At 42.7% G+C, this 144,179-nt stretch overlaps 3 protein-coding genes across 4 annotated transcripts in view; 1 reads left to right on the top strand and 2 right to left on the bottom strand.

Annotated features, from left to right (window-relative positions):
* Positions 1–11,757, bottom strand: part of NAB1 (NGFI-A binding protein 1) — a 20,775-nt gene extending 9,018 nt beyond the window's left edge. The window contains exons 1-3 of one of the 2 annotated variants that reach the window (XM_065413710.1): positions 10,924–11,757; positions 4,695–4,828; positions 3,241–3,292 (exon numbers count right to left, since the gene is read on the bottom strand). In XM_065413710.1, coding sequence (XP_065269782.1) covers positions 3,241–3,292; positions 4,695–4,828; positions 10,924–11,742 — 1,005 coding nt within the window. In that variant the 5' untranslated portion in view covers positions 11,743–11,757. The remainder of the gene's footprint in view (positions 1–3,240; positions 3,293–4,694; positions 4,829–10,923) is intronic. The other variant, XM_065413711.1, reaches the window with a different exon arrangement.
* A 62,091-nt stretch (positions 11,758–73,848) lies between these two features.
* Positions 73,849–99,992, top strand: NEMP2 (nuclear envelope integral membrane protein 2). Its single transcript, XM_065412983.1, has 9 exons — positions 73,849–73,927; positions 86,032–86,147; positions 87,552–87,780; positions 87,969–88,041; positions 89,505–89,598; positions 90,325–90,439; positions 92,188–92,413; positions 94,855–95,031; positions 99,192–99,992. The coding sequence occupies exons 1-9, from the start codon at positions 73,849–73,851 to the stop codon at positions 99,424–99,426; spliced, it is 1,344 nt and encodes a 447-aa protein (XP_065269055.1). The 3' UTR covers positions 99,427–99,992.
* A 6,424-nt stretch (positions 99,993–106,416) lies between these two features.
* On the bottom strand, positions 106,417–135,457 carry MFSD6 (major facilitator superfamily domain containing 6). The gene is made up of 6 exons (XM_065413726.1): positions 133,938–135,457; positions 124,730–124,827; positions 113,265–113,426; positions 112,503–112,601; positions 109,946–110,232; positions 106,417–106,581 (listed from the first exon to the last, which is right to left on the bottom strand). Exons 1-6 carry the CDS (start codon positions 135,455–135,457, stop codon positions 106,417–106,419), a joined length of 2,331 nt encoding a protein of 776 aa, XP_065269798.1.
* Between the last annotated feature and the right edge of the window lie 8,722 nt (positions 135,458–144,179).

The raw sequence follows: 144,179 nt of genomic DNA, 5'->3' as shown, positions 1-144,179 counted from the left end.
AGAGGTATGACTACCTAATTGGCAAGGCAATGGCAAATCATGCTCCAATGTTCCAATCCTGCCTCACGCAATAAGTGAAATTACCTTTTAAAAAGAAAAGCCAAGATCAGGCCTGATGTCTCCACAAGTGAAAAGCCAGAATACTAACCCACCGTACTTCCTCACTCTCTGTATTCAGAGATAGAAGATGCAGCAGTACAACTTTCAAAAGCACGGATGGACACTATTTCCATCCAGTATGGAGAGAGAATTCTGCAATATTTGCTACCATGTTTCGTCATACTTCCACCTTTTGTTAGAAAAATACTGCTAACAAAAAATAAAAGGTCAATAGAGAGAGATATGTTTCCCCAATAAAATAACCCTGCAAAGGAAATGTGTAGTGAAACAATCTAACTATATATTTTTGAAAAATTAATATAACCTGGAATGTAAATTAGAGCCACAACTCATTAACACAAGTGAAATAACTGTCCTGCCACATAAATGCTATCTACAATAATACAGAACTCCCAAACATACAGAAAAACGTGGGGTAAAATTGGGCCTCACCACTTTGTCAGTCATTCTGTATTAGTCGGGACTATGTCCTCTTTAATGAAACAATGTTTTGCAGCGCACAGCAGTAACAGGAAAATTCAGAAAAATATCATTTTGTAGACTGAGGACATTCAGTTCTTCAAGGGGGAAAAAAAAAAAATCACGATTGAACTATTAGCCTTTTAAAATAAGTAGAAAGAGAGTGAACATATTTCTTCTGAACTATTGCAATGAAACAGTGAACAAAAAGCCTGAAGGTTCACTACTCTGTAAATACGAGAATACTTTCTCCTAGTGGTATGTAAAAGTCTCCTCTCCCAAACAACAGCCTTCCAAAGAACAGCCTAAAGTTTCAGCTTAAATCTACTATGTTTTTCCATGTTTCCATTTTTCCCCATAAAAAAAAAAAATCCCCCCCCCCGCTCCTTCCAAAAAATCACTCTCTCATGGCTTGTCATTTCAGTTGCTTAACCATTGTTAACTGCTACTGAGCAAAGGAAAAAAATTCCTAATGGTGAGATCTCAGACTGTGGAATAGTCTAGCAAGAGAAGCAGTGGAAGCACCACTGCTTGAGTAATTTAAAACTAGATTGGGCAAAAAACATTGGAGAATATACTATAGGGAACCACAGTACTGTATATTGGCCATGGATAGTGATGGTGTAGATGACTCAATAGGGCTTTTCCTAGCTCTAAATTCTGGGTTTAGAATACTAAAAAGCCAAGACAGGTCAAAGTGAATCCCAACACAAACACAGAATTACTGGCATGGGAGCTGTGAGTAAACCTTCAGAGCACACATTTACACAATTCAAATTACTGTATATATTTTAAGTGCTGTCCAGGGCTGTAATCCATGTGTTGCACAACAAAATGACCAGGGTGCAATATGACTAAATTTTAAAAATGCTTTTATTTATATCTGGCTTTCAAACTAACTTCTCATTTTCAAGGAGAAAAAATGCACTTGTTTGAGTATTTGCCACATGAGACTGGCCGTTGCTTAGCTAACAAATGTAAATCCTTGCACTACTTTGAAATAGTAGATTTTACATATGACATATCATTCCTCAATGAAGGAATTAAATATGAAAAAAGTGCTATTTCAGTGTATTGCAAACCCTTACATTACAATTACATGAAGAAGAACATACCACATACCTCCATGTTACATGCTATTATAATGCAGACCCATACTTAGCACATCGTAATGTACTATACCATTTATTTTAGTAGATGATATAAGGAGAATTGTAGCTGCATCAGATGATATCCAAGCAGCAGTGAAAAGGCTAATCAGTTAAAAAAAAATATCATAAAAGAAGATGAGCCAGTCATATTGGATACTTATCCATATCTATGTAATGAGCTATTTAAAATGGACTTAATTTACTTTCCAGCAGCAGAAACTTAAGATACTTAAGACTTTAAGTAATCCTTAAGGTACTGCATATGCTGTCAGTCTGACCTTGAGAATATTTCCTCTTAACAAAGAATTTCCAATAGAACTTATGTTTAATTAAAGTTGTGTGTAGATGTGAATTTATATATGTGTGTGTGTGTGTGTGTGTGTGTGTGTGAGAGAGATGCATGCAGACAGATATAAGTACACACACGATCTGTGCGTGTATGTGCTGATAGATACATTTTCATTTGCAATTGATTTCTCACTTATTGACAGTTTTGGTGATTTAGTTATAGGCACATATGGCCCATATCCTGCCATCAATTCCTATGCAAAACTCTCAATGAAATCAATAGAGAGTTCTGCATTTTGGATTTGATCCAAAGCCCACTGAAGTCAATGGAAAGACTCCCACTGACTTCAGTGCAATTGGGCCCTACAAGAAAAAAACTGATGGGAGGATATTGCCTAGAGCTTGCAGTACATTTTCCAATGGGAAGAGTCCCACTCACACATGGAAAGCAGAATACTTGGACTAGATGTTCCATGGGGATCACAGGGCAGAATTCTGGCCTATGTTTTTATAATCTAAAGAAAACCAGTCCAATGCACTTTCTATATATTTAACTTTTTTAAAAATTAAAAATAGGATACAAACAACAAGTATCTGAGTAATCTATTTGGTATTTATTTTTCCTAAATTAATATTAATACTATGACAGAGGTGCCTAATTAAAAGTAAAAATTATTTTCTCTAAGTTTACAGAACTATGTCAGAGCCTTATAAGAATTTCCCTGAGCCACAGAAAAACAAAATAAAAACACACAAGACAATTGAGTTCAATGGAAGGAAATCTCCATGAGGAACCTCTGATAGCTTCCCCCACATTGGTCTCTCAGGGGTGGGCAGGATTTGTCTCCCAATCTCATGGCCCAAATCACAGAGACTGCAGAAAAAGCCTGAATATCCCTTGGGATCTGCAGCAAGCCCTCTGCACAGCGGTGGCCATACATCTATGTCAGCTCTGCCCCAACAGTGCAATTCTCCGGTCCCTCTTCCCCTACTCCACCTAGTATTTTCCCCCTCTCCACACACAGATCCCTGGACCAAAAAGGAAGAATGTTATCACAAACAAAATGGATACCGCTATACAAAATTGTAAGCCATCAACAAATCGTAAGCCATCAGCATATCAAGTGCTCTCTAAACTATTTCTTTTAACAGGTTCTCTAACTTCAGGGCAAATCAATTTTTTGAATGTAAAACTTGGCATGTAGGAGTCACAATATCATACCTCTAGCTTAATTCTCTTCGGTGACAGTTCATCTCTATCTCCACATTTAGATCTAGAAGAAAAAAAACACACACAGTATTGATAAACAATATAAATATCCTGTCTTTACATATAAAAAGAGAGCCAAATTTATCTCTGCTATAACTCACTAGATTTAACACCATTAAAATCAAGGGTGAATATGACCCAATGAGTGGGGGAAAACATTAATTTAGGGCCCCATCCTGCAACTCTTAACCACCCAACTGATACAGTGGAAGTCATTGGGAGTACTCGGCAAGCAAGGATTTGCAGGATTGGGCACTCAGACAGGAAAGCAGTTGAAACTCAACTAAGGGCAAGAAAGTCTGGTCAACACGATGAGGTGACAGAGCTGAAAGGTCTACTGTTTGTGCTGATCAGCTGTTAGGTAGAAAGGGCATTATTGGAGGAAAACAAGGGGAATGGAATTGAGGCAAAACCAGAAAAGATCATGCAGTGGGACAAAAAAAAGGCCCCCCAATAAATTAGCCCAAATTAGGGTGAAATTCAGCCCTGTGCAGAGGAGTAGCACAAGGTGCATGCATCACTTAAGTCCTCAATAAAGCAGTACGTAGGCCTATGTGCTGGTGTTTTGAACAGAGATGAATTTCACCTTAAAGCAGAAAGTTCCAGCATGATCTTTATGACAAAGTGCCCTTTGGCGTCTGTTACCCAGGATGGGAGAAGACGCTAGCACAGTCGGGCATGTGTATTAAACAATATTCTTAAAAAATTCCTGAAAACATATGAAAAATATATTTTCAACACTGTGTGTAATATCCGAGAGATATCAACTTTTGATAGTAATATATAGAATATACTGAAAAATATTAGTCATATCTATGGACATGTTTTGTAAAATGCAATTATTCTGTAATACACAGATAATAACCTGATATAAACACATATCCTGTTTTCCGCTGCTTGATTTGATAACTATTTTAAAAAGGGACATTGTCCATTTAAATTTGGTCCCAAATTATTAATTTTTAAAACAAGTGTTTATAAACTACCCTCAACTACCTTTGTCTTTCATACATGCTCTGGGTAGGCTGTTTAAGCCCTGACGATTTATATTAACCTTGAAATAACAAATGACTCAAAATTTAAAATGCTTGCTTCTTAGAGATGGTATATTGAAGGGTACTGTATATACGGTTACTGAATCTGGAGAACCAAAAGGTTGGTGAAAGGATTAAAATAGCTCCATGCCAATAAAAGTGATTGTAACAATATGAAAGGTTCCATGGTTTACACGGTATTACTGATGATTTCTATTTTCCATATGTATGTGTTCTCTCCCGCCTAATGTAAACATTTTGCTAGCTGCAGAGGAGGAAGAATGAAAAGAGATTTCTAATGCTTCACAAGAAATTCTATTAAACGGATTACTTCATAGAAAATAAAGTTCTCCTGAGTTTATTAAAGCTTACTTGGTGGTCCTGTAAGTGTACTTGTATGTAACTTCTCGAGAGATCTGCCGAGCCAGCGCAAAGAGTTCATCTCTCCTGGTTAACAATGCATTATCTTTTACACACAGCTGAGCGGCTGCTTCGTTAACTGTTAGCTGGAAGTTAAACACACAAAAATATTCTTGACTTCCTCAAAACATCACCTATTGACCCTTGTAAAAGTATCCAATTGTGTGACATGATGACAGATTTCAACACTGAGTCACATTACTTATAATTTTATAATGAATCTGGAGGATTTCCTCAAATTGTGAATACTCATCCTTTCCCAGATACTTGCCTCAGTTATAAAGAGACATAAATATGGTAGATACATTTAGTGTTCTTTAAAGTGTTTATTATAACTCTCTCTGATGTAAGCTACCTTTTCCTCACTCCAATGTTAACTAAACCCCAGTATGAAACAGCACCGCCTAATGTTCAAAGATTTGGCTCCCAAAGATTATTTTTTATAAATGCCAGTGCAGAAGAACATGCACAAGGCTTGAAAAATCCACTTGACAGTGGTGCGTAGGAAGATTTCCCTGATGAATGACGTGTAAGCCATCAGTTTCTGCAGAATGTAAACGGTCTTATAAAAAAGTATGTTTCTCACCCTTATGCTTGTGAAAATTATATCTGAACGCAAATCAAATCTAAACCAATGCAGTGATGTCTTCCTGAGCCTGCTGGGACACCATCCCAGTGTCTCTGAGGCTGCCCATAGCTTTACAAAGCAGCAAAACAAAATTAACAAGGCTCAAGTCAGTTTCACTACTGCTATGAAATCATGTAGGGCAGTGGTTCTCAACCTATTTACCATTTTGGGCCACATATGAGGCCCACAATGTGTTATGTGGGCTGCATCCAATACTACCTGTATGACCCTGGGAGCAGGACAGTAGGCTTGCAATTACACTGAAGCATTGGCAAAAACTATGAACAACTTGTCACCCGCTCCTCCCCACTGGTGCTTTATACCTTGGTATCTAGGAAGCCATCCCCACATCTCTCATGAAGACCCCTTCGTAAGCAGACCTTTTAAAAAAAAGGTTGCTTTAAAGGATGAAACTGGTCACACAAACTTTTTATTCATCAGACAAGTTTATTGGCTTCAGTTGGAAGTTCTTTGGAAATATATCTTAAAAATTATCTTCAATTCAATTAGAGTCTGTGACGTGGCCTGTTTTGTGGATTTAAAGAATATTAAGAAGCGGACCAGTCCCCAACTAAATCATTCCAGCCAGGGCTTTGTCAAGCCTGACCTTAAAAACCTCTAAGGAAGGAGATTCCACCACCTCCCTAGGTAACCCATTGGCCTGCTAAACCCAGGGTTGTGAGTTCAATCCTTGAGGGGGCCATTTAGGGATCTGGGGCAAAAATCTGTCTGGGGATTGGTCCTGCTTTGAGCAGGGGGTTGGACTAGATGACCTCCTGAGGTCCCTTCCAACCCTGATATTCTATGATTCTATGACCTCAGAAGTAACTACTGTTCATAATTATATTTCTTAAGCATATTTCATGTACTCAGTGTGAATTTACACTAAACTACACTATTTACAATATAGACCTGAAGACCCAGGAGAGGCATTCTGGCCTAGCAGCTACTGCACTACATATACTTAATAGATAAACTACATGTATTGTTTGATCCTACAGTCACTGAAAGACCAAACCGCTTACTGAAGTCAGATGCACTAGAGTGACAGGATCAGACCCATTTTATCATGCAGTTACTATATATTGTTAACACAGCAGACTGTATTAAAATCATGAGTAAGACAGTTGCCTAGCAGACCAGAAAACTCAAGGGGTGATTTTAAAAAATAAAATAAAAAAGAAACCCACCCTATATATTCTTTTACAGAAAGATTACTGCAAAACAAATAAATGGAAAGGGAAGAGATTTATGAATACAACACACATATAAAATAACTGATATTCAAGTGTTAATCTCTGTATATTGCTTTTCATTTACTATGCTTTAGATATCCTTTGAGGATCATTCTTCACACACAATGCTTACTACTTCAGCATCAATATGTTATTCATACTGTACACTTGCATAACAATTCACATTACTTCATAACTGGATATAGTCTTAGAAGGTTGCAATAATAAAAAAGATTACGAACACTTTTGTTTACTCCTGGCAAGTGCTTTATCATAATACTGAAGGATAGCCAACTATTTGGTGGGTTTTTTTGGGGGGAAGGGGGGGGGAGGTTTGTTTTTCTTTCTTCTCTTAGTCAGTTTCTCCATGATCACTGCAAACCCAGCCTTATTGAGCCAGAAGTACATGTCATGGCTTCCTCCCTTTTCAATAGGCAGCAGACTGCAGCTAGCAGGTAGAAAAAATCAGTGCTGTGTGCCACAAAATGAGAATCCCTTCCTGGGAATTCTAATTGTAAAAAGCAGGGATTTCTAGCAACCATTCCAATTAAGTATACATTTCCATCAACAAAGTTAGAAGATTCCCCTGCCACACAGACATAGAGAAAATTAAATATAAAGTCTCTCCCCCAGCTCCTTTAAGTCAAAAAAAGTAAATAACCTAAGTGAAGTCAGACAACATATATTACTCATTTTTGCTATTCCTGTGTTTTCTTCACCCCATGATTTTCTTGTGTTTTACACAGTCATACAAACACCAAATTATTAAATACACAAAGTTACATTTGTAAAACGGAGCTGAATCAAACACCTAAGAGTCACCAAATTCAAGGGTATGGCCAAAACAAGCTTCCTTTAATCCAATCCATTGTGCCTCAGTCTCATAGCCCCATATTTGGAAACCTGTGCAATACTGAGACAATGGGATAGGTTAAAGACAGTGTTTTAATATTAACTCAGAACTTCCTTGTTCTGAGGGTTTTATGTCAGACCTTAACATTAAGTCAATGTTGGTTTTAGTTTTTTTCTTTTTTCCTTTGTAGATAGTCATGATTAAAAAAAACCCCAAAAGCCTACTTTTTGGAGAATGCCTAGCACCCACACCTCTCTCTGGCTTCTACTGACTGCTCAGCACTTTTGAAAGTGCACCTGACATGGTAAAGAATGAGAGGTCTGAAGAGGAGCCCTGTGTAAGCTTCTCTCTCTAACCAACAGACGTTGGTCCAATAAAAGATATCACCTCACCCACCTGGTCTCCCTATTATTACATATTAACAGAAAGGAGTGAATCCTGCCTCTCTGCAATTCCTCACCATTCTGTTTAGCTTGTAGTGTCAACATACAACCACATCATTCGTTGTAGCAGCTCCTTCAGAGCCATGCTCACAAGACAACTTAATGTTCAGTATGGGAAAAATCCTCTCCTCAACATTCAACCCAAGAAACTCAGCTGGATGATGGGGAATTCTCCACAGGAAGAATCCCCTTCCCAGGCTTCAACGCCTCTCTGCAGCTGCTACTCCAGACAGAAGGCTAGAATAGAGACTGCAAGCCTTGTGTGCCTCTATTCTATGAGACGGAAGAGAATGAAGGATCACTGAGGATCCACCCAGCCCCAAATCCTGACTGTGCAGCAATGTACACAGATCTCCCAGAGCCTGCAGGGATTGCACATGCCTGGCAGGGACTCTTCAAATTCTGTCTCCAACGTCGGTGCACTGAGACTGCACTTGGCCTGCAGTCATAGAGTAACAGGACAGGATTTGCATCTGTATGTTGGATGACCTCATAACACTGAGCTACGCATTTTCAATGTAGTGCACAAGTAGGAATTGCACTGCTAAATGGGCATGTTAGACACATAGCCAAATCGCCACAAGTTCCATCAAAATGTATCACCAATATGTAGTAAAAATCCCTATGAGAAGTTATTACTGGTGTGACGTTGCAGTCTATATGGTTTTATAAAAATATGGTAATGAGTGAATATAATGTAACTGGAATATGCTTCATGCAAAAGGTCTCTTGTAAGGTATCATTACAAAGCTTATAATCTGCTGAGTGTGATCATCTTATTTGTATAAATGTACCACTCTTGTATCTGAAACTAGAAATATGAAATACAACTCTGAGGGCCTATTGTAATTATGCGAAGTGTGAGCCATTAATGGTGGTTTGGAATCTTGATGACTCCCATTAACCAGGACCATTGTCTGCAGATGGGTGTGTTTTACCTATAAGTCTTCCTGTATACGTGTGTGCTGGCAAGTGGGCAATGAAGTTTTGCAGTGACATGTGATCATGTCACCTGAACTGGAATCCATCTTTAACCTGGTGTCTTTCTATTGAGAAAGAGGGGATGGGAACCCAGAGAGGGACAAAGGATTCCCGCCTTATGCAAAAGATATATAAAGGGGTGGAACAGAATAAAGGGGGAAGAGGAGCCATCATGAAGAATCCCCTAGCTACCACCTGAGTTGGAACAAGAGCTGTATCAGGGGAAAGAATTGTGCCCAGGCCTGGAAGGTATCTAGTCTGAGGAAAAAACTTACTGAAGCATCTCTGAGGGTGAGATTATCTGTATTCAGTTTGATTAGACATAGATTTGCGCATTTTATTTTGTTCTGTCTGTTACTACTTGGAACCACTTAAATCCTACTTTCTGTATTTAATAAAATCACTTTTTACTTATTAATTAACTCAGAGTATGTATTAATACCTGGGGGAGCAAACAACTGTGCATCTCTCTCGATCAGTGTTATAGAGGGCGAACAATTTATGAGTTTACCCTGCATAAGCTTTATACAGGGTAAAACGGATTTGGGTTTAGACCCCATTGTGAGTTGGGCATCTGAGTGTTAAAGACAGGAACACTTCTGTTAACTGCTTTCAGGTAAACCTGCAGCTTTTGGGCAAGTAATTCAGACCCTGGGTCTGTGTTGTTGCAGACGGGAGTGTCTGGCTCAGCAAAACAGGGTGCTGGGGTCCCGAGCTGGCAGGGAAGGCACGGGTAGAAGTAGTCTTGGCACATTAGGTGGCAGCTCCCAAGGGGGGGTTCTGTGATCCAACCCGTCACAACTGGGTATGTGCAATTGCTTCTTAAAAGTAAATATTAATTTTAACTGAGCGTGGTGTTTTTTCAAAAACACCAAGAGGGTCTAGTTTACATTATGGATGACACACCTACAAAAACTTCTTTTTAAATTGTCATTTTAAGTTACAGAAATGAAAACAAGTGTAAAACCAGTAAGCTTCTTTGGCACGCCTGTAATGTGAACATAGCCCTTCCTTTTGGGAAGTACACCTCATGACAAATCTCAAATCAGACTGAAATGTTGCAATCACTTAACTGTCAAGTGGTGATGCAGCATTCATTATATCAACACTTATCTGGCACTGCTTTAGTTTATGTTTATTCTTCTGTAGTACCCTACTTGAGCACTAAAACACCAATTCCCAATAGAGACAACCCTACTGCATTACAACATATACAGTTACTAGCTTCCAGAAAGAAGGCTAGAATGAAAAAGGAGTACATGTGTGTGTATGTTTAAAGCAAGGTATGTAAGCAACTCTGCTATTCTTCAGGCATCCAAGGACAAACCCTCAGGTCAGAGCCTACTCTTCACTGGGGCTATCCTCCACCCCTGCAGATGACATCAGCACATACTTTTTACAGCCTAGGCAATCACCCCAGATTACCTGTACTGTGCCCAAGGAAATGCAAAGGTTTTACAACTAATCTCAAACCCAATCCAGAGAATAACTAGGTCTTGTGGGCCCTTGTCTGCAGAATTCCCTCTGCCTCACACCAGCTATACAGTGAGGCCTAGAGCAGAGGGAAGGCAGTGGAGCTGTATTAATCAAGCCAGGTAACAAGGTCACCTGAAACAAGCAGTTTCAAATATATACAGAGGAGACTTTACTCACTCTCTAAAAGTGGAAAGAGGTACAGAAAGGCAAGACTGGTCTGGAGAGAGGCCCAGCCTTTAGAAGCCTTTGTATAACAATGATTTGCTGTTTAAAAGGTTGATCTGTTCATTTCTATTTGTTCATGTCTTCTAAGTCTCTCTGAAATAGATCTCGGAAGATGTGCATTTTAAATCACTAGTGCAAACACATACAAACACAGGAAAGGTTTCCTATTTCATCCCATAACTCAGTGGCAGTGCTGACTTGCACAGACACACACACACACACACACTCTTCTCATTATATAATAGGAAGTGAAACAAGTGTCCATAGGAAAACATCATCCTACCATCTAAAAAGGGGGATGGTAACGGGGAAAGCTCATTCCAGACTGAGTTATTTTTACCTCGTGGAGCGTGAGATGTTTGCCATCCTTTCTTTTTGAGTCAAATCTGCCATATATTGCACTGTATTTCCTAATCTCCTCCTCTTTGCGAGGGTCCTCGTCATTCATCTCAAAAATGTGACCAATCATCTTTGCCAGCTTCTTGTTTGTTTTCAGTAACTCCTTTACCTCATTCAAGTCACTTTTGGGCAGGGAGGGAACCATACGTTCCACGCATTCGGCAACTGACAGAGCAGCCGCAGCATCTAGAGTCTCAGTGTTGTCCTTTGGTGAAGCTGGAGAGCCAAGGTCAGCAGGGGAAAGGCTGTGTTCGCTCTCTGTAGTGTGGTGACCTTGCCAGAGTCTTGGTTCATTGCCACTCTGCAGCGGTAAGTTTCCTACCACATCAGATTTGCCCGCACCCACACTTTGCACGCATGTGGTGGCAACACATTTTGGAATCTTCAAGTGAGGCTCCCTGGTATTACTATTCCTTTCGTAACTAGGGCAGGATATTCCCAGCCAAGCAGGGGACCCTTCTGGTAATTTATAGATTGGAATGCTACTGACTGGTAAGGAAGTGAGAGGCTGATTAAAAAGACCAGGGTTTGTGACCCAGTCCCTCAAAGCCTTTTGCAGTCTTCGGACATGAAGAGGCTTGCTAGCCATGCCGACAAGAGCCATTATCTCCAAGAACTCCTCTTCGCCTGCTTCACATAGCTGCTGCACATCATCACCTCCCTGCTGAATGAAGGCATCGAAGTAGAATAAGAGATTTGCTTTTTGTAATATTCGATAGAGTTGCAACTCCCCAAGGGTTCTGGGTAAAGCTGACGCCATCACAGATGATAGAACCTGCAAAGAGTAAGAACGTTAATTACAAAATAGTCTTTAAACTACAAAATCTTACTCATATTCCTAAACCTAAGGATGTTAGAGAGACAAGATAGGTGAGGTAATATCTTTTATTGGACCAACTTCTGTTGGTGAGAGAGAAGCTTTCAAGCTTACACAGAGCTCTTCTCCTGGTCTGGGCAAAGAAGAGCTCTGTGTAAGCTCGAAAGCTTGCCTCTCTCACCAACAGAAGTTGGTCCAATAAGATAATATCTCACCCATGGCTACAACACTGCAAAGACTTCAGGTTATTAACTCAGAGGGGAGGATATTCTTTCTCGTTATAAGATCTTTAACAGTACAAAGAAAGGTGTTGCATTTTTCCCTTTGACCAACAGGCATGCTATTGGATAAGGCACTTTCATTTTTAGGGATGAAAATCCATGGCTGAAACATTTCTGAATAAAGCTCAATGGACCCCCATGCTGTAAAGACCTCCCATTTTCAAACAGAGGGGGACCTAGTGCCTGCCTCTGCTCATTTCAATTTTGGCAATATCACCCAAAGGGACAGAGAGAGGGACTGACTGATTCTCTCTCTCGGTTAGCGAAGTACTGAAGAATTCAGGGCTGTTCAAGATGTGGATTTAAGCTGTAACTCTGCCTGGTAACTAATAGGCAGCCCATACATATTATACTGATGTTCATGCCCTTGACATGAAGCCCCAATCAGTAAAAGGGCTGCTGCATTCTGAATAGTCCCAACATGCAGCCCCACCTCCACGCTCCATGGAAGAAGTGATCTACTTTCATATCTGCAGACAGAGTATTTGTATTTGTTTCAGTATAGGGAAAGGGGCATCCAAGTCCCTTGTTACCCATAAATCCTGTGAATGTTACTGCTGATAACCAGCAAAGCCCTGGGGAATTTCAATTTTTTTAAAATTATAAATATCAAATCAAACGTTAGTTTTACAGATTCAGTGGGGTAGTTTCCAGTATTATTGTTTTAAGCTAAATCATTGGTCATGAAAGGCTGGATTGCATAATTTATAGTCTGCTATGGAAGTACTGGGACTACAATGTGAAACAGGACAGCTAATATTCTTCCTGATCTCCTCTCACTCAGCACTTTAAAATGGACAGATTAGAAGCCTACAGGGAAAATTTTACAAAATGTGATGAATTCTACAAATTACTGGTCAGTACAATAGCTTTCAAAAACACTTAAATACCAGAATGAATAACTGTGTGTGTGCAGGGACGTTGCTAGGAAAAAATTAAGAAGAAATTATTTTTACATTTTTATGACCTTTTGCTATCAACAACAGCCCTTAAGCATCCCAAGAAAATTGCAGGAACCAATAATGTTAGAGCTGAACTTTGGTAACAAAGATTTAGTTTTTAGATGCCTATTAAAAAAAGCTTTGATTTAATACTACCAATGAAACTGAAAATTAAGAGAGCTATGTAAACTTCTCAAGCCAGATATGGGAGTGACAGGATGTGTGTGAACATTCAGGTAAGAAAAGGACTTGCACAAGTTTTATTAAATTTTGTCCACTGGTGTGTCTGAATCACAATTGAGAGCATTAACTGTTTTGAGCAGCCACCTTAAGTGTCACAACTGTTTAGACCAGAACCTAACGAGTTATAACCTATGAAAGGTAATATGAAATTGTATAGATTTATAAACATTAAATATTGCTGCAAAATAGTTTAACTTACTGCAGATACCAATACAGATCCTCATCATCCTCACATGAAAAGTTATGCATTTGACATATTTCATTAAAAGCTACATAACTCAACAATTTATGAACTTTCATTAACAGAATGCCAATATACTAAACGGACTTTGTTCAAATTGTGGGAAAAAGCAGCAGTGGAATTACATCCAGCCCACAAGCCCTAGGCGAGGCATGGAGCTGCCTTTCCGGTCTATAGGCTGGAAGGGTGGCCACAGCCCAGCAGCCCTTACCCAGAGGTTCTAACCAACAAATCTGCTCATGACAGATAAAACTGGATTCATATATACTATAGAGAAATCGGTAATGAGTCCACAGTACTGGCTGTGCTGGATTCGCATTTAAAGCAAGAGTAAAATCCCTCTGTCTTGCATTTTAGAAACTGAATTTAGTCTTCAAATTTAGCATTACAACTCTTCAGAGGAGGAGTAAATTTTCTACATAATTTTTTAAATAAGATAATTACTAACGTTTGCAGAGGAGATATTTACAAATGGTCCTTTTTGAGATATTGCCCTCTTTTCCCCTGTCACATTTATCTGGGTTCTTCTAGCTCAATTTCACACACACTAATAACATCTCAGATACGGGCCACCTCTGGATTTTTAAAATTAAACTGAAACTGTCATTCCCCTTGCTGAAGTATAACCTTACACGGTCAGATACTGCCGTTTTCTGATGCTGCCAGCCTGCCTCCCTGACTCACTAGCTCCATTCAGCCCACAGACCCTAAAGCCAGGGGGTAGGCAGGATGGTCAAGAGCATGGGGGAAAGAGATGGTGCTTGAGCAGGAAGGAAGACTACAGGAAGGAGGACTGTGAGGAATGCTGTGCAGGGAACTGGAGTCTCTGTGGGAGCCCATATTAGATCTAAGCTCATAGACTGGACTCCCAGATGCATTGTTGCCTGGACTGCTGAGGGAGTCAGGCATCACTGCCAAGGTGTCAGCGCATCCATCCAGGGCTCCTCATGGCATTGTTGCTTGCCATGCCAGGGAACATGAGGCAGCATATCAAGACAAGACATGCATCATCAGTACTTCAGCGTTGCTGCCACAGCTTCCTAGTACAGCAAGCAGCAGTGCTGAGGAGACCATGAGAAGCAACTATATAAAAAAAGGCAACAGTGAGACCTCTATGCACACCCATCCAAGACCCTCATTTATGTCCCCCACCAAAGGGAAAGAGTCGGCGATTTTACCAAAGGAGGCATGGGGGCCATATATGTGCCCTCCTTCACACCCTTCTTGGGAGATCTCAGCCTCCCAATCTCTAGTCCCAGTGCTATGATCGGCTTGGGTCCGGTAGATTCATACTCTCCTCTGGCAACACACAGGAACGTGCCCAGAAAAAGCTGACACTGCAGGAGGCAGCCAATAGCTCCGTCTGTCAGACACTTCCAACTGCAAGTCTCTGCCCTCTGTTATGATGTGAGAAGGAGACTTGAACTACCAGCACACTGGCATTACAGCTGGGGGACATGAAAACCTCTCCACAGAGTCTGTGGGGAGCATGGTTTCCTCCTCCCCCCATCCTCTATCCCTGCTAACGTTTTCGTGACAGCTTCAAGCCTCATTCTTCCTGTCAACTCACTGTGGGGGAAGAGGCCGGGAAGAGCATAAGGGGAGAGCAGGTGTGTGTGTATAATTAAAGAGCAATCCAGACTGGGCATGGAGGACCATGGGATTCTACAGAGGGCATATGGGAAAGAAACGTGTAGAAAGCCAGAACAGAGAACAGGGTTGGGACACAATGAGGAGAATCCAGATTAACATTCATGTGAATAGGTACAAATAACACTAATGCAGACTTTTTTAAACATACAAAACACCCAACCTAGGGAATTCCCCTAAACAAGAACACTTTAAAATACATTTAAGGTTACATATATCAACAATACAGCCACTAGTTAAATCGTTACCCATCCTTTGCAACCCACAGCCATGCATTCTTCTTCTGACATCTCCTCACTCCCATTCCCCACCCACCGTGTGTGTTCTCCCTCTGAACACCACGTCATCCGAACTCTGACCACAAATATTAAATACTGAAAAAACAAAATACAGCGTTATTACAGACTTTCAACAATAACTTCCCAGAATGCTAAAGCTTTATTACAAGCAATTCCCTCCATTAACACACAAACGTAAACAATCAGAAGTCTACACCACACAATCATTTACTTCAACGCCACACCAACATCCTGAACAATCAGAAAGCAACCATTTCTAGCCATTCCAGCTGGTAGGAGCAGAGGATGCACATTTTGCGTGGATGTAGAGGGAGGAGGCATACTAGCTGTACACGGTGGATGTGGGGAGGTAATGCAGAGAAGAACTCAGGGTTGTGGGCTTCAAGTGATTTCCCAGCTTTTTTATGGTTGTGTTTTTGCAGTTGAGCAATTTTAACAGTGTTTTTAGTAGAAGTTTTTGTTTAGGAGGGATAGTATTATAATTAAGCCATCACTAATTTAAATAGGAGTTGGCATAAGAAAAAAAAAAAGAAACGTCTTGCTTTTTCTTTTTTTTAAACCTTTAAGGTTAAATTTGTTACAGCCAAAGCATGTTAGTACTACAGTACTTCTGCATCATTACAACCTGAGGCAAGCAGTTTTGTTTTTGTTACCAGCTTGTATTTTTGAGGAATTTTGAACTGTGACATCAAGTTCATTCTGCCCTGAAATGGAACAAAAGGCCTAAACCTAAGATTGTGTTTAGAAGGAAACTGGTGAGGTTAGCGGGTCCAAATTTGGAAAATCTTTTAAAGTGTTTGAGCAGACTGTGCTAATTTACTGATTTCCCCACCACGGCTATGCCACATTCGCCTGTTCCCCGGCCAGATTCTCAGCTCACACGCATTGAAAATTAGGTGCTACGAGTTGGATGTCAGTGCCATCTTCAATGAACCAGTGTGTGCACATGTTGGGAGGTTCAATAAGAGTTACTGAATCTTCACTGCATCTTTTAGATTTCAAATATAATCTAAACTGCTTTAGTCTCTCTAAAGGGAGACAAAAATAGGGTACAAGTGCTCTGATCCCGCAAGCTGCTCTGCACAGGTGGACACCTGATCCTACATGGAGCTCCACTGACATCAAGAGAGCTTCACGCGGGAATAGGGGTCTGCTGTGCAGAGCATGTTACAGGATCTATTCTAGTCAGGGTCCTACATCACCATCCTTACTGTTGTAGCTTTGCCTCCAGGCTTGGGTTATTACAACAGTACCCATAAGTAAGTCCTGCATATAAAAAAGGTGATTATTCCATAATATATTCTGATCACTCTTGGTGTTTTGAAAAGTCTCCAAAGACAAACTACATTCAGATTTGAGAGTTAGCTGCTATGCATATTCGTTATATTTTTGTAGCAAGTCTTTCTAAAAGACTTTTAACTATGGAAACAAGTTGCAGTAGCCAGACCTAAAAAGTGATAAGAGGTAGACAAGATTATTGTACCAAAATAAAAAAAAATTCTAAGGTGATTCTCTAGTCTATTAAATATAAATTTCATAGTCAAATACAGCAAGATGTGTATCTACATGATAAATATTTTGAAACTGTAAGACAACCGGGTACTGGAAAAAATTACACCACTGAACCTAAACATTTATTTACCAACTACGAAATATTCACTACAGATGCTCCATTTTTAGTTAACCTTGCTATGCCAAGGTAATCCATCAAGTTTTGTTTATGGCTGCAAACATATTAGTTACAACCAAATTCATAGATCAGATGTCCACTCTTTCACACAACTAAGGTGCAACTTGGATCATAACAGAATTGGCCTGAAAGGAAAAACAAACAAACCAGATACCAGAAAAATATTTTTCAATTTTATATTTAAATTTGTATTAAAAAAAATCTCTTTACAATCCCTGAATTTGGGAGAAACAAGACACCTAGAATCAGTAACCCAACACTTTCACCTAGGTTTTGGAGATCCCTATAAAGACACATGACTTTTGTAGGTCCGTTTATTAAGGTGGTTTTGATTTTCTATTAATGATGTGCGTACACAAGCATGCACAGCATATTACTGCACATGTGGGTGTATGTACTGGATATGAAGTAAAACAGACACCCAAGCACAAAAGAATTGCACTTATTTTTACCTAATCTGTGTTTCTACAGATCAGATGAAGTTATTTTTGAAGACACAATGCCAAGAGAGATTTTTAGTGTTTCTTTTAGCAATGAGATACAACAAACCCAATCGAGACAAAACAACTAACGAAGCAGTAAATTAACCTTTACAATACTTTTTATGAAGTAAAATCATTAACAATTTGTGCAATTGCAAAATCCTTCTATTACCCAGAGCTCTGGGACACAGAACCCACAACCTCACACCCAATGCCCTAACTGGTACAGTTGGGATTGCACCCCCTCCCCCAACTCTGAAGGAAGAGACAATGCAAGGATGTTTCTGTACTTTCCGCCTACTCCCTCATCCCTTTTGCACTGGATTTCTCTGGGAATCACCCACACACACACACATGAATCCGCCCTCTCCTTCCGGCAATCTGCAGCAGCAGCAGCAGGAATAAACTCCTCAGCAGCAGCAACGAAAACACCCCACAGGGCAGAGAAGCAGCATTTTTTTTTTCTTTTTACAGTCCATTTTATCCTTCTCTCTCCCTTCCCACGCCCATCCTTCTCGTCCTTAATGTATCTACAACTATAGTACACAGCCCCTCATCATCATAGTATCCGAACACCTAAGCAAGGCTGAACAATAACTTTTCACTTCCCTTGTAATAGCTTTCACAGACCCTTTGCTGTAAAATATATAAACACATACACGCAAACATATATATTCACACACTTTCCAAAAGATAAAGCACACTTTGCAAGAGGAGCCACACTCCTGCGCTGCACGCTACATACACTTTACAAAAATACAGGTACATATCTAGACGGCACATGATTTGCAACAGGGGAATGCAGTGGGTTAACACACACTCTGCAACAGGCTGTCTGCACGCGCACCCCCGGCCAGACTTTGCAGCGGATCCCAAGTTTTGCAGCAGGCAGCGCACACGCTCGCGGGGCACTCGCTATCTCCATGCACACTCGCCGCGCAGGAGGGAACATACATACTTCGTAGGAGGATGCTGCCGCTGCTGCCGCCGCCGGCCGCCTGGGGGTTTCCTCCGTCCTGCCCCGCCGCTGCAGACTCAGCCCCGAAGTTACTGCCAAGGACCCCCCCTGCCTGCGCGCTGCCAGCCCAGACTCCTCCTCTCCCATGGACGGGGCGGGTGGGCGAGCCGGGCCCCTCCACCTCTTCCCTGGCCGGGGCTCGGCGGGCGCGCACGCAAGGAGGGCGGGTCGGAGGGAGCCGCCTCCCGCCCCCGCCGCCCCCTCCCGCGCGGTCACATGGGGAGATTCCGCTCTTGCTTCATGCGCCGCGCTCCGGCGCCCTCCCACGCGCGGCCGCGTGACGCAGGTCCTGGCGTGGGCCGCGGAGGGGTGGGGGCGGCTGCGGGCCCGGCTGTCGCGGCCTGGGAGGGAGCAGCGGGGCGCGGCGGGCCCGGCCCGGGGTGGGGGAAGCGGAGCTGCTTTAGGCGGGGAGTTCCGTCCTCCGCTGCTGCCCCGACCCCCGCAGGGGTTGCCGGGGAGAGCCTCGCTGAGCCGGGTCCGGGCGCTGACGGTCCCGTCGGCAAAGCTCTCGTTGTTCCCCTCAGCGCCGCTCCGCCGACCCGCGGGCGGTCCGGCCTGTGGCCGTTGAGGGAGGTAACCGGCTTTTCCCGGGAGGTTTGCTGGGAGCCTCTTCAAAGCCGCCCCTGCTCACCCACCGGCTTGTGAAGAATCGTCTTTAGTCCCTGCCCTCCTGTTGGCGGCCACAGTTTTCTCATTTAGCTCAGCCAGAAACTTTCACATCACCAAGAGCTGCTGCAGTAGCTAAGAATCCAGGGGGTTCTGTCCTAGAGACAGCAGATGGTTAGCGTCAGATTCTTCTGCCTCTTTCACCTTTGTTTTCTTGGTGAATTCTTCTAACCAAAGGACAAGGCAGGCAGCTGAAAACAGACGTTATTCTGGGCGCTTCTTAAAATTCCCTCTGAGGCAGGTTGGGCATCCATGATAGATCTTCCTCGCCCAAGTTAACAGGGGAAGGTGAAAGAGTTCTGCCACTGGTGTCTCTGAACTGGGCTGTTGTAAATTCTGCCAGTGTGAAAGTGGCAGAGATGGAAGATGCAGAGGTGGAATTGATAATACCCCAGTTGAAAAACAGTCTATACAGGTGCATGATTGAAAATCAGAAGTGAAGTGCAAATGCTGCTCTTCTAAGTGAAAATAGTGCTGACGACAAGTGCCAATGTGATAGTCTTTGGGAATGAAATTCTGTATCCAAAGCATAGTTAAAGGCTTTCCTACATCAATCCTCAACACTGACTCAGAAGAACCACATCTAGGGATGAAAAAGCAATTAATTTGACTTGGCCATCCAGTTCCTGCCCTCTTATCTGAGACTGCCAACAAAGATGCAGATTATTATAATTCTATTATCATTGATGATTGACAGTTGTGATGATGGCTTACTAAGAACCAGACCACTTATACATAGGCCTTCAAATGCGAACAACTTTCAGTCACTTACCAACATGAGCTGCATTCAAACTGGGGACCTAGAAGGGAAAAACTCCGCCTTTTGAGCCAACTGACACCCAGTATATTTTCAGATTTAGCCATTATTCCTTTGTCTAGATCTGAAAGCAAGTAAACGACTGTCCTCTCTTTCTCCTCTCCCATGTCAATGACTGTAAATATAAAAACATTTATTCTAAACTAGTAATCAGTCAAACCAGTAATAAAAAGTGAAACTTTTATAAAAGTAAAGGAAGTATTTGTAGATGTAATTCAATAATATGTTAATAATCTTAAAATTATTGTACTGATAATAGTGAAATTATGCTTTATATGAAATTGTTCTTTCCATTTGTTATTAGACAGCTCTTTAATGGGAATGCAGTCTGTTATTTACAGAGACTTTTACTGGTTAGGGTCAAGAATCAAACTGGTAAAGTTTCCTTGAAGTACTGATAAACGTAGTAATGACACAAACCATGAATTAATGTAGACTATTAATTTGTTGCCTATATTAACTGTGCAATGAATCAAAATACTATTCCCAATGGAACCAGCAAAAAATAGTGAGGTGTATACAGAATAAAACAAACTCTCCCTTTTTTGTGTACCGAAATCTTCCAGCAAGGCTATTTCTTACTGTCTTCTTGATTTTAATAATGCCATCTAATGATGACAGCTGCAATGCTATTTCAGGGAATAGTTTCTAGTCTCTTTGTGTACCAGTTTGATTAGAATATGGTGAATTGATTCCCTTTTTTGTAGATTTTTCTTTTCTGTGAAAACTTGACAAAAAAACCCAAAACAAAAAGAAAGGATTTATTTTTGTTCAATATCAAGATGAGGCATTGTATCCTGGCTCACCAATTATGTGATTCTAGGCTGGACTGAATTACAATTCTAATCTAGTTCTCCTCCATTATTGCTTTATTAGAAGTTCATTTTAATTTTATGGATTTTTAAAACATACAAAATATCCTCAGACCAAGTAAACTGAGGGAAAGCTATATAGTATACAATATTTAGCCAATATTCAAAAAGCAAGGCCAAGCAATTGATTAAAGGATAATTTGAGAATGTGAAACAATTTAAATCCTGCTTAGTGTGTAAGAGGGGAAAAAGGACAAAGTGTAAAGAATGAGAACTCAAAACAGGGAAAATCTAGAAACGTAATAAAACAGGTTTAATTAGTGTTAGGTGCTCACCTCAAATACAGATTCCTTTCTTGCAAATTTTAGACTACATATGATTTTTTTAAATAGGAGAAACTTAGCTCTTTTCTTTTTAGAGAACATTTTTCCATTGCCTTAAAATTACTACATTGGTTATCAGTATGCTACTAAAATTCATACTTGTTCGTTTGCATATGTACTTGCCTGCTAGGAGGCTGAGTCATGTGCTAACCCTTTGATAACCACATTCAAACAAAACTGAGTTTGTTTTTCAATTTTTTAACTATCATGTCAGACAGCTTTTAAAAGGATTTATTCAGGAAATCTATGGTAGATCATCCACCATATCAACTACATACTTAAGGGCATCTGAAAACCAAAATGTGATCTAAACAAGTTTGTAGAAAGTAAAACATACATTTTAAATGGATATAGGGCTGAATTCTGCCCTCAGTGACACTCACGCAACCTCCGTGAAGTCACAGTGAATTTGCACTGATATAACAAGGCAGAAGTTGGCCTGCTGCCTTTTTTATGTTTTCTTACAGGAAACCTGCTTTTTGTCCATGCTAGTTGCCCATTTCAGAAATCTTAGCAAAATAACAAATACTGTCATAATGGAGTTGGGTGAAACCTTGTTAAAGCTGGTGAACAAAACACCCTTCATACAGGATAAAGCAGTTAGGCTCCTTTTTGGAGTACGATAGCTGAAACATTATAAGCCACTGATCAAAATGGAAGGCCACATGCAATGCTAGTCAGAAGCTGAGCTACGTGGGTAGAGGAGTTTTGCTGCGGACTGAATGCAAATAGGGAGCTGGGAAGAGGTTGTTTGGTTAAGGTGTATGTGTCTGTAAGTCAAAGCACCCAGAAGCAACTAGAGAAAGAGGCAAAGAGAAGTAGAAAGCCAGCAAACAGCAAAAGAAGCACTTATAGCGTGATTCTGAGGGAAAAAAACACTAGAGAGCTTTTTGGGCAGAGATTTGGAACTGTGAGCAAAGAAACTGCCTCCTGTTTCATTCCTACTGTGTTCAGAAAAACAGAACTTTGTGTACTTTCTTTTTATAATTCTTTGTAAATAAACAGGATTGCATCAAAAATACCTGAATCTGCCATCAATTTCTCCTCTTAACAGAAACAACCCACGACCTCCGAATGTTGGCTATCCATCCAGATCAAAAGGGGTAACAATAACCATTGCCCTGACAAAGGGTGAAAGGCTGGTTTTCATGGTGAGCCTCCTTGTATCTAAGTGGTAGTGCTTCCTCACTCAAAGGCTGCTCTAAAAGTGTTTCCATCCCTTTTTTCTGAAGGTAACTTTTCCCTCTTCAACTGGATTGGAGATTGAAGTATCCTAAGCCTCCTAAATAATTTTCAGAAAAAGCAAGACTAATTAACTGCCTCATTTTTATTTTGTGATACAGTCACAAAGCCCTGTGTTTGTCTGTCTTTTTTCATTATAACTCTTTGGAACTAATTGTGTTAACCATATATATATTGGCTTGTGTAAAGCCTGTTTACTTTGCTATAAAGGTTTCTATGGCAAATTCTGCCTGAATGTTTATGATCCAGATCCTTTGAGTGCCAGAAATGCTACACAAGGCCCCTCTGTTTTTCTCATTGTCTCTCCCTCCACCCACACACACATAATATGGATGGGTAGGAGTTTAGAAGGCGTGCAAGCTCCACTTGCTTTGTGTACTGAGATCAAGAAATAGGCAGGTTACTGTAGAGGTTGCTGTTTTCAGTCTAACAAACTGGTGCCACAAATCAGCAGTTGTTCAATCCTGAACTCATTCCTCAGGCAAAACTGCCACTGACTTCAAAGGCAGTTTTGCCTGAGGAAGAACATCAAGCTTAGGCTCTAGGTGCATGTACAGAAATGGAATAGTCACTGTATTTAGGACCGCTGCAGGGGATGGAAGTAGAGATAGACGAACTCTTACTTAACACAGAGATGGCTGTTGTAATATCCTTTACCTTTGGGTCTGGGCCATGAGTCTACCAATGGACTAGACACAGAGGTGCATGCAGCTTTTCTCTCTGGCATACTGCATGGTTCCCATGAGAAAACGCGATTGTGCATTGCCCTGCAAAACCACAAAAATGTTCACAGTGCTACCTTCTCTCCTCCCACTCAAAATGGTTTTGCATACGCCTTTAGGCACTACAATAATGTTAATTAGGGATGTAAAATATTATCATCACACTTTGGTAGCACTTTCATCCCAAATGCTTTAAACACTGTACATACAGCACAACAGAAATGCAGCCACCTCTGGGAGCAAGGGGCAGCGACATTGCACAACAGTGTGGGGAGTGAAATTTTGATCAAAGACATTGCAATAAACCTTTACTCTTACAAAGAGTTCCAAGAGCTCTTTATGGTGCAGACATACAAGGGATTCATGCAAAACATTATCCACACATCAAATTGTATGGAACTCAATTTATCTACTCTGTAAGGAAGAAGGGCTAAGTTAATTCCTCTAGAGCACTTGAACCCAGGGATCACAATGTTTTATTTTTTCAGTCTGGTGCTTAGAACACTTAGCCTCACCTCCGGCTTCTGATGTGTGCCACTGAAGCCGGGGTAAAATCACAGCCTTCTCCTGGGTTGCCCTAGATAACAAGTTTGGGAGGGAAGGATGAGGTACACTTGTCTTACATGCCTTCCAACATGATTAGATTGTGGGTGGAAGGGAGAAAGCCTGGAGCAGGTGATGTGACAGCCATAGCGCTCCCCAACAGAAAGCAGGGTAGAAGTGCCTTTTGCAATGCTTTAAGGGAGAAGCTCATATTGTGCCCTGGTCATATCTCATGCAATGACACAGCATGGAAACTGGTGCAAAACCTGGCCCTACCAAAGGATTTTCTGATCTCAGGGGCTTAAGTGCCCTGGATCTGTTTACAGTCCCCCTGACCTTTGGAAACCTGTTCTCCAAGGCTTTTCCTGGGGCCAAGGCAGGGTGGTGGGATTGGCTGGCAGGGGTTGAGGAATAATGGAAGGAATCTGATTTAGGATTGGGATTTGGGGACTCTTCCTTAGGAGACTGGGGCTGGGATTTTGGGACTCTTTATCAGGAGATCTGTTCTTTTTTGGTTGATTATCTATGTTTTACATTTTGTATTTTAACTGGTTGTAATATGCCTAAGGCATTGGATAGGTGCAACAGGGAAAATGTCAAAAGAAAGAAACAAAATCAGTGGGATCCAGTGTCCTGTATACTACAAACTCAGCACGAAGAATACCACACCTTCATAAGAGCACCTCACATCTATTTCAGACCTTCCTTCCTGAAGTGTTTACAAGCTGTGGGCTAATTTTCATAGATTTTAAGGCCAGAAGGGACCATTATGATCATCTAGTCCAGCGGTGGGCAAACTACGGCCCGAGGGCCGCATCCGGCCCTCGAGCTCCTGCCGGGGAGCAGGGTCGGGGGCTTGCCCCACTCCGCGTGGCTCCTGGAAGCAGCAGCAGGTCCCCCCTCTGGCTCCAATGCGTAGGGGCAGCCAGGGGGCTCTGCACGCTGCCCCTGCCCCAAGTGTGGCCCCCGCAGCTTCCATTGGCCAGGAACCGGAGCCAATGGGAGCTGCTAGGGCAGTGCCTGTGGACAGGGCAGTGCGCAGAGCTGCCTGGCCACGTCTCCGTGTAGGAGCCAGAGGGGGGGAGATGCCGCTGCTTCTGGGAGCTGCTTGAGGTAAGCACCGCCCAGAGCCTGCACCCCTGACCCCCTCCCCCAGCCCTGATCCCCCTCTCGCCCTCTGAATCCCTTGGTCCAAGCCCAGAGCACCCTCCTACACCCCCAACCCCTCATCCCGAGCCTCACCCCAGATCCCATACCCCCAGCCAGAAGCCTCACCCCCTCCTGCACCCCAACCCCCATTTTCATGAGCATTCATAGACCACCATACAAGTTCCATACCCAGATCTGGCCCTCGGGCCAAAAAGTTTGCCTACCCCTGAACTAGTCTGCCCTCCTGTGTAACCCAGACCATAGAATTTTACCCAGTAATTCATGCATTCAGCCCAACAGTTTGTGGTTGAAATTCAGAAACGATGCATAAAAGTGTGTAAGTTAGAGTCACTTATATGCAAAAGACCTACTTGAACCTACTTACACCTGTTCTACTGATGCATAAGGGTGTCTGAGTGGGTGTAATTTACATGCTGAAGAGCTGGAAGAAGGTGTAAGTTATTCCATTAGGTAGCTGGGTTCCTCGCATCCCTCAAAGACTGAAACATAGATTCACTTCCAAAACCCACAGAAACCCTTGGATTGTTGCAAAGGTTTAGTGCCACTCTGCAACCAAGAACCCTCAATCCCCAGCCATAGTTGGTCCAGGGATCCCAGCCATGAAGGGGCCAGGAAAGGGAATATAGCCCAAATGTGAGCTCTGCATGGCTGCAGGGTGCGTATGTGGGTGTGTGGAATGGGAGATCTGTGCCCCCCTAATTATATCCCCAACCTACACAGACCCTCCTATCTGCCCAGCCAGCCCAGTTCCTCCCTCTTCCCCTTGCATGGATCCCAACCCTACTGAGTGCTCTCTTGGGACACCTAAGAAGATAACAGGTAATATTTCTGCAGAGGTGGCTGCCCTTTCCTTCCCAATTTACTGCACAGATCTAGAGAGCATAATCTGTGTTTTTCATTTTATTTCCGATTTCTTAAAATGGATTAAATACACACAGGGTATGGAGATAGCATATAATATACACAAGAATATGTATGGGATTGATTCCTTTTATTCTAACCCCTTCCCTCCCAAATCTTAGAGTTTATCATGGGTCTGTATAAGATCTGAGTCTCAGATTGATAACCATATACATTCCATAGAATCGAAGAAAAATCAACAGCAAGCAATTATATTCAGGAAGACAAGACAGCAAAACTGCAAGGCTGCCAACACAGCAGCTGGTATAGCTCCCTTAAGAGCTTCAAGCAGAATGTCTCCCACGGTTTGGTTCCCAGCTTCCCTGACTGCCACCAGAAGAGATGAAGTGGGGAGGAGGAGGAGGAAGAGCACAATGTGAGGGCGTATGTGGCACTTCACCTCCTCATTACAGTCTGTTTAATTCTGCTAGGTCACAACTACTAGTGGTCATAACACATTTATTATTTCAAATGTATGTTTTAAACATATTTCTTGGGGAGGCTATTAATGTGTGTGAAGAAAACACTCAAACTGTTTGCTTTTAATTATGAAGACCGAAAATTAATTGCATATGCATTTATGTTTTTATTATCTATCATTTAAATAGCACCAAGTGTCCATAACACTGTGCAATGAGTGGGATGTGCCGAACAGATGACAGTGCCTGTTGAAAGTCAATGCCCCAGAGATTTTACGTCTAAAGGCACACATAGGTATAAGCTAGTGTAACATACTGCAGAGCAAACAAACACAGAACAGGGTGTAGTTTTGATAGCTGGAACTCCTCCTTGTACAGGGGAGTAACAAAAAAGTTTATGAAGGAGGGTGCATAATGAATATTAAGCAACTGGCAGTTCCAATCAGAAGGGGCAAGATGAAAGTGCAAAGTATAAGGAGTGGGTGAAGTAGACAAAAGGAGCAATCATGAGAGAAGCTTGGGTGGAGACTAGGGAATGGAGTGGTGTGTAGGAGTTGATGAGGGCAGAGATGTAGACAGGGCAGAGCTGTGCAGAAAGTTAAAATGAAGAGAAGTTTTAACCTGATGGGAGGGTGGAAGCCAGGGAGATATGGTCAGAATGGCAGAAGAGGAAGCAGTTTCAGTAGCAGTGTAGTGTGAAGCTTCCTACTGATTCTCAAGATATAGATTGATAGAGTATAAGGCCAGAAGAGATGGTTACAATCATCGAATGTGACCTCTTGTATAAACACAGGCCAAAGAATTTCACCCAATAATCTAGTTACTTAGGCCCTTGTCAATGAAATGGCATAATAAAATAATTAATAATAATAACTATTATTATTATTACTCCAAAGTTTGGATTAATCCCTTAAAGGAATTCTCAATCTTTGTCAGACTTTAGACATTTGAGTCATTTCAGTCCTTCTAGGGAAACAAACTGAGAACTCTGCAAGCACACGATTAATAATAATAAAAAAAAAAAAATACTTTTCCCTTGTATGGCACTGTTCACCTGAGGATCTGACAGGACTTCACTAACATTAGTTATGTAATGATCTTCAACACCATTCCATTTGCAAAGCTCTGCATGTGTGTTATTTAGCAATACCTATTTAAATCAATAGAAACTGTTCAGCAAAAACTTTACATATCACTTTGGAAATGGAGGTCTTTATGGTCTTCTCCCATGGGGCATGGCAGGAAGTCAAAGCAACTTAGTTTGTACTAATGGGGTCAGAAGGCAATTCATGAAGAGGAAAGGCAGCTAACACCATATTGCTGATGGTGGCATCTGCTTTGTGCAAGTTAAGCATCAGAGTCATTCTGAATTGTGCAGAAAGGGCCTAGCAGAAGTAGGAAGGAGTAAGGAATAGCGGCTCTCTATGACAGGTTCCCTTCCTTAAACTGCATAGGCTCTAGAAATAGAACCCAAATGTCAGTGGCGCTATGAGCAACTTCCACATGTTCTGTGAACTCCAGTGGCCACAGTCACATGACCTCCTCCACCACTGAGAGACTAACAGCAACATTGCACAGGGGCCAGCGGTGTTTTCACCGCTGAGAGTATGGGAGGTATATGGAGGTAGGAAGGACTCATATGAACAGGCCTAGATCCATAAGGTTTCCACTGCCATCAGCTGTGAATCACAGACATAAATGTGAATGCTTAGCCAGAATTCCTGCCCAGTCCACACCCCTGCCTGCCACATCATAGCAACAGGAGGATGCACCAGTGCTGATCTCCCAGCTGTCACTCAGGAAGTACTCCAGGTGTGTTCTCCTGAGCTGGGTAATTTAATGCAGTCTCATTAAGAGAAAAGAATTTTCACATCTGCTAGGTAAAATATACCCTAATGAATTACAAAAAGGTGAGTGAGTTTAATATGCATGGACTGAGGGACAAATAGGACTAGTTAGAACTACACAAAATGCAGTAAAGGACTGTGAAAACTTCCCCCATTCAACTCTACCAATTTGGATCAATCTGGAATTACAACCACCTTGCAATAACTATCCTGAGCCTCTCCTTAAAAGAAATAGATGGTAGTTCAATGGGTTTAGGATACTGACAAATGAAGATCAGAATGGGACCACCAAAAAATTCACTCCTTAAACAAAGCCAATAGGTGAACTCCTGTTTCCAGAGGTGCAAGGCAAGTGCATTGCACTAACAACACCAACTAAAACCCCATGCATGTTGCTCCACACCTTTTTTCAGTGTTAAGAATATTTTTATTTAATTCTTTGGTCTGTAAAAATAGTGGAGGTGGTGGTGGGGGGAGAGAAAACCTGGTTTGAGTGACAGCGAGTGTGGCTTTGCACCCCAGGAGTGGGTGTTTGGCTTAGCATCCAGTCACTTAGATCTCATCAGTACCCTGAGGTAGTTTTTAGTTTGTAACTTTAATCTTTCTCTCTCCCTGTGTGTGGGAGAGCAGCTCTTTGGTGGGTAAATTCTATAGCCTTTCTCTCTCTCTCTCTCTCTCTCTCTCTCTCTTTGCTTCGTGCATGTATGTAGTGTGTGTTCTGTATGCCTTACCTAATTTCGACACCATGAATAAAAACTGAGACCACAAGCAAACAATGAGTGGTGTGATCATTCCCAGTGCAAGAGCTTCCATATGGATAGGTATGGAGACAAAACACCTAAAGTTCCTTAAAGACAAGGCATGTCAGGGCCAGCAGCACAGGCCTTCTTTGTCGGAAGGTGATTGCCCAGGGAAATGAGCAACAACTAATAAAAACTCTAACCTCATAATAAAAAACTTAACTACACACAATTTTGTATACTTGTATTTGAGAATAATAGAGCTGCTGCAAATGCAGCGTCTATGCAGTGTCTTTGACAGTGTCATCTAAAAATTAGAGCAAAGAGTGAGAAGTCAGGATTCCTGGCTACTAAATCAAGATGATTGGCTTGCTGTGTGATCTTAGACAAGTCACTCAGACCAAACTTGGGTGCCTAAAAACGGGGGTGAAATCCTGTCTCCTTTGAAGGGAGTGGCAAAACTCCTATTGACTTCAGTGGGACCAGGATCTTACCCAAGGTAGGAAGTCATCTAAATCCATATTTAGGCACTTTAAAAAATGGTCTGGTTTTCAGTTGTGCTGAATACTCTCAGCTCCCATTCCCCCACTGACTTTTATATGGATTTAGGCACCTAACTTTAGGCACATACATGTGAGTATTTTGGTTCGAGCCACCTTGTACTTCAGTTTACCCATCTGTCAAATGTGGATAATACATATCTACTTCACAGGGGTTTTGCAAAATCAAATGTTTGTAAGGAACCTTGAATCTCCAGGTGAAAGGCATTATAGACTTGCAAAGTATAATTATGAACACATTCCAGGTCCTTTCTTGGAGTAAGGAGAAGGCTTCTACACTCTCCAGCATCTTCCCCCTTGGCAATGATTTAAGTGTAGGCAGTGGTCATAATCAGGAAGTGCCTCCTCCAATTTACAGCTGGTGATACCACCTGTGCCTGTCTAATTCCAGCCAAAACAAACCTCCTCATGCCCACTTGCGAGGAAGGGCAGAGGATCCAACAACGACAATTCAGAGTCAGAGGGAATAGTGAAAGTAGTGGTTCTGGTTTAAGCACTGACTCTTTTCTGGAGGTTTGTTGCTTTTTTACCAGTGGAATATTTTCTCTTTCTTTGTAAATACAACAGCACTGCCCAGTGAGAGAAATAGACTCTGTAGTACATTGACTGACGGGTGCTCTTAGCAGCAAGGGCAGCATCTTAGGCCAGGTCTACACTATAAATTTACATCGGCATAACTACATTGCTCAGGGATGTGAAAAATCCATAGTCACACCGACCTAACCCCCAGTGTAGACAGCAGTATGTTAATGGGAGGGCTTCTCCCATCGCCTTAGTTACCACCTCTTGATGATTACCTGTTCTGTTCATTCCCTCTGGGGCACCTAGCACTGGCCACTGTCGGAAGACAGGATACTGGGCTAGATGGACCTTTGGTCTGACCCAGTAGGGCCGTTCTTGTGTTATGTTCTCTTGTGGAGGTGGATTAACTATGCCAATAGGAAAAGCTCTCCCATCAGCGTAGTAGCATCTTCACTGGAAGTGCTACAGTGGCGTAGCTGCAGTGTTGTAAGTGTAGACCTGCCCTTAGTTATTGCCTAAGGGGTGGGGATATGACCTGGTTGGACAGTCGATTATTATAAAGGGCTTTATCAACCAGGATTGAATTTAAAGGTACTGGGCACTAGGGAGACCACAGTGTTGGGTATACTAGTTTGTAAGGCCACTACTCTTTCCTTCAGTTCCCTCAAGACGGGAGAGTTTGCCACAAGGCCTACAAGAAATTAGCCAATTAATAATGTAGTAATGATAAGGCAGAAAGTCAGATTGGGATAGTATGTACATGTGTGTGTGTATAAATTGGTTGTATATTTTCTCTCTCTCTCCTACCTTTAGTTTGTTGCTCATCTTCTCGGAGTATGAGCTCTTTGGGGCAGAGATTGTGTCTTATTAGTTGCTTTGACAGTGCCTAGCACATTGTGGGTGCTACTGTAATACCAATAAATTATAACAATAGAAGTCTTGACTAGAACTGGGTGAAATTTTTTTGCTGAAACTTTTTTCAGCAAAAAAATGCAGATTCAGTGACACCAAAATGATTCATTAATTTGTGATGTTTTTGCTGAATTGTTCTTTGTGGAGTGGAGGGGGATTCAGAAAAAGTCAAAGTGTTTCAGTTTGACATTTTTTAAATGAAATGTTTTGATTTTTCAATTCAAAATGCCTTTTCCTTTTGAAAATTCCTTCCATTTTATAGAGGAAATAACCCCCTCAAAATCCCCCTCAAAATCGAAACGAAACATTTAGTGTTAGATTGACCCAAAATTTATTTTTTAAAACTTTTTGAGTCACCGAAGAATTTAAAAAATTTCACTTTTGAGTAACTCCAAAATGACTTTTTGTTTTTGATTATTCAATACTTGCCAGCAAATTGACAAAATAATGTATTCAACACAGTCTAGGCTTGATTACTCATCATAATTAAATAGCTTGTGGCACTTTTCACAAGACTAGGAGTGTTGGACCCCATGTCCTAGACATTGCAATTTTAGGTAACTGCATTCTGTCTACCTAAATCCTCTACAGTTTTAATTGGATATGGCAATCTTATGGACTGCTTCCTAATGTGCAGTATTGCTGTGCACTGTTAAACAGCGCAGTCCACTCTAGACCTGCACTTCAGTGCTAGTTGAAGTGATTCCTGGAACCTGTAGGATGACCATTTATTATTTTAATATATCTCCTGTCTCTGTATAGGGTATTATAACCTAGTCTCACTTGGGGAACCAGAAACTCAAGGTAATGTGTTCTTTAGAAAGGATCATACATGAATTCTGCTGGGGAAACCAAGGAAAGTCTAGCTCCTGACAGTTATGTATTTAGCAAGGGATCTTCCTAGAATTCCAAAGTGAGATAGTCCAGACAAAATGAACAGAGACGAACATTTTAAAAAGTGCTAATTAATTCTGACTTAATGTTCCAGGTATTCAAGCTGAGATGCATACATTAGGGTCCAAATTCTGCTCCAAGTGACATCAATGATAAAAATCCCATTGATTTCAATGGTGCTGGATCTGGTGTTTAAGGCCTGATTTTCAGATTTACTGAGCACCTGCACCTCCTATTGACTTCATCAGGAGTTGTGGGTACTCAGCTCCTCTGAATGATCAGACTTCAGATGTGTAGGCTGGACACCCCAAAAAATAGTGTATACTTTCTATAATTTTGGCCATAAGAGAATAGGAATTGCCAGACTGGAGCAGAGCTGAAGTCCATCTAGCCCAGTATCCTGTTTCTGCCAATGGCCACTACCAAATGTGTCAGAGGAAGATGTAAAAACCTCACAATAGGCAGATGGAGAGTAAATCTCCCTTTCCCCTCCATCTTGGTCTCTAATAGTTAGATATTGGTTTAAACCCTGAAGCATGAGTTTTAATGTCCCTTCCGGAATATTGTTATCATTAATTAAAACTCTGGATATTCTTGATAAATGTCCAATCATGTTTTGAATCTTGCTAAATTCTTGCCTCAGTGCCATCCGGTGGCAGTGAGTTCTACAGTCTAATTATATGTTGTGTGGAAAAGTATTTCCTTTTATCACTTTTGGATTTCCCACTTTTTATTTCTTTGAATGTGCTATGAGATGGGGGAACAGAAGCTCCAGATCTACGTCTCTAAATCATTCATTATTTTATCATGTTCCTTTTTGTCTTTTTAAGGTAAACAATCCCAATCTTTTCAATCTCTCTTCACAGCAGAGTTGTTTCAGGCCCTTGATCAGTCTCATCACCCTTCTCTAAACCTCCTCTAGTTCTGCAATATCTTTTTTGAGAGGGGATGACCAGTACTGCCCGCGGTATTCCAGATGAGACAGCCCCATTGATTTATATAAAGGCATTATAACATTCTTTATGCATCCTAACAATTTGTTAGCTTTGTTGACCGCAGCTGCACACCGAGCAGAGATTTTCACTGAGCTTTCTACAGTGATGCCTAGCTCCCTTTGTGGAGGAGATACAGCTAATTTAGAATCATAATATTTATAATGTGCATAATTTAGCCATAATGTGCTCACTTGTATAAGCTATGCAAAGGTGGCACTTGGGGAGCAGACATCAATCTAGAGCTGTAGGATCTGAGACACCTTCAGAAACGGAGTTATAAGGAAATATGATAAATCGGGTGGTGCAAGACCTTGAATTACTGATTGTGAATAAGGATAAAAAATTATTCTGCACTTACAGACTGGGAGACAGTGTAAGGCCATAGCTCAGGAGCCACATGACCAGGCAATTTAGTTGTGGCCAGGAATCTGACTGATGCATTTAGAATCTTGTTTATTCGGGGGGAAATGGTCCCGAATTTAGAGATAGGTTGGAAAATGACCAAGTGGTTCACCAATAACAGATTGGGTCAAGTGACTGCTTTGCCAGAGAATTCTAGGAGGAAGTGAATCAGAAAAAGAAAGGAAAGAGAGGGCTGTGGCTGTAATTTATCTACTGTGGGTTCAGTGAGGCTTTTGATAAGATATCGCATAGAAAGTTAGCTAAAGTCAAAAGTTCATGCATCAGCTCTTAAACCTGGACTGAAAGTTTGTTGGCAAAAAAAGGGTCCAGAGAGGCTAGAAAACCGTCAGACCTCAGAAGAGTTAGAAGCCTGGTCAGCCAGAGGCCCTTACCATAGGCTGATCTGTGTTTTGCATTCCATGCAATTCCAAGAGGCCAACAACAGGTTCCACGAGTGACCCCTTCCCCTCCAGTTCATTTGCTAACTGGACCTTTATCTTTAAATCCCCACCTGCCTGACTGTCTCGGGACAGATATCAAATTCATCACTGAACAAGTCTGACAGTTGTTATGAACCAAAATTTTCAATCCTATCAGAATTCAAATTCAGATCAACCCAAACCTCAAAAGATGCCCACACTCTTGTTACAAATACAATTTCAGCCTCTCCTAGTACCATGAGAAGGGCAATACTTACTGTAACAATTGATATGCAGCTAGAATCTTGTCATTAAAATTATGGTCCCACTTGAAAGTATTTTAACTAGTTATTTTAATTCTAAAAAACATACATGGGGAGAGGACAAAAGGATTAGAATAAAAAACAAAAACACTTTCTGACATTGGATAAAGCAATCTGCTTCATCAATGTTTCCCCCTTTTTAATGCCTGTCTATTTCATGAGGTTCTTACCCACGAAAGCTTATGCTCCCAATACTTCTGTTAGTCTTAAAGGTGCCACAGGACCCTCTGTTGCTTTTTACAGATTCAGACTAACACGGCTACCCCTCTGATACTATTTCATTTCCCACACCCAGTATAACCTCAAAGCTGTTTCTTGGATAACCTTTATACTTTTCACCATGGATTTTGCTGAATAGGCCCATTTGGCTACAGCAAGCATTTACTAGTCTCTGTTTGAAAAAGTACATTCCTGTTGTCTGATCCTATAATTATCTGGGTATGAGTTTGTAGTGGGCAGGTTCTCATCTTCCAATTCAGATTTTTTTTTTAAATAGACAAAGAAAAGAAGAAACTGTTCAGCCTCACGAATCTATAAACTTTTTGATCTTTAGTGTTTGGGGTTTTTTTTCAGTTGAATACAGTAGTGACAAACAAGCATATGAGTAACTGACAAGCCAGCATACAAAGACTGACAAACAGGCATATCTAAAATTCCAAAGAGACACACAACATTTTTTCCCACCTCACATGGGAAAATCTCTCTGTCAAAATTTGTAAAGCTGCCACCCTCTCTTCTTTCAAATCCTTCTGTAAAACCTACCTCTGCCACGATGCCTGCAAATCATTCCCATCTGGCATTGGTTAGGCAAGTGACAAGTTGTGACTCTGCTTTTCTGTTAAACTCTGTTTGTTTTATTGCTATCTCATCCTTCCAACCTATTTCCACCCGATTTGTCTGTTAAATCCACCTACCGTGTCCTGTCTGACCAAACAGATTCTAAGTTACATGGGGCAGGGGCTTTGTTACTTAACTGTACAGCAGCTAGGACAATGGGGTCCTGTCCTTGATAGGGGTTCCTAGGCACTACAGTAATACTATCCATTAATAACAACAACACTTTTCTGGCTGCATCTCCAAAAATCAGCCACTCTTTCTCCTGTGACTCCATATCCTAGTGTCATAATGCCTGCTCCTGAGGCATCTGAAATGAGACACCAGTTCCATCAGCAACTCAAAGGACTCCTGGCAATTCTACCCACTATCTTGTCTTCTCCTCTCATGGATTTAGAATAGAGGCCTCCACTTTCTCTCCACCCTATCTAGCTTCTTGGAGCAGGGGTCAATTTGTTGTCCTGTCTTTGTTGGGACCTCAGACGGAATGAATGAGGCTGGAATAGGCAGTACCCTTGTGATCCCATAAAAACATCCGGCTGCTAACTCACCTTGAGGTTGCAACCAATTGTTGTTGTGCAATGAGACGCCTGTAATACACTTTCTTAGAAGGGGGCAAGCTAGGCAGAGGGGCTGAGTGACACTGGAATAGAAGGAAAAGAGAGATCTGAATCATGTCTCAGCAATACTTTAACTTGATACAGATTTAGAGGTATACTTCATCTCAGTTCCTATTGCATGCCAACTTCCACCAGCCCCTCCACTGTCCCCCCTTCCCTTTTTAACTTTTACTCAGTGTGCAGACTGGAACATACAGAAGGTAAACAGTTTCTAGAGCTGATAGCTATAACATAACAGTGTTTGACTTGTCTGACTACAGGCCTGATTCTGCAAGCATAGAGCTCCCACGACTCAGCACTGCAGCAGAACAGTTGCTTCGGCCCAGATTTTCAAAGATATTTATGCATCTAACTCCCATTGATTTAGGCGCCTAAATCCCTTTGAAGATCTGGGCCACAGACCCCAATTCAGCAAAATAATTAAGCATATGTGTAATTTATGTGAGTATTCCTACTGACTTCAGTGGTGCCGCTCACATGCGTAAGTACCTTACTGAATCAGGACCTTACCCTGTAAGCGCTTTCAGGCAAGGAATATGTTTTGGCCTATGTTTGTAAAGCACCATGCAAGTTTATGGTACAGTACATTATTATTATTATAGTAGAGCCTCAGAACGCCCATCAAGGATGTGGTTGTGCAACGTGCTGTACAGACAAATAACAACGAAGACAGTCCCTGCCCCAGATAGCTCACAACCAACCTTCCAGACAAAAGGCAACAGGTGGACAATACAGACAAATGAGGCTGGGGGTGGGTTGAGGGAAAGGGGGATGAGGTTACAATAAAACAAACAGAAATTAGCAAAAAAAGCAAAAGTCTCAGCTGACCACTTCCCTACATGTGATTTTTTTTTATCAGAGTGAAAGTTCACAAGCAGGTCCATAGCCATAAATAAAATACACTAAAACCTACTCAAAGGGCTTCTTCAAAGAACAGAGAAATCGGTACATAATCACAACTGCACCATGATCCCCTTCATGCCTCTTCAGGTAGTCTCAAGTATTATTCCATTGCTCATTACACAATGTCCTTTTGTTCTGGAAATTAATAGCCAGCTTTCTAAAGACCACAAAATATTTGAACTTCTTAATGCTTGGATTTCCAGCACATGGTGAGGTCAGGGTTCTAGTCTTGCACCAGCACCCCCTTCGGGTGTTGTTGGGGTTGCATACTCACTCCAGGTCAGGTCGCTCAAGTGAGGGCGCTCCATAGCACTGTGAAGGGGCCAGAGTCTCTGATCTCAGCCCTCCAGTCAAGTCCCTCTGGATGCTCACCCCTTCCAGGATCCCAGGGGCAGACAACTTAGGAGCAAGAAAATAAACGAAGAAAAAGGAAATATACAGTCAGTCCGGCTGCTGGCACCTCTTCTTTCTGAAGGGCCCTGGACAGGCCGCAGTCCAGCTCAAAGTCTGGTGCTTTTCCTGCAGAGCAATATGGTACAGTCCTGTCATGTTCCTCTGTACCAGATAAGGAGTGGCTACAGGGCTTGCTTATGCATATCAGATGCGTTCAGTACAAGATCCTTTAATGCACTGCCAGATATGGCTGAGATACATTTAAATAAGCTATTTTACACCTGAATAGTATTATACAGTTTTGCATTCCATTACATCTCCCTTTTTAAGTTCTTCTTTCCTACCATTTACCATATTTACACTATCATGCTGTCTTCGCAGTTCAGTACAGATCAGTCTGTTAAGTGTCTGTAAATCGTACTGGTTTTCAAATTACATGACCCGAACACGTAACAACTTGGTCATCTGGCTGTCCATTAGTTTCAACAACTGGCTGTGGTTTGGAATCTTTGAGTCTTCTTTGTGTTCTGCACTGGCCATCTGTAGAGTTTGCTTTGTTGATTGTTCTTTCTGAGGAACACATAGTAGACGTAGACAGTTTCTGTTGAACTGTCCACTGTTGGTCTTAATCATATACGATCTGGGGGTTGAATTCTTTTTCTTTATGACAGCTGGAGTTGTCCATCCTTTTTCTCCATCCAATTTGACATAAACACGGTCACCAGGTTCTAGAACCGGCAGTTCTCTGAGTGATGTCTGTTTTAAAAATGTTCATAAGCTCTTTTAGCCTTTTTATCTGATTTGGCTACTCTCTTCATGTTTGTCTACTCTGGAGACAGGTTCTTTTCCAAAGCTGGAACAGTAGTTCTGAGTTGTCTTCCCATCAGGAGTTGTGCTGGACTATATCCAGTAGCTGGTATTGGTGTTTATCTGTATCTCAATAGAGCAAGGAATGGATCTTCCAGCTGTAGGATTGTCTTGGCTGTCTTACAGCTCTCAGCCTCTCTATTCTCTTGTGGGTAATGTGGGCTACTAATAATATGATCAAAAATATATTTCATTTGAAATTACTTAAATTCTGCTGCAGTGAATTGTGGTCTGTTGTCTATCACTAGTTGTTCTGGAATACCAAAGTGAGCAAAAGTGCACTTCAGTTCCTCGATAACACTGCAAATGTTATGTCTTTCAAGTACATTATTTCTACATACCTGGAAAAATAGTCCACAACAACCACATAATGATGTCTTCTGAATTCGCATAAATCTGCAGCTAGGCTCTTCCAAGGTCTGTCTGGTAGAGGTGTTGTTATTAAAAGTTCTTTGTGTTGTCTGTTAGTTCTGCAGTGTTCACATGCAGAGACTTTATTCTTTATGTCCTTGCTGCTGCACAGCCACCACACTGACCGGTTGGTCCATTCACAACATTTAGTTCATCCTTGATGTCCTTCATGGCTGAGGTTTAGGTTTTCTCCTCTCATTTCGTTTGGAATTATGATGCAATTGGCTTTCATCATAAGTCCATTTGACTCACTTAATTGTCCACGCACTGCAAAGTAGTATCTTGTCACTTCCTTAGTGTCCTTTAGATACTGGGGCCAGCATCCCTTAATGTAACTTAGAGCTTCCTGAAGTTGCATGTCTGTCAAGGTTGCTTTTTGTAGCTGGAATAGTCTCTTTTCTGACACTGGTTGTATGTGTCCACAGCATCCACATACGCCTTTATGTCATCTTCGAGCTCACAAGTAGTTGAGTGTGATGCTGGACTCCATGACACTGGGTCTGCTACTACCAGATTTTTCCCAGGAACATATCTAGCAATGCGTTTAAATTGCATTAACTTTAGCAACAGACACTGGCATCTCAATGGCTCTTGATTGTAATATGAGTCAATTTCCTGAGTGCTTTGGTGTCACAAACAGCTGCAAAATGTCCATATTTCTTGCATTTATTATCCAGCGTGCCTCTGGACATGCATCAGCTCTTGGAATATGACTTTATCCACATCTTGTGCACATAAGCTGGAATTTGTCCCTCTTAGCCTGGAAGTTCTTTCACCTTGCCTCAGGGGTTTTATGTCTGTTTACAGTTTCTAAGCTTGTTTCAGGGTTTTCAAGTTTGTCAAATTGCTCTAGATTTTGCTGTTTCACTAGCTCAGACTGCTTTGCTTTCTGTGTAGCTGTGGCTAGGGTTAAATCTCTCTTCAGTTGTAGATGCTGTGAAAGGCTGTTATCTATTCACCCAACAGCCAGCCTGTCTCTGATATCTTCATGTTTTACATTCCCAACATTGCAGTTTTCAGCCAATGTATGCAGAGCTCTTATAAAACATTCAACATTCTCCCCTGGTTCTTGTATTCTCTGATGAAAACATGTTCTTTCATAAACCACATTTCTCTGAGGTATGAAGTATGCATCAAGCATAGCTAGAACCCTTTCATAGTCATCTTTGTGACTGTTACCAGTAAAGTCAACAGATTTAAATATATGATCCGCTTGCTTCCCCATAGCATAAACTAAAGAAGATACCTGTATATCTCCAGTTTCTTTGTGGAGTTTGTTTGCAGTTCAAAATCTTACAAAATACTGCTTCTAGTCTGTCCATTGTGAAGATTCGCCAAAGTTTATGTTCTCTGGGGCATTGAAAAGTGGCATGTGGATGAGATCTTGCAATTTTTGTTGCTGTTTTCCTTCAGTTTCTGTTTTTAGTTTACTCCTGACACTATGTACCATATATGAGCTGGTCACAGAGCTTGCTTATACACACCAGATGTGTTCAGTATAAGATCCTTTAATGTACTGAAACGTATAAAGTATTTTACACACAGTGCCACTAATGGCTGAATCGTATAATACAGTTTAGCATTCCATTACTGCCCTCTTCACCGCAGGGAGCTTGGATCTTCTTTTAGGGAGCTGGGAAGTTCCCCTCCCAGAGCTGCCCACTATTGAGCTGAGCTTTCCCCCCAGACCTTGACCTCCTTCTCCTTTCTTGACATGACTTGCAAGTGCAGTAGTATGGAGCCACTCCATCCCAGAGCAATTCCTTAACACCTTCCTGCCTGGTGCAGGATTTATACCATATCACAGGTGATTACTGTAGACAGGGTAAGGTTGCTACCTCTGAGGTACAAGAGTCCAGGACATTGAGGATGATCCTGAGTCCAGAAAACTGGACAGCTGGAAGTGTGTCCTGAGCACCCTTACAGATTTCCCTGGAAAGCTCCCACAAAAGATGGATGATCCTGGGAAAATCTGGATAGGTGGCAACCCTAGGCAGGGCTGAAATTTTATTTGGGCTGAAATTTTACATGGGGGAGGTTTGCCTCAAGCTGAATATTTCTGAAAAATTCCAGCTAAAATGGGTCAGCCATTTCCAAGAACAAGACTAAGGAAAATATGTTGTGTTGCCTAAATTAAAAAATTTGGGCTATCTCTTCTTAGAGAAACGTTAGTATCCCAGGCTTTGGAGCAGGTACTTGTAATTTGGCCAGGGAGTGGCCTTTGTGTCAGGGATGTTCCTTTTGCTAGCCCTGTGACAATCCACCCACATTTGGCCAAGTTACAAGACTTTGAAAAATCACAAGTCACATATGCTCAGTAGAGACTTGTTAAAGCTTTGCAGTTTAATTCCCCAGAGATTCCATCTGCACTGAGCATGCTCCAGCTTTCCATGCAATTGCAGTCATGGCTGCTGCAGGCTGGGACCGAGTCCTGGTCTTGGTCTGGGTGCAGGTAGCCAGTTTCCTGTGCTCCCAATGCCCCCCTGCTGGGCGCAGGTAGAGTGGAGGAGGAAACTGCCTGATCTGAATGCAGAAGGGACAAGAACCTAGGAGATGTGGGGGGACAGATTGGAATGAGGAACCTGGCAGGGGGGAAAAGGGAAACCTGCCTCACCTCCCATGGTTGCTGTGAAAATAAATTAATTCATGTTTGTGAAGCACTCATGCTATAGTGATGACTGCCACAGAAAAGCCCATAAAGAAATTAATAATGTATGTTCAGAGCAGGGTTGAATAGTGTGCAGTACATAGGGCCTGGGGGTCACCCACTGAACAGCAAGGAAAGAACAAAATATAGAATAGATGCTCAAAGTGAGCACCGTCCATCCTGTACACTAAATGAGGCAAGGACCTGTGGAAAAAGAGTATGGGATCATGTAATTAAAGACTGTATCATAATGCATACACACAAAGGGACAAATTAAGGATGGATGGACAACCTTAAATCAGGCATTTCCTAGCTTTTGAGTTCTTGACTTTGCAACCTTAATGTTCTCTTAATGTAGCATTTTTGTATATAATATGACTGCTGTAGGCATGGCCATCCCATAGCACCCTCTTCTGCTCAAGCATGGTACTGTCAGCACCCCTGCCTCAGTTTCCTTCTCCAAGATGGGACTCCTCAGCTTTGCACACACAGATCAGTTCTGGAAATGTGGCTTGGCACTCCTGCCAAGTCCTAACAAACACAAAGGCCCTTCCACTCTTCATGGGCTTCTCTTCAGCCTACCCTCTGGACCCTATTCTCACCCCCTTTCTGGGCTAACTTTGAGCCTTTCCTCTGTTCTAGAATCGAGCATGAACTAGCCTAGTCAAACATTTCATACCCCAGAATGATCTTTCTTATTCCTTTTATGAGGCTCAGGTGTCCATTAAGACCCCCCATAGTCCCACCCCCTCAGGCTGGGAAGCAGCTAATTAATTAATGTTGGTGAAGCTGGCCCCACCTCCCCTACAGGGGCCTGTCATCCTGAAACAGTAACATAGAAGGTGAATCATTTGGGCTTTCTGATCCTCTACCCCAGTGTTTCCCAAACTTGGGACGCCGCTTGTGTAGGGAAAGCCCCTGGCGGGCCGGGCCGGTTTGTTTACCTGCCGCATCTGCAGGTCTGGCCGATCGCGGCTCCCACTGGCCGCGGTTCGCTGCTCCAGGCCAATGGGAGCTGCTGGAAGCGGCGTGGGCTGAGGGACGTACTGGCTGCCGCTTCCAGCAGCTCCCATTGGCCTGGAGCAGCGAACTGCGGCCAGTGGGAGCCGCGATCAGCCGGACCTGCAGACGTGGCAGCAGGGCCGGTGCAACCTATTAGGTGACCTAGGCGGTCGCCTAGGGCAGTAGGATTTGGGGGGCGGCACTTTCTTCGGCGGCAACCGTGGCGGCTGGATCTTCGGCTGCCCCGGTCTCCGCTGGCATTTAGGCGGAGGGAGCTGGGGCAGGTGGGCGCGGAGAGGGCCGCCTGCAGCAAGTAAGGGGGCGGGGGGCGGCACGCAGGGGAACTCCCCGCCCCAGCTCACCTCTGCTCCGCCTCCTCCCCTGAGCACGCCGCCCCGCTCTGCTTCTCTCCCTCCCAGGCTTGTGGCGCCAAACAGCTGATTGGCGCCGCAAGCCTGGGAGGCGGGAGAAGTGGAGCAGCGACGGTGTGCTCGGGGAGGGGGCGGAGCAGAGGTGAGCTGGGGTGGGGAGCTGCCACGGGGCGCCTCAGGGCGGGGGGGGGGAGCTGCCACAGGACTCGGGGAGGGGGCGGAGCAGAGGTGAGCTGGGGTGAGGAGCTGCCGCACAGCTCCCTGGGCGGGGAGCTGCCACAGGGGGAGGCGCCTCAGGGCGGGGGGGGGGGGGGAGCTGCCGCGGGGGAGGTGCCTCAGGGCAGGGGGGGAGGAGCTGCCGCGGGGCTTGAGGAGGGAGCGGAACAGAGGTGAGCTGGGGTGGGGAGCTGCCGCACGGCTCCCTGGGCCGGGGTGGGGTGGGGAGCTGCCACAGGGGGGCGCCTCAGGGCGGGGGGGGGGAGCTGCCACAGGGCTTGGGGAGGGCGCAAGGTGGAAGTTTCACCTAGGGTGCGATACATCCTTGCACCGGCCCTGCGTGGCAGGTAAACAAACTGGCCTGGCCCGCCAGGGGCTTTCCCTACACAACCGGCGTCCAAAGTTTGGGAAACACTGGGGTAGAGGATCAGAAAGCCCAAATGATTCACCTTCTATGTTACTGTTTTAGGATGACAGGCCCCTGTAAGGGAGATGGGGCCAGCTTCACCAACACAAGCGGTGTCCCAAGTTTGGGAAACACTGCTCTACCCCTAAGTGGAAAACCTTTCTAATTTCAGAAACTTCCCTGTGAACTTTTCAATATTTGTCAGTACCCATTTGCAAAAGTCTCAAAATGGGTGCACTTACCAGATGAGATATTGCAATCTGCAACCCTTCCTTGCATCCCCTGCACTCTTGAGCTGAGTAAGGAGGATTGGTTTTCCTACAAGAAAGCAGGAGCTGGAAAATGTGATGCAGAAGACTGATCAGTTCTCGTCTCTGTCTATAAATGTAAACTCTTTGGCATCTATACATTTTTTTGCCCCATCCGTCTTTAAATCCTAAATACATTCTTATTTAAATCTTAAATACACAGTTATGTTTGGCATTGGAAGACCCAGCTCATTAAGTTGGTCAGATGTGAGTGATATTTTTAGATTCACTAGTATCCTGGTTCATTATAATGGATATCCAGTGTATGAAACTGTGCAACTATCCTAGAGTGGAATGTATTTAATTTTATGTTTGAGGGGGTGTTGTACACCTTTCAAATGTACTAATCAATGAGGGCCAGATTGCAGACCCCCTCATATGTCCACATCCTGGTGGAGAAGCAAGGAAGAAGCCTAAGGTCCCATGAGAATAGCTACCAAGTTGCTCCCCCACATGGAAATAGGACAAGGAGTAGGCAGAGCTCTGGCTCCACCCCCACTGCTCACCACGCAGTGGACCTAGCCACCATGTGCCGCATGAGTATGCTGTATCACTTAAAGTGGCATCACATAGTACTTTCTCTCCTCCCTGTAACCAGGCAGCAGAATGCTTTCTAGTGTTCCTCTGAGACAGTATAGCTCCTGGCTCCACACTGCCCCAGCCCAGGCCTGTGGCAAAATGTCATAATCTAATAAAATAGATAATGCTGTGTGCTACTATGCAATTATTACCAAGATTTTAACTGAATGATTTCCAGTTTTCTGGGAGAAGGAGGGGAATTATAGGGAAGATAGAAAAATGTGTAAAATTGGAAATACAGAAAAAAGTGTCGATGAATATGCATTTAACAGTTTAAAATTGTCTCAGAGAAACATAAATATCCCTCTCTATCCAGCAAGAGAAATTCATAGTCCCCACTGCTTTCCTATAGCTAGCAAATCTCTGGTAAGCAAAGGTTACATAGATATGTAGGTCTGGAGCATTTGGGCAATGATAGAAAATCATTTCCTCTGGCTTTTCTAATATTTCATAGCGTCTGATTGTACAATGATAGACAATCATTTCCTCTGGCTTTTCTAATGTTTCATAGCATCTGACTGTAAATTCTTCATCTAATATTTCATTCATTTCTATTTCTGCTGAAAGTCAGCACTGAGCTCCAGTGTATATCCAAAAAGCTAAGACTACGGTTTGAGAGAGCGCTGAAGTTATCAGGTGACTTTTGCTTTTTGATTAATTGTTTTGAGTATATTCAGGTGGGGGCATGCAAGAGGGAGGATTTTCACAATTACAATGGAATAAGAAATAAATATGAAACAAAAGATTAGTGTCCAGCTGTTCTACTAGGAGTCAGGGGAGAATGTAGGGGAACAGTGGTGGTAAGCAGGCCTAATAATAGCAATAAGAGTCTCCAGGGACTTACAAGTGTCCAATTTGAAAACAGTTACAGGGAGCTAGACTCAACCAATCCACGCCACCCCAATATTTGACCTGGTTGAATTTTAGATCCATTGCCTCTTCCCACATAACTGAAAGAGGAGCAGGACCTCAATAAAGCACCTATTACCTTAAGTGAAATTAACAAATTGTTTATACCAAATCACCAACTCATTTCCCTTAGCAATATATTTGGCTAAGCTCAGGGCCGGCTCTGGCTTTTTGGCCGCCCCAAGCAAAAAAAAAAAAAAAAAACGGGGCGGCCAGAACGGCAAAGCAAAAAAAAAAAAAAACCTGCGGCGCGGCCGGAGCACAGGTGCAGGGGGACCAGCTGGGGGGGAGGGGGAGGGAGCGGGTGGGAGAGAGAGAGAAGGGGGCGGCCAGGGCTACAGCAGGGGCGCTGCCACGCGGCCCCTCCCACTGCGCCGCCTCCTGCCGCCTGCCGCGAGGGCTCCGCTCCGGTCAGCCGGGAGGGAAGGAAGAGGACTGCCCTGCAGGGCGCTCTGGTTCTCCGCGCCGCCGCCCCCTACAGGGCGGCTGGAGCGGAACAAGAACAACAACAACAATAAAAGCGTCCGTGCCGCCCTAGGATTGGGCAGAATGCCGCCTCCAACAATCTGCCGCCCCAAGCACCAGCTTGCTCAGCTGGTGCCTGGAGCCGGCCCTGGCTAAGCTGTTGGAGCCAAAGTTCTATACGTTATTCACTCAGATACCTAATACTCACCCTTACCTTAACAACAACAACTAAAACATAAAAAATAAAATAAAATAGTTTGTACTGCGTATATTGAAGCTCAGAGATTTTATTCAGTATATGGTATGCAATAGTCTGCTTTAGTTTCAAAGATCCTCTGGACCAGATTTCAAAACTGGCCTCTGATTTTGCATATAAAAAATTGTACACCCATCATTTGAATGCACAATTATCACACTTGCCTGTACAAATCAAGCAGCTGGGCCTGTAATGAACTGATTTTTAAATAAAACAATGAGGAGTCCTTGTGGCACCTTAGAGACTAACAAATTTATTTGGGCATAAGCTTTTGTGGGATATAACCCACTTCATCAGATGCATGGAGTGAAAAATACAGTAGGCAGGTATAAATATACAGCACATGAAAAGATGGGAGTTGCCTTACCAAGTGGGGGGTCAGTGCTAACAAGGCCAATTCAATCAGGGTGGATGTGGCCCATTCCCAACAGTTGACAAGAAGGGGTGAGTATCCACAAAGGGGAAATTACTTTTTGTAGTGACCCAGCCACTCCCAGTCTTTATACCCACCTGGGGAAGTGAAGAAACAGATTGACAGAGCCAGAAGGGTACCCAGAAGTCACCTACTACAGGACAGGCCCAATAAAGAAAATAACAGAATGCCACTAGCCATCACTTACAGCCCCCAACTAAAACCTCTCCAGTGCATCATCAAGGATCTACAACCTATCCTGAAGGACGATCCCTCACTCTCACAGACCTTGGGAGACAGGCCAGTCCTCGCTTACAGACAGCCCCCCAACCTGAAGCAAATACTCACCAGCAACTACTCACCACACAACAGAAACACTAACCCAGGAACCAATCCCTGCAACAAACCCCGTTGCCAGCTCTGTCCGCATATATATTCAAGGGACACCATCATAGGACCTAACCACATCAGCCACACCATCAGGGGCTCATTCACCTGCACATCTACCAACGTGATATATGCCATCATGTGCCAGCAATGTCCCTCTGCCATGTACATTGGCCAACCGGACAGTCTCTACGCAAAAGAATAAATGGACACAGATCGGACATCAAGAATTGTAACATTCAAAAACCAGTAGGAGAGCACTTCAATTTCCCTGGACACTCAATAACAGACTTAAAAGTGGCCATTCTTCAACAAAAAAAACCCTTCAAAAACAGACTTCAACAAGAAACTGCAGAACTGGAATTTGCAAATTTGACACCATCAAATTAGGCCTGAATAAAGACTGGGAGTGGCTGGGTCACTACAAAAAATAATTTTCCCTTTGATGATATTCACCCCTTCTTGTCAACTGTTGGGAATGGGCTACAACCACCCTAATTGAACTGGTCTCATTAGCACTGACCCCCCACTTGGTAAGGCAACTCCCGTCTTTTCATGTGCTGTATATTTATACCTGTTTACTGTATTTTTCACTCCATGCATCTGATGAAGTGGGTTATAGCCCATGAAAGCTTATGCCCAAATAAATGTGTTAGTTTCTAAGGTGCCACAAGGACTCCTCTTTGCTTTTGCTGATACAGACTAACACGGCTACCCCTCTGAAACTGATTTTTAAATGTAAATCCTCTATTGCACTTGCAGATACAGGACAAGACTGTAAGAAACTTGCCCTTGTTTGCCACACAATGGAATAAAGGGACATAAAGAATAAAGAATGGAATAAAGGGACGTAAACTAGCTACCCAGATCGCTTTCTGTGCATGCGGATAGCTGTCCATGCGGCACTACCTACCGCCATGCATGTGTGCCCATTTTGGTGGGAGAAGGAGGTGTGAGTGGGCAGAGGTTGGGGTCCACCCTCCCATACCACAGCAACCAGTAGATCTGAGCTGGGATGGGGTGAAGAAGTTAACTATGTAAAGCAGAAACAGAACATGCTTTCCTTCCTTACCACCCGGAGCTATAGGAAAACCAGGGAAAGAATAGTGCCTGTCTGAGAGATGTAGCTACATGCCACTCCCTACTGAGGGTAAGCTATAAAGTCTCATGCTTACCCATAGTAATTGTGCACACAGAATTAGAGGCTAGGTTGAGGCTGGGTGAAAACTAGACTGTCGACCCACCATGCAACATTCTTTATCCATGATGTAATATGCCTTTTGCTAATCCTAATGTCTATGATCCTATGCAGGGAAAATGTGATGTTTTTGCATGAGTCCTTGTTACTGTGCAATACTGTATCTATAAAATGGCTTATTTTTTGGACTTCATGACTGGATTGAAGAGAGGAGCATATCTGGATACTAAATAATGGACCAGATTCTTGGCTTCTTTAAGGAAGCTTTTGTGCTTGCTAAAACATGGTTTTGCTCCTGGAAACTGGGCAGACATCTAACTGGTTTGGACCCACAAAAGTTTCCACATGCAAGTTTGGTTTCTTGTGTGCACACATAAATACATGCACAACATGCAGGCAACTTTAACTGTAGGGCCAGGTTTTCAATGCACAATAAATATCTGCTGATCTGCATTTACTCAACCCACAAGAAATATTATCTGACACTTGTGTGTATGGTTACTCTGCTTTCAGCTGTAGTGTCCCACTTAGATTCTGTTCTCAGCTGGCATAAATCAGTGTAGTTCCATTATGAGTTTGCTATCCAGAGATCTACCACTATATTCACTTTTAGCAGCTGACTACCTTACGGCATCTTTGCACAGATGTGTTTGAGGATGGTGGTGTTGGTGCTTTTTCTCACTTCCTTGCATCATTAGTACTCATATCAAAATGATATGTAATTTGCGGTGATTTCCACAGGGAGGGGCAGGCTAAGCATAATTGCAAGCTTCTAAGTAATTTGTGCCTTTCAAGCTAGTTTTTGTAATACAGATGCTCCATCTAACTGTCACTGAATGCTCATAGGTTCCTAAGCACTCTGGTTTCTTTTCATGTCATATAACAATATAGCCCTTTGAAGCGCTGTATCTGCAGCCCACTCTCCACTTCCTTTCCTTCTTTCCGTCCATCTCTGCTTGGTCACAAGGATGTCCAGTTAGCTCTCTGTAGCTTTCAGATGACTCTGTTGTTTACTGCATAGCCAGCTCCATACAGGGATTCTACAGCTTTCTCTCTTCTTATGACCTTCCCATCTTCCACCCAAAGGATGCCCACTGGAAAATGTTCTTAAGCCTAGCTAAAAACGATACCCCACAATGCCACCTCTCCAAAGCAGCAGATGGAATACAGTAACTCCTCACTTAAAGTCGTCCCGCTTAATGTTGTTTCGTTGTTAGAGTTGCTGATCAATTAGGGAACATACTCATTTAAAGTTGTGCAATGCTCCACTCTTACGTTGTTTGGCTGCCTGCTTTCTCCACAGCTGGCAGCCTCCCTACGCCCTCCTCCCCCAGCGCCTCCCGCTCGCTGGCAGACCCTGCGGACCAGTGCCTTCCCCCTCCTCCCCCCGCCTCCTGCCCGCGGCAATCAGCTGGCTTGCGGCGTTTTGGAGGCAGGAGAGAGGGGGGAGGAGCGAGGACTCTGCGCACCTCCCCCCTCCCTCCCCTGCCTCCTGCCTGGTGGCAATCAGCTGGCTTGCGGCGTTTTGGAGGCAGGAGGGAGGGGGAGGAGCAAGGACTCAGTGCGCAGGCTCCCTCTCCCTCCTGAATGCGGCAAGCCAGCTGATTGCCCCGGCCAGGAGGGAGGGGGGAGGAGCGAGGACTCGGTGCGCCTCCTCCCTCCCTCCCCTGCCTCTTGAAAGCGGCAATCAGCTGGCTTGCGGTGTTTAGAAGGGAAGGGAGGGAGGGGGAGGAGCCAGGATGCAGCATGCGAAGTTAAGGGGGAGGAGGTGGAGGGGCGAAGAGGCGGGTTATGGGTGGAGGCTTGGGGGAGGGGGTGGAGTGGGCAGGCTGAGGGTTGAGCCCCCAGCCCCTGGTGCTTGCAGAGTAGGGGAAGCTGCCCTGGAACCTAATCCCCCCTATTTACATTAATTCTTATGGGGAAATTGGATTCGCTTAACATCGTTTCACTTAAAGTCGCATTTTTCAGGAACATAACTACAACGTTAAGTGAGGAGTTACTGTATTGAAGGTGACAGAGCATAATAGAAAAAAAGCTGCTAGTGAAACTCAAACTAATGCATTATATTCGACAGTTTGGGATATCCAAAAATCCATTTGGGAATAGATGTATAAATAGATAGATATTATTCAGAACAAAAATATAAAGGGTTTCAGAACACTTTTTGTTTCTGAATCTTGTTCAACCGGATAGAATATCATGACTCAGTTTTGTTTTAGAAGGGCTGGGAAAGCTTGTCACAGTTAAGAATGAAAGAATTAGGCTGACATGGCATTTAATATCTGAACTCCCATCAAACAGAAAACTGCACTGTCACTTTAAAAAAACCCAATGGGATAATTTATATTATGGGCCAAATTCATTTCCAGTGCAATCCAGTGATACAATGAATCTGCCCCTATATTCCTCTGATATTAAAGTGTGGTTCTCCTCTGAAAAAAGCCTGTAAAAATGGCACCTTCAGACTCAACCTGAACAGTTCCTTGTGTGTATTCAGTGACATAACTGCTTCCCTCATAGCTAACGCAACTTTTTAATATATTTACTCCTGTCAGCAGTGAAGGCCCCATACAGCTCCGGGAGAATAAGTAGGATTCAGTTCTGGTTCATGTATCATCAAGAGGGTTGTTAATTAAGTTTGATTGTGGAAACTTTATTGATGGGGATGTGTCAGTCAGAAAGAACTCAGCTTGGCTATTGGAGCGTAGATTGAGTTTGCAGAGCTGGCAGATAGAATAACAATCATTTAATGTGTAAATGGAACAGAGTTGACCTGGAAATCGTTGAGAAACAATAAACATGGAACCCTCCCCCCCCCCTTTTTTTTCCTGAAGCTACTGATACATATCTTTAACCATAAGTCTAGCATAATGAGGTTTTTTGCTTTCGAATTTAATTCAGCATTTGTACATATTTTTTTAAATAATTGCTCTGTGGCAGGACTCCATAAAGGGTTAATAAGGCCTGCACTAGGTTATGCGGGCTAAGTATGTTAAGGAAAACTCCATGTAATAACTAAAGGCAACATTGAGATTTTAGGCTCAGTCCTGAGTTCCAAGTTTGCACACAGCTGCAGGGGAAGCACCGGGAAGAAACTATGCCTCAGTTTCTGAGTTTCTGTTCCTTCACAGTCCTGGTGTGTTTGTGGAATATACTCTAACAACCATTACACAATGTAGCATACTCCTTGCTTTGCCTCCAGCTAGCTCCACTTGCCTGCAGGCAGGGACAGAACTAGTGCCAGATTAAACAATTTTGAGGCTCTGTGCACTATGGCAATTGGGGGTCCCCATCTTCCCTGCCTTCCCCCTAAGGAGGAGTAGACCCGGGGGGGAGGGGCAATGTTCTGCTCCTGGGTGGCACTGGCAGGAGGCGGGGGAGGGGAAGAGGAGTGTTGGAGCTGTAAATTATTGACCCAATGGTGAGGCAAAATTTGTGTTCTTGTGAATTGTTTCAGTTACAATGAAAAAACTGATATTGAAGTCACGTATTTCTTTGATGCAATCCTATTTATTTACAAAGAATGTACAAAATCTGGTATCCCTCAACACACTAAGAACTAACCAGCAGGAGACAATTTCTTTGCTTACAGTTCCAATCCTCTTTTTAGCCAGCACTTTACCCGAAAACAGCTTTTTTTCAGGGTCAAACTGCAAGTTCTCACACACACACACACGCACACACACACGCACACACACCCCTCTGCAATTTTTTACATATATTCTGAAGGAAGGGCTGCTGTTACACGCACCAGCTTCAAGGAGGATTCACCAATCCCAAGCATAACATTATTAACCTACAAGACTCTCTTAACCAAACATGTCCTCATCAAAAACAGCAGGGGGAAAAAAACAAAAACAAAAACCAGTGAGCCCAATTCTAATTCTAGCCCAAATTTTGTGAGAAACAAACCAAATAAAAACTAAAAAACTTTCAAAAAGAAAATCACCTCATTTTTAAAACTCACTTATCTATGAAATGCCTCCTCCAGTTTGCCTCAAACTTTCAGCAACAAAAAAACTGAACTCTGGCTTCAAATCAAACCTAGAAAACTGTAGATGGACTGATTTACTTTTGGCAAAGTTAGATATGGTGGGTAGGGGTCAAAATTGGATTTATAATGGAAAAATAGCTCCACATTTCTTTAGAGAAAGGCGATTATCTCTCCACAGTAATATGACAGGCTTTTGAGAGAATTTCTGTTATATTAAGCAGAAAAGCTTTCCTCAGTAAAAAAACAAGATCTCCTCTTCCTTCAAACACTGAGGACCATGCATTGTATAAAATGTCTTTGAAAAGCAATGTGCACATACAGTATAGTCTGACATTATCCCAGTGGCACTGGGAACTTGTTGAACACAATCACCCCTCATGGAAGCTGTCTTACAATAGCAAACACACACACACACAAAATTTCACTACAAAACTGTAAAAACATTTATGTGCTCAACACAAATCCAATTTAACAGCCAGGATTTGAGTTACAAACTGAAACTACAGTAGTTGTTATTGTCTCTATTGCATGAATTGTATCAGCATTAAGGCAGAGATCATGAAGAGGTACACTTGCTATAAACAATCATCCTCTGGACACTCAGAGTATGGCAGCAGCAGAAAATGAAATTCAATGTTTCCCCCACTTTGGACTAGAAGATAGCAGAATAAATTATGCCAGAATGCTTACTGATGCCAGCACTACTCCTACTTGTACAAAGAAATCCAAATCCAGGCTTGCTTTTCTTTGTTACAAGCATCATCTTATTCAGTTTATGAAAGCTGATGCTCCTATAATTACGGACAGAACCAAGCAACAGCAAAGATCAAACAACATCATTCCTGTGGGGGTGTACATGATAACTGTTGCAATACCAAGAGGTTCATGTTCAGAATATGACTACCGCAGAGCAAAAGGTTGCGACTGAATAATTCTTAAATATGAAATGACGGGGTACTGCATCAATTCAAACTCATTCACAGTGTATTTAGCTTCCCTACAATTCACAAGGAGGTGTTAGAAACTTGTGATTAGTATTAATGACTACACATGGTCTTTTCACATACATAAGTGAAGCCAATATGAACAGAGGGCCTGATTCTGATCTGACTGTACACTGGTGCGCATCAGGAGTAAGTCCACTAGGATTCTCTGGGGCACAGTTGAAAACACAGAGATCCTAATGTAACTTATTCAGCCTAGAGCTGAAAATATACACGTCAACTCTGTGAAAGACTGTTATAAAACAAACAGGTAACGAGGGTCATGCTGTGTTTGCACTGAAGAGAACACAATGTGTTGTAACAAGAGAGGGGAGCATGATGCTCCCTGCACGAACACACCTCATATGCACCATTAAACATTGCATTGCAAGGCTTGTACCCACCTAGCTGTAGGTGATCCTGAAAATGAACACTACTACTATGAACAACAAAAGCCTGTTATTCATAATGCCACCACTCTGCTTCTTGACAAGCCTCTGCACGAACAATTAAAATAAAATCACAATAAGTAAGTAAATAAAATTGAAGCATTGCAAAACCAGTCAAATATTTCACATAAGAGATAGAAGATTCTATTTAGAATACTTACAACACTCAATATACACTCAGAGAGGAGTGATGTCTGGGGTGGATTCCCATTGGGAGCATGTTCCAACCCATCTTGGGTTAGGTAGTAATCAAAGGTGCAGTGGTGGGCACCCTAAAAGGTAGGTGGTGTCAGAGTGCAAATACTTGTCACTTTATCTGTTCATATTCCTTTTCTGAGCGTTTTCGTTGCAAGTTGGACATTTGCCCAGGAAACTGAGGGTGTGAAAGCTTTGTTGCCTCATAAATACTCATGATATGCAACTCATCTCCAGGCTATTCTAATTGTTTTTGACAGATCCAGTCTGTGGGTCTGATCTGTGACTCTGCTGAGGCAGGTACAGGAGCAACCTCCACAACAACCCCAACTCTTCTCCTCAGAAGTTCATACTGCTTTTTGTGGATTCATGCATCTTATCTTAAACAGGCATAACAGTCGGCTTTGTTTGCCCAAGGAGAGTGGGTATCAGGGTGACAGACATTTCAGTAAGGAAGACGCTGGAAAGCTATGAACACCATAGTGCTGGCACCCCTCATCCTACTTTCCCACAGCAAGGGGAAGCTCGGCACTTTCTATCCCACTGGATATGAGTTTCAGATTTCAAACGCATCCCTCCTTCCTAATCCAATTCTGCCTCTTCCTTGTCTCCCTAACTGAAGAACCAGAGGCATGCAGATTCTCAAAGTTTGTCCCTCCCAGGTTCTCTGGACTGTGTTGTGTCTGCAGTTGTAAAAACCAAATAATTCTGTAAGTTGAAAGGTTTGTTTATCCCTTTATAGCTTTTCTCCATGCATATGACTGAAATCCCTCATGCTACTCTCATTTCCTTTCAGATGCTTCTATCCTCCATTTTCTGTAGACCTGACAATGGTCCCTCTCAGGGTTGTGGTTCTGTGACTCATGGTGGAAGGAACTAATGTCACTCCATGTTGAAGCCAAATAGTAATTTGGTAGCCAAAATAACACTAACACAGAATGGCAGAAGAATAAAGGAAAATGTATGCCTCTATGTAGGGTGACCAGACAGCAAATGTGAAAAATCAGGACGGGGGTGGGGGGGGTAATAGGAGTCTATATAAGAAAAAGACCCAAAAATCAGGACTGTCCCTATAAAATCGGGACATCTGGTCACCCTATCTCTATGAGAGTAACTAGTAATCCTGAGTACTCTAGTTTGGGTTTAAATGTGACACTTTAAAAGTGCCTGATTTTCAGAGAGAGCCTAGAACCCACCCTCTGAAGCTCAGGTTCCTTTAAGATATCTCACAATGGACATCCAGAATCACTAATTCTTTTGGAAAATATAGGCCACTGAGACTGGAAGTTATCACTGATTGGGGAGCAAGGTGGGTGGGAAAGTAGAAGCAGAGATCAGTGCTGCAGAGACTTGGGCACCTGTTTAGAAGAGCTGCACTGGTCAGCGAGAGGAGTACCTGCTCCTGAGCAGATCCTGGCCTGATGCCGGAAGTCATCTCCTTCGCCAACCAGCATGGCCACGAGATGCTCTTCTTCCTGTTCTTTCTACAGTCAGAAGATTGGCACTCCTGCTTGGTTCTCTTCACACCGGGGGCACAAAGACACATGTAGGAGAAAACATAGAAATTGAAATTCTACTATCTTCACAGAATAAGCAGCTATTCCACCAAGGAACTTAGAAGATTACTGAATTTCTTTCAGCATCTAAGCTGCCTGAGCCACATCTGTCTGGCTTAAACATTTCACAAACACTGCTAGAGCGTTTGCAGAGCTTCTGAACACTTGGAGCAACAACTATTAGGGTCGTAGTTTCCTGGTATATGTATGGTGTATGTATGGAGCTGTTTGGCTTATGGAGCTGGCAAGATCCTCCACTTGTAAGATCTCTGAAGCAGAGAATTTCCTTTGGTAGCTTAAAAGCTCTGTAGGGTGTCTGCACAGTTTGTAAGCTCCCTCAGAGGAATCATGAACTATGGAAAGTGCAGATCACTTGGCTAATCACTCCCGAAATTGGTACCCTACTTTTGGAAAAATCGTCCTATGCACTAGAAATTGGGACATAATAAAATACCGTAATTAAAATGTGAAATTTCTACGCCATGTCACTTTTAAGATTTCACTTAACAAACATTAAGAAACTCTTCCAAAAGTGAAAAGACATCATGTTCAAAGTCCCATATGTCAGAAACTCATCATCTGGTTAACATGAAACTTTTGACAACAACAACAAAAAACAATACATACACAGATAAAATCTGCCTTAGTACTAAGATCAACACAAGCCAAAATACATGAAGAGAGGAGTGGAGTAGAAAATTTAGATGGAGTTTAAAAATCAGGCTTATAATGCAAAGGGAGGTACGGCCTTAATTATGGAGTCATTACTGTTTTCCACCATCTAACTATACCTTATGCATTTTATATGCAATAAGTGTATACATGATCTGGCAAGCCAGACCCCTAAGGCCAAAATGTCCAATAATTGTGCCTTTAAAGAACTGTGGAGCCTAGCTGCTTGTGATGCTGACTTCAGTAGGTTGCCCATCAGATTGGTGGATTAGCCCATAGTCAGTAAGGGTGAGATTTTCAAAAGTGCTCAGCATTGGCCTAACTCTGCTTTCATTTCAGCAATAGTAAAAACACTGACATCAACAGAAGCAGAGTTAGGTAGGTGCTGAGCACTTCTGAAAATCCCATCCCATATCTGTGTAATATGCTCAAGACAAAGGTTGGGGATGTGGCTGCCCACTCTTTGTTTGTTGCACATGGGGACGTCTCTAAAAACTGAAAGTTTTAGAAAATTTTATTTATAGAAAATACCCCACCCCTGAACACTGTGCTTTTACATTATTCTTTCGTCTCCATGGGACACATGCCAGAATTGAAAAGACCCTCTTTTGCCTGGTATGACAGAAATGCAGGGACATCAGCAATTGTGCACTGCTACACTCAGGTTCCTGAAAATCCTCAGTTGTAATTACATTATCTTATTAAGCCAATTAAAGCTAATGTTGATAATATAAAAGGCTTGAATAACTGCAAACGGTTGTAAAAGCCTATGTGAAGCATGTCCTGCGTACCCCAAGCAACTGCAAGAACTGCAATTATCAGCATGGACAAAATGACTGTACATCCTGGCTCGCCGTAACTCTATACTTTACGCATGTACAAATATTCATATTTTATTTATCTGTGTTTTACAGGGTGGTCCCTTTAAGCAAATTACCTAATTTCAGAGACAGGCACTGGAAAGGTTCCAACATAATGTGTGGCTGATTAAACCCATCAATTACTTTATAGGTTCCAACCCATTCACACATCTATACCACCACTACAAGTCATTCATAGTATTAGTTTCTCAGAGTCTCACCCATGTGTACATTTAGTTACAGAAAAATGCATCAGTGAAAACATTCATAATAGGCTAGGAAAGAAATATTTGAATATAGCTACAACCTTTAGAAATAATCTGCTTGATAGCATGGAAGATGATAAGCCCATTATTTTAAAGCACTTGAAGAAAACGAACAGTACCTTTCACAGATACTTATGCACTAATTGTTAAGGGATATAGATGGCTATAAACTTGCTAATTAAGCATGAGGGTCTGTCACAACAAGAAAGGCAGAAATTCTATCATCTCAAAACATCCATGACTTTTGAGTGCCGCACTGGCATACTGCACTAGTATGAATGGGAAAGGAGTGAGTGAAAATCGGTACAAACTTTATTAGAAGTCTTAAGAGAACAGCCAAGGGCAAGGAATAGGCAGCAACACTAAACAGACTGTGGATAGATATTGGTGGATTAGTAACGTGAAGTCACAAGCACATGCAGGTTTAAAAAAAAAAAAAAGTTTCAGAAAAGCCCCCACAAACTTTAAGGGCCATAATGTAGCAGAAAGTCACAGGTCTCCTGTGGGTTGAGGCAGAGCTGTACTGCTCCAGGAGTTGTTGTAGGATGCACAACTCCTACTAGATCTCCTCAGTGCAAGAACCATCCCTTACAATGGTATAATTTTCTCCCCCTGCATCTCTCCCACCATCTGTTTGGCTAAATCCAATGGCTGCTCTCTTGGGCAGAGGCCATGGCCTACCACCTCAAGGAGTGTTCGTGTCCATGAAATCCCTCCCAGCACTTCCTTGAGTGCGGGGCCTGTGATTATACCTAATGCTTGACTAGGATGTGCTGGGGGTGCACGATAGATTCTTGTCTCTCTTCTCCTCCTGAACATCTGTGCAAGGACAGGGTACAATCCAGACCTAAGATTTCTATCAGAATATTTTAAAAAACCTTAGACCCTCAAGCAGGACTGCATAAAACAGGAAAGATCAGTAATTAAGTACCCAGGAGAGAATAAGATGTCCCTATAGCCTTTAACATACAGGCCAGATCTTCAGCTGGTAGAAATTGTTGTAGTCCTTGGGGAGAGGAGGAGGGTTCACAGAGTCTTGGTTGGATAAAAAGTGCTTTAGTGTCTGCCAAACACATTCATGGGTTTTCAGAACTTTTGCTGTAATTTCCATGATTTATGACATGGTTACCATTACTCCTTCATGACTTTTCCAAAAATGTATCTTAATAATCAACCAACACAATCCCAATTATAATTATAGTGTATTCTTTCAAAATAAGAGACACTCTTTTCAAGAACCTCTTTACTACAAAACAACCTTCTTTGATCTAAAAATACGTGACAACCTCCTTTGATAACGCAAAGATTAATCATTAATGTAGTCTAGCACACTGGATTTAAAATATAATCCCAGGAAATAAAGGAAATTTGGAAAGACACTCATTCTTTTCACATTTTTAAATGTTGTTAGCAAATCATTTTTTCCAAGCATGTAATGTCAGGCTCCAGAATACTTAATAAAAGCTACTACAGTAGAATCTCAGAGTTACGAACCCCAGAGTTATGAACTGACCGGTCAACCACACACCTCATTTGGAACCAGAAATACACACTCAGGCAGTAGCAGAGACAAGACAAAAACAAAATAAAAGCAAATACAGTACAGTTCTGTGTTAAACGTAAACTACTAAAAAAATAAAGGGAAAGCAGCATTTTTTTCTTCTGCATAGTAAAGTTTCAAAGCTATATTAAGTCAATGTTCAGTTGTACACTTTTGAAAGAACAACCATAACATTTTGTTCACAGTTACGAATAACCTCCATTCCCGAGGTGTTTGGAACTCTGAGGTTCTACTATATATTGATATAATAATAAGGAAATCTGTTTATATGAATGCAAATGCAAATGCAAGGCAGAGAATCATACATATACGTCCATAAACAAAACAAACATTATTCCTATAGTCTCTTAACAAAACCAGACTATGTGTGATGTGAATTCTAATGGAAGCCAGGGTGGGTTTAGTTTTTCTGTTAGGTCTTTGTTCTTGTTTTAGACAATATTTAAAAATAAACATCTTGTGAATGTAGTGTTCCTGAAAGCTGTTTGATTGACAGGTCTGGAGATGAAATCCTCTGTTTAGTCCCAGAACAGACACAGCATGGTCAGTGGCCCTGAAAGCCACTGCTTAGCCTTTCTGCCTCAATCATAAACTAGAGGGAACACCTTTAAGCGTGAAGGCTGTTCAATTCCCATGCCTACTCAAGCTTTGGCCACTCTTCTGAGACTGCCAACAAGGGTGCCAACCAGGGTGGTGGAGTGTGATGTGGTTACTTATCAGCTAAAGCACCAATTCAATTCAAACAGACCATCAAAAACCATCAGGTAGTAACAGATTTTAGTAACTACTGGTTTGGCCTGGATTGAAACCATTAGGCTTGGGGCGAAAGGCTATATAATACCACACTGATAATTCTCTGAGTCATCTTGTATCATCTTGTGTCAATTTATAGCATCCCCGTGCATTAACCCAGATTGTCTCCCATGAGGTTGAGGGTCATTCCATATACGGATCTCCCCTCTCCATTATACTCCTGCATGGAAGGGGGCTCATTCACATCCATGATACAATCTTCTTCTCCTATACCCTGCAGAAGCCTCTCCCTGGGACAATGTGCACCCCAAGCTTAAAGAGAAAAGATAACACAACATACGCTATATTTGAGAAGAACCTACGTGGAATGGATCCATGCAAGGTATATGTATCCAGCACACCAGTGCAATACAATCTGACTATAGCTTCAGGATCAAATGGATCACTTTCCAGGAAATATCCCAGAGGTTCATTCTGGCGGTTGCAGTATGTGACATTAAGGAAGGAGGATATCAATGTGAGGACTGCTTCATTAGCTCTCTGAAGGATCATAGCCTCTGTTGAGATCCAATCCACTTTCTGACCAATACTGCTCTCACTTACACCCAGCTCCTAATTTAACTTATGAAATTATATTAAAAAATGGCAAAATATTTGAAACACAAAGAAAGCATTATAGTCTTAACATCTCTGCTGTCACAGTTCCTGAAAAAAATATGCAGCCCTGGGTGCTTGAGGGACCACATCTCCCACAATGTCCATCCAAAGTAACTGAGGTTTCCAAGTTGTCCTTGCTCCCCAGCTTGAGGGTTCAGGAACCCTGTCTCTGGAGGAAATTCCCTGGAGTCCTAGTTGTTTTCAGGGCCCAGTGCAAAACCTTTCTGTTCAGATAGATTCTTCTGACCATTCTGATCTCCTTGTATTTAGCAGCTTTTCCTTTTTGCACTGTTTCTTTTGCCTTGTTTTATGGGAGGGAATGATTTTTTTTCTAGGTACTGAGCCAAGTTCTTGTTTAACCCTGTGTAGAGGTGGCACAGTGCCTCAGATAAAGTGGATGGGTTGGGCACTTCATAAATCAATCCATTCAAAGTGCAGAGAAATTAGTTATCTTATGTGCACTCTTGTTTAGAGAGACTTTGAAGGACTTTCAGACATTTTTTCCAAGTGTTTCTTTACAGTTTAAAATGGCCTGTATTAATAGAGCTGACCTATTAATCAACAGGTCAGTGCACTTCCACCACTTCGTCTTGTGTGGGCACATATTGGAAGTGGATACCAAACTGTGAAAGATATTTTTTCGAGAGGCAATCAATGACTTTCCAGGGTATTGTGTCTGAATGATCTGGAACTGCCCTGAGGGTTCTCATGTAAAGTGGCTGATGGACTGTCATGGCTGTCTTGTCTCCTTAGGTGGTATCATTCTTTGAAGGAGAAACAGGCTCTCTTACCTTTAGATGGGGATCTCAAGAAACTCACCTGGGTCCCATTAGGGCTTCCCTATAATGAATTTGACAGAATGAAGACTCTGATATTTTCATCAGCGAAAGATGCACATGGTAAATAGTAGCGTTCTGGGTCAAAACATTCTGCCTCAGTTCTACATCTGAAGCAGAGAAGAAATCCAGTAAGATTTAGAATACTGCTTGCATGTCACAGAAAAAGCTAAATTTGACATACTAAGAATAAACTAGATATATTTTAATGGCCCACTACTAATAAGATGCTTTAGAGAACATTGGCCTAAATCTGCCCTTAGGCCTGGTCTACACTACGAGTTTAGGTCGACTTTAGCAGCGTTAAATCGAATTAAGCCTGGACACGTTCACACGACGAAGCCCTTTCTTTCGACTTAAAGGGCCCTTTAAACCGGTTTCTTTACTCCACCTCCGACGAGGGGATTAGCGATAAAATCGGCATTAGCGGGTCGGAATTGGGGTAGTGTGGACGGAATTCGACGTTATTCCACAGTGCTTCATTGTGACCGCTCTGGACAGCACTCTCAACTCAGATGCACTGACCAGATAGACAGGAAAAGCCCCGCGAACGTTTGAATTTCATTTCCTGTTTGCTCAGCGTGGAGAGCACAGGTGACCACGCAGAGCTCATCAGCACAGGTAACCATGATGGAGTCCCAGGATCGCAAAAGAGCTCCAGCATGGACAGAACGGGAGGTACGGGATCTGCTCGCCATATGGGGAGATGAATCAGTGCTAGCTGAACTCCGTAGCAGTAAACGAAATGGCAAAATATTAGAAAAGGTCTCCAAGGCCATGAAGGACAGAGGCCATAACAGGGACGCACAGCAGTGCCGCGTGAAAATTAAGGAGCTAAGGCAAGCCTACCACAAAGCCAGAGAAGCAAACGGAAGGTCCGGGGCTGAGCTGCAAACATGCCGCTTCTACGCGGAGCTGCATGCCATTCTAGGGGGTGCAGCCACCACTACCCCAACCATGTGCTATGACTCCCTCACTGGAGAAACACACAGGGAAGTGGGTTCGGGGTACGAGGAAGATGAGGATGGAGATAATGTAGATAGCTCACAGCAGGCAGCAGGAGCAGAGACCGCCGCTACTGCCCCTGTGCAACCAACAGCCCTCCTCCCCAAGTTCCATAGCCTCCTCACCCAGACGCCCAAGAACACGGTGGGGGGGCCTCCGGCCACCCAGTCACTCCACCCCAGATGATTGCCCTAGCATCAGAAGGCTGGCCTTCAATAAGAGTTAAAGTTTTAAACTGCAGTGTGTCCTTTTCCTTCCCTCCTCCCCCACCCATCCCGGGCTACCTTGGCAATTATCCCCCTAGTTGTGTGATGAATTAATAAAGAATGCATGAATGTGAAGTAACAATGACTTTATTGCCTCTGCAAGCGGTGCTCAAAGGGGGGGAGGGGAGGGTGGGGTGGTTGGCTTACAGGGAAGTAGAGTGAACCGGGTGGGGGGGGGGCGGAGGGTTCATCAAGGAGAAACATACAGAAGTTTCACACCGTAGCCTGGCCAGTCACAAAACTCGTTTTCAAAGCTTCTCTGATGCGCACCGCGCCCTGCTGTGCTCCTCTAACCGCCCTGGTGTCTGGCTGCGCGTAATCAGCGGCCAGGCGATTTGCCTCAACCTCCCACCCCGCCATAAATGTCTCCCCCTTACTCTCACAGATATTGTGGAGCGCACAGCAAGCAGCAATAACAATGGGGATATTCTTTTCGCTGAGGTCTGAGCGAGTCAGTAAGCTGCGCCAGCGCGCTTTTAAACATCCAAATGCACATTCCACCACCATTCGGCACTTGCTCAGCCTGTAGTTGAACAGGTCCTGACTCCTGTCCAGGCTGCCTGTGTACGGCTTCATGAGCCATGGCATTAAGGGGTAGGCTGGGTCCCCAAGGATCACGATAGGCATTTCAACATCCCCAACGGTTACTTTCTGGTCCGGGAAGAAAGTCCCTTCCTCCAGCTTTCGAAACAGAGCAGAGTGCCTGAAGACGCGAGCATCATGTACCTTTCCCGGCCGTCCCACTTTGATGTTGGTGAAACGTCCCTTGTGCTCCACCAGGGCTTGCAGCAGCATTGAAAAGTACCCCTTGCGGTTTATGTACTCGGTGGCTTGGTGCTCTGGTGCCAAGATAGGGATATGGGTTCCGTCTATGGCCCCACCACAGTTTGGGAATCCCATTGCAGCAAAGCCATCCACTATGGCCTGCACGTTTCCCAGAGTCACTACCCTTGATATCACCAGGTCTTTCATTGCCCTGGCAACTTGGATCACAGCAGCCCCCACAGTAGATTTGCCCACTCCAAACTGATTCCCGACTGACCGGTAGCTGTCTGGCGTTGCAAGCTTCCACAGGGCTATCGCCACTCGCTTCTCAACTGTGAGGGCTGCTCTCATCCTGGTATTCTGGCGCTTCAGGGCAGGGGAAAGCAAGTCACAAAGTTCCATGAAAGTGCCCTTACGCATGCGAAAGTTTCGCAGCCACTGGGAATCGTCCCACACCTGCAGCACGATGCGGTCCCACCAGTCTGTGCTTGTTTCCCAGGCCTCATCACTCTCGTCGCCGCGCTGCAATCGCCTCCTCGGCTGGTCCTGGTTTTGCTTTGGCAAGTCCTGGCTCTGCATATACTCCAGGACAATGCGCGTGGTGTTCATAGTGCTCATAATTGCCGCGGTGATCTGAGCGGGCTCCATGATCCCAGTGCTAGCTATGGCGCCTGGTCTGAAAAAAGGCATGAAACTAGTATCCGACGGACCAGGGGAAGGAGGGAGGGAGGGGCGAGTGACGACATGGCGTACAGGTACAGGGAATTAAAATCAACAAAGGTGGCTGGCTGTGCATCAGGGAGAAACACAAACAACTGTCACACAGAATGGCCCCCCCCAAAGATTGAACTCAAAACCCTGGGTTTAGCAGGCCGTTGATTTCACAGAGGGAGGGGGAAGCAAATGAATACAGAACAAATCTATTTTTTACATCTTAAGCTGGCAGCCGACAGTGCAGCATGACTGATAGCCACTGCAGTACGATGACGATGGATATGTCGTAATATACCATCTTCTACCAAAAGGCAAGGGGCTGCTGCTGTGTAGCAATGCAGCCCCACGTCTGCCAGCACCCAGATCGCCCTCGGCCTCTTCTGGGTGCTTAGCAGAAAATACTGGGCGCTTGGCAGAATATAGCATACTACGACTGATAGCCATCATCGTCAAGACAGTTCAATAGGACTGAGCATGTCTGCCCAGGTGCCCATGATCGACAGCCACTGCAGTACGATGACGACGGATACCAATCGTAATATACCATCTTCTACCAAAAGGCAAGGGGCTGCTGCTGTGTAGCAATGCAGCCCCACGTCTGCCAGCCCCACATCTGTCAGCACCCAGATCGCCCTCGGCCTCTTCTGGGTGCTTAGCAGAAAATACTGGGCGCTTGGCAGAAAATAGCATACTACGACTGATAGCCATCATCGTCAAGACAGTTCAATAGGACTGAGCATGTCTGCCCAGGTGCCCATGATTGACAGCCACTGCAGTACGATGACGACAGATACCAGTCATAATATACCATCTTCTACCAAAAGGCAAGGGGCTGGTGCAATGCAGCCCTACGGCTGCCAGCCCCACGGCTACCAGTCATGCTGCACCGTCTACCGCCAAAAGGCAGTTAGCTGCTGCTGCTGTGTAGCAATGCAGTCCCACGTCTGCCGGCACCCAGATGACATATGGTGACGGTGAGCTGAGCTGAGCGGGCTCCATGCTTGCCGTGGTATGTTGTCTGCACAGGTAACCCAAGTAAAAAGGCGCGAATCTATTGTCTGTTGTTGCTCTGACGAAGGGGGAGGGGCCTGACGACATGTACCCAGAACCCCCCGCGACAATGTTTTGCATCATTCGGGCATTGGGATCTCAACCCAGAATTCCAATGGGCGGCGGAGACTGCGGGAACTGTGGGATAGCTACCCATAGTGCAATGCTCCGGAAGTCGACGCTAGCCTCGGTACTGTGGATGCGGTCCGCCGACTAGAGCACTTAGAGCATTTTATGTGGGGACACACACAATTGGCTGTATACAACCGATTTCTATAAAACCGGCTTCTATAAATTCGACCTAATTTCGTAGTGTAGACATACCCTTACTCATTACTGTTTAAGTCAGGAATAATTCCAGTGAAGTTACATGAGGATATATAATGAGATCAGAATAGACTCAACATGTTCCCAGCATTAGCATGGGCATATCCATCTGCAGAACATTTTTATACCATAGGCCTGATCCTGCATTCCTTACGACCCAAACTTCCCACTGAGGTCAATAAAAAATGTGGGTGTCCTATGAATGTGGGATCAGGTCCCAGGGATCTACAAAAACCAAAAGCCAAGCAAAAAGAAAAGGGGCCATATTATCCACACCAGCCTACTTAAAGAAACTTCAGATTGCTTCCCTCTTTCACTTGGATACATGCTATGAGATGACAACCAAACACTGCCCACCTCATACCTATGGTATAATTGGAAACCAGACATTCTGACATATTGTTTTTCAAATGTGCAGTTAGCCTGAACATAAGTATTTGGCACTCAGGTTAAATATGCAAAGAGTTAAGAGAAAAACACAGGGTGTAAGAGAGTGCAAAGAACATGATCCATTTGCCTAATCAGTAAAAAGCGACACTTTACTAACCTTTCAAAAATAATTTCTATTGTTCAGTTCCAAACTGAACCTCAACATGCATTATGAAAGATATCTAGAGTACTTACATTTTAGAAGTAGTAAATATTCCTAACAATGCAGAATCTGGCCCACAATCTATAAATGTCAAGCATAGAAATTAGCATAAAACTACTGTAACAACAAGTAGCTCTACCTATTTTCTTGTAGATCATTTTTTCTCCCACAAAAAAACACCACCATATTTTGGCTGAAAAATATTTCAAACTAATGCACTTCTGAAAAGACAGTTAGAGATTAACAAAATAGTGTGAAATGGCTCTTCTGACTATTTTTAACTATGAGAGCTCATTTAAATCAAATATAAAAAGACACCATAAAGTACCTGGTTATAAACTGTATTATTTGCAAGGGCACTTACGGAGCATGAATGATTTGTATTGTCAGAATAAACATTCAACAGAATACACCAAAGCATGTGATGTTGTTTAAAGGGAAATAAAGTAGCTCTCAATTCCAAATAAACGAAGGCAAAGACAGAAGTCATACAGATACTGTGCTATTTTGATTACATGGGGCAAGCTAAAAGCAGAAAGGCTGTCTGTTTTGCCATTTTCTCTTGCTTTTCTACGAAGCCAAATATTAAGTACTTGGGTTACAAATCTCCTTTCACAGTCAATCCCACTTCCTTTGACGTTCACCTCCTACGAATGACACACACTCCAACACCCACCTGCCAGCCCTGAGAAAAAGAGAATACTGTAGATCTAACAAACCTGCACCACTGGTTCCGGCCAAAAAGATAAAACATTCTATAAATGCAAACAAATCATACCATTTGCTGATGTCAAAAGAGAAAAGGTGGAGGAGGGAGGGGAAAAAAGAGGAAATGACCAGAGAAAGAGCCCTTAGTCATCTTGACTTCGTGTAGTGATTTCAACTGAGTGTTGAGATTAGAATCCTCTACTAGCTTTTAAGAGCTATGCAATAGGCTGTAAAATACATTTTAACAAACCATTGCATCACAGTAGTTTGGAATGGGCAACCGTATCGAATCCTCCTGCAAAGGCAGTTTATACTCTTCACCAGCCCCACAACAGAGAATGTTTCAGATTTTAAAATTTTATTAAAGCTTATATTAAAATTATCTAAAACACGGATTAATGAAAAAGTTTCTATTCATCTGGGTATAATGCTTAAATTATCCCAAAGTAGCAACTTTGGTTTAAAAAGTCATAAAATGCATATAGTTCATAATCTGCAATATCCCAAATTAAGGATCTTAACCGAAAGGTCAAGAAGAAGAGACACTGGCAGAATGGCTAGAAGAGGGAGAGTTGAAAGGGGATTCAGTGTTATACCAAAAATTGTATTAACTTTTCAAACAGTTGCATGCAATCATTGCAGATTATATGATTTTATGCTAGGGGGTCTCAAATATTGGATGATGTAACATAGCCTTATGGAAGTTTCAGATGGGAAAAAAAACTCATTGTGTCCAACTGCGGCAGGTCCCTGATAGAGGATGAACCAGATACTAAAACTGATGCTACACTTGATTGAATGTGTGCCTGCTGTTTGTTACTTGAGTTTCCCATCAGGGATTATTGTGGGATCCCCAGTTGCTTCAGAGGATCATATAACAGCAGTGTGTCCAGGGTAACTTAATCTTATCTTCATCTGGTCCAGAGGATTCTGAAAAGCAGCAGTGAGAACTAAAATGACTCTGGGGAGTTTTCACCCTGCTGCAGCTTGGGAAAGCCATGAGAAGCAACCAAGGCTCAGGAGACATCATGGGACAGCACTGCACTGGCTTATACTTGGTTCCCATTTGAAAGGTTCTCTTTGTCAACCATAAGAGATAAAACTCATTTTTTTCATAATAAAAGCTTAGATGCTGAAGAAGTTGATGGCTCTCACCTCGGAAATCTTCCAACTCACCATGGCCTCTTGGGTGTTTTATGCCACACCTTAGGATCATCTCTACCCACCACTGAAGGTTACTATTTAACAGCACACTGCACACAGTTAAGGACTGGAAGTGTATCTAACTGGAATTGTACAGGGAGTGTATTAAATCAGAATAGAATGGTCCAAATTGGAATGTGTCCAAGACACCAGCATTAACAATACTGCAAAATGTACCACAGAAATTTTAGTCACCACAGATAGGCATGGTAAAAGAAACTTGAAAGTTAGACTATCATTGTGGTATCTGAGCTCCTGATGCCACAGCCTGGACCTTGATTTTATATCTCATCAAAAAGAGAGCACAAAGTCTTCTACACTGATGTAGTGTTTGGCTCAGTACTGGCTGAGTCTACCGAATCATCAACATCATTGCCTGCAACACTTAAATTTTCTCTAGCTGTCTCCCAACCAAATACTCTAATCCTGCTCAGTCCTACTTACCTTATAAGGTATGGTGAAGGAACATCTTCAGCTAGTATGGCTGAAACCAGTAAATAACTTCCCCCATTCTTTCATATCATATTTGTAAATAAATGTATTTTAAAAAAAATCATTTGCCTTTAAGCTTGAACACCATGCTTTAGCTAGGACAGGGGTGGGCAAACTTTTTGGCCCAAGGACCACATCTGGGTGGGGAAATTGTATGCAGGGCCATGAATGTAGGGCTAGATTTGGGGTGCGGAAGGGGATGTAGTGTGCAGGAAGGGGCAAGGGGTTGGGGTGCAGGAGGGGGCTCAGGGCAGGGGGTTGGGGTGCAGGGTATGGCAGGAGACTCAGGGCAGGGGGTTGGGGTGCAGGGGGGTGCAGAGTGCAGGAGGGGGCTCAGGGCAGGGGGTTGGGGTGCAGGATGGGTACAGCAGGGAGCTAAAGGCAGGGAGTTAGGGGGCTCAGGGCAGAGGCTCTGGCCTGCTGCCACTTACCTCGAGCGGTTCTGGGGTGGCAGTGGTGCGTAGCGGGGCTAAGGCAGGCTCCCTGCCTGCCTTGGCCCTGTGCTGCTCCCGGAAGTGGCAAGCATGTCCGGCAGTGGCTCGTGGGGGTGGGGTGGGGCAGTTGACTCCGCCGCGCACTGCCCTCGCCTGTAGGGACCACCCCCAAAGCTCCAATTGGCTACCGTTCCCCGTTCCTGGCCAATGGGAGCTGCAGTGGGTAGTGTCTGCAGGCGAGGGCAGCGCACGGAGCCCTCTGCCCCATCCCCAGGGGCCGCAAGGATGAGGTGCCGGCTGCTTCCGGGAGTGGCGTGGGGCCAGGGCAGGCAGGGAGCCTGCCTTAGCCCCGCTGCGCCACGGGGCTGGTAATCCCGCAGGCCAGATTGAAAGCCCTGATGGGCCAGATCTGGCTCACAGGCCATAGTTTGCCCTCCCCTGAGCTAGGGCAACATTACAACTGAGGTCAAACACTCTGAAAATAGGAGTTGCAAATAGGAAATGATTACATCCTTAACTGTAACAACACTAGCAGACACCACCATAACAGAATTATAGCCTCTTTTATCAAGGAATACTTAGTGTGGTAGAACACTGTCTAATAGATATTGTACCTTGCTTGATTGAATATGTTCTCCTTGGAAAGGTTTCTAATAGTTTTTGACAGAGTGTGGTCCCCTAAAGCTACATTTTACTTCTGATTCACACTGACTGACTGTAATCCTAATACAGTTATTGAAAGTTACCTAGCAGTGAAGTGCAAAGAACTCTAGGAATTAAAATGCAAAGGCAGAAAATTGAACACAGATCTGCTCTCTCAGAAAACAAAACAAAACAAAAAAACAAGTCAAATAGGTTAACATAGAATATCTCAAACCAAAAATCTGAGAGTGATTCCTTTAATAAATGTTGCTATTAACAAACCAGTTCTGTTAATAAATATAACTGAGAGGTGACATATTTATAGGAATTGATTCATTACATGAATAAACATAACTAATATGTCCAACATTTCAGCCATGACTTCGGTTGTGACAGAGAGGCTGGTAAAGGCAATCTTACAAATATCCAAATTGGATAAAGACCGTTGAAGAAACAAAACTGTTGGTGGCTCCTTTCTTTAGAGTCTGAAGTTCATGCTTAGTAAATCAAAGATATTGCACATTGTATCTAATGTAAACTATTTTGGGCCATATTCACCACTGCCTTGCAGCTTGCAAGGTAGAATCCACATTTATATCTGTGCTGAGTGAGTGCAAAGTGGGTGTAAAAGGCTACCAAATCAGAATGACAGTGCTTAACCACCCACTTGGCACAGGTGATAATGACTAGACAAGGTGCAAGGCAGTGGGCAGGCCTTGTACATGTTAAAAAAAGCCAAGATGAAAAACAATATTGGCCATGAAGGAAAAGGGTTAGCTATTCCAGGGTCTGATCCAATTCTCATTGAATGCAATGGACTTCCCCCAGTGACTCCACTGGGAATTGGATCAGGTGCTAAATAATCCAGATTAAAAAAAAAGACGATGACCATCTGGCACACATATTAATTGTGCAGTGACAAAAAGAAGTATGAAGTCTGATAAAGCAGAATGTAAAGGGCAAATAAAGGATCGGCTATAAAATTAAACATTAGTAATGCCAAAAAGTCTTGACATATTCGTGCTTATTGATTTTCACAGTATACGATAAAAGAAAACATTTTACAGACACATAAACTAATGCTTAAACATCCTTCTTGTTCTCCAGCCGCATCCTCACATCTTGCCCTGATTTGCGGATGACCTGTGAAGCAAGAGAGAAGAGTAGCGCACTTGTGGTGAACTCAGACTGCATCTGACCTAGCAAAGGTTTTGATAGGTCTGACTAAAGTTTTTTTAGAAGTCTTCTGCTGTGGCTATGAAGGAGGCAAAGAAAAGTTTCTTTGTCTACACCATAGCATCTGCAAAACCTCACTCAGGAGATTGCTTCTGGGGGGGCAGAGGGCCTGGTTAATCTGTGCTGTCTCAGCTTGGTGGCTGACACAAGCATCCCCTTTAATGAGGAAATCTTGTTTCTTTCCAAATAGAATTGTGTGGATCCAGACCAAACCTTATGTGTCTGGAGAGGAAAGGGGAGAGTGTGCAGAGTAACAGATTGAGAGGACAAATACTAAATCCTCTATGCCTGAGTTTTGGCTGGTTTCTCAATCTGAGGTGCTAAAGTGGTGGAAGCACCTCATGCCAGCTCCTGCGCTTTGGACCCAAGCCCAATCCTAACTTGGCTCTTGAAGACCAATTGAGAAGAACTGAGTCCATTGTTGGTGAAGATTGTCAACATTTCTTTTGGGGAGGACAGAGTGGTGGTGATGTCCCTCCAAGAAGCTTTTGTATTTGACATTGACCATGTGGTCCATTATTACCCAACATGTGATCTGTTTTTAACATGCATAATGTTAAGCATTTGCAGAATCAGGCTCTAAAAAGACCAAAAACAGATGAGGGGAGGGAAATGGAACGTAACATACAAGCAAAGGACCCAATCCTGTTAACACTTACACACTTTAATGGGAGCTAACGTGAACTTTTCACAACTTCAATGGGACTACTCATGAGAGTAAAGTTAAGCATGTGTGCAGGGCCTTACATTGTAAATTCTTTGGTGCAAATTCTTTGATTTTTTCATATACGTTTTAAAAGCACCTAATTAAACAGGTACCTGAATAGGGCTTTTTGGTACTAATACATTATCAATGATAAATAATTAATACCCCATATTTCTTTTTTAAATATGTATTTAACACATAGGGAAACTGAAATACAGAGATAGAACCAAAACCTGTTGATGCCCTGTCCTGTGCTTTAACTACAGGATCATGTATGCACCTGATTCTGCTCCACTAAAGTAGGGTTGCCACGAGTCCGGTTTTCGACTGGAACGCCCGGTCGAAAAGGGACCCTGGTGGCTCCAGTCAGCACCGCCGACCGGGCTGTTAAAAGTCTGGTCAGCGGTGCTGCAGGGCTAAGGCAGGCTAGTCCCTACCTGCCCTGGCACCGCGCTGTGCCCCAGAAGCAACCAGGGGCACATGGGGCTCCGCATGCTGCCCGAGCCCCCCCCGACCCAAAGCCCCCTCCTCCATTCCAAACCCCTCATCTCCAGCCCCAGCCCAGAGCCCGCACCCTCAGCCCAGAGCCCATACCCCCTCCTGCACCCCAACCCCCTGCCTCAACCTGCAGCCCCATCCCACTCTCCGAATCCCTCGGCCCCACCCCCCAGCCTGGAGCCCCCTCCTGCACCCCAAACCCCTCACCCCCAGCCCCACCCCAGAGCCCGCACCCGCAGCAGGAGCCCTCACCCCCTCCCACACCCCAATTCCCTGCCCCAGCCCAGAGCCCCCTCCCGCACCCTGAACCCCTCATTTCTGGCACCAGCCCGGATCCCACACCCACAGTTAGAGCCCTCACCCCCTCCCACACCACACCCCCTGCCCCAGCCCAGTGAAGGTCAGGAAGAGCGAGTCACCGAGGGAGGGGGAAGGTAGTGAGCGGGGAGCACAGCCTCAGGGAAGGGGTGGGGCAGGGTCTCAGGGAAGGGGCAGGGCTAGGGTGTTTGGTTTTGTGTGATTAGAAATTGGCAACCCTACACTAAAGTCAGTAAGAGTTTTGCCACTGGCTTCACAGGGAGCAGCATCAGGCCCTACCTGAAGACTAGCCAGCAGGCAGAGAAGACTCCTGAGAAATAACAATTCTGTTTTCATGCAAGTGTCCCTACCATTGGGGAAACAAATGAGGAAGAGATTCAAAATATGACATATAAAACAGAATGGCTCCTAATCAGAATGTTTTTCAAAGTTTTCCCTAAAGTATCATCTGCTCTTTAATCTCCTTATTACTACATTGTCTAAAGTTTAGAATACATGTAGCTCAGAGACTTCTTGCAGATTATTCCAATTCAAATCCAATTGTTTCCCAACGTGTCAAAACAAAGTTAAGAGTTAAATAACAAACAGTGGGACAGACTAGTCAAAACAACAAACTAGTCAAAACAAAGTTAAGTAGTCCCTACCTGCCCTGGCACCGCGCCGTGCCCCAGAAGCAACCAGGGGCACATGGGGCGCCGCATGCTGCCCGAGCCCCCCCCCGACCCAAAGCCCCCTCAAAACTAGAGTTAAATAACAAACAGTGGGACAGAAATATTAAAAGATTAAGACAAGAAAAGATACATAATTGGGTGAGATTAAAGTAAAATGGACAGTTGATGAGACAAAGCCTGTTCCAGATGATAATAGCTGCAAAGAAACTGGGTCTCATGTCAACAGTGATGAGACTCTTTCAAAAAAGACAGAGAGGAAGCCAGTGCTAAAACTGTGGAAATAGGGAAGAAGATAGACAAGGTCCATGTGCCGCTATAGCTCCATAGCGTAGACACTTCCTACATCGATGGAAGGGGTTTGTCCATTGATGTAGTTGATCCACCCCTCCATGAGGTGGTAACTAGGTTGACCCAAGAATTCTCCCACTGACCTAGCCTGGTCTACACCAGGAGTTAGGTCAACCTAACTATGGCACATAGGGCCGTCCCTACCCATACGCAAACTATGCAGCTGCGTAGGGTACCAGGAAATTTGGGGCACCCTACGCAGCTGCGTGCTGCATCCAGCTCCAGTGGCCAGCCCAATCCCCCGGACAGCTGAACCGGCCCCTCGCGAGCTAGGCACAGCAGGGTCCATGAAAGTTGTCTCCGCCCCAGCCCCTTCCCCCCCAAACTCCCCAGGGGACTGCAGCAGGGTCAGGGTCGGGCCCGCCCTGCGCTCACCGGGTGATGGGAAGTGGAGCGACCCAGCCACAGCCACACTGCCGATGAGTGCTGGGGGGCCGTTCCCCCCCTTCCCCCAAGCCTGGAAGCCGGGGGAGAAGAGCGGAGCAGGCTAGGGCTGGGTTGCTCCACTTCCCGCTGCACCGTTAGTGTGGGGGTGGGCCCAACCCCTGCTGCCTTCCTGCACTGGCTGTCCTGCCCCCCAAAGCCCTTGGGCGCAGCCCCCTCACCGTGGAGGCCTGGGATGCCCCCCACCCCCTGCAGAGGCCTGGAACACCCCCTCCCTTTGGAGACTCCGGGCCAGCCCCCCTGCAGGGGGCTGTGTAGGGCACCACAATCTCTAGGGATGGCCCTGATGGCACACAGGGCACAAGATCTTTTACAGCCTGAGCAATGTAACTAGGTCCATCTAATTTTTGAGTGTAGCCCAGGTTTGAGAAAGGCAGGAGCAACTTGTTAGATGATTTTAAGCATAAGGAAGGAATTTTTGAACTAGATCCTGAAATAAATAGGAAGCTGTGGACTGGAGTTCAGCAGACACATATAGATGTTCTGTCGAACAAAGCAGAGATGGATCAAACCCAGAACATCAAATTCAAACCCTTCCAACTCCAGGGTATTGGCAGGCCCGGCTCCAGGCACCAGCGCAGCAAGCTGGTGCTTGGGGCGGCCCTTGGAAGGGGTCAGCACGTCCGGGTCTTCGGTGGCAATTCGGGGGCGGGTCCCTCAGTCCCTCTCGGAGAGAAGAATGAAGCGGTGCTGTAGAGCAGCCGCCGAAGCGCCGCCGATCGCGGCTTTTTTTCCCTTCTTTCTCTCTCTCTCTCTCCGCCGCTTGGGGCAGCAAAAAAGCTGGAGCCAGCCCTGGATATTGGGATGTGTTTCCAGGGCAGATCTAGGGTTGTCAGCCCTTCAGAATTGTCCTGGAGTCTCCAGGAATTAAAGATTCATTTTTAATTAAAGATTGTCGTGTAATGAAACCTCCAAGAATACAACCAAAAATGCCAACCCCAGCCAGATCCAAAGCCATCAGCGCCCTAGCTTCTGGTTCGGGTGTGACCAAAACCTCAGGTGAACAGCAGGGGAGAATTCAGCGCGACCACTCACACCCTAGCCCCAGCCTGAGCCGGCTCTGGAGGGACCCCAAACACCGTCTGGGCCACTAATGGGAGGCGCAAAGGTTTAAACGTTTCCCATCCACAGCAGCTGCAGAGACCGCCCCTCTCAGAGGCTCCCCGGGGACACTGGGTCCCCCCCGCGGAACAGCGGGAGCGCGATCTGCCGCCGAGGCAGCTTCCAGGGGACGCACAGCTCCCGCGGCTGGGGGCCCTGCTCCAGCCGCGCGCCTCCCCGCCCCGCCAGGGCCTCCCCAGCTCGGCGCCCGCCTCAGCCCGCGCGCCTCCCTCCCCGCCCCAGAGGCGGGGCCGCCCCTTCCAGACCCAGCCAGCCGATCGCCTGGGCCCGGCCTCCCGCTGCCGCCATTCTCCGCAGCCAGACGGAGCGTCGGGCCCCGCGGCGCCGGCCCATCCATCGGGCCGGGCTCGTGGCGTCTCGGCTGCCGGCTCCACGTTCCGACGCGCCCCTTCAAACGGCTGCGGGGCCGATGCAGCCCGCGGGCTCCCCGCTGCGGCTCCTCTTCCTCCTCTCGCTGGCCAGGGCGAGCGGGGCGGCGGCGGGAGCAGGTAACGCCTGGGGCGGCCGCCCCGCGGGTGAGGGGTGGGGGGTTTCAGACATCCCAGCGGAGCCGCATCCGCGCGGGGCTCGGCGCTTGGCCGACGGGGGTTCTGCAAAGCCCCAGGCTCTCGTCTGTCGCCGCGAACCCGGAGCAGCCCCGCGGAGCTGGCCGTTTGGCCGCTTCATGTTATTTCCTGATCAGGAGAGCGGGGGTACCGGGCATACGCGGGGTTTGAGCTCTGAGACTCCGCAACGGTGGCTGGGACGTACCCAGAACAAAAGCCGTGAGAGAAACTTTTAGTTTCTGTATAAAAATCCACGTGAAGCAGGATTTTGGTGACACCCCTCCCCCAATCCACAAAGGTTTTATGAAACGAAACACAACACACGCTCGGTGATTCGCTTTGTCAGTATAGTCATTCTTCAAAGGTAAAGACACACATTGTCGAAAAGGAAAGATGGGCAGTTCTGTAAGTAAAATGTAATAATGGAGTCTCCTCTCCACTCTTAGCTCTTTGAGCATCATACTTTTTATCTGCCCCAGATGCACCCTAGCCAACTTATTTCCATTTTCACCATTGAACCAATTACACAGTTTTGACCAAACCAGTGCAACTGTAAAAATACATCTGTTAGTCTTTAAGGTGCCACAGGACTCTTTGTTGCTTTTTACAGATCCAGACTAACACGGCTACCCCTCTGATACTTGTAAAAAGACTGACTCAACTGGGCAGGAGTCCTGGCCTTTGACTCATTAAAGGCCACCAGGAGAACTGTCTGCCTTCTAACTTCTGCAGACTTTCCACTTGTCTGTTCTTGATCTCTCCCACCTATTTATACAAAGTGACCCAAGATTTATTCAGACTTTTAGCGAGGAATATTGCCATTGTCACAGAGCCTTTTGGTTTACAGTATGCATAAGAAATTGTGGCTGTATGCTCATTGCCTGTATTTGTGATGGAGGGGCCCATTTGGGGGATCCAAAGTTCAAGTTCTAATAGAACTAGTAGAAAATAAAAGTTCCAGCCCAGTGTCTAGGGAGGTGCTATCCTTCTGCTAGCTTTATAAAAGACCCAACTCTAATGTTTGCTGTTTTTCTTCTATTGGCCAGGTAGGAGATAGCCTTATATAGCCTTTCTATAATTATTCCAATCAAGGTAACTCTGCCAGAGGTAGTGTCTGGGGCTATGTCTACACTGCCAAGTTTTTTCACCAAAAGTTATGCCACTTTTATTAAAGCGCTTTACTTAAACCGCTGTTGCATGTCCACACTGTGCTCTTTGTGTCGCTGGAGCACATCCACACTAGCAGCTCTTGCAACAATGAGAGCAGTGCACTATAGGTAGCTATCCCACTGTACAACTGGCCGCAGGGTGCTTATGGAAGGGTTTGCAATGCCTCATGGGATAGGTACAGCATCACATGATGCAGGTTTCTCAGTCCCATTGTTTCATGGGCATCCTAATAGTTTTCAAGCCATTATGTATGACAGGGTGTGTGTGTGTGGAGGGGGGGGGGGAGAGACAGACAGTGTGTGCTGAGGGAGAGTGAGTGTGTTGGCATGCAGTCTTGTAAGTTCAGAAAGCCATGGGAAGCAACCAGTCCTGAGGCAGGGGTAGGGGGAAACCCCAACATCAGCCCCTCCCTCCCTGGCTCTGCACAGCACAGAGTCTGTCTCTCTCTCTCTCACACACACACACACACACACTCTCTCTCTCTCCTGCCTGCCTCTTGTGTTCAGTGTGGGAGACAGCAGGAGCATTCTGCATTAATGATAGGGTTGCCAACTGTCTAATCGCACAAACCCAAACACCCTTGCCCTGCCCCTTTCCTTGCACCTTCTCCAAGGCCACGCCCCTGCCCCACACCTTCTCTGAGTCCCCAGCCCCACTCACTCCAGCTCCTCTCCCTCTGTCTCTCGCTCTCCTGCACCCTCACTTTCACTAGGCTGGGACAGAGGGTGAGGGTGCAGGCTCTAGGCTGGGGGTGGTGGGAGCCAAAGGGTTTGGAGTGTGGGAGGGGGCTCCGGGCTGAGCCTAGGGCAGGGGTTTGGGATGTGGAGGGGGTGAGGGGTGCAGGCTTCAGGAGGGAGGTTGGGTGTGGGAGGGGGCTGGGGCAGGGGGTTGGGGTGTGGGAGGGGGTTTGCAGGCTCTGGCTGGGCGGCACTTATCTCGGGTAGCTCCCTCAAGCAGCAGCACGTCCGACAGCAGCTCCTAGGTTCAGGGGCGGCCAGGCGGCTCTGCGGGCACTGCCCTCGCAGCTTCCATTGGCCTCGGTTCCCGTTCCCGGCCAATGGGAGCTGCGGAGTCGGCGCTTGGGGCAGAGGCAGCGCATGGAGGCCCCCTAACTGCGCCTCTGCCTATGAGCTGCTGCAAGACATGCCGGGAGCGGCACGGAGCCAGGGCAGGCAGGGAGCCTGCCTTAGCCCTGCTGCGCTGCCGGACTTTTAGCGGCCTAAAATCTCCCAGATTGACTGCAGTAGCCTCTGGGAAATCGAGCCTGATTCTGGGAGACTCCCGGCCAAACCAGGAGGGTTGGCAACCCCAATTAACGATTTGCTCTTTGTTTCCCCAGAGCAGCACAGCACACTGGCTGTCAGAATGGAGTTTTGAAAGTAGAGGGGCACCCGCCTGCAGGGCTACTGAGTTCAAAACAATGAGCAGAGCGGTCACTTCAGGCATTGTGGGACACCTCTAGAGGCCAATTACAGCGATAAAAGCAAGCAAGGTGTTTATACTGGCACTTTGGCGATAAAATCTTTGTGCAAAAAACCTTATCACTATCATTGAGGTGGTTTTATTAAAGCGCTGCAACTGAGGAGTTTTGTCGCAAAAAGTGGCTTTGCACTGTGTACACGGCTGCTGTTTCATCGCCAAAAGCTGTCTTTTGGCAAAAAAAAACTGGCAGTGTAGATCAGCTCTGGGATAACCAGTTCCATCCTTTTAGAAGATCCAGACTACATCCCAAATCAGGCATTTTTTCAGAGAGAAGGCAGGCTTCTAGAGTTTCAAAGGTAGTGGAAGCAGATTGCCTCCAGTCAGTATTGGCCGAGAGGAATATCCTAGAGTTAAATTTCCACTTCTACCCAAACTTAGCATTGCCCTGTAGAAAGATCCAGAGGCCTGAAGCCTACAAATCTCTTAGAATCAATATTTTTCTATTATGTTTATTTCTGAATTAGAACAATAGATATCATCCCATTCACAGCCTGAAATGGTTACATCTATTTGTCTTAACCCCCCAAACCCAGCCAAGAAGTTCAATATACAGCCTACCTACTCAACCATCTCTGCTGTGACTCTTGAGGAATTCCTAGTCCCACAGAACTTCAAGAGATAATAGTAGTGTGGTATAAGCTACATGTGGGGAAAATATTTAAGAATGGGCTCTTCAGTCTAGCAGAGAAAGGTATAACACGAGCCAATGACTGGTAGGTGAAGTTAGAAAAATTCAAATGGAAAATAAGGCGTACATTTTTGACAATGAAAGTACTTAACCATTGGAACAATTTCCCAAGGGTTGTGGTGGATTCTCCCTCACTGACAATTTTTAAATCAAGATTGGGTGTTTTACCATAAGATCTGCTCTAGGAATTATTTTGGGGAAGTTCTCTGGCTTGTGTTGTACAGGAGGTCAGATTAGATGATCACAGTGGTGCCTTCTGGCCTCGGAATCTATGAATCTATTTGATTCTGCCTAGGTGAGTTGCATGGTAGACTGCCAATGTTCATACAACAGCTCCCATAAAATGGGTGCTGATAGTGGCAGCATTTAAAGAATCAGGAAAATGCAGTACTTCCTTACTTGACTCATTGCTAGCTCCTCCTTTCTGAACACTCAGTTTGCTATACACAAGACACTGGAACTTTTTGGAACCTGTAGTGAATGAATCAAAGAGCCTACTGTTCCTGAGACAGGATTTCAAGGGAAACTGTCTACTTGAAATCTAGCCAATTAAATAAAAAGAGTTAAAACAGTTGCAGATACCACACTTGTCCCAGAATTCCATGTCTATTTTTGTGATTTTACAATCACACTTTCCTATATTTAACAATATTTTCTCTCCCTTGTTGCTGTGTGAGAAGCCCACTTAAACACAAAGGGGCAGCTGACTATTAACTGATTGAACAGGGAAAACCATGAAAATTCCTATAAATAAAGTGCTGTCAAATGCACAAAATAAACACCCTGGAAAAAATAAAGAAAAATATTTGCCCCCTCATCTTTTTTCAGTTGCAATAAACCAAGGTCTTTCTTGTAATAGTAGATAAAACCAGTTCACACAGAAGTGTGATTTTTAAGGTGATGGTGTCCCTTCCGTTCTCCCTGTAGTCTGGTTCATGATAGCTGAGGCAGAGTGTAGCTTTCATCAGAGAGGACAATGAAAGTCAGAGGGACTATTGAGATTCCAGTTGCAGCACTGAGGCATAGTTCAAGAGGCATTTTACCTGCTTGTTTCCTTATTTCTTGCACTGAAGGTCTCTGCCCTTGGTTTTGTTTTAGGATTCTACAGTTGATCCTGATTCTCTCCACAGCTCGTAATCTCTCACATTTAGACAGTTGCCTTCCCTTCCTTACCTCAGGTTAAGTCTTGTTTCTCCTGATGGTGAAATCACTTGTTCAAAGGGATCTTCCTCTTGGAACTCAGTTGGTTTATAGTTACCCCAGATGTCACTCTCATGGAGTTGAGGGCATCCTTGAAGTGGAGGATGGCTTGGGTCGGGTGGTTTTCTTCAGAGAGAACATGCATATTGATATGTTAATGCTTAGGGTGGTGCTGATAAGAAAACATCTACTAGCTCTCTGGGAATAACTAGCAGGGAAACCAGTTCTAATCTGAATAGACAGTTTATTGTAATCACTTAACAAATAGGGCAGCACCCTCAGCTCTTGCTTCTGGAAGGAATCCAAATTACTTTTGCCTGGGCAGGCAGAAATCTCCCTGCCCTAAGAACCTGTTACCTAGCAGGGAAGATAAATTACCTGCAGACAGTCTAAGCTGAGGTGCAGTCCTACTAAGAGAATGGAGTTCCCTTACTACTAGGTTCACCTAACTTTTAGCCAGTGATGGTGCCTATCCATGAACCTGTTTTTGACACCAGCAAGTAACAAATTCCCCAGATAATATAGCAAGTACCAGGATCCTCTATCGAGCCAGATGGATGCCTTTGTGATTCCCTTTTCCAATGTCATCCTTTATTCGTCCATCCCCCCTAGTTCTTCATAAAATAGTTCAAATGTTCTGGCCAGACTAAAGAGCCATATTCACTCTTTCATGACCCAGAAGGGTTTGGTTTACAGGTTTGTACATGGACAGGTAGTGACCATTCTCTCCAGCCCCCAAATCTGTTACCAGCTTTGTCCGTTACTTTGGGGAATGCTCATTTATTAGGGTTACTCTTCTGGGATTGGGGGAGGGTTCTGTACTTCTATCAAGGTACTGCTTGTGTCACTGGTGTTCTCATACGGAGCTCTACTTCTCCCTGCTGCAAGTTCCCTCCCAATGGAGCTATTCTGCAGGACCTCGGTTCCCCGGGGCTGGGTTCTTCCAGCCCCAGAATTAGATAAATATACACACACACATTAACAGAGCGTGTCTGAGAGGACCAGGTTAATCAGCACTCCCAAGCTGACCCCTTATATGTCCCTGGACTCAGTAGCTGGGTCGAGCAGCACCTCCAAGCTGTCACCCTCATATGCCTTGGGCACCGCACCGGAATAGAGCACACCTGAGCAGGCTGGGTCGAGCAGCACTTTCAATCTGTCCCCCTCCTATGCCCCTGGATTCAGCAGACTGGGTCGAGCAAGCTGCCACCCTTATATGTTCCAGGTTCAGCACATCCTTATCCCCACTTTCACATTACAGTTGTTCTGGTAGTAATCTACTTGATGAGCAAACCCCACAGGATTTTTGGGTGCTGCAGGGATCTTTTAGCTTAGGTACGAGGAGCATTGCTGCAGAGCAAATGAGGAAACCAAAACACACCCAAGGGAGTGGGGGGAGAGAGAGAAGCAACCAGCTTAATCATGAATAACCATAGGGGAGCCAAACAAACAAAACAGTTATAATATTAAATCTAACTTAAGCTTGATTATAAAAGTCAGGTTTAGAAAACTATAACTGATCACACAAGTCAGGGTCAGAAGGCTATACATAGAGAGAGAGAGCTGGGTTCTCACCATTCCATGAAGCTTGAATCAATCAGGGGTCCCAGGTGGTGGGGGTAGCTGAGGGTCCGGAGTGCTGGAGACAGGCAGAGCCCCCAGCATGATCAGTCAGGAGAAGATGAAGTCCCCCGGTTGATGGGGTGCTTGCGACGAGCGAGTATCCCCATCACATCCTTTCTCTGTGATCTGATCTTCAATCCATTGCAGCCGCTGCATCAGTCACTGGATCCAGCAAATGAGTAGAACCAGACCAATTGCTAGTATAATTTGGAAACTGACTATCACCACAATAGGGTGAAGCATGATATTTAAAAGACCTGTTGCACTGGGGCTCCACCCAAGCAAAGTGTCCCACCAGAAGTGATGGCCTGTGTTTTTAACTGTAGCTGCTAGCCTAGAGATCTCCTGGTTGTAGTACTGAATCTCGAGTTTGCCATTCTCCCCCAAAGTTCGGAGCTTCTGCAGCTCAATTTGTAAGGAGGGATGAGTTAATAGTCCCTTAATGGCAGTGAGACCCATTCCCAGTGAAATGGGGGAAACCTCCTTGTAAAGCTCAGGATAGGCTTAATATCACAACTAACAATAGTGGTTACATCACAGAAACAGCGATTAATGTAAGGCACCATGGGTTGAATCCAATGTCCATTAAGCAATACAATATTACATTTCGTTCTTACACACACACATGCTTTACCAACACATAATAACAGACCCCTCTTCCTGGATAACATCAAAGGAAAAGTGAGACCTATTCCCAGGTTGTGGGAAGAAGCCTTCATCATGTTCCTCCAGTGCTTGGTCTTCACAGATATTGCCCAAATCTTCTTTTCTCCTACACCCCTTTACATTTACTGTGTTCCAGACATTATCTTGCTGCTAGGCCCAATTGTTAGGATCTCTGGAGTACATTAGTGAGTTGTCAATAATCTGTAATCCCAGTGGGACTACTGGGTGGATTACTCCTCAGAATAACTGCAAGCTTTGCTGGTGGTGATTGTACAAAGCATTAATAGTCTCCACCAGGGCCGAAGGACTAATTCTTCCTCCGTTACATGGGGCTGAATCAAGTTGATTGCTTCCATGGGAATTTGTCCTGCTATGGCTTGCCGAATCATTCCCATGATTATGTTCTGGGTGAGAGCCTGAGCTTGCTCACACGCTGAGGTCAATGAGACATTATTCTGGAGGGACTGTACACCAGACATTATTAACTCTTCATTTTTTTCATAAGTCTTTTCCACCCAGGAAATACCTTACTTATTAACTGCTGTTCCTCACTTAACTGTTTCAAAGATGCTGTTAATGGGGTTCCCATCTTTTCTATTTTTGGTGGCATATGATAGTTTATTAGTCAGAACTTTTATATTTGCGGCATCAACTAAAGAGATTCCTGTTCCTACAGGTGCAATCCAATCACTTAATTCCCTTTTTACTCTATTTACATGGTCAGCCCCTTGCCACATTCATCCCAACCCTTATGGCTATTTCCAATCAAGGGAGTGCATACAGGTGCTATGTGAGAGATATTCATGCCTTTTAAGTGGATTTGAACCTCCTTCAGAGAAGTCTGAGGTTTAGGAACCAAATGTTCTTGATCCAGTTTTAACACATGGAGTCCTGAAATTGGGGCTCTTAAATGTCAGAGGGGAGCGAGGTTTGTGATCAGAGAGTCAAAATTTAAAACTGTTTTTTGTTGTTGGCCCAATTCCATTCTGTACAATCTGGGCTCATGGAATCCCTCCGAAATGGCAATGTGCCCAAATTGTTGGCATGAGCTTGTCACAATGTGTGCCCTTTAATGGAACTACCCAGTCTGGGGGACCTTGTTGAATCAAGTCAGGTCCAGCTAAAGTCCAGGTCAGTGGTTCCCAGTTTATGAGGAACCATGTGATATTCTTGCCTGCTGGCGTGATCAGAGACAGCTGCAGTTCATCTCTGGGTAACGGAGGTGTCTGGATTCTGACGACAATGATGACACGTAGGGGCATGGTTGCTCCCCAAATAGAGGAGGAAACCATGACTATCCTGCACCTTCCGCCACCTGGGAGGCGCTTACTGGTTGCATTTAATAGTGTACGTCTCTTTCGAGACCACAGCGGCTTACAGAAGAATGGGATGGAGTCTGGGGTGGTCTTAGTTTCATAACAAAACTTGAGTGACTCCCCGGGGCACTCTGCGTGCAATTGGCAATGTTTTCCCAGGGGCAACCCGAGGAGTTGCCAACAGCATAGAACTGGTAGAAACGCTGCAGGGCCAGGGGGTTGCTTCCATTCCCATAGAATCCATGCATGTGGCACAGCAATTTTACTTCCTGGGCTCCAGCTGGCAAGCACCTCCAGAGGCTCAGAGGGATCACAGGTTCAGCATAGAGCCTGGACAGCATCAGACTCCAGACACTTATGAACAGCAGAGTGCTGGTGCAACAGTGGGATGTCATGGCTCATGTTCAGGACCTGTGAGGGGGCAGAGAAGAGAGAACAAACTCCCTCACTCCCCCCATATATAGTGGGAGAGTCTGGGACCAATATTGCAGTGTGAACATAAAGCTGTGACTTACGTGAGGGTGGCCATAATAAGTCGAGGATTTCTCTGGCCTTTTCCTGCCTCAACATCGGGGTAGGCACTGCCAAGCCCACCCGATACATATTTTCCAACGGCCCCAAGCCGTTCCTTCTTGCTAGCCAAGAAGGGGGGCTGGCAGGATGGAGAAGACAGTTATACTATTCCTTGTGGGTCAGGTGGTTTACTCTTCCACTCTTTGAGCTGTGAGGAATGAAACCATTTCCACCAGGGTTTCCCATTTTTTCCATTCAGGATTTCTACCTGATAAACACTGGGGCTGGCCCGATTCACAATTAAGCCGGGGCTATGCCAGGTGAGTGTCAAAGAGTGCTCCTTTGCTGTACATTACTGGTTGGCTTAATTGCTACCCACACAAAATTCTTTGTTACTTACACACTCTAGGGGCACCCACCTTTACCCAGTTCGTAGGGCTCCAGGCGAAAGGCACCTAACTTTACTACTCCATGGGCTCTGGGATCTACTCCTCCGCGGGCTCCAGGCAAACACCCTTTCCCTGTGAACTCAGAGCAAACACCTTCTCCCTGTTCATAGGGCTCCAGGTGAAAGGTACCTAACTTTACCCTCCACGGGCTCCCAAATCTTTTGTCCATTGCAACTTCAGATGCTAATCTGTTGGAGTTAAGAAGCAATTCATTAGAAGGACAGAATGTTGGGAATAATTAAGACAGGGATAGATAATCAGACAGAAAATATCATATTGCCTCTATATAAATCCATGGTACGCCCACATCTTGAATACTGCGTGCAGATGTGGTCGCCCCATCTCAAAAAAGATATATTGGAATTAGAAAAGGTTCAGAAAAGGGCAACAAAAATGATTAGGGGTATGAAACAGCTTCCATATGAGAAAAGATTAATAAGACTGGGACTTTTCAGCTTGGAAAAGAGACAACCAAGGGTGTATATGATACAGGTCTATAAAATCATGACTGATGTGGAGAAAGTAAATAAGGAAGTGTTATTCACTCCTCATAACACAAGAACTGGGGGTCACCAAATGAAATAAATAGGTTTAAAACATACAAAAGGAAGTATTTTTTCACACAACGCACAGTCAATCTGTGGAACTCCTTGCCAGAGGATGTTGTGCAGGCCAAGACTATAACATGGTTCAAAAAAGGAATTAGATAAGTTCATGGAGGATAGGTCCATCAATGGCTATTAGCCAGGATGGGCAGGGATGGAGTCCCTAGCCTCTGTTGGATCACTTGATGATTACCTGTTCTGTTCATTCCCTCTGGGGCACCTGGCATTGGCCACTGTCGAAAGACAGGATACTGGGCTAGATGAACCTTTGGTCTGACCCAGTATGGCCGTTCTTATGTTCTGAAGTAGTAGTCCTTCATCTCCATCTCAAGCTGTTGGTGCTGATAGCTTGATGAGTGAGGTGCTAAACTGCTGTACTCAAGGATTGGGATTGCCAGTCAATCCATGGACCATATTCAGTCCTGGCCTGAGAGTTTCCAGCTTCTGTTGGCTTCAATGTGGGTGAGAGTTAACTAGTCAAAGGGCTTGGCTGCAGAAGAAAGTTTCACTAGTTTAATCTAAAGTGTGGATTTAAACCGATCTAGTTAAACCAGTGCAAACCCTTGGGTGGACAGTCTTAGGCTACGTCTTCACTACCTGCCTGAATCGGCGGGTAGAAATCGATCTCTTGGGGATCGAATTAGCGCGTCTCGTCGGGACGTGACAATTGATCCCCGAATTGACGCTTGTACTCCACCAGCGCAGGTAGGAGTAAGTGCCGTCGACGGGGGAGCCGCGGAGGTCGATTTGCCGCCGTCCTCTCAGCGGGGTAAGTCGGCTCGGATACGCGAATAGCGTAGCTGAATTTGCGTATCTTAAATCGACCCCCCCCCGTAGTGAAGACGTAGCCTTAGTTAAGTTTCAGAGTGGCTTCTTAAACCCAGATAAGTGTGTCCAGACAGGAATTTGCATCGGTTTAACTAAATCAGTTTAAAGCACAATTTAAATTAAACTGGTGCAACTTTCTCATCTAGAAAGATCGATTTTACCTACAAACAGCATTTCTTTGAGTTGACTAAATTAAGGGCTTGTCTACACTGGCAATTTACAGCACTGCAACTTTCTCGCTCAGGGGTGTGAAAAAACACCCCCCTGAGCACAGCTAGTTTCAGCGCTGTAAAGCACCAGTGTAAACAGTGCACCAGCGCTGGGAGCTGTGCCTCTCCTTGAGGTGGTTTTTTAGAGCTCTTGGAGAGCTCTCTCCCAGCGCTGCGCTGTGACCACACAAACCATGTTAAAGCGCTGCCGCTTTAGCTTTGCAAGTGTAGACTAGCCCCTAGTCTGCACAGGAACTCCCTTTGCTATCCTCAGTGTTTGACAACATTCTGTCCTGTATTATTCAGATAGTTGTTACATTCATACCTAGTTTTCTCTTCAGTGGACCAAATTCTTCCCTGAGTTAACAGCTGTATTATGTTTCTTTATTCTGCTCTTTAATTATGTTCCTGGAATCTTGAGGTGATACACTCTAGGGCAGTTTTTGTGTGTGTGTGCAGGTTTGCATGTACGCTCTTGAAAATTCGCCCCACAAATCAGTTAGGGATATTTATACTGTGAGGTATGTATCTAATCCTGAAAGCAGTAGGGAGTCTCTAAAATTTCCATGAAGCAAGACAATGGAAATGATTGATTAGACAAGTTGCCAATGCCATTAGGACTGCTAGAGACAGCTAATTACCCTCACCGCAAGGTGTTATCACTGAAAATTATGTTAACGTTCAGAACATGTAGGAGAAATAATTTGATTAAATATTTTAATATACTACTTAAAAATAACAAAATTACACCATTTCTCCACTTCAAATAGGTTATGATGTTAAAACTTCTTCAATCAGCAGCAACATCGTGTGGTAAATGACTATTTTAACATTAAAAGCCTATTTTCCTCATTAGACTTCTACAGTCAAATTCACCATTGGTTTAAGCACTGGAGTTACACCTACTTATGCCAATAGTGAATTTGGCCCATGGACCTTATCCCAATGCTATCAAAATACTAGCACAAAAACCATTTTTTTCTAAATGTAGTAAAAAGCCAAAACAGGCTAGAGACAGAATGTTCCAAAATGATGTAGGCACCTAAATCCCATTGAAAATCATTGGGACTTAAGCTTCTAAGTGCCTAGGCCATGTCTGAATTTTCAAATTGGGCTCTTAAGTCATTTCAGAGCTTCTGAAAATATTAACCTATAGCAGGTTTTTTGTGTCAGACTTTTTGCAAATTGCTTATGGCTGCTGGAATATCAAACTACAATACAACAAAAGCATGAATGGAGGAAGTGAACATATGCCCACACTTTGAAATGCACTTCATTTAGTGTTTTTCTTTCTTTAGATAAAAACTGTAGCCATTTGAAGGAAATGGATGTCATCCAAAAACCAGATGCAGATTGTTACTGTTATATGCAAAATGGAACAATGCACTTAAAATATATTTGGTCAGCTCTTCAGGTAAGATTCTGTGTTTGGAGCTTGCTTCAGATTTTTAATATGTTACATGTTTTCCCAGCAACCAATCTGATCAAGATATAAGATATCAGGTGCATCTCAGTATGAAATCAGTCCGAGGGTTGCATAGACGGAGCCTAGAAAGAAGCATCTTTTAGTGGCATGCTGCTTTCACTTCTAGTGTGGCTGACCTGGCAGTTTGATGTCTCTTATTTGTTGCACGGATGGGGGGCTTTATTTCTTTGCTGAGAGGCAGAGAAATGTCAACTCAACTGTGTTGTGTGTATTGGATGTTATATGATGACTTTTTGACAGCAAAACAAGAACAAGGCTACATAACATCAGATGCATATTTCCAATACTGACAGGAGTGGCAAGGGTGCACCTTGTAAGATATTCACCTTGGGCTGCAAAGTACTAAGTCTCAACTACTTAGAAGCTTAGAACACCTCTTTAACCCCTGTGCTAAGGAGCAAGTTCAGGATCTTCTCCTTGGCTCTTCTTCTGAGGAGTTGACTCCCCAAGTGGGGAAAGAAACAGTTTCACTTCACCTCCAGGTGTAAGGAACTGGAGATTCCTCTTCATCCCTGCCCAGAACGTTTTTCTCCAGGCAGATGCAATGTGTATGGTCATTTTTATGAGCGGTGGCAGACTTTAGGCAGTGATCACATCCAGCAGCTGGGAAAGTTTCTTGATGTAAATGCTTAAAAGTGGGCAGCTAAGATTTTCCAGCAGATCACTCTTTGCATTTCAATAAAGAAGCCTCTCTTATTAGATGAGATAATGCTTCTCCTTGTCGTTGGGCATCCATTATTTCAGATGCCCGGGCTCATTAGTTCACAATTTAAGCATCAGGAGGACTTTTCCTGTTCAGAAAGTAGAGAAGATCAGTGTTACAGCTCAGTCCTTCTTGAAGAGAAGAGGGCTGGATTTTTTATTCCAGTTTTTGTCGCACTCTCTTCTGCTTTCTGACAATTTCCATTTTTGTTCTCCCTTAACATCTAATGTGCAGTTAGCATCCTTATCCACAAGAAGATTCAGGAACAGTGGGTTCATAGCCTATGAGAAAAGTGAGCCTGGGCATCTGCCAAAGAAAATGTGGGCAGTCAATGTTAGTAGTGTGTCAAACATCTGTAGCATCACAGTGCCCATGATGGAATTGTAACCTTAGGATCTGGTTCTTCAAATGGATCCATGCACCCACATGGGGGCCCACTGACTTCAGTGAGGCTGTATATGAATCATTAAGTACAGTAGGACTAGGTACCTGATTTAAGAGACTGCAGTGGGATAGGCTTCTGCTCTGTTATTTCTCCCTATGTTATGTTCAAATACTGGGAGTGTTTTTGAAAGATACATATCGATCCGAGTTCCTACTATGTATGTTTTGTTTTGCTCTGTTTACAGGTGAAAATTAACAGCACAGAAATGTTCAAGTTTGTGCCTATCACAGCTGAAAGCAATTGTCATAATTCAGAAACTATTTTTGCATTTTTCAAGTGTATTGTTCAAATCATTTGGCAATCAGAGGCATCTAAAGAAACTGTCATAAACATAAACCAATATGGAGAGAATACGTGTTTCACAGTCCAACCCTACAAGAAAGTACCCTACACCGTGAGTGTACAACGAAACAGTAAGTAGAGTGAGGGTTTCCATTCATCCAATGAATGGGCTGGATAATATTGCCAACATTATTGCCTGAATAGTGCATTCTGAGTTGTGAGTTACCGTAATGGAACAGCTGAGACTTGTCTGATAATGTTTGTACAATTAAAATCACCCAGATGAATTAGCCTAAAATGCTGTTTTTTGGATTTTCAGTGGTGGATAGGAAACTCATCCTTTTGTTCGTAGCTGGTGTTTTTCTGTTCCATTTTGCAAACGCCTTGAGTAGGTAAGTATTAGCCCCTTTATCTTGGTATTCTTTCCAGAGTCATTGCATTCTTGGTGTGTTCCTATTCATGCATTGTCTTCTCTATTTATTTGTATAGCTTAATGATCCCAAGCAACTGTTTGCTTTTTAAAAAATGAAATAAAAAAAATGTATGTAAACTATCATAATAACGTAGCCATGAAGAGGAGAGATGTAATGTAAAGATTTTTCACTTGCGTGGCTGTGTTAAGGCTTCCCAGATCATGGCTCCTAGCACTTGTGGGTGTACAAGGACTGCACCTGGGATTCTCCCTATGAGCAAGTGAGCAAAGAGTAAGCAGAGCCATCACCTCCCTCCCAATGAACCAATGAAGCCCTGAGGGGTGCTGCATAAAGGGAGGTTGCAAATTTCCCATCCCCAGAGTGTGGAAATCTTAGGGAGGAACTGTGTGTCAAATGAGGTCATCTGGGCCTCACGGTCTCTACTGCTCCCCGCCTCCACCTCACCCTGTACTCATGGCTGCACATTAAAGAGCACAAGCTAGCCCTCATATTTTGTGTAGTGTAGCAAGGAAGATATTTGCAGTCATTTTGTTTCATGTGGAGTTTGGCATCGTACAGTCAATTCATTTGTGACTCATCTCAGAAGTTCTGTTCCACTTTTAAAATTTGCGAATCACCAAATTTTAAACAGTATTAGGTCAAATTTTATTAAACCTTTGGATTTTGTAAAAATAAGTTTACAAAACCAAGAGAGTTTCTAAATTTTCTTTTTATTTCCATCAAAACGTTTTTTAAAAAGTAAAATAAAAATATTCGTGCAATCCAAAAATTACAGCATTGTGGACAAGAAAATGAAATTGACTAGAAACATGATAAACAAAAGTGGAACTGAGGAGATGTTTTCACTGTTGAAATTTTGAGATATGGAAAAGTAAATAAAAGCTGAAATAAGGAAAAGGCAATGAGATTATTTTTAATTCTCACAACTCTAGTAATCTAATGCTGTTTGTTTTTTTTAAAGAGTACTAGATCCTCAGGTCCCTTGAGTTCACACTCAGCCCAGCAGGGGAACTGGCTGGGACCTAAAGTGACCCTTGTGTAACTTAAGAGCAGCTCTAAGTTCTGCCAGCTGCCCCCATCCCACAAGGTCATCTGGGCACCATTCAGGGACCAGCTGGAATGCCATGCACTGCCCCCCACCCTCCCACAAACCTCTTGCCACCCTAACACAGGGGTTGGGGACGAGCAGGCAACCTACAGCCATCTGTGACACCCAAGATTCCTCTCTGTCAGGGAATTCTCAGCTGCCTCTTTATGGGAGTTTTCTGGCTGCCTCGTTCTGCCTCCGCAGTGCAAAGCAGAAGAAGCCAGAGCTGAATCTCTGTGATTAAGTACAGCATTACACTTTCTGGTACTTCCAAACCAGTTGCAACACAGTAAAAGGTTTTTACAGTGTCCCCCACCTTGCTGTTCCCTAACAGGAGTGCTATGTTCTATTACTCTGCTGGAGTGGCATTGGGTGTTCTTGCTACGCTAGTCTTTCTCCTGTTGACACTTAAAAGATTTATTCCAAAGGTAGGTGTACCATGTGGAAAACAAAATAGCAAATAGCAAGTCTAGAGCCAGATTCTGATCTCTCATTGGTTTTATGACAGAATAACTCCATTGACTTTGATGGGGGTTTACTTCAGTGTAAAACCAGTGTACCTAAGATCAGAATTAGGCCCTAGACAGACTGCCCTACAAAGTCTGAAATAAACAGTTACGTTTGCTGATGTACAATGACGAGCATTTATTCTGAAACCATAATTACAGGGGTGTGATTTTAGTCTCTCTTGCTTATGTCGTGAGTCAACAAATCAGTCAAAATGAAACCATAATTTTTGTGGCAGTTGTAACCTTGACTTTATTTTTCATATCCAGTAGCAAAATTGTCTCACGAAGGCAGGGCTGAAACTTATGCCACCCCCCCCCCACAATGCCTTGGTCTCTATAAAACATGTCAGAGTTTAGTATTAATTATTATTATTGTAATATACAGCTTCAAGAAATTTGGACAAAAATCCCATGCAGTGGCTCCTCTTCACCTCACTTATCTTGAGACTTCAGAGCAGGATATAGCAGGGTTAACAAGTGAATCAGCTCATAAGCTCTTCAGTACAGATAGTGTGTTTACCTGTATGTTTGTGAAATCCCTAGCCCACTGTGGCCCAATCCTGATTGGGACCTCTGGATGCTACCATCATATAAATAATAAACCACAAGCTAGCTGGTTCACTAACTATTTTCTTTTACTCCCAGCACAGCACCTTTGGGATTTTAATGAGTGGCGGCTGGATGTCCTCTCTCTACTTTATTTACTGTTTGAAAGGGGAAATGAAGTGGCTGTGGTCTGAATATAGAAACTACTTACTGGGTAAGAGAATGAGCAGAAATGTACAGCGGACAGGTTTTTGTTAAGAGGTCAGAACAAACAGTTTGTAAGAATTGCATCTGATTAATATTTTTCTCTCATGAATGTGAGGTGTGGGAGGATTCTGAAGGCTCCTAATCCATTCAAATGAGCATTTATTCTCATTAGATCCTTAAATAGGGAGTTTGATGTTGGTTTGTAGAGGCATGAAGAAGAGGGAACGTTTTGCCCATCTTATGTTTCCAGTCATTTCCTTTTCACACCCACCATGGAAGCAAAGAGGGAGGTGGTTGTGGGAGAAGACAGCTACAATCTCCTCTCTTGTCTGGAGCTTGGAGTGGGGGTTGTGCTGCCTGGAAAGGGGGAGTTGCCAAGGGGGCTGGGGACCTATTGCTTCAGCACATTGTGCTGGTGGGTGTGAAAAGGAAATGACTGGAAACATAAGATGGGCAAAACGTTCCCTCTTCTTCATGCCTCTACAAACCAACATCAAACTCCCTATTTAAGGATCAGCATCTTCCTTGGTCAAAACAACTGTGCAGCCTCTATTATCAGCTAAAGCCATCCTCCCTGGAGTTAGCCCCATCAGACAGTGATAATGGTAGAAACAGTGCTATCTTCCCTGAGCACAGCAAGCATCTCTGGCACCTGGAGGTGCAGCTAGGGTGCACTTATTCTTAAAGCATTTATTAATATAGGAATAAGGAATTCTCATGCCCCCTGCTGGCCTAGGGGGAGAGAGATTGGGATACAAGCTTGTAACTTGGTTCTCCCCACTTGCTCTTGCAGTACAGAGCACTGTTCTTAGGCCACTATGCCAGCCCCTTATGCTCTGTGCCTGTTAATATTCACGAACTGCTTTTGACTCAGTTGAATACGATATAGTTTTTCCATTTTTTTTTATGTTCACTCACCTTTGCTTTGGTGGCACCCCTGAAGCACACAGAGAAAAGTACAGTGAGAAAAATTGTTCTTGCAGAATTGCCAGCGTGGTTGAAACCAAAAAGTACAGTGTTGAATAAGCATGGACTCCTTTGGATGCTTATCCAAACTGAAGCTCCAGACCTTTCAGCATTCACTCTTCACCAATTAGGAGGGGAACCATGGCTTGCCCACATGCTTTTAGCATGAGTGAGATTAATTTGATACACATACTGTATTTGCAAGCCTATCAGCTTCATTTCCAACATTTTATTTGAAAATAAATACTGACTTATTGTTAGTATGGAGCCTAATCCATGCATATGTTTACACAAGTATTGAGGTATAATTAGGACCTTTCAACAATGCAATTGCACACCATTCCTGCAATTGCACATACAGGTGAATTAAACTGATCATTTTAATGACCATTAAATTCTGACATGTAATTGTATTGCTAATAGTGTTTTAGAATGCCTACCGCCTTGGATAAGCATTGTAAGTTATGATTTAAATCTAAACAAACAAACATGTAGGATATTTCGGCACATAGATAGCCAGTTATGCCTTTAACTTGCCATCTGCACATGCAGATACACAGTTTGCATATGCAGTCATCGTAATTACATACTTAAGTCCAGTGTGCCACTGTATGCATTTTTTTGCATATGTATTTTAAATATCAGGCCCCTCATGTTCCCAAAGTACATAGTAGACAGCATGAGGAGTAACAGTGAGATTTGCTGTGTGGCAGTTTTAAGCTGTCAGTCTATTATTAAAGTTAATCCTTTGTGTCATTCTATATATGGCATTTTTTTCTGCTTTCACAGGGTATTTTCTGACTGTTGGATTTATCAGCTTTGTGGTTTGTTACAAGCATGGACCACTTACCAATGAGCGAAGCATAACCCTCTTGACGTGGACATTACAATTAATAGCCTTTGTCTTGATTTATTTTGGTGTCACCATCCCACAGGTTGCATATGCAGTAATAGCTATCATCCTCTGTTCAAAAGGCCTGTGCTATCCCTTTGGCATGGTCTGCTTTGTGGGCAGGTTGGTATCCATTTTCTGGACGTATAAGTCACTGTATTATAAGGTAATATTAAAAGGTTAATAATAAAACCCACATAAAATGACAATTATCTGTCAGTTACTAATCCTAGTAGATATTCTTACCTAATGAATACTTACATTAGAGACAAGGCTCGAAACCCCAATGCATAAGAATTTAATAATTCTCAATGCAGGAGTTTTAAGCATGGATCTTGCTGTATAGAGAACTGTGACTATAACCTTCATAAATACAAATTGAACAGCTTTTCTGCAGCATCTGGTAACTGATGGCTTTTCATTCGATTGATTGGCTAGACTGCAGTGACAACATCATGGTTTAATAGGTCTGACAGGACTTTGATTTTTAACAAGAGTTACCTGCAGATTCCTATGGGACAAAACACTTACCACAAGATGACATGAGATATTGACATTAGGATACTCTGATTAAACTGTAGGTTAATTGGTCATCACTGTCAAGGGTAGAGTTCAGGGGTGAACTCCTACCCCTATTGAAGTCAATGGGAGTTTGCTAGTGACTTCAATAGACCCAGGTTTTCACCCCAGACGTCCTTATTTACACTTACCAGGCCCCAACACTATACTGAGTTCAATAGGGGCAGAAACCTGGACCTGCATGGAGCCCACTCTATAGAAGTGGGGCTGTGTGCTGGAGCTGGGGTCCACCCATCTGGAGCTGCTTCCAGGATGGAGACCGTAGTTTGGAACACTTTTCAATCCTGTTTTTTGCTTTCCTGTATATGCGGTGTAGCCACATGGGAACAAGCTTCTGTTTGCTATTGTCCTGTGAATTTAAAATATGTTTTATCATGTCAACAGTAACACACAAATGATGATTCTAAAGGCAGTCCCAACCTGTTACACTGAACTAAGGAGCCTACGGGAAGTCAAAGACTGAAGCTGGCTTTACAACAAACCACAGCAACTTAATTATTACTTATATTTTCTATGCTTTACCACCACTTGGTTTTTAAAAACCATTTTAATATTTCTTTGCCTTCCCCTAGAAGCTTGGATAAGTGGTGGGTTTTGGGGTTTTTAGCACAACTTGTCATTTGACAAACACAGATTTTTCCACCCCAGCTGAAAAGAAGAACCTGCTTTAAACAGCATCATGTAAGAACATTTATCTGATCTAAGTGGTGCTCAGCTCCCTCTGAAGTCAATGGGAGAAGTACCAGTTTAAACCAGTGCTGAATGTAGACAGAATATACCTTACCGAAAGTATATAGTCTGACATGTCAAAGTGTCTTTGTTTCTGTGCTGACCCCTGGCATGATTTCAATTTTTGTTTTGACTGCTCCTGCAGAGCCAAGAGAGTGGTAGCACATACAATATAATACGAAAAATCTCTTTCAGAAGGGAAGTTTTTGATGGGTTTTACAAACAGTACATTTTAAAGTTATTTGTTTGTTACTTAATTCTACAGAACAAACCCAAACCTTGACGGTTTGATAAAAATGATCACAGAGGAAGCAAACTGCATAATTCAGTTTAGTAGCCATCTGCACATACTGCTGATAATCTGCTCTCCTAGTAAGCTCTAGAACCTGGTCCCATTGAGCCCACTGGGAGCTTTGTCACTGACTTCAGTGGTATCAGGATTTGACCCTTACCACACGAACAATGACAAACAAGAAACTCAATCCATTTCCCATTGTCTTGAGGGAGTAAGTCAAACACAGCTGGCTAGCGCAGGTACATTCATATAGAGTTTAAACTCTGTTTATGGGCATCCAGCCCTTGCTCGTCTTAACTCCAAAGTTACCACAACAACAAAAATGGAAAGCAGTCAATAGAAGGGAACAGAACACAGCAGACTGTCTAAGTGATATCTAAATACATTATAAATTACTATGCAGCATCATAACAGCTACATCAGATTATAAATACTTTTGTCTCAGACTACTCAGCTGTGTAATTTTAAGGCGCAAGTGAACAATATGAACAATTTGCAAAAGATTTTAAGAGCACTGTTCATCTGCAAAGTTCCAAGCGCACACTGGGCCTGATTTTCAGCCCCATCGTCCCTGTGTGCCTATTTTGCATGTGCAAATCCCTGTTGCACCTGCAAATGGCTAGATAAGCATCCATTTATTAGTTTCCATCAGGGTTCTCTGTGTATATAAAGGACCTTTTGAAAGTCAGTGGGACTTTGCATTGACTTCAGTGACTTTGGATCTGACCCAAACGAGGCAGGCAAATATACATGGACCTTGGGAATGAAAATCAGGCTCATTATGTTGGACTTTTAAAGTAGCTATTTGCCTCTCCCTCATGCAAAGGCAAGATGATGTTATGCTGTTCCCTTAATAGTAGATGCCAGAAAGAAAGAAAAGGTCATAGTGATGTGGGGAGCAGTGTATTTGTAACATGTGCGATAGATTTGGAAATATGAATTGTGTTTCATTTTGTTTTAGAAAAATCAAGAATTTTTTTAAATCAAAAAAACTAGTGTTTCGGCTTCTTACTGAAGAAGAATACAGGGAGCAGGGGGAAACAGAGACTGTGAAAGCCTTGGACGAGCTACGCTCATTCTGCAGGAGTCCAGATTTCTCATCCTGGTTAGCCGTGTCCAAACTCCAGTCCCCTAAAAAGTAAGAAAGACTCATCTCTTAAAACTGAATGTATTTTATAGGCACTGTTACATAGAAGAGCCAAATACTCCTTAAAGCAGCATAATTTATAGGCCTGATCCTGCCAACACTCAATCAAACATGTAACTTTGTTCACGTGAATAGTCCTGTTGGTGTCCCAGGGGACAGATCTTGCAGCTTAAAGGGCTAAGGTGGCTTGAAGGGACCTCTGTGCCCTTCTGGTTCTGGGCTGCTGGGTCCTCTCAGCTAATTTAGACAGACCTGGGAGCCTCTCTAAATTATGGCAGCCTAGAATCTCTGCAGTGATGCCTGTAGCCCTGTCCCTGATAGGATCCTCCCATTCCTGCTCCTGGTATGCCTCCTACATTGGGGCTTGCAAAGGGGTCCTCAGAAAGCAGCCGGATGGCTGTCCCCACAGTGCCTGCTTTGGTGGGAATCATCCCCTGGCTGGGTATGGAGCTCTTAGGATCCTTCTACACTGCTTCCCAGTCTTGTACATGGTGTAAAGGGGGCAGGGTGGGAGTGAGGATCTCACCCCAAATGCTGGCAGGATCTGGCCCTATAATCATAAGGTTCTGCATTACCAAACATAAACCAATTGGAGTGACAGCCAATGTATCTTTTTCCCTAGGCTGAGCACTGGTCTACATGACACAGGTTGACATAAGGCAGCTTATGTTGACCTAACTATGTCAGTGTACACACTACATAGAATCATAGAATATCAGGGTTGGAAGGGACCTCAGGAGGTCATCTAGTCCAATCCCCTGCTCAAAGCAGGACCTAATCCCCAACTAAATCATCCCAGACAGGGCTTTGTCAAGCCTGATCTTAAAAACCTCCCTAGGTAACTCATTCCAGTGCTTCACCACCCTCCTAGTGAAAAGGTTTTTTCCTAATATCCAACCTAAACCTCCCCCACTTCAACTTGAGACCATTACTCCTTGTTCTGTCATCTGGTACCACTGAGAACAGTCTAGATCCATCCCCTTTGGGGCCCCCTTTCAGGTAGTTGAAAGCAGCTATCAAATCCCCCGTCATTCTTCTCTTCTGCAGACTAAATAATCCCAGTTCCCTCAGCCGCTCCTCATAAATCATGTGCTCCAGCCCCCTAATCATTTTTGTTGCCCTCCGCTGGACTCTTTCCAATTTTTCCACATCCTTCTTGTAGTGTGGGGCCCAAAACTGGACACAGTACTCCAGATGAGGCCTCACCAATGCCAAATAGAGAGGAATGATCATGTCCCTCGATCTGCTGGCAGTGCTCCTACTTATACAGCCCAAAATGCCGTTAGCCTTCTTGGCAACAAAGGCACACTGCTGACTCATATCCAGCTTCTCGTCCACTGTAATCACTAGGTCTTTTTCTGCAGAACTGCTGCCTAGCCATTCGGTCCCTAGTCTGTAACAGTGCATGGGGTTCTTCCGTCCTAAGTGCAGGACTCTGCACTTGTCCTTGTTGAACCTCATCAGATTTCTTTTGGCCCAATCCTCTAATTTGTCTAGGTCCCTCTGTATCCTATCCCTACCCTCCAGCATATCTACCACTCCTCCCAGTTTAGTGTCATCTGCAAACTTGCTGAGGGTGCAATTCACGCCATCCTCCAGATCATTAATGAAGATATTGAACAAAACCGGCCCCAGGACCGACCCCTGGGGCACTCCGCTTGATACCGGCTGCCAACTAGACATGGAGCCATTGATCACTACCCGTTGAGCCCGACGATCTAGCCAGCTTTCTAGCCACCTTATAGCCTTGCACCCACCGATGTAAGTGCCCTACTACACCAACATAACAACTCCACCTCCATGAGAGGCATAGGAGGGCTTATGTCGGTGTAGTTAGGGCGATGCAGTATCCATGTAGACACTGTGTTACTTGCATTGGCTGTTGGCTGTCATTCTCCAGGCTCCCTGCTCGGAGCTGAGCTGCCCCCGGGCTCCTGGCTGGGAGCCTGGCTGCTCTGAGGCTTCCAGCTCCGTGCTGGAAGCCCATGAGGCTGCCAGCGTGGAGGCGGGAGCTGGGGGGCGGTGAGCAGGGAACAGAGAGCGGGGAGGGGAGGAGAGAGCTGGCAGGGAGCCAGGAGCCTGTGGGGCGGCTGGGCTCCTGGAGGGGAGCAGCAAGTGGAGCTGAGAGACCAGGCTCTCAGCTCCCCACACCGCCCCTCTTAGGTCAGTGGAAGCACTCCACGAACTGAAGGAGGGTTGTGTGGACATGAACCACCACAGTAATTACTGCAGTGGCTATAAAGGGGGCAGAGTGGGAGTGAGGATCTAATATAGTATTTATTGTAGACATGCCCTGAAATAGGACTAGGAGTGCTGTGGAAATGGCATGCTCTGGCCCTGGGAATCTGAGTGGATGGAGAGACTGTGTCTGGAACAGTTCAACAGAGACACCGCTAGCAAATTAGAAGAATGATGGTGGGCTATAAAGGAGAGGCCATATAAAATAGGGGCTGGCAGCCAGAGGAGTTAGGGACATAAGACCCAGAATTCCAACATGCTTATCCGAAAACCAAAATTAGAACCGTAAAATATTAGCAGCAGGCTCTAGGTATTATGCAGCCACAGAACTCACCCTCGCCCCTGAATTGTGCTTCAGAATTTAAAGCACCATCAGCTTGGAATTTAATCGGTTATCAAAACTGAGTTCAAAGGAGTTTTGGGAATGGGAACTGCACCTGCACTTGGCTTCCCATGACACTTTCTGTAGTCAGGTTTTTGTAGTTTTCAAAAATGTCTGTCTCGCTTATTACCATGGAAAAACCCATCCCAAGCAGAGGGGAAACTAACTGGTTATGTGCAACATGCTGCCACATGCACAAAGTAAACAAAGTGAGGAGATATTTTTCTCCAATCACTTTTAGTTATTCTCAGGAATTATTTGTAACAATCGTATGTAAAAAAAAGAGTCTGGCAGAAGTCTGATTCTTAAGTTGACCGTGTCTCTAAGCTTTCATTAAAGAATAATGATATTTCTTCCTCTTATGGTAACAAAGAAAACCTACCAAATGAAACCAAAGCAATGATGTCTGCCTGAGTCTGAAGTACATTTGTAAGAAGAGCGAACAGCCCTCTTCAACTCATTGAAGTTTTAGCTCAGAAATATAATGACAATGATATGAATATTAACATTAACTATTTAACTTGTGATCACTGTAACAGAGCTGTTTCGCTAATGTGCTTTTCTTACAACCCCTCACCAAAAGGCCCCCACTTTCCAAAAACCTCCAGCATCCCCTCTGACTTCTGCAGTGCAGCTGTCCTTTATCAAAGTAATATTGGCAGCATGTCAAAATGCATGGGCCAGTGTCAAATACATGGAATATAAGCTCTCAAGTAGTACACAGAATATTGCTGTACTATTTGTTTTCGTGTTTTATTCAGTGAATCCTCCATTTTGGAGTTTACCTGGAGCTGCTGCAGAAATTCCAGCCTGTCACACCAGAGCGCCATAGAGAGCAGGGATCCTGCTGCAGAGTTTAGGCCCAGTTGCTGCAGAGTCTACAGGGCCTGGCTGTATGCGATGCTGTAGTGCAGGAATTCCTGGGTGTTGAGCTCTTGCACTTGTTTCTGTCAGGAATAGAGTATCAGCACTTCTTGAATTCAAATAAAGGACTATGTAAGTTACAGGGGTTATCTCTCAAGTTCTCCACAGACATTAATGAATCCTCATAACATTCTTGGGGAAAAAGTATTATTAGCCTCACTTTGCTAATTGAGAAACTGAAACTGAGAGAAGGCAAGTGACCTACATAGGTCTACACCGTGAGCAGTAAGAGCTGGAAACACAGGTCAGATGTGCCTGGCTCGGTCACTATGCCCTACTCGCTCTCTAAGGAACCAAAATTACTTAATTAAAGCATGAAGCAAAGACTGAAAACATTTGAAAGGAGGATGACGAAGGAAAACAGCTAACTGAGGTGACAAAGTTCAGTACTGGATGCTGCCCTTTACAATTTACCCTCTCGTGTGTGTGAATCCTTAGCTCAGGCTTAAACTCCAGCATGCCATGGGGGCATGATTCCTGCTTTGAATGCTGTCTATACATATACCCAAAACATGCAGGTCTCTGCTCCAAGTCAGCTTTAATTGGCAGCATTCTGTGTATTTGGTTTTCTTCCTGCCTGATCCTTTCCCCTTTTTAAATCTGGCAGATTTGCAAACTTTATTTTGGGATCTCCCCACGTGTCACCTGCAGAAGTGAACGCATATGATGAGCTATATGGCATTGGAGGCTCCTTCTTGGAACAGCAGCTCTTTAGCATAGAGCCAGAGCAGAACCGACTAGCTAATTCCATTCAGGAGGATGATTATGAAGAAGATGATGAAATGCAGGAACAAAACGAAAGTGAAAATGTTTCATACTCCAACAGTATTGGATTATTCTGAACCATTTGGAAAATCCCCTGGAAGGAAAGAAAATGAAATCAAGTTGGAAAGGAAGGCTACCTAGGCTAAATGCGTGCTGTTTCAGAGAGCCCTACTTCCGACTTGGCTGTAGAGGGCAACCAAGATTCTTTGAAGGATTTATTCCAGCTTCACTGTTCAAAACAGTAGTAAGTTGCTTGGTTTCTTAAGAGAATGTTACGTTCATGTAGTTGGTATTTTGTTACCTCACCTGTTTATTTACAGGGCAGGTACCAGGCAGCAGCAGTGCAAACTTGTCCCACCACTGTACCTCAACTCCCTTGAACAGACTGCCTCTATAGAGGTCTGTTCTCTCTCCATGCCCTCAGTGCTGGGAGTGCCAGATGAAGAGGAAGTCATTTATGATGCACTTTTACTAAGTGCTCTATCTGCTAATAAATTCCTTTGAACTCCTTTCCTAAGGTGTCTTGCTTACCGCTCTGATCCCTCCATCTCACCTTCCATGAGTTTTAAGTTCTTCACCCTCTCCTTGAGAGCCCTGCACAACTGTGCTCCTCTGCTTTCATTGCTCTTCCCTTAGCCTTTCTACACTAGCCAAGCCACACACCTAGCCCCCACCATCTTTGTTTCCTCTCCCACCCATCTCTGCCCTCTTCATTGTGGCCCCCTGTGCCAAGGGCCCTCCACCTGATCCAGTTCTCCATCTCCTCCTCTGGGAACTGCAGTGGGAAATGTGTTTTCCCCAGTGTATTCTTATTCTTCCTCTCAGCCTCAATCTTCCCCCACAACTAACAAAACCCCAAACCAAAACAAAAAACCAAAACCCCACCATTCCAGCCCCACAAGTGTGCTCAGTAAAGGCCATGTAGCCTGGGACTGTATTAGCTGCTCCAAGGAGTCTCCGTCGGTGCGGGTACCTGGGGTAAGGATGGCAAGGGAGAAGCTGAAGCTATGCGGTACAGAGCACCCATAAGTGGCCCTGGTGTCCTGGGAATCCACCAGCTTTGGCAGTGGGTCCTGCAGCTCATTTCATGATTGGGAAGAAACCTTGCCCCCAGGACCACAAGCAGGGAGGAAGTGCTGGATAGATCCTCCTGGAGATCTCCTGATCGCGTGGCCTTCTCCAGGGTTTACCTCAGGAGGTGAGGATCTTACCCTGGCAAGAAAATAATTAGAGTCAACTGCCAACATCCATATGAGAATAGGAGATTCCTTCTGTGGGTATCTATCCTCCCCTTACCCCTGTACAAATGGGATCTCCCTGTTGTCCTTCAGACTGTGTCCCTTACCCCTCACTTTTCATACACACACTGCTTCCCATTAACCCCACTAAGTATCTCTTTGTAGGAGAACGGGGGCCATCATTTCTCCCCCCAACTGCCACTCCAAACCCTCCAGGAACTGTCCCATTCCAACATTCACCTCTTTCTAAAAGGTGTCGCTCCACAGAACAGGCTGCGCTGGGTTTGAAGCCAGGCTGACTCTGTGGGCACACTCAAAAGGAAAGTTCCCCTTTGCTGGTGAACATGCTTGGAGATGTCTCAGTTGCTAGTCTCCCCGGGGGGGGGGGGGGGGGGGGGGGAAAGACACGAGATGGGACCCAAATAGCATAAAACAGTGCTAAAAAGAAACAGCTTACCATATACATGGGTGCCTCCTTACACTGAAAAGTCATCAGAGCTTGCCTTTATATTAGCACTTCCCAGAGAGAATTATAGGGAGACTCCAGGAGGCTCTAGAGTTTAAATTAAAATTTTAAAATGAGATTTTTTTCTGTTTTTCAATAAAGAGAAGCCTAACACCTAATTAAACACCATTAGACCATCTCACTCATTCAGGAAGACAAGCTCATTCTATAGCCATACAGCGGGTGTGTGAGAGAAGATAAGCCCTACTTATTAAAATTTATAAACCAAACTGGGACCATGATTATGTTAGCAGCAAGAGGGCTCTACTGAGCAAGTCTGTAATTGTCACCAATAAAATACGGGGGGAGGACTCTGCTAGATTCACGGCCACATCTCTCCATCCCAGTCCCAGCATCATATTGGGCTTGCTTTGGTGCTTTCTACTACTAGCAAGATAAACCCATCACATTAGTAGATACATTCACCAAACAGTGGTCAGAACCACAGGAGAGGTGGATAAAGTCCAAGGTCTTTGGCTGCGTTGCAGAGGGGTGGATCTCTCCTCTAACACAATGGCCTTACATGGCTGGAGGAGGTTTATGTTACACCTGCATAGTTGAAGCTAAGTACTTGAAATGTATTGTTATAAATATCTGGCCTGTCAAGGAAAGGCAACGTAGTATGACACATTTCAGGCTCTCTGCACCATACTGAAGCAGGTAAAGGATTTTCAGCCACAGTGCTCAGGTAGCTGAAGGTTCACAATCATGATTTTTTTTTTTTTTAAGGGACATATCTTGTCCCAATTTAAATCCAGGCAACCCCCTTGAGCTTTATGAAACAAAGCAGCTAATAGATTGGTGATGATGCCCCCACACATGAGTATATTATCCTTGTGAAGAAATGTACTAGCCCTTTAAGGGACAGGCTGGAACCTACAGCTAGGACCGCCTGGGGTGTAATCAAGGAGACCCTGCTCCACCCTAGGGCTGGGCTAGATAAACAGAAAAGAAACTGAACAAGAGAGAGGGAAGTAGAAACTGTGCATGTGATAGCAGGTGTTGGTTGTTTTCTCTCAGGCTGGTCAGTGTCCTGGAGCTTAACTAGAGGCTTTGTTTATGGATTTAAATTTTGAAGTTGAAACAGGTTCTGAGGTGAGGACCTTATGGGCCGGTTTTAATTGAATTACTCCTGTCCTGAAGCCTTGATAAAAGAGAACTTTATGTTGTTAGTGTGTGTTAGCTCCCCTCCGGGTGTTAAAGCAAACCTATGGCCCCCCTAATCAGGGGAAATGAAGGAGGGGGGCACTGCTGCAGTACCAAACTGAGCCACAAGGTGATGTACAGGGACTGCCTGCACCTCCATAATGATATAGTCACATAGCTCACTATTAACATTAATATGTTCACTGGGGGGAAAACAATTCAATACAGTTGAATTTTTCCTGCACTTTACCTGTTTTCTCAATATTTTTCAGTAGATGATCAAGTAGGGCGGCTGCTTCAAACACCTCGCCCCGCACCCCCAGGAGAGAAGAGCAACAGCAGCCCGAGATACACACGAATGTTTTAATGACTAGCTCAAAAAGAACATTAAAACAAACCTTTAAAGCCTCCTCCAAATATCGCTAAGATCATGAACTTTGAGGATTTATGAATGTTTATCTATGTAAACAACGCCCCCCCCCCCCCCAATCACCCACTTGGTTTCTGAGCACTTTACAAAACACTGGAATTTATCCTCATGGCACTCCTGTGAGATAGGTCGGTACTATCCCCATTTTAGAGGAGCACTGCGAGAGTTGAAAGTGACATCCCAAGGTCACACACTAAGTCTTTGTGAGAGCAGAACCCAGATCTCCTAAGCCCCAGGCCTGTGTCTTTACCATTAGAGCATCCTTCCTCCCTTAATGAAGGCTTGTATACTATTTTATCCTCTGCTTCATTAATTTTTTTTCAACAATTTCAGGTTTTGGAAATATATGAATTTCATGTACAGTGCACTCGACATACTATGCTGTGTCAAGCTTTTAAATAAAAATATTTTTCAGCTAGCAACGTTTGCTTGGTTCATTTTAATCACTTTATGAAAACAGTACACGTCACAAAGAGCAGTCAGACAGGTGGGTGCACCTGTCCTTCGGGGGGAGGTTGAGGTCCTTTGGTCTTGTACCTCACAACACATCTAAAGGGTGCAGTTCCCCTGCTGCTTCAAAGAGGTGTTTCTCTATTTCCCCCCAATCCCCAGAGAAGTGTTTGCATAGAGTGAAATCTTCCCAGCCTTCTCCATGCCCACAGAAGAGCCAAACCTCAGCAGAACCACAGTGTGGTGATAGTAAGATAGGTACGGTTGAAGAGGAGGAACATAAGAATGGCCTTACTGGGTCAGACCAATGGTCCATCTAGCCTAGTATCCTGACTTCTGACAGCAGCCAATGCCATGTGCTTCAGAGGGAATATACAGAACAGGCAATCATCAAGTGATCCATCCCGTCATCCACTCCCAGCTTCTGGTTGGGGTTTGTAGGAGATTTCCCCTTAATGAGTATGGAAGATCTATAGATTCCCAAGGTCTCCCCCTTCTGCTGCTCCCACATGCCCCTCAAATTAAGCAGTCGGAAGAAACAAGCAAATTAAATTTGTTCTGTCAAGATAAACTTCACTGTGCCAACAAACACTGCTACTGGACACACTGGTGCAAATATATTCATTTAGTTAGGAATTCGCAGTTAAGAGGACTAGAATCAGATGTTGAAGATGGCTGCTTAAATGGGTTTATTGGGGCTAAGATACAAATATTCAGAAAGTTATGAAAATGTGGTTACAAGTGGCAGCTCAGACCACTTTCTACTTTATCTCTTGGCCTGCAATAAGAAGAACTTGCATAACTCAAACCACACTCATCCATCTATGCCGGGCTGTTTGGGATGCACTGATCCCTTATAGATCATCCCACTACTAGCTTTCCATTACCATGAGACTTGGGTGATTTGCTCCTACATTCTGCTCCCCCTCACAAACCGATTTTGATTTGAGATACTGATTTGCCTTTCACCTCATATACATTAAGGCAATGCAAAATCTTTCATGGGAGAACCTTGCCAAAGCTGTTTAGGATTGATTTTTTTTAAACTCAGATTATCATCATGTATGTGGCCAATATGTGATTACGCAAAATGGGAAATTTAATAAAAATATTCAGACAGGTTCTTTTAAACACATTATAGATATTTTATATTTTTCTTACCGCACTTTTACAATTTTCACAAATATCAAAACCCATGTGTACATGTTCACTTTGCAACAGGGAATGAATGTACAGTTCCAAAAGAGCAGGCATTTCAAAAAAACAATTTGGAAGTGTAAACACAATATGTAAGATCTCCACCTCACAATGTAGGTGCTGTTCAGTAGAAGTTGAGGTAACACCATATTGCATTAACTCTGTATAAACGTTTTCGCTTAGCTGAGAAAATTTAACACCTTTAGCCTGTCACCCATTCAGTTCTCCATTCCCAAAATGTTATACAAACATACAATAAATACATTTCTGATTTTAAAGGACACTTCAACGAGTCATGAGAATTTACAGTACAGTACATTTAAGTTCAAGTGCAAAACATAACTAGTGGCTAGTTATTAACATTTAATTGTACTCTCTTTGTGGTGCTGGTCCCAGGCACCAATGTGTGCACTTGACCTCAGCCCCATAGGCCTTGCTAAGGCATGTGTGAGGATAGCAGGGGAGGCCTTAGTTCATCCAACTGGGGATCAAAGGGTCTGGAATTTCCACTCACCGCTTCATTCTAAACCATCATTCTTCTCTTCCTCCCTCACACCCAGCTGTATCATGCCACAGGCTGTGCACTGAAGTCAAGTGAGGCAGCATGCACCTTCTGCAAGGAAGCCTGCTGAGCACGTGTCTGATTCCAAAACAGGCTGAGCACCTGCCATTCCTAGTCACTTCAATGGAAGCTACATGGGCTCAGCCCCTCAGGATCAGTTCACGGATGTGAGACACTGGGCCAAATACTGTCCTGACTTACACCCCATGCCAGCCCATTGATTTCAACCTTGAACCCAAGTTCTCCTCTCAGCAGCAATCTGTTATGAACCAGCCAGTGGGCTGGCTACAGTTAACATTGAAAAGCATGACTAGACATAACTCAAAATCTTCCAGTGTCTGACACTGTCTGTGTAAAACAAGTCTCTAAACATACGGTCAATTTAATCATGTTTCTTTATTTCGGAGGGTTTTGCTCATTGAAACTCCTGTTAACAGCATCTCCCCCTCCCTACCCCCAATCATTATGATTTATAGGCAATTCCCTCCCCAGGCACTTGAAGCTCTTATTATCTTCTATACATAACCACAGTAGGAACACTTAGTTCAACAATATTTAATATGATGAAATAAAAAATAAAATAAAAAGATGTTTCCAGTGGACACTCTCAATCAATCTCAAACTGCCCAATCTTGACCAAGGTCTGTGGTCTTGGGCATATCATTAAACCTAAAATTATACACACATACATTTAGCAAACACCCCGTTTAGTGAAGGGCTGTAAGCATACTGAGTTGATTTAACCTCACCTCCATCTGGTTCTTTCTAAAATGCCCTTTTCAAAAGTTTATGCCTTGCCAAACTAAACCTACCTCTCGGAAGAGCGTTAATGGCAGCTTAACTATTCAAAGATTCCACTTGGTGTCACTTTATCCACCACCACATTATAAAAACATTCTTGCTGAAGCTATTCAAGGTTTTTGAGAAGTCTTTGCAAAAGACTAGGCTGCACCTTTATTTATGTATTTACTTTGTCTAGTGTCTCTTAGTTTATTTAACTTTTCCAGGGAAATGCAATTTTTCTCCTAAAAAGAAAGACCATAGTGTTTTCTTCTCCAGTTTAGTTTCTCTGTGGGGAAAAATTAAATTTAAACTAATTGATCAAATAGGGGAAATTATATCAAGTGACTTAGTGTTTTTTCTTCACATTACACAACTGTCAGTATAAGCTCCCCTTTCTCTACAGATTGCAAAGAATCTCATAACATTTGACCAAACTTTAGCAAAGCAACTGAGAATTTCTAAGGCAGTGAGATTCAGTCCCATTTCCTCTACCAAGCGTTCCAGACCTTTAGCTTCCCCTGCAATGTTGCTACTGTATATTGTCATATAAATGGTCTTAAATATTTAAAAGCTTGTGCTGCATCATGTGATGTGTCTGATTTCAAGACGTGCTGAGCGCCTGTAGTTCCTAGTCACATAAGGTGAAGGGCTCTTTTGAGCTCTTGTTCCACCATTTCCCAGCAGAGCAGCACGATTTCATGCAGTGGATTTGATAAGATGAAGTCATCTTAGTGCCCTGCAGCAGCAGATGGAGCATTACTGAGAAAGGGAAGCTGATCCAACACTAGGGGGCTCTGGGTCAGTTTGGGAGTTGAGTGTCGCTGCAGGTATTGAACAATCTCTGGATTCATCAGTTTCTCTCAGATTTGGGGGCTGTTCTGTTGGACTGGCTGCTGGAGCACTCTGATTCTCACTGGCTTTCTAAAGAGAGAGAACACATGCAAATGTAAGTGCATACTCTCATTACACTACCCTATGGGGAAATGCATTCAGACACATTCGGAAAGTGTTCTTACACTGAATGCATGCAACACAGCAAGTGAACATAAAGCAGGAAAGCAATAAGATAGTAATGTTATCTACATATGAATGTAACAACAAGCAGAAAACTTACCTTCCATTTTTTTTCCTAACTGCACTTCCACAAGAAGCATGCAAAAAACAAACTCGCTATGTTTTAAGACAAAAACTATGAATAGTCTTCTACTGTATACAGACAACAATAACCATTATGACTGCATTGTTTGCTAAAAACATACTTCATGCTCCCTTCTGCAAATCCACCTATATTTCCTTAACATTTTTTCTAAGTAAGATATTTCTCAGAGCCACTGAGTGACAGCACTTTTGCAGTAAAAGCACATAAATTTCATCCAATTTACTTAGCAATAGGCCTTTTCTTAGTAATAACGGTTAGGTCAGTGATTCAAGCAGGCAATTCTCTGGTTCAGTCAAGAAGAAAATAGTTGAGAACAATTTTCTAAAAGGCTCAGTGCACATTTTTAAAAGCTTTCCCAGATTATGTGATCTTATTTTAAAGACAAATGCTAGCTGCATTCCCTGAGGGCCAAAGACAAAAAAAAGTCTTGTACAATATTAGTACTACAACATCTTCTAACCTCACGATTTATCTTGGAAGATTTGTTTTGTATCAAGTAATTAGAGTGGTGAGCATGCTCTTTCCTTGAAGGATTACTATAAGCAAGCAGTAATGTGAAATGAGGAGGAACCAAAGTTTTTCTGTCATTAATCCCCTTTTCTATGCTCAAGTTTCTCCTTCAAATGACCAACTTTCATGTGAATTCTTTTAGGAATGCCATTTAAAATGTTTAACAAGATAGCTAGGCAGCCTTTTCTGGGTTTAGTGTTTTGTTAAATTCAGGCTAAAAGAATAAGGTGAAATAAAGCAACAGCAATGCATAGGGAGTTTGTTTTTTAATTTTTAGAATTAAAATGTGGGTGTGTTCTGTAAAAGCAGGCAATTTCTCCAAGGAGCTGAAATGATTAAATATATCTTTAGCTTCATGGAGCTGAGATGCATCATGCGTGTGGAATACTGCTTCATTCTGGGTCTACACTAGTTTTTAAATACCAAAATTTTACATACAATACAGTGGGAAAAGAAGCTACACTTTGCAGGTGCTTAAGTGTCTTGTTGTTGTGGTAGGGTTGAATGCTCATTGGCCATCTTTTATTCACAATCTGGAAGACAGAGGTCATTGAAACTGGCCAGTTGCAGAATAGCAGACTGCCCTGATACGAGTGCAACCAGCCAGGGGAGGGAGGAAACATTAAGAGTCCTATTTAGCCTAACTTTAAAATTTGGATTTGGTTGAGCAAGAAATAGGGTTTTTGATGTCTGACCCTAAAAACACAGGCCTTAATGAGAGACAGTGGGGCATTGCATGGGTGCAAAGATATACCAGTGCAGATCCAACTGCAGGATTGGGGCCTTAATAAAACAATTTTCTCCCAACAAAGATTCGTTTTTCCCATAAATACTAACAATCCTATTTAAGGAATGGTCCTCAATTCTATCAGTCACGTGTGTAGTAGATAATGTGATGCCCAAAATTTAATAGCATTAATAAAAAGGCTCCATGAATAACTGCATGAAGTTATGAGAAGGGGAAAGAGGTTATTAAGAGAACATGTTCCTGAAGATGGCAGAGAGTTATAGGAGGCAATAAAAGACTTGAGAGTCCTTCCTAATTGCTCAAGTCATTTACTGAGAGTATCTCCAACACTATGAACATTTGTTGATTCTCTCTCCTAGAGCTTACCACAAACAATAAACCAGTTTTCTTGCCCTGGGAGGTATGGCAGTTTCTGTGTGACTGCCATTCTCCAATTTCCAATTGATGCCACCAACAGGGCCGGGCTTATATTAATAATTGCTTAAGAGAAGACTGATGGAAAACTGCTTGGGCGAGTGGCATGTGTAGAGAGTAATATGACAGCACTGTGTCAATGAGGATTTCATTGTCATTCAAAAGGAGACAATTGATTTTTCCAAGATGTGTGTGTCTGAAATTCTTCTTGTATAAACAGACATTCTAGAGTCATTTCAATATGGATGCTCACTCTCCCTGAGGCATGCAAGTTAGTCTGATTAAAGCTAATGCAAGCTCAGCATGCATACTGAGAAGGGAATATATGCGTAGGGATGTTTACAAGAATATAGGCCAATGGGAGAGGAGGGAGACAGCTGGTGAAGTTGGGATTTCTTCAAATGTTGCTTTGCCACATCTGCAAAGTCATGTCCAAAATCATCACCTTCCAAAGGTAGGACTGGTGGAAATGACATTTGGGTGCATATGGGATGGCAAATATGTAAGGGGGAAACTGCACCACTCCTCCCCCAGGCAGACAGGAAGTTTATTACCCACACTGTTTTAAAAACCAGCATTGACAGCAGCAGCACAAGTTTCCCTACATTGCCTCACCAACAACCACTGTGCTCCAACTCCGTTCTGGAGGGAGCACCCCAAAAGATCGGATGATAGTCCAGTCTCTGAGTCCGTCCAATCCTTGGCCCCTCTGCCAAGATTCCTAATAAGGGTGCTGGGGGATTCTGTAATGTGAACACTGGAAAACAACAACTCATTTCACACAGGCCACAGAACAGCTCTCAAGTCGTAGTCACTTTCAGTCACCACAAGCCCAGGCCAAGCTCCAGTGGGTGAAGGGCTTCATATTCCATTATTAATTCGCTGGGGTGCCCATTTCCACCATAGTTTGGATTTTTGGCAATTCTCACTCCCCCCATGCCTCCAGGCTAATCTCTAAAAGGAAACATTTAATTAAAACGAAAAAAAAAAAAAAAAAAAAAAAAAAAGATAGACAGGCATGTTACACCTTAATAATTATGCAACTTTGTTAATGCTCACCCTGAAGCCACAAAAGTTCTGCAAGTACACAAATGTGTTCAAACTAATATGAAAACACTGTCAATTTAAGAGGCAATCCCAGTATATCCCAGCTTGTCATGACAAAGGGGAAGAGGAGAAAGTGGAAATTAGACTATAAGTAGCAGAAAGATCTGCTCAAATGAATTACTGAACACTCCCCCTGTATCATACACATGCAGCAACTGTATTTGTTACTATTGTTCAACTATTGCTTTACACAACTCCAAGTTTCTGATATATCGATGGAGAATGCTTGCCAGATATTAATAAATGTTATGGTGCTGTAGATTACATTTGGTCTTAAAACCTTCAGCAGGATATTTTTAGGTTAACATTAATGGTGATATGAACATTGTGTATTAAGAGCGGGTTACCTGCAAAGGCTGGTTTTCAGGCATCAGATTGCTTTTAGACAGCTGTACCATCTCCTTTATTTGATAGACAGCGTAAGCCAGAGTAACCCAGGGAGAAGAACTGATCCCCCACGCAGGCTTGTTCACATCTTCCTGTTCTTCTTGGTGCTTCGTTTTCTTGGGAGGAAGTCTGGGCTCAGTTCGAGGCATGATATCTTCGAGGCATGACTGTTGATGTATGAGGTCGATGGTTGCTATTGGAACAGGGCTGGAAGGCACTGGGATCCTTTCTGCCAGCATTGTCTTCTCTGAAGTATAGGGCAACATAATCATCAATGAAGTCAGTGATCGTTACAAGGAAATTGAGAATCAAAGCACTGAACATGAACATACACAAACATGCTTTGCAACACACTAAGAATTACTCTGTTCCCTAGCTGTGATTCAAGGACCTCTTGATACCAACTGGCAGTGGGTACAGGGATTCCTCTGGGCTCACCAAAAGAATGTCATGTAAGGTCTCTAATGAAAGCCCGTGTCACACTGGTCATCAAATAATCATTGTGAGATGTATGTTTGGAAAATATGCAGAGTTATGCATATACACTAAAAATTATGTTCTTTTAGGTCTGCAAGTTCAGACAGATCAACAAAAGGTAATCCACAAGTCCAGGGAGTGTTCAGTGGAACAGAGGCTGCACACTCCAGAGGGAGGATTCGTGGGTTGGTGGGCACTTATCTCTAACATGTACAGAGACAGAGAGGCCTGTGGAGCCTGGAAGCCAGTGCTTGCGTTGCCAGAGGCTGGTGGCTTCAGGGAGCTGAGCCCCAGGCAGCACAGGTAAAGCTCCCTCATCCTAAGGGCAGGTGGTGGTGAGGTGCCTCATAACCCTGGCAGTAAGAATTACACTGTTCCCTCCCTAACATACACTTCTATTGTACGTACACCGTTAAGAATGTGGCTCTATCACAGTTTTACTTTTGATTTGAAAAGGACTGTTTTCAATCTGGGTGTCATACATACAGAAGAGCTGCACCTGTAACCTCAGTGACAAGTGTCAGACACATAACAGCAGAGAGGCCACCAAGCACATCAATCAGCCACGAGCTGCCCAGGAAAGCTACTCCAGCCTTGACCTGGATTCAAGTCTCTCTGCAGCACCACCGCACCAAGGCTTGCAGGTTTCCAGGAATCTGTTTTTGTTTCAGTATATGTTTGTATTTCCATGTTAAGTGCAATTTAATAATAGTAAACTTCACTCTTTACACCCAACTCTTTCCTTGTGACTGACCATTCATAGTTATAACCACCAGGCATCATGTGGTGAAATTCTGTGGCCTGTGTTATACAGGATATCAGACTAGATGATCATGATAGTGTCTTCTGACTTGAAATTTATGCATTTACTGTTCTTCTGATGGACAGATCAGAGAAAAACCCTTCCCCAGGAAGTTACAGAGAAATTAGGGAGTTGGTGACAACAAAGGAAACCCAAGCATCTGTCGTGGTGGTTTTGGCTACAAGCAGCCAGTTCTAACACAGGGTAGAAATGATCCACTTTTCCCTCAGTTCTTATAGGTGACATGATGTTGTTTCAGACCAAGATGGTTTTAACAATTGCCTGGAAATATCTGATCAATGCAGTGATTTATTGCCTAACAAACTGTGCCCTAAAGATTCTGGATTGCTGCAGGACATTTTTATATTTTTATATATATTATCATATATTATATATATATGAATAAAATAATAAAGTAGGCAGGCTAGATTTTTTTAAGCAATAGCTCTGTGTCATGTAAAACAGTCTACAGATGACATATACTAATTTTTCCTCAGACATTTTCAAAAGAAAGCTTAAATAAAATACAAACAAGTAAAATACTTAAGGCACTGCTATGGCAAACAATTAATCACATGCTTAGCTATACTCATGTGAGTAATCCCATTTAAATCAATGAGACTATTACAATGCTTAAAGTTAGGCTTACATTTAAGTGGATGCAAGATTTATGTTTAAGGTTTACAAACAAGTACACAGATGCAGAAGGAAAAAGAATAATTGGAATATTAAATTCTAGAGAACTATGTCCCAAGAGAAAAATATGAATCCATTTTGGAGGTTCACACATGTACTCCATATGCAACAAACAGCGATTATCCCGTCCAAGTTTCTCTTTTGTGCCATTATCACTTGAACACAGGTGGAAGAAATTAAGGCAAAACAAATATTTGAACGTTCTTAAACCCAGGCAACTCAAGAACTATTGAAGGACAACCCTTGTATTTTTAGGATAAAGAAAAATGAACTTCAGATCTACCTAGGTTTTAGTATGGAACAAAAATAACATTTGGGTAAGACACTAAATGTTTGCTTATTATTTTTCATCTCTATGAAACAGGTTTATTCTCTGTCTGTAAAAATAATAATATATAGGATTAATGAAAAAAATGTCACAGCTCCTGTGGAATGATTCTGGGCTAGTTTTCCTGTATTATGGCCAGATATCTCAAATATCACACAGTGTCTCGAGTTAAGAACATAGGAACAGTCTTGGTCTCATTGACCTGAGTATTTACCTTCTTTTTCATCAGGAACAGCTAGCCACTGGATTAATGCAAAGAGTAGTAGGATCACTAAACAGGCCATTCCTATCCCCCTGAATGTTGCAGCAGCCCCTGTAATGAGAATTATTTTAGAGCATTTGTTTAGGTAATACAGGAAAAGACAGATATTGTGATGACTTCATTCGGTGCTTAATATCCTATTAAACTTTCTTTTTATATGGCATCTCCATTGCTGGAGGTTTGCAACCATAGCAGCCCATTTTGTATGATCTTCTGCTAATCTCTTTGTGGATGAACAGTCCTTTTGATCTACTCCGGATACCACATCAGAGTCCATCCAAGATCAAACTCATTAGGTTATTTCCCGCCCCTCCCTTCTGGCACTTTCAGCAGCAGGTTATTTTACATGGATTCTGAACAAATTATGCTTTCACTTCTCGATTGAGTGTGCAGAGGTTGCATGATAACCACACAATAGTGAACAGCCATTGGTCATCTCATGAAGGATTCATCCAGCTGCCTAGCTGAGGACAGGGCAGTGCTTAGGAGTGGATTTGCTCACATAATACTAAAAATTCAAGGCATAATATTACAAACACATACACATATAATTATCAATGTACAAAGCTACATGTGTATAAATAGATTTTTTATGTGATTGAGTGTAACAAATATGGCTTCATTAGCAATACATTAAGTGTACATATGCTTTTAGTCCAGTTTTGCTGCACTACTAAGAAACTGCAATCACACTTAAATAAAATGTTTGCTTACCAAGATAGTTGACCAAAACCCCTCCGATCACAGCCCCACATCCTCTGCCCAGACCTAAGTGGAGACCTTGTAGAATCCCCTGAGCTGAAGTTCTTAATTCTGGAGGCACTGCAGCACTAAGATACGAAATACAAGCTGCCCATATGGCTGCATGGGTTACACCTATGGAGAGGAAACATTTTAGAACGCACTAAGTATGCTGTCATGATCGGTTTTCATTTTTTAGTTGACAGCAGTAGTTAAATGTTCTGGGAAGGAAGTGTTTATAATAAAGTACAAAAGTCAGCCATATTCCTCAGTCTTTCATGAAATAACAAAGCTTTCAATTTTTTCTGTGATGCCCAACCTGCCTAGAGATGCAACAACTAGGGCTGTCAATTAATCGCAGTTAACTCACGCAATTAACAAAAAATTAATTGCGTTTTTTAAAAATCACGATTAATCGTAAAATAGAATACTAAGTGAAATTTATTAAATATTTTTGATGTTTTTCTACATTTTCAAATATACTGCTTTCTATTACAATACAGAATACAAGTGTACAGTGCTCATTTTTTATTACAAATATTTGCACTCTAAAAACGATAAGAAATAGTATTTTTCAATTTACCTCATACAAGTACTGTAGTGCAATCTTTTATCGTGAAAGTGTAACCTACAAATGTAGATTTTTTTTTTTGCTACATAACTGCTCTCAAAAACAAAACAACGCAAAACTTTAGAGCCTACAAGTCCATTCAGTCCTACTTCTTGTTCAGCCAATCACTCAGACAAACAAGTCTGGTTACAATTTGCAGGAAATAATGCTGCCCACTTCTTGTTTACATCACCTGAAAGTGAGAATAGGCGTTCGCATGGCACTTTTGTAGCCGGCGTTGCAAGGTATTTACATGCCAGATATGCTAAACATTCATATGTCCCTTCATGCTTCGGCCACCATTCCAGAGGACATGCAGACACTCGTTAAAAAAAAATGCATTAATTAAATTTGTGACTGAACTCCTTGGGGGAGAATTGTATGTCTCCTGTTCTGTTTTACCCACATTCTGCCATATATTTCATGTTATAGCAGTCCCAGATGATAATCCATCACGTTTGTTTTAAGAATACTTTCACAGCAGATTTGACAAAACGCAAAGAAGGTACCAATGTGAGATTTCTAAAAAGAGCTACAGCACCCGACCCAAGGTTTAAGAATCTGAAGTGCCTTCCAAAATCTCAGAGGGACGAGGTGTGGAGCCTGCTTTCAGAAGTCTTAAAAGAGCAACACTCAGATTTGGAAACTACAGAACTCGAACCACCAAAAAAGAAAATCAACCTTCTGTTGATGGCATCTGAATCAGATGATGAAATGAACATGCGTCAGTCCGCTCTGCTTTGGATTGTTATCGAGCAGAATCCATTATCAGCATCCATCTGAAATGGTGGTTGAAGATGAAGGGACATATGAATCTTTAGCATATCTTGCACGTAAATATCTTGCAACCAAGGCCGTACTTAGGCATATGCGGCTGCCTAGGGCACCCGGAAATTAGGGGCACCCCTGGGTCTTAGTGTCCATCCTCCCACCTCTTCCTATCCTTGTCCTGACCCTTCCTGCAGGCTCCCACAGCTAGCCTGGTGAGTCTTCCTCCCTAGGGGATCTAGTAACTTTAAATGAAAAAGCCTTCCAGACCTATTATCACAACATTGAAACTGTTAAAGAGCCATTCAAGTGGTAATGAAGCCATTTAACAGGCATTTGCCAACCCCTAGGTACAGACGCTCCCTGGGTTACGCAAACCCGATTTACGGAAAAAGTTCTGTAAGTTTTTTTTTTTTTTGCGCGTGCACAATAGTCGAAGATACGTTCCTGACTTACGCAAAATTCGACTTATGCAATGTGATCTGGAACGGAACACTGCCTAAGTCGGGGAGCTTCTGTATATATTGTTAGTTTCTGAATTTACTGACAAAAACAGTTGTGCATTACTGTAATATTTACTCAGAACATGTTAGTCTACAGGACCTTAGTTTAAAATTTGCTTTAAAAATATTTAATTAGAAGATTACTGAAGATTATAAAATCACATCTCTAAAAAAATTCTTGCATAGATTATTAGATGCACAATCTCCGTATTCATCTTTAGCCTTAAATGCTTGGATCTTCAGACATAGTTTTTGAAATAAATCCTTCAAAAGACCATCCTTATCTAAAATACACATTTTAATTTTAATTACTATAGTACACAAAACTTGCTTCCAAAGTCTTCTGTCCTTTCTGTCCATTCCCCATCTCCCTTCACCGCTCTGTTGAAGAGCCCTTAAAGGGACAACACCCCTTTCCTTCCAGATAGCTGGACAAATGAGTTTCCCTTTCTTTACTGCTGACTATTTGATGAACTAGAGAACCCTCTAGCAAAATCAGTACTTAGTAAGATATAAAATCCTTTGTTATGCCTAAAATCTTTGGAAACATATTTTTTAAAAATAACAGGAGTACTTGTGGCACCTTAGAGACTAACAAATTTATTAGAGCATAAGCTTTCGTGGGCTACAACCCACTTCTTCGGATGCATAAAGAGTGAACCATATATTGAGGAGATATATATACACACACATACAGAGAGCATGAACAGGTGGGAGTTGTCTTACCAACTCTGAGAGGCCAATTAAGTAAGAGAAAAAAAACTTTTGAAGTGATAATCAAGATGGTTCAGTACAGACAGTTTGATAAGAAGCAAGTGTGAAAATACTTACAAGGGGAGATAGATTCAATGTTTGTAATGGCTCAGCCATTCCCAATCCCTATTTAGCCCTGAGTTGATTGTGTCTAGTTTGCATATCAATTCCAGCTCAGCAGTCTCTCGTTGGAGTCTGTTTTTGAAGTTTTTCTGTTTTAAGATAGCCACCCGCAGGTCTGTCAAAGAATGGCCAGACAGGTTAAAGTGTTCTCCCACTGGTTTTTGAGTATTATGATTCCTGATGTCAGATTTGTGTCCATTAATTCTTTTGCGTAGAGACTGTCCGGTTTGGCCAATGTACATGGCAGAGGGGCATTGCTGGCACATGATGGCATATATCACATTGGTAGATGTGCAGGTGAACGAGCCACTGATGGTATAGCTGATGTGATTAGGCCCTATGATGGTGTCACTTGAATAGATATGTGGACAGAGTTGGCATCGGGCTTTGTTACAAGGATAGGTTCCTGGGTCAGTGTTTTTGTTCAGTGATGTGTGGTTGCTGGTGAGTATTTGCTTTAGGTTGGGGGGTTGTCTGTAAGCGAGGACAGGTCTGTCTCCCAAGATCTGTGAGAGTAAAGGATCATCTTTCAGGATAGGTTGTAGATCTCTGATGATGCGCTGGAGAGGTTTTAGTTGGGGGCTGAAGGTGACAGCTAGTGGTGTTCTGTTATTTTCTTTGTTGGCCCTGTCTTGTAGGAGGTGACTTCTGGGTACTCGTCTGGCTCTGTCAATCTGTTTTTTCACTTCAGCAGGTGGGTATTGTAGTTTTAAGAATGCTTGATAGAGATCTTGTAGGTGCTTGTCTCTATCTGAGGGATTGGAGCAAATGCGGTTATATCTTAGAGCTTGGCTGTAGACAATGGATCGTGTGGTGTGTCCTGGATGGAAGCTGGAGGCATGTAGGTAAGTGTAGCGGTCAGTAGGTTTCCGGTACAGGGTGGTATTTATGTGACCATCGCTTATTAGCACAGTAGTGTCCAGGAAATGGACCGCTTGTGTGGACTGATCTAGGCTGAGGTTGATGGTGGGATGGAAATTATTGAAATCATGGTGGAATTCCTCAAGGGCTTCTTTTCCATGGGTCCAGATGATGAAGATGTCATCAATGTAGCGCAAGTAGAGTAGGGGCGTTAGGGGACGAGAGCTAAGGAAGCGTTGTTCTAAGTCAGCCATAAAAATGTTGGCATACTGCGGGGCCATGCGGGTACCCATAGCAGTGCCGCTGACTTGAAGGTATATATTGTCCCCAAATGTGAAATAGTTGTGGGTGAGGACAAAGTCACAGAGTTCAGCCACTAGGTTAGCTGTGACATTATCGGGGATACTGTTCCTGATAGCTTGTAGTCCATCTGTGTGTGGAATATTGGTGTAGAGGGCTTCTACGTCCATAGTGGCCAGGATGGTGTTTTCTGGAAGATCACCGATGGATTCTAGTTTCCTCAGGAAGTCAGTAGTATCTCGAAGATAGCTAGGAGTGCTGGTAGCGTAGGGTCTGAGGAGAGAGTCCACATAACCAGACAAGCCTGATGTTAGGGTGCCAATGCCTGAGATGATGGGGCGTCCAGGATTTCCAGGTTTATGGATCTTGGGTAGCAAATAGAATGTCCCTGGTCGGGGTTCTAGGCATGTGTCTGTACAGATTTGTTCCTGTGCTTTGTCAGGGAGTTTTGGCTATCTTAAAACAGAAAAACTTCAAAAACAGACTCCAACGAGAGACTGCTGAGCTGGAATTGATATGCAAACTAGACACAATCAACTCAGGGCTAAATAGGGATTGGGAATGGCTGAGCCATTACAAACATTGAATCTATCTCCCCTTGTAAGTATTTTCACACTTGCTTCTTATCAAACTGTCTGTACTGAACCATCTTGATTATCACTTCAAAAGTTTTTTTTCTCTTACTTAATTGGCCTCTCAGAGTTGGTAAGACAACTCCCACCTGTTCATGCTCTCTGTATGTGTGTGTATATATATCTCCTCAATATATGGTTCACTCTTTATGCATCCGAAGAAGTGGGTTGTAGCCCACGAAAGCTTATGCTCTAATAAATTTGTTAGTCTCTAAGGTGCCACAAGTACTCCTGTTATTTTTGCGGATACAGACTAACACGGCTGCTACTCTGAAACCTGTCATATTTTTTAAAGTTGGTGAAATTTCATAAACCAGTCTATTGGTACGGAGATCACACAAAGTAAATTAGTGTTCTCTTTTTCTAAAAGCAATGAATATTGTTTTGAACACACTAAACCTCTGTGACTGATTAATTTAAAATAATGTCTTTGTTTCAGTGACTTAAATATGTACTAATCTGGAATGATTACTTTATGAAGGCTTAAGAGTACATTTAAAATATAAAATCAATTTAGAAATACTCATTAAGAAAATGTAAAACAGAGAAGAGCTGCATCATGTATTCCATAATATTTAATGTTGTATTCAGCAAGACAGCTGACTTGCCCTTACTACAAAGTTTTTGCAAATAAATCTCTGACAAACTTCAGGGCATATCAAAATACCTGCAACTGACATTTTTTATTCCCAAGTTTAGTGCTTTTAATTAGGTACCTTCTGCATGTGCAGTCTTCACCATCTGGCATGCAGTGGAAAACATCCTCCATTTTCTTTTAAAAAAAACACTCTTCTGCAATTTCTTTGGGTTCAGGGATTTGGCTGGAAGGGGGTGAGCAGGGAGGGGGAGGGAAGAGAGGAGGGAGACAGTGGGGAGAGGGCAGGGCCTGGGGCGGAGCAGGAGTGGAGTATGGGTGGAGCCACAGGCAGAAGAGGTGGGCTGGGGAGCCTAGTATCCTTGCTGACTCGTCCCTCCCCCCTACCCCCCTGGGCTGCGAGCCCAGGCTGCTGTCTGGCATAGTGGCACCAGTTTAATAATACTGCGTAGGGTACCATAAATCCTAAGGACGGCCCTGCTTGCGACGCTGGCTAGAACAGTGCCATGTGATCGCCTGTTTTCACTTTCAGGTGACATTGTAAACAAGAACCGGGCAGCATTATCTCCTGCAAATTGTAATCAACTTGTTTGTCTGAGCAATTAGCTGAACAAGAAGTAGGACCGAGTGGACTTGTAGGCTCTAAAGTTTTCCATTGTTTTGTTTTTGAATGCAGTTATTTTTTGTACATAATTCCACATTTGTAAGTTCAACTCTCATGATACATAGATTGCACTACAGTACCTGTATTAGGTGAATTGAAAAATAATATTTCTTTTGTTTTTTACAGTGTAAACATTTTAATAAAAAATAAAGTGAGCACTGTACACTTCGTATTCCATGTTGTAATTGAAATCAATATATTTGAAAATGTAGAAAACATCCAAAAATATTTAAATAAATGGTATTCTATTATTAAACAGCGCAATTAATCACGACATTTTTTTTATCACTTGACAGCCCTAGCAACAACCCATCTTTCTGTCAATAGCTCCTCCTCCTCATGAAAGTAGCTGGGGGCTTCACAAACCCTAAGACTGGCTCATGGCTTATGGGCAATCACATTGTCAATGTTTCTTAGGCTACGTTTGCAATACTGAGCCTGTGCAGGCATAGCTATAGCTGCCAGCACTGCCTTGTAGTTTAGACGTAGCGAACACCTACAGTACAAGGAGTTCTGCGAGGGTAGGAACACCACCTCCCTAAACAACGTTAGCTATGCGAACAGAAGCACTCTTCTGTTGGCATAGCGGCATCTACACCGGGGTGCTGTCAGTCTGGCTCTACTGTTGGGGGTATGGTTTTTTCACACCCCCATGACTGACACAGTTATGCTGATATATGTTTTAACTGTAGAAAGGCCTTAACATTACTGCCACATTGGAAGGAGTTCAAAGGCTAATCCTTATATGTACACCGACATACCACTATGGAAATCAAACTGTTTAAAAAAAATAAAATAAAAGCATGTTCTAAGAACCATCTCAAAATCAGTTCTTTCCAAACTCTTGGCACTACTCACTTTCCATTTGCACTTGGCTTTGGGAGATCTTGGCTGACAGACCACAGAGGTTCCTCAGGGTTAGGCAAGGTACAGTAAGCTTTGCTTATGCTGTTTTGAGTCAGAGGCAACAGGATTTCTCCCACTGTTGTAAGTCTGCTTTGACTAAGCATGCCATTACAAAATAGTTTTGCCCACCGGCTGTCAGACATCACCAGTTTCCATTGCTAACAGTGGTAGAGGTCCTTTCAGATATAAATAATGCATATGCATTTGAGGCACTCTTGGCTAATCAAATTAGAATACATTTTGGGTGCCTTTATTTTTTTTCTTACCATGGAAAAACAGAATACGCAGAGACAATTTTGCCTAAGGCAGAACATAGTGGTCAGATGTCATGGAGCAAGAAAAAATAAAAATAAAAAAACCAATTGGCTGGCAGGGAGAGGGGAAGATTGCTATCTGCAGCCTCAATTTGAAATCCTGACTTTGGGGCAAGAGGCAAGAATAAAATGGCAATTTTGTAGAGAGTTACATGGTGAACACACCTGAAGCTATTTTACTGTGGTTCTGCTTTAAAAAACCCTCATGGATTGGGTGGTGATATTTTTTCGAGGTTGGGTGGAATTAAATATAGTCACAGCTCGTCCCCTGACTAGCCATTGCTAGCATTTGTCCAATTGCCAGTTTAGAAAAATGGTTTGGAGAATGGATGATTTAACCAACAAGGATCAGTCCTATGTACCTGATTTATTAACCAACATCAGGGAGAGACAAGTTCGGTTCTGCAATTGCTGATCAGTGTAGACTGAACAGCCACATAAACTAAATTAAATAAGAGAAGAGTAACAAATCTGTAGGTTGCATACTGACATACAAAATTCCACAGTATTCATTTAATGAATGGCAATATACTGGAATTGATCTTCTGGTCAGGAGCCTATTTGATGGCTAGAAAGTTCTATGTTTATTTTTCACTCTCTGCAAAAAGTCTGATTTAGATACTTTACAACAAAAATATCTGGGAGCTTCAGGAAACTTAGTAATGGAGGGTTAGTCAGCAGATTACAGAACACACCATGATTAAGTACACATCTAGAAATAATTTTTGAATTGTGAGTCTGTCCTTACTTATAACACATCAAGCTTGTTGAAAGATGACTTATGCTAGACATGCTGAATGATTTTCAGACTACTTTATACAGTACACATGGGTCCAAAATAATTTTAAAAGTACTAATATTGAAAAACCTACTGGTTACAGAATGATGAGATTCCTGATTGATTTCATTGTAAGTAGAAAGTAACTATTGTCTTCTTGATCCCCAATTTAAAGGCGTAAACTAACAAGGGTGATTCAGTTTTCAGAAAACTATGTCTCATGCTGATTAAGGAAATCACTTAAAAGCTTATGTAATGCATTCAGACGGTCAATTACAAAAAAAAAAAGAATAAAATATTAATCATCAAGTTAAAAACCTGGCAAATCCAAAACATTTCTGGTGTACTTTTAATAATTTGAGTACCATGCTAATTAATTTGGTAAGGAAAACAAAGGCTACAATACTAAAAAGGCATACACACCCCAAGTCTAGAACAATATGGTCCAGAGAAATGCCTGGTGTTTTTAATTCCCTTCAAAATGAACCTAATCCCTCCTTTAGAGCCAAATAGGATGAAGTTAGCTTTTTATTTTCTGTGTGTTACTAAATCATTTGGTTTTTGCGATGGACGTCTATATAGCATTGGCAATTTCAAACTACTTTAAAACCGAACCCTAGTAAGAAATCTGTTTGGATTAGAACTAGTTAAGTGTTTCAAGAGAGACTGTCCATGTGAAATATAAATCAAAAATCAAATACATTATCTTGCTTTAGCCACTGGCATCTCTTTGGACACAAGATCTACAGTAACAATTTACACCAAAGTTTTCTACTCATGCTCACCTCTAGCAAACTAAGCTTTAGAGCATGGATATTTTATGGGATGTAATTCATCCAAACAAAAAAGGAAAGATATTTTATTAATTACCCACATCCCCCTCTCTCCTTTGGGTAGTCAGATACATATACTCTGACTCTCCCACCTAGCTGTTTAAAATAGCCACAAATTGATTCTGTGACCCCATTCCACTGTTACACAATCCTGATGTACAAAGGAAGCTCTATTGCAGAAGGCACATGAAGAGACCTGCTCTGTCTTGGCTGGTCTTGTCTTGTGAGGACTGTTCCATTTTATGTCAGTTAACTATTCTATTGGAACAAATCTGGCATTGTTTCTCAGATCATAACAACTGTGCATTGCTCCTCCTTGAAGAGTCACAATCAAATCATAACCTTTATATAACCAGATGGTCAGCGCCTATATAAAGAGCTTTCAAACGAACTGGGATTGTGTAAAAGGAAAAGATTTTAGTATCATAGCCTATCCAAAAAACTGGCAGAGTCTAATAAAACTGTGGTGAACAAACCACCCCTCCCTCTCCAAAGTGATTTACTCCACAAAAGTAACCATCTTTGCTAACTTAAACTGGAGCTTCAGGTGCAAAAGGAAAGCAAGATTGGCCCTGGTACTCATTTCTGGAGCTTTTTAGCCAGTTGCCACTTTGTAACAGCTCCATATCTTTAAAATTGATATTTTCAGGTCCCTAGTCTCATCACCCAGCCGGCCAATTTAGAATGGCTGCTATTTGACAGATGAGGTAATTTTATACTGGGAAAAATTCTTTGCCAGAGCAGAGTTCAGCCCATTGTTTTGAAACAGACATGGCCTGAGTATTTTAGTGTTAAAACGACAGTCACTGTATTGAGACAGAAAAGTGATTGATGAGGCTCTTAAGCTTCTTTATATCTATTAAATGCAAAAAGTCAACATGTTTGAAAGACAGCAGTTAAGAAGGGTGGATTTATGCTTGGGTTAACTTTTTTAAAATACTCTAGCCCCCAAGGAAAATGTTCTGGAACATCCTGTCTCTGTTAAAGATTTCAATGGCTTTCTGAACTTCTAATTTAGGCTACTGAATGCTCTACTGTAACCTGACAAGAATTGAAGACAGGTTACATTAACTCATTTCCTTGCATGTTTGGAGAATTAACACATGCAGCATTGTATTTACACCTCAGAGGCACTCATTTGGCAGGCAGCGTTGACACTTCTAGCAATTTAAGAGTTAATCCAATCCCTTATTTTCATATAACCGTGCATGTGTGAATAAACAAGGCTTATAGTTTCCAAACTCTTTCATTAGGAAATAAGTGTAAAATAAACTCCTCTCATTTCTGAAGATGCCGTGCTTGGAGCAGCTCTCACCAACTTATATACATTGATAGCAACGAAATTGTAGCATGGTTAAAATTACAATCAATAGATGCAGTTTGTACAAAAATCTCTCCATGCCCTGCGGTGGCCTTGAATTCTTATCTAGAAATGCAATATAAATTTCTAATTTTATGTTAATTAAATATTTAATCTTCTTTAAAATTAACTTATCCACCATTACATACAAGTATTTCATTTACTTTGATTTGACAATCAGAGACCAATAAATGAAACAGTTTTACATAGAGAACGTCAGGCATCACAAATGTCAAATCCCACCCTAGGTAATAAACAGCACAAGTTTGCCATATTTTACTCTATCAGTTCTGCTAAGTATATAATTCTACAGAAAAGTCATTAGGCATTGGAAACACTGTTAGAGCATATTGTGATAAGACACTTATCAAATCAACAATTTTGAAATATTACATTCAAATGCGCTCATGTGATGTATATAATTAAAAAAAACATTTGGAAACCAGAAGCACTAGATCAAAACAGAAGATTCATTAACACCACAACTTGTAGTGATTCATCGGATGTTGCTCACTTTAAATGGGAGAGTCAAGTAATCTAGGTCTCAGATTAGAACCATCTCAAAAATGGTAATATGGTGTGGGGGGTGATCTTTCTGTGAACTGTGTTGCATGCTACAGTAAATTAAGAGTATAAATGGTAGAAAGTAAATCTGAATTATAGTAATCTAATACTGTATGCTTTTAGTAACACAGCTAAGGTCTTTTTAAAAAAAATATTAATTTTCATCTGACAGTAGGACTCAAAATGATGCTTCTGCACAGACCACACATCATTAATATCTCTAATTTAAAATAACGGCCCTGTAAGCAATTGATTTGAATAAAAAGTAAAACTAAAAGGCTTGCCTTGTCTTGCAAGCACATACAGGGCTTTGTTGAAACCTAAGTTCCTGTCAGGTTACAATAGCCTAAGCTATAAATCACAGAACGCCACAGAAAAACAATTGCAGAAAATTTTAACAGACAGGACGTTCCAGAACATTCTCTTTGGTGGCTAGGGCATTTAAAAAAAAAAAAAAAAGGTTAGCACAAGCATAAATCCATTCTTTTTAACTGTTGTCTTTCAACCATGTAGATTTTTGCATTTAATAGATATAAAGAAGCTTAAGAACCGCAGCAACCAAGCAGCATGCGCAGGTGTGTATTCAACCCATGCTTCTGTCGCTTTGTTTAGTTATAGGGTGTGTTGATCTCAAGCAGATCTGTTTGGATCAACAAACAGAACAGTGTGCGGATCAAATGCAGAACCAACCTCCTGACGTCAAACCTTTTCCATGACAACCACTGTAAAAATTTATGAGACCATAAAGTCTTTTGGGATATTTATAGTCAGAAGCAAAGAGCTACTGGACTTTCTCTTAATCACAGCTCAGATGGCAACATGAATAATTAAATGGCTTGCTTTAAACTATAAGATCATAACTGCATCATCTTACCTTGAAGTACTTCCATAGGGAGAACAGTCCAGGCATTTTCCAAATAGGAGATATAAATGTAGCGAGCTGTATTACAGGCAAGGCCAATATAGAGCACTCTGAAGGGAGGAAGGGAAAAAAACAGTCAGAGGTTTGCAGTTTCCATGTCTTGTATGGTACCATAAATACACCTGATTGCTTTCTAAATCCTAATAAGAAAGCGAAATGCAGCGCAAGGAAGTGTGTGCTCACACATAACAATTTCTTACTCAAAAATCTTACTTTACAAAGATCCCACACCCAAACGCAACCTCTTCCCGCTCTGCAGGCATGCAGTTAAACTTGTTCCAAGTTAAAAATAAAAATGTGATTGATTAAATTTAAACAAAACCCCAGGAGAATTCTTTTCAAACCACTAATGGAAAACAAATTAATCCTAAGTAGAGGGATGTTTCTGTCTAGGGTTAACAGACCCTCTGAGCTTCTGACTAGGTACACCTCTACCTCGATATAACGCTGTCCTCGGGAGCCAAAAAATCTTACCGTGTTATAGGTGAAACCGCGTTATATTGAACTTGCTTTGATCCACCGGAGTGCGCAGCCCCGCCCCCCCCGGAGCACTGCTTTACCGCGTTATATCCGAATTCGTGTTATATCAGGTAGCATTATATCGAGGTAGAGGTGTAGTGTCTATTCTAATTTTATGCAATGTCCTATTGCATTATATTTTAGAGAGAATATGGTTTCTATCACACCTGACACCAGCCTTTTTAAATGCCTCAATGATTCAGACATCATGATGTCCTGTAATTAGTAACAGAGCCGTACAGTTTAAGATGAGTATAGGTCCATATTATTATAGGAATTTATTTAATCTATGCTGATGTAAAGTTAGCATTACAGGAGTTGCATCCAGTTCACTACTTCTCTGAAATACGTACTCTTCCACAAAAAACAATAAATACTCTATGTAGTGACAACACTACTGTTGTCACCGGTCTTGTTTTCAACAGGACAATCCAGTTTGGAAGCAAGAGGTTAAGAGTCAGGTTTTAAAATAACTGTTGACCAGAAAGCTCAAGCCCAGTTTTCCCAGTTGATTTTCTCATCACACTATTTAACCAAACGTTTTCTCTCCTTTCCTGACTTCAGGCTTCAACCCAATTGCTTCTTCCTCACCAAGCTAAACTGTCATTACTAGAAGCAACCTTTGTTGTACATCATATCTTTCCTGTGGCTCTAAAAAGGAAATATTCTAGTAGGCGGAGATAAATCATCTCTTTTCCAGGACCAGGGAAAGAGGTAGATTTGGATAACAGACTAAATTAGTCTAAATTAGCGACAAGTCACTTTCCCTTGTTGTCCATCACTGACTGGAAATGCAATCTCTAAAATCAGAAAGGAAGAGGAACGTGACTAAACCCCCGTACCATTCACCCATACATACAGGGGTAACATTAACTTCCTCCCTGGTTTGCATTTGACAGGTACCAGGTTCACCTAACTTTACAATAACCTTTTCTGATTTTTTAAAAAATAGGTTATTTTTGGCTCTTGATTTCAGCCACTCTTTTAGCACCCTGCTTATTACATCTCCCTACAGGGCAAAGATGAGACTGCAGTATTTACTCATCTGCACTCAGGTGTTTTGTAAAATATCTTGTTATTCAACTTGCAGGTTTCTAGTGGACCTGTTCCAAGTGGGAGCGACTGCAGAACATTCAAGGTGGACCCACAGTTAAAAAAACCAAAACCCTAATCTTTGAATGATGCACTGCACCTCTTAAATAACCAGGGTACGAGGGCTACTCAGAATTGACCCACAGGAAAATTAAAAAGGAAAGGTTGGCCTGGGGGTTAAGGCACAGGCCTGAGTCTCTGAATATCAGGGCTTTATTTCTTCCACAGCCTCGAACTCACACTCTTAGCAAAGTAATTTAATTGTCATTTAATTCAATTTACCATGTGTAAAAATGGGCTAATGCTTTCCTATTTCACATAAGTATTGTGAAGCTTAAATCAACATTGTGTTAAGAAACTTTGAAAAATCTAAGATGCAAAGTGCTAATACAAATGCAGTATATATTTTTTTTTAAAAAGAGGTCCCATGATGTTCAGTCTTTCTGGCTTCCACTCAACAAATTCCACAGCATGTACTATGCTCATGATATCACTACCCAAACATAACTACACTGGAGCCAGCCTACTGGCATCAGGTAAGCCTGTGCTTTCTGCAGTAATGCCCAGATTTGCAAAGTTTGTAATATTTTATACCTTATAGTAATTCATGTATTTTTGCAGAAAGTCTTACCAGACACCCCAACAGGCCGGCTCCAGACTCTCTGCTTCCACAGGTGTGGCAGGGGGTTGGAGGGGGTCCATAGCCGATGTGTGTTGCCAGGATAGTGACACTGGATCACCACTTAGAGCAGAAAATGGGGAGCAATGGCAAGGCCGGACATTAACAGGCAAAGCGGGTAGGGAGATTAAATCTGTAGTGAACAAGAGCTATAACAAATTTGTTCCTTTCATCCATTCATCTCTACCATCTTTCTAACAACTTCACTTCTTTTCCCTGATTGACTCCTGTGCATACAATTTCTTGCCAACTTTCTCCCAAAGAGAAAAATGGCCCTATTCAGGAAGCACACTTTTCATATCCCTCCTCACCAGTTTCTCTTCCTTTCTGCCAGCCTCCATTAGCTCAGAAGCAAAAAATCAAGTAAGGAATACGGACAGAGTTCTCCTGTTTACTTGTCTTTCAGAATGTTCAGCTAGATATTTATAAATCGAACCCAAAATGATCACATTTGAGTGTCAAAAGTTTAAGCACCTAATTAAAAGTGGCCTGATTTTTAGAAGGGCTGAGCCATTGAATTCAAGAGCTAGTAAGTACTTAGGGAGCCCTCATCATAACCTCTGAGCAACTGCTTGTTTGATTTTTCTCATCTTTCCATGATCTTTCATATCTTAGGACACAGCTCCTTAGCAGAGTTGGGCAAATATTTGATTTTTCTGTTCACTGACAGTTATGAAAAAATTAACCAAAATTGAAAAATTTCAAACTGGAAAAAAAATCCATTTGGGGCAGTTGTAAAGGGCTAGATTTACAAAAATACATGGAGGAGCCACTGCCCTCCTTATAAAACTTTTAGTCCAGTAGTTAGGACACTCATCTGGGATGTGGGAGACCGACGTTCAATTGCTCTCTCTGCCTGATGTGGAGCAGGGACTTGACTTGAGACCTCCCACATCCTAGGTGAGGACCCTAACCACCAGTCTATAGAGTCATTCTCATGCTCTTTCCCTGGCCCAATGACTATTCATTGTCATTCACAGTGACAATTTATAGTACACCACCACCACCAGCTCCTCCTGCCATTTTATGAATGGCATCTAAGGCCTGGGGGGGGAGATGGGGATCAAAACTATTTGGCAAATTTCTGTCAAATTTACTAATAGTTTCTGGTCAACTAAAATTGCATTTTTCAGTGAATAAACTATACACATGAAATTTTTTGCCCAACTCTAGTCATCACCCAACTGTTCCCCAGGAGAACAATGGGTGCTAAACAATTTTGAAAATCTGTCCACTTAATTTAGGTGTCTAAATGAGAGCTATTTTGAAAATCTGGCCCTGATGCTTTAAACTTCCTACCCTCCATATGACATGCAGACAAAATAGCTAAGTGCCAGCATATAAAAACTAGGAAGCAACTGGAAGAGTAGGCTTATGCCCAGAATAGAGCAGTGGTATTCAGAACTGTCTGAGTTAGCAACCAAGAAAGAAGTGCTCATTGCCAGAGAGAGCAATTATCTCAATTTGAAGAAATTTGGACCCCTTCTCTAGATACATCTAGACATAAAATATTGAGATGGTTCAAAGAATGCCATACCTTCATTCCACCTAACCTCTTTTTCTCTACCCCCTCCTCTCCCTATTCATGTGGATCATCTCCTAGCTTATTACTGTTAACCCCACCCTGACATGTTATGTCTATGTGTTATTGTCTGGTTTTGTATTGGCTTGTCTTGCAGGTTTGACAAATTGTAAGACTGCATAATTCCATTAGAGATCCTGTGAAGCATGTGAAATTTGGAAACTTATAAAAGCTGTAAGTCATTTACCTTTCTATTGTTTGCTTCTTTATGAAAAAAAAAATTCTTTTTAAAAAGGAAGCAGAATTTCAGTGCAACATAGCACAGAACTCTCAGCAAGACATCCTGCAAAATACCCACCCCACCACCACCTACATACCTCTCCATCAGAGAGCATGCCAAGTAAATGCATTCATATGCTTCTTCTTAACCTGAGTAATCACTCAATTAAGTCATAAAACCTCAATTTGCTGAAGAGAAAGGGGGAGAGTGACAAATAGCATGGTATAAGGGTTAACGAAGGAGACTTGGAATAAGGACACCTGAGTGCTAAGCCTAGCTCTGACATGGATTTGTTCTGTTGTACTGGGCAACTTATTTAACTTTCAAATACCTCTTTTGTCCATCTGTAAAATGGGGAATACTGCCCACCTTTATAAAACGCTTTGAGATACCCGGAGACACAAGTGGAAGGCACTAGATATGAAGTACAAATACTATTAACACTGTTTTAACAACTTTCTGGTTGCATGGATAGCCTTATAACTACTTCGCTGGCATTGAATTGTGCACAAAGCGCTATGGTAATCTCTAAAATGTTTACAACATAATTTGAGTATCAGTACAGTGATATGTGAACCTGCTGTGTGTCTCAGAGCTAGAGTTGGGCAACATTTTTCAGATGAATAGTTTATTTGCTGAAAAATGCAGCTCTGGTGGACCTAAAACTATTTGCAAATTTGTCATGAATAGTTTCGGCCAGTCACAGAGGAGGAGGCAGCTGGAGATGGTGATGCCACCAATGCCCCCCTCTTGTAGTCTTTAGCCCAGTGGTTTGGGCACTCACCTGTGATAGAGGGAAACCCAGGTTTGAATCCTAACTCAGAAACAAATCCAAAATGAACTTTTTCAAGATTCAGTTCAACCCAAATCAATTATTTTTGATTTTTCAGAACCTCCATCAAATCAAAAAATCAGTTACCCTCCCAGATCTACTCAGAGCTCACATAGGGGTTTGAGCCTGGAATGCTGGAATCAGCAGTTTCAGGATACTGGTGGATGACAGTTGTGTGAGTAGCTGAGAGGAGACAAGTGTTTGCTCAGCTAGCTCCCAGATCTACCTAAGCACAGCTTACTGTGAAAAGTGCCGATACATTTCCCCCCCTATTTATCTGTGTCAGAGCTTGTGATTACAAGAATCAAGCCTGTGCCTGTCTCCAAAAACTCAGGCAGAAGGGATAGTGAAGGTATTAGTGCTAAGCTATCAGAAAAATTACAGCAAGAACTTCTATTCTTTAGAATGGGAGGAAGAATACGTAGACACCAGTGTACTTCTTTGCTAGTAGTAGGAGTTAAAGGAAGATAAAAACTTCTGCTGTGACCTTTCCACACCGTAACAGAAAAGTCATAGTCATTTCTTTCACAACAGACCTAGGAAGTCTTCAGGGCTGGGTGTGGAGTGGCAGGAACCTTTCCCCACCCACTATTATATGAGACCTTACAGCACAGTTTCTGGAGACACTTAACCCTGTATATGCCAAAATTGTTCACATTCTGTTTTGGGCCATTAAAAAATTATACAGATGTACAACATACAGCCCTGGTCTCGTCTGGTTATCCCTGTTTTCCATAAGATACATTAAACATCCCTAATGCATTAGTATAGTTGAAAGCTAATGCTACTCATTTTATTAATAGGTGGAGTAACCTTAAAATAAAGTAAAATAAAATAAAGCAGTCATACCAATCAATGTGTATAAAGCAATGCAAAGGGGATCACATACGGGATCATTAACTCCTCACCTTTGCCAGTTCGTTTTCACTTTTTGGGAGAAGGGGCTTTAATGCAGTGGACCAAGAGTCTACATTATTTTGCAAAGTTCAAAGAGCTAGTGGAGAAAGATAGCATCTGGGGCGGACAGTTTGCAAGTTGCTATGACTAAAATATAAATAAGTATTAGATAATACTAAAATATGAAAAGAATAGGACCAACAGTTAATTTATATTCATTGTTCTGGCTGTGGTTATAAAGGGACGTGTTAAATTGACACTAGCTACTGTTAGTATCTAAGCAATTTAGGCCGAGTGACGCAATACACTCTGCCCAATATCCATCTAAGTTTAGAAGAGATGGAATTTCTTTTTAAAAAGAAATCCTTAATATGGGAAATGTAGAGCAAAAGCAGCAAGGTCTACACCTCCATTCTTGTCCATTTTACCCTCTTACTTCCACAATCCTGCCATTTCTCTTTCCTACTTAAACCACACATGAAAGAAAAAGGACTAAACCTAAGTTTTTGTACTATAATCAAGCACATTTTGAAAACACCAGAAAATGGAAGTAACTTGATGTAGCCCTATGACTGACTGCGCTGACCACTTTGCTTGTATATTTTAGCTCCTCCTCCCCATACATGTTTTTAGAGGCATTAAGGTCCTTAGGGCAGGGAATTTCTTCCTATATATGTGCGTACAATATATAGCACATTGTGGGTTCTACTGCAGTATAAAGAAAAATATTAAGAGGGGGAATTAGATCTCATGTTAAGAGTTGATCTTAACTCCCAAGGTTGCACGGGAGCATTATACTACAGAGCTTTATAATTAGTGTTGTGTAAACTAACTCCTATTGATATCAAGATTATAAACAACAAAGGTTAATGAAAAAAGCAGTGTTTAAAGGTACTCTAGGCAGCCAGGAGCTATGGAACTGTAGATTCCAAAGAATTTTGCATGTAGGAGATATATGTCAAAACTGGCAGTCTCCTGTTCAGCGATTGCATCATACCCAGATTTAAAACCATTTTGACTACGGTCTGCTAATGACGGTTCTTTCCATGATTATTATACATTTCTCAATGTCACTGTGACCCTAAAAGAAAATTGTGCATTTAACATGAGTAAGTCCCAGGTCCAGATTATCTCCACAATTACATTGCATACACACAAACAGACAAGATTAATTATTATCTCTTGTTCATTTATATACCTTTATAGTCAATATACACATGTAAATTTCAGGGCTTCAGCTCCATCAAGGAGTACTTTCTGGTGACATCAGGTGCTACATATGTATCTCTTACCTAGGCCATGTCATTACTAAAACCTCCAGTATATAGAATTTAGCCATGGACTGTCAAATAAATAATTCTTGAATCTAATCTTTTACTTAAAAAGAAAGCTTTCCCTTCCATGATCACTCCTTCCACTTCCCTTTTCCATCCAAATGCATCTAGATCCGTAGTAATGAATATACTACATTCACACATCTGGCACAAGACCTCTTGTCAAAACATAGTGCCTCATAACTCCACCAGATTATTTATGTTTCTTTTTCCAACAGACACGGTAAATGTCAGAGGAGAAATACATATCTTTTTAGACTGCAATCCATCTAGTGCCTGTCACATAACAAAGCTAATATTCAATACACTTCATATGAGAGGAGGAAAGCAAAATGTAGTATGCCAAACAAGACGTTTTCATGCTGCAGGTGTAGAGACTGTCTCAAGGTTTCAGCATGGTCTAGGAGCTGAAAATGAAACTCTTCTTTTTTCCTTTGCCTGCGAAGTGCCAGTAAATTTTGTCAAACTAATTATGTTTAAAATTTAAAGTTATGAAAGCTATTTATCCTTATTATGCAACCCGCTTAAATGGAAGAAAGCTATGAAAATATGACAACTCCTGCTTCACCAATAAAAACAAGCGACGGGAAGGGAGAGAACATCTTGTGATCAGCACAGAAAAATGTATATTGGTTTGCTTAAAATAATGGATCTAGATTAATTAAAAGCCTAAAGACTACTTGGTATAAAATTTGATATCCCATGTGCCAAGCACAGTAACTTGAGAGATCACTTGAAACATACCTTTGACTGAGGTCAAAAGAAACACAACAGTGGGATCAACTCACTGAAAACAAACAGGACAGGATGCAGAAAAAAACCTGAATGACCCATATGGTTGAAAATGCACTGACATCTAGATAACAGATCCTCAGGTGTATTGGGAGAGGGTATGGGAACAAGACTACATATACAGTTCTATGAAAATATGCTTTGCCTCTGTTTAGGGGACCACCGTGAGATGTTATAATATTACACACTTTAAGATAAACAAGCCCAGAATAGATGGTTGTTCAAACAAATCATGGAGTTTTGAAGCAAAATCATTGAGGATGCACTTTAAAGTAATCCTTTCAAGGTTAAACTGCCAAATATCACTAAAGTGCTGAGAAAATATTTTGGGTGTTATGAATAAGTTATATTATATACATGTTTAAAATGAACATTTACTTTATCAGGCAGTCATGTATCTGAGTGTACGCAGGTCAGGACAGAGATCTTTAAAATAAGGGGCAAGAGTGGTTTTGGAGAAGTGTTGCCTCACTGTTTAAATCCACAGTAAAACAGAGTGCTGCAATTCAGAGACTGTAACCTAGTTCCATTCTCTAGAGAATTTATTCAAGGTATTTATATAAGTTTTTGTAATATAAAGTTATAGCACTGGAATATATTACAGATTCACTGTGTCACATTAGGAATTTGAAAGAGATTGGGGGGAAAGGATCACATTAAAAATAAGGCTTGCTAGAAAAAATTCATAGTAAACTTTCACCAGTTTCTAGCATTTTTTTTTTTTTTTTAAATATTGGGTAAATGCTACAGGGATCTTTATATTATCTCTTCTGTTTCTATTGCACTGGACTCCTACCTTGCCTGATATATCAGAGAGACTACACTATTTCTGGATGTACAGTGTTCTAGCACCAACACAATATCACTCCCTGAAATACTTCTAGGGATGGTGCTGGCAAATACTGACATCTTCACAGATGGTGCTCTCCAACAGTTAAGAGATAAGTGAAGTGGCCTAAATATCCCACTTATCTGCAGGACTGGGGGAGGGTATAAGCTCCAGGCAGAACCATTCTTGGTCCAGCTCAGCCAGGAAGAGCACAACTTAAAAGAAGTCTCATTTATAAGCAGCACAAATATAGTCAAAAAACAGGATTCACAGGAGGAGACTCTTTAAAATAGAGAAACGTGAGGCTAACTCAATTTAATACTCTACACACTTAGCTCCACTAACACATGCACAGTTCTGTAGTGATTATTGTCATTTGCTTACCTGATGTGACCAATCAGTTCAATCAACTTGTGGCTAAAGAAGTAGGCAGTCAGCTCAGACACGTGGCTCAAGACAGAACAGACTCCAAAGAGGGTGGTAGTGCCATTCAGGTCTTCCAAGTGCCAGTAGAGAAAGGTGAACACAAACCCATACCCAAACCCCATAAACCAAGCCACGAACAGCACAGACCCATATTGTATACTGCAAAGGAGCTTTATCAGGTCCCAAAAACTGAATGACTGAGACTGGCTTATGCTGCTAGGGGTGTCATCAGAGGATTCAGTGGAGGCATTTCCATCCACCTGTGGGATCTCTACTTCCTTCCTCTTGTTTTCATCTTCTTTGTAGTGGTTATAATGGAATCTGAACTGGGTGGCCACAATAAGCGCCATTGACATCAGTACACCAAAGACTATGAAAACAATCCTGTAGTTCTTGTACTCAGGAGCTTTACACCCCAGACCTTCGATGATCACTTCTATACGGGTATAGTCTATACCAATTCCCACCGATAGCATGGCCAGTCCCCAGCCCAGAGAACCCCACATCCGTTGCAAGCCATAGCGGTCCCTATGTTTGCCAAGGTATTGGAGAGTCACGGTGTCCACAATGGTAACAGATGAGGCACTGAAAAACTCTCCTATAATAACAACCAAGAGAATGAGTAGAAAGATAGCTTCTACTTCTTGATGATCATAAACCAGCATGACGTGGTCAGAAGATACTGGTTTCGTGGTGACAACAGGTGGTGGTGTAGGGTGGGTCATATTTCCTGGTAGTCCTGGGTTAGTGGTGGTATTCTTTAAAATAAAATTTGTATTGTTGTTATCCAAGGCAAGGTCTCCATTTCTGGTCTGAGCAGAAAATGGAAACAATTCCAAAGTTGGGGGACTGTTGGCTAACAGGTCCCGCTTCCCACGACCCTTCTGTAATGTAGCACTAGCTGTAGTTAGTAGAGAAGAAATGGTGGCATTTTGCGGCAGCGATGTTAAAAGGTGGCTGGCATTGGAAGGATGTGGTGGTGGAGGGACCTTTGGTACACATCTTAAGGTAGCTGGTCTAACAAATCCAATCCCCAGGTTAAATAAAATCCAACATAAAAGCGAAAAGAGAAGGACAACTTTCCCTTTTTTAAAGCGATCTGCCACCACTCCCCAGAAAGGAGCACTGCAGAATTCAATAAAGTACCTAATGCCCACCAGAAGTCCACTCTGACTAGGCGACATGCCCAGCTGCTTATAATACACAGGAAGCAATGGGTAAAGGGAGCCATATGCAGAATAAAAGAAAAAATAAAAGACCTTGGAGATCAGAAGATCATTGTTTATTTTGACACAGTGTCTTTCTAACCAGTCTAGCTCCTCATCTGGGACAGCGGTGGTCTCAGTTGAAGGGGTTTCATTTTGGGGCTGGAGATCTTGCTCCTTGGAAATTCCATTGAAATGATCAGCAAGCACATACTCTCTCTTCTGCTCTTCTTCATCATCAGTTAAAATGGCAACTTTATCATCAGCCGCCATAGCTCACCACAAGCATCCGATACTCAACACACTCTCCACAATGACTGCAGCTATCCTGTAGGGCAAATAAAATAGACTACGGTTAAAGCACAACACAGAGAAAGAAGGGTGCAATCATGGAAGGTCAGGCACGAAGGAATAAAAGAAAGAGCCTCTTTTTATTACTTACATGCCTTGCCCATAAATACCTCAGGAGCTGAGGAAAGAAAAACATTGTATTCAACTGTTCATTCACTTTGATAATGATAGACAATACTGGCAATCATGAAAAAGTGGATTTAGTGACCGACACTGCCACTACTATAGCAACTTATCTTCCAGTAGCAGTTCTGTAGCTCTTTGCAATAACCATCCTATACATTTATTACAGGAGAGATTTTCAAAGGCACAAATAGGAGCTAAACAACTAACTGCAATTTGTGCCTTTGAAATCTCCCCCTACAAATCATCTGCTTTCCTAAGAATCTAACTCCAGTATTTACAGTTTTGCTTAAATAACCGTAGGACAGGGAATGAGGTGACTCAGGGGACAAGTAATGAGTCATATCCATTCCACCTGAAGGCATCTCCAACTGGAGTCCCATTTTCAGAAATGCTGAGCATCTACAACTTCAGTTGAAGTCAGTGGGACTGTGGTTGCTCAGCACCTCTGGGAAAAAGAAAAGTAAGACCCCCTAGTTCCTAGTGGACAGGTACCTACATCATAAAAATCATCCTCACAATTAGGCTGGAAGCCTCAGTAGCAGGGGGCAAGGATTGAACAGACATGGGACTAAACTGATCTTTTTTCCCTTCCGATCAAGGTTCAGAAATACAGGAGGGACTGAGGAGAAATCATATTGCCACTGCAGGCCCCATACTTATTCTGTGGAGAAACAGTGGATTTCAGGAAGGTCAGGCCTGTACCTTTTTACAAATCATAATTCATTTAAAAACCAATTTTAAAAGCCAGCAGGATTCAGATATCAGTTTTAAGAGCATCTTTCATACTCAATAATAATTATTAATAATAGTAGAGTTAGCCATTAGTAATTTTCCTTACTGGGAACAAAAAATTGGTCTCCCACACAGAAGTGCAGTCCATTAGTTCTTGGCTACCAGATTGGAGACATATTGCATTAATTTGAGATTTTGCAGTATTAATATTTGTGAGCATAACCTGGAAAAAATATTAGATTAGCAAACTATGTAATGTAAATATGTTTCATTCTAAATAAATATTTCAGTGCATGTTTCTGGATAAGTCAAAAGATGCCACAAAACAATTTAACTTAAATATTTAATAGATACTCTCTTGCCTGAAGCAATATATTTTTGTTTTTCACTCTGGATCAACTTACATTCCAAAGTAGAATTTTTTAAGGACTAAGTTTTAATTATAGTGGTTTCACGCTCTTTTGGATTGCTGATAAACTGTTCCACTGAAATTTATTAATGTCATAATATTTAAATTGTGAAATATAGAACATGTTTCTCCAGTGATTCCTTTAATATTCTGTAAGGAACTTAACTTCCTATTCTCAAAAAGCTAAGAAGCCCTCAGAAGATTCCAATCTCTAATATTTTAGAATCAAATTGGAAGCTTAGTTTTGCCTGCTTACAAACTCATTGTTGATTGAGATAAGCGGAGTTTATCCCTTTAAATAACTGATTATAGTTCAGAATTTTCTCCCAAACATTAAGGGCAATAACTGACAAGGGATGTAAGTTTAAAAGATTTCTTTCTGGCCTAATAGTATTCACAGGTATTATTCTAGTTCAGTGATGTTTATTAAGTTCTGTTCCATATTAAACCAATGTGCATTAGGTGTTGTTTTTTTTTAAAATTAGAAGTAGGAAGCCTGCCAAACAAATCAGTGGGGCCACCAAATGATCGAGGTGCTAAAGGAGCACTCAAGGAAGATAAGGCCATTATGGAGAAGCTAAATGAATTCTTTGCATCAGGCTTCATTGAAGAGGATGTAAGGAAAATTCCCATGCCCAAGCCATTCTTTTTAGGTGACAAATCTGAGGAACTGTCCCAAATTGTAGTGTCATTAGAGGCGGTTTTGGAACAAGTTGATAAATTAAACAGTAATAAGTTACCAGGATCACATGGTATTCACTCAAGAGTTCTGAAGAAACTCAAATATGAAATAGCAGAACTACTAAATGTGATATGTAACCATCATTTAAATCAGCTTCTGTACCAGGTGACTAGAGAATAGCTAATATGCCACCAATTTTTTTAAAAAGGCTCAAGAGGCGATCCTGGCAATTACAGGCTGGTAAGCCTAACTTCAGTACTAGGCAAATTGGTTGAAACTATAGTAAAGAACAGAATTATCAGACACATAAATGAACACGATTTATTGGGAAAGAGTCAACATGGCTTTTGTAAAGGGAAATCATGCCAATCTATTAGAATTCTTTGTGGGGGTCATTAAACATGTGAACAAGGGTGACCCAGTAGATATAACGTACTTGTATTTTCAGAAAGTCTTTGACAAGGTGCCTCACCAAAGGCTCTTAAGCAAAGTAAGCGGTCATAGATAAGAGGGAAGGTCCTCTCATGGATCAGTAACTGGTTAAAAGATAGGAAACAAACGGTAGGAATAAATGGTCTGTTTTCAGAATGGTGAGAGGTAAATCGTGGTGTTCCCCAGGGGTCTGTATTGGGACCAGTGTTTTTTCCAACATAGCCATAAATCTGGAAAAAGGGGTAAACTGTGAGGTGGCAAAATTTGCAGATGCCACAAAATTACTCAAGATAGTTAAGTCCAAAGCAGACTGTGAAGAGTCACAAAGGGAACCTCACAAAACTGGGTGAGTGGGCAACAAAATGGCAGATCAAAGTAAATTTTGATAAATGCAAAGTAATACACATTGGAAAACACAATCCCAACTATACATATAAAATGATCGTGTCTAAATTAGCTGCTATCACTCAAGAGAGAAATCTTTTGAGTCATTGTGGATAGTTCTCTGAAAACATCTGATCAATGTGCAGCAGCAGTCAAACAAGCTAAAAGAATGTTATGAACCATTGGGAAAGGGACAGATAAGAAGACAGTAAATATAAAACCACTATCTAAATCCATGGCATGCCCATACCTTGAGTATGTATATTAAAAATAGAAATGGTACAGAGAAGGGCAACAAAAATGATTAAGGGTATGGAACAGCTTCCATATGAAGAGAGAGTAAGACGACTGGGACTTTTCAGCTTGGAAAAGAGATGACTAAGGAGGGATATGATAGAGGTGTGGAGAAAGTGAATAAGGAAATGTTATTTACTTCTTCACATAACACAAAAACCAGGGGTCACCCAATGAAATTAACAGGCAGCATGTTTAAAACAAACAAAAGGAAGTACTTCTTCACACAACGTATACTCAACGTGTGGGACTCATTGCCATGGGATGTTGTGAACGCCAAAAGTATAACAGGGTTCAAAAAAGAATTGGGTAAGTTCATGGAGGATAGGGCCATCAACAGCTATTAGCCAAGATGGTCAGGAGTGCAATCCCATGCTCTGGGTGTCCCTAAGCCTCTGACTGCCAGATGCTGGGACTGGACAACAGGGGATGGATCACTTGAGAATTGCTCTGTTCATTCCCTCTGAAGCAGCTGGCATTGGCTGCTGTTGGAAGACAGGATACTGGGCTAGATGAAGCATTGGTTTGACCCCGTATGCCATTCTTATGTTTGTGGAATAAGCTGCAGTGGGCCCAGTAATATAATCTAAAATTTAGTCTGGAAAGCTCTTCCCTTTCTCTAGACTCCAGCATTGTGGTTGATTTTATCTGCAGGCATTTTTTATTACAAAGTCATCTTTGAGAATTTGCAATTTTAAAACAAGTTCAGTGTTGCCAATTCCAGGATTTTACCATGAATGTTACAATACCTGGTGTTTTTCTCACCAACCCCAGCTGATGAATAATATTACCTGAGAATCTCTTCTTTCATTTAAAAAAAAAAAAGGTTCTATCCCTCATGGATGAACCCTAAAGGCTCTAAAACCAGAAGACAAAGAAGAACAAAAAGTCTTTTTTTTTTTTTAAGACTCATGATTTTTAAATCAATGTCATAATTTTGGAGGCCTGAATCTTGATTTTTAAATGTTTGGAGTTGGCAGTACTGCAAACTGCAGAAGCTTACACTGATTTCTAATTAACTGATGCACATTGTTGTCAAATTTGAAAATAATTTTTCTTGCTCTTATTCACTAATATCATAAGATACTCTTAAAACCAGTTTTTGGAGTATACATTAGATCTGGTACGTTAAATACTATTACTAATCAATTTAATTAGAGTGCTGGAATCATTGAGGCAAGTTCTTTTGCACATTTACAGTGGACTTTTTCTATTATTGCTCATTTTTGGTTGAAAAACAGACAAAACAAATTCTACTGATTACCAGGTTAGATTTGTCATTGAGTTCTTCAGTTTTTCTTTTAGGCCTGCCTTGGTTCTGCAACTTGTGAGTGGGCAGACCCCTACACATGTGTGGAACCCCACTGACTTTAATAGGAGTCAATTGAAGGATCATGGCCTTACTCTCTACCCTCAGATTAATCTTATGAACCTATACAAGTATCCAGGGCCGGCTCCAGGCACCAGCAAACCAAGCACGTGCTTGGGGCAGCACATTTTCAGGGGCGGCATTCCAGCCAGCCTTTTTTTTTTTTTTTGCACTTGGGGAGGCAAAAGCCTAGAGCCGGCCCTGGCAGCAGCAGCGCGTCCTGCACAGGGGGCGCCCTAGGGCCGCTGCGGTTCGCGTCGGGCAGCAGCGCCCGCACCTTATGGCCGGGCAGGCTCCGAGTGTGGGATACTCAGGCTGGGGGCCGCCCCGCGGGGCGCACAGAGCCGCCTGCAGGTGCCGCAGGGCGGCCGCCCCCCAGCGCCGCAGCCGGGGCTGGGCGAAGCGGCCCGAGCCGCCCAGGGACTGCGGCAGGGTGGCCAGGAGCAGCAGCAGCGGGGCCATAGTGGGGACCGGTGCCCGGGGCACTGCCGTGTGGGGCCCGCATCCTGCTCTCCGGGGCTCCGCTCCCTCTGGGGCTGCCCTGTCCCGACTCCTCAGCCCCCTGCCGGGCGGTCCCCTGGCTCTGCCCTCCCGGGTCCCAGCCGGTCCTGGAGGCGGGAGCCCCAGCTGGAGGGACCCTGGGCTGAGGCACAGCCCGGGAGTCCCGCTGCTTACCCCGACCCTGCCAGCGCCGGACCGGCTGGAGGCGAGGGGAGAGCGGGCGGAGTCAGCACTGGTGGGGGGGTGAGAGCCCAGAGTTGGGGTGGCAAGGGGTGCGGGTGGGGGGGGAGAGCCCAGGGCTGGGGCGGCAGGAGGGTGCGGGGGGAGCCCAGGCTGGGGTGGGGGGCAGCCAAAAATTTTTTTGCTTGGGGCAGCAAAAAACTGGACCTGCTGGAGTATCTACATGCTCATCTAATTCTAGCTGCTAAGAGTTAGTGTGTCAGAGTTTGTTTTCTCTCGGTTATAGACAAGTTCTCTCTTACATGGCAAGATCAAGTGGCAAAATGTTGTGCAGTTTGATATCAGCTCTTCTTAGGTCAAGAGAAGCCACCCTGATGTGGAGAAGTCAGAATAATCTTGATTAAAAACAAAAACAAACACATTGTATTCCTAATCCCATGCATATGGATTCAAAACTATCTGATTTAGCACCAAAAATACATGGGTGGCAACGTACAAGGAATTTTTAAACACAACAAACATGATTCTTAATTTGTCTTTTTATTTTCAGTTTCCTTTCCAATTGCAATAGGTTTCAGATTTAGGTTTCCTGGAGTATGTTAACTTTATAAGGTTTATGGATAACTAATATATTACAATTGCTTATTATTGTTGGGGTTTAAAAATATTAAGCTATTGGATCTTTTCAGCAGATGTTTTTACATCTGCTATTGCATCCATTTTCTTCTAAATTTGTTATGTATGTGTAATGTGATAGAAACACCTGTATTTTCACTGTATTTTGTGAAATGTTATAGAAAAATATTTCATAAAACAAAAAGTAAATATTTCATTGAATTCCATTAGTAATGCACTATATATACCCCTTCAGTAATAGGACACAGTATCAGCATTAGCAGAAATTTCACAGGATTACTTTTCAGATTTTGAGCAGAGTCAATTTTTAAGATGTGGTGTTAATTAAAGGGGCGGGGGAAATGAACAAACTAACAAACAGGTTCCTTGGAATTTCCTACAGTGGTTCTAACAATGGCTTTCCAACTTATAACAAAAAGGCAACACAGCTTGGCCATTGGGCACCTCTTCAGTGAAATCAAACTAAGCAGCAGCAAAAACATTTCTAAAGTTATGTATAATTTGAAGTGAGAGGAATAGCCTATACCTTCCCCATTCCAAGGTTAGTTTAACTACAACATCACTATTGAAATTTTACGAACGGTACTGCTTTATAAAAACATTTTCCATATCTACAAGATTGTAGTCCTAAGAGGCAGTGTGTGGACTATAGTTCTAAGGATCAGCTTGGGCAAACTACAAACGTTTGTAGCCAGGAACAAACATGTTGAGAATGTCCAGACTAGATCCCTTACAAATGTATTAACTATCTTGAGCTAACTGGCATTTAACTGGAGCCAAAAAAACTCTAATGAAGACAAGGCCTTAGAAGAACATGGTGATGGAGTGTGGAGTTTTAGCCCTGGGCTACTGAACACTGATTTCTGACCTCATCATAGAAATCGTGAACATAAGTTCTGAAGGCACCTTTTACCAATTTACCCAAGTGACAAGGTTAAAGTGAAGAATAGCTGCTAGCAAAGATCATGTGTGCTCCAATTTAGTTGTAGTGATTAAAGGATTGCCTGTGGTAGATCTTGAACAGCCTAATAAACCTTTTTCAAAGAGGTGAGGTGTAGCATGTTGCACAAATCCGCCTGTGTGATACCACCAAGAGGGATCTTGTCCCCCAACATGCAGGGCAAATAAACAAACTTCCCAGAAGTTAAAGTGTCCAAATCACTCACACAAACATAAGGGAGAACTATGTATGTAGGTCCCCAATATCTGAACACCTCCCTGACATAAAGGTCATAACACTCCCTCTCAGTTATGAGGTATTATTCTTCCCATATTACAGATGCAGAGAGAAAGCCACCTGCCGAAAATCACACAGGAAGTCTGTGGCTATTCCAGGAATAGATGCATAGACTCAGTCTATGAGACCACCCTTCCTCTGAGACTACTTACGTAAATGTACACTGGCTTCCTTTTAACTACAAGCCTATCCTTCCTCTCTCTTTTGTGACTGTGTATTGTTTCTTTTTAGTTAAGGATAAATAATCAGTTATATGCAAGAAAAACTTTGAAAAATAAATGATTCCTTCTGTTATAAGTCAGTGTTCCTATTCTTTCACCTCTGCTGTATTTACTTAGGTTTTATTTCAAACATTCAAATCTATAACCATTTTACTCCTTTTATGGCTGATTTTATCAAAAGGATCATCTAGCCTTAATAATGATCTTCCACAATAACTGTTAAATGCAGGAAGAAAAGGGAGGCAACCCTTTGCTCTGAGAAATGAATACAGATAAAGTGGGTGTCTGGTGCTAGCTTTAATATCTAATATTACCCTCAAGAGAAAACCCCAGTGACTTGTTATAGTCAATTGGCTGGCAGGAGCCAGCTGTCACAATATTTCCCACTATATGTTAACCAGACATCTTATGTAGATTATTTTAATACTTAACATTAAAGAATGAGTTTTAGATAATCAAATGAAGATAAATTTATAAAAAAATCTTTAAAAGAGAAAAACAATCTGATCTGTTCCTAAGGCAGCTAGAAAAACCATAGAAAATATATGTGTTTTTTGAGGCACACAACTGTCTTATAGTGACATACAACATATACAAGCCTGTAACAAGCAGAATCTTTTGGAGAGGCCAAGCAGAGAATAGCAGGCTTTTAAACTCAAAGTAATATAAAGAAGGTTGCACACAAAGCAAAGTAGTTTCTCTTCACATTAAAGTATCTGATTAAAACACTTATTTCTATTTATTTTTAATTTCATAAAAGGTGCTTATTCACACTGACTCTAGGCATTCTCATAGTTAAAAGAACACAATCATACAAGGAATTGGAAAATACAAAGAGCCAATCTATTCCCGACAGCTCAACCTGGCACTACAAATCAATCCCTATAATCAAAGGAAAGGATCGAGTACATCAAAGCTCAATTCTCCCCCTGCACTTACCCTTGCCAAAAATTTGAGAAAACGTGTGTGCTTTGCAGTGTGCCCTGAAATCAACAAATCTGATAGGGGAGTTAATGCCAGAATTGAGGGGCCCCCCTTCGTAGAGAGTGTACTATCATTAGCCGCATCTCATTTAAACCAAGGAGGACACAACTCAAGTGCCTCCATGCAGCAAGTGCAGCAATATAGCAGGGACACAGCAGCAACCTCCCAGGGAGGCAGATCCCAGGCCACTTGGGATATATCTACACTGCAATTAAATACTTGTGGCTAGCCCATGTCAGCTGGGCTATTTGCCAGCCACAGGTGTTTAATTGCAGTGTAGACATACACATAGGGCTTTATAGGCCAAAACCAGCACCTTAAATTCCACCTAGAAACCAACAGGCGATTAGGTTTGATACCTTAGGGGGAACTGCTAATACTTAAATATATAGCATAAATATTTGATTTTAACAAGAAATTGGGTATAGTTAAGAATCAAAAAGCAATATAAAGTTAG

This window comes from Emys orbicularis, chromosome 11 (assembly GCF_028017835.1).
Source record: "Emys orbicularis isolate rEmyOrb1 chromosome 11, rEmyOrb1.hap1, whole genome shotgun sequence".
Taxonomy (NCBI): domain Eukaryota; kingdom Metazoa; phylum Chordata; order Testudines; family Emydidae; genus Emys; species Emys orbicularis.
This window is presented reverse-complemented; position numbering and strand designations above follow the sequence as displayed.

Bases quoted from the DNA above. Each gene is read 5' to 3' on its own strand.
- MFSD6 (XM_065413726.1), bottom strand. From the start codon at position 135,457: ATGGCGGCTGATGATAAAGTTGCCATTTTAACTGATGATGAAGAAGAG. The intron at 124,828-133,937 runs GTAAGCAAATGA...TCCTCCCTTCAG, and splicing joins GAACTGATTGGTCACATCAG to AGTGCTCTATATTGGCCTTG. The intron at 113,427-124,729 runs GTAAGATGATGC...TCCTCTCCATAG, and splicing joins CCCTATGGAAGTACTTCAAG to GTGTAACCCATGCAGCCATA.
- NEMP2 (XM_065412983.1), top strand. From the start codon at position 73,849: ATGCAGCCCGCGGGCTCCCCGCTGCGGCTCCTCTTCCTCCTCTCGCTG. The intron at 88,042-89,504 runs GTAAGTATTAGC...GTTCCCTAACAG, and splicing joins TTTGCAAACGCCTTGAGTAG to GAGTGCTATGTTCTATTACT. The intron at 92,414-94,854 runs GTTGGTATCCAT...ATTTTGTTTTAG, and splicing joins ATGGTCTGCTTTGTGGGCAG to AAAAATCAAGAATTTTTTTA.